The sequence below is a fragment of the Varanus komodoensis genome, unplaced genomic scaffold, assembly GCF_004798865.1.
Source record: "Varanus komodoensis strain SLA01 unplaced genomic scaffold, ASM479886v1 scaffold32, whole genome shotgun sequence".
In the NCBI taxonomy this organism is placed as follows: domain Eukaryota; kingdom Metazoa; phylum Chordata; class Lepidosauria; order Squamata; family Varanidae; genus Varanus; species Varanus komodoensis.
The window spans coordinates 12311125-12423740 of NW_025335798.1; the positions used below are offsets into that span (position 1 = coordinate 12311125).

The 112616-nt window shown below is 42.1% G+C and overlaps 2 protein-coding genes across 4 annotated transcripts in view; both read right to left on the reverse strand.

Annotated features, from left to right (window-relative positions):
- The window catches only part of HEG1 (heart development protein with EGF like domains 1), a 69404-nt gene extending 45567 nt beyond the window's left edge, over positions 1–23837 (reverse strand). For 2 of the 3 annotated variants that reach the window (XM_044438297.1, XM_044438295.1), the window contains exon 1: positions 23281–23836. In XM_044438297.1, the coding sequence (XP_044294232.1) occupies positions 23281–23611 (331 nt within the window). In that variant the 5' untranslated portion in view covers positions 23612–23836. Of the gene's footprint in view, positions 1–23280 lie in introns of all 3 variants that reach the window. The other variant, XM_044438296.1, reaches the window with a different exon arrangement.
- Positions 23838–35523: 11686 nt separating this feature from the next.
- SLC12A8 (solute carrier family 12 member 8) lies at positions 35524–102132 on the reverse strand. The gene is made up of 13 exons (XM_044438293.1): positions 102033–102132; positions 101281–101427; positions 93415–93606; positions 90941–91172; positions 65576–65689; positions 57128–57215; positions 54807–54894; positions 47848–47994; positions 44158–44836; positions 42991–43088; positions 40517–40634; positions 39824–39884; positions 35524–35896 (listed from the first exon to the last, which is right to left on the reverse strand). The coding sequence occupies exons 1-13, from the start codon at positions 102081–102083 to the stop codon at positions 35731–35733; spliced, it is 2181 nt and encodes a 726-aa protein (XP_044294228.1). The 5' UTR covers positions 102084–102132; the 3' UTR covers positions 35524–35730.
- Between the last annotated feature and the right edge of the window lie 10484 nt (positions 102133–112616).

The window sequence follows — 112616 nt, forward strand, 5'->3', positions numbered from 1 at the left end:
TATTATTACATTTTTATACTGCCCATAGCCAAAGCTCTCTAGGCAGTTGACAGCAATAATCATAGAATCATACACTCAAGTCACCCATCCCATTTCTGCCCAGGCCTGACCCTGCTTAGCTTCCAAGATTAGGCAGGATCAGGCACTTCAGGCTACATGGAAGCTACATGGAAGACTACCACTGCCATGCCTTGCATCTTCTGTTTGGGGCGGTGGGTTTGCATCCTTGGATGTTCTAAGCATGTCACCCACATCATTCGGGACTCATCTACTTGTGCCTCTTTCACTCTACCATTTTAAGTCAGCAATGCCATTCTATAGTCTACAAAGTAGAAACAGGTACATGTCTGCACACAGAAGAAAGTGTGTGTGGGGGGGTGGGGGGAGAAAGGACACAAATCTGGCATCATACATGGCCATACTCAGAAAACAGTGGGAATGCCTCCAAGAGTGCGGTGCCCTGGGCATTCTATCACAGATCTTAAAGTGGTCACTGTGGAGCAAAGGAACGTCAAAGGGAGATCACAGCGGGCGAATGCTGAATTAGAATTCATCAACAGGCTTAATTTTATCACCAGGGGTGTGAATTGGAATAATGGGTTTTTATCACACAAGTGTGTTAATTTGTTTGCCTGGTGCCAGGGTGTTTGTTATCCAAAACAGCTGTCCTGTAAAATTACTGCTGTTAATAATGTGATTGTTCCATCACTATCAACATGTTCTGTACCCAATTTCCTTCTAACCAAACTTGTTGCAATTCTTCCACTTATTCCAGATAGGGACCTCCCCATATTATTTCATGCATCTGACAAAGTGGACTGCAGTCTCCAAAAGCTTACGCTAGAATAAATGTGCTAGTGCCTAAGTCAGGGCCATTAGGTAGCGTGCCCAGGCAGCAGAGAGTAGGAGGGGAGGGCTGTGGGCTATACTGGCATTCTCTAGACTATCCCAGGTATGGTGAGGAAATATTTCTATATGAGTCTAGTCTGCATTTGTATTTTGGCATGAGAAACTTTTGTCTTTGGCCACCTCATCTGTCACTTCAGGCAACAAAATGTTATGGGCCAGCTCTGCTTTAAGTCTCCACAAGCGTCTTTGTCGCTTCTGTCTTCTAACGTTGGCAGGACACAGATAGCGCCAGGGCCAGCCCTCCCACGAAGTGAGTTCGATCCCTTGCCTCAGGCAGTGGGGTGTGAAGAGCTGTGAATTGTGCACCCCTCATCCTTCTGTCAGGAGTCCCCTCCCCTCTGCAGGAGCCACTGGGTTGAGTGAGGGTGCCAGAGAAGGGGGCTTCCAGCCCAGTGGCACTGCAGGTGGTCTGGGCAGCCCCACTCTCCGGGTGAAGAAAATGGAAAGCCTCCAGGTCAGCCGCACACCCTGACACACTCTGGGAATCCTCTCCGTGGGATCTGCAGCCCAACCAGCCCAAAGCCCAGGCCGGGCTCTGTGGCGTCCCTGCCGCTGTAGAAGGAAGTGTCCTGGAGATTTCCTATACCAATAAGAGGGCTCTGAAAGCTTACAAAAGGCTTGGCTGCCGTTTATTTTACTGCATTTGCATGATAAATACAATAACAGTAACAAATCCTCATCTTGTGAGGGGTCTCTAAGATTCAAATATACTAGGAGAAACAAAATAACAGATCGTAAGAAAACTGGTCCTTTGGGATCTTTTAGGTCAGCAGAAACTACAGTGGCTTCTTATACAAATAATCCCATTTTGACAAAGATAGAGCTCAGTATCAACTCTTTTGTCACACACAAAGCCAGTACTTTCTGATATAAGCTGAAAGAGCCTCTGTCCTCACATCAGACATGTCAAGACCACTTTAGCTGTAAACTGAAATAATCACACAATCTTTGGCATCTGTATTTTGCTTCCTCAGTTACGGCTACAACATGATTTGTGATGTTTACGAGACTTACCTATTATAAAGGCTACTCTCTTATCCACCACTTTAGAAAATAAGCATTTTGCACACTCTCAGTGTTTTTTAATCCATCCAGTATAAATGGACTCAAATTTAAACCCAGTTTCTACAGTCGCTCTTTCCAATTTGGTTGCTGTCCAACTGGATCATGAAACAGACAAACCAAAATGCAGATAGGCATAATGAATGTGATCTATTTTCATGACATATAACTGGGCCTTTAATGGGAAGTTTAGCACTTTGGGACAGCTTGCTTAACATGGCTGGTTCACAATGAGCTGGCTGTATTATGCGAACCTGGTTACAGCCTTAGTATTTTGAAGAATCAGTGTTGTTGATAAATCTGGGCAACCACAGGATTCCATTCAGCCCATTCTTAGGCATGAGAGTACATTCCATTGAGTTCAATGGAGTTTACTCCCAAGTAAGTGCACATCAGATTGCAGGTGTAATCTATTACAGGAGCTAATCTGAGTACAGCACTGGTCCAGCTCTGTGTCCTTATCATCCTTGTCAACATACCCTGGCTCTTCCACCATTCCCAGCTTTGTGGTTGCCCTGTGTGAAATGGACCAGAAAGCACAGACACCAGGAGAAGCACAGGTATGTTCCTCTGCTTGGGGGAACAGAGAGCTTGGGGATAAGGGAACCCAAGTGGAATGTCAGAAGTGACACCAAGGAAGGGTTGGTTGAGGGAAAGCAGCCAAAAAAAAAATGCTTGCAGTGACATAACCTGATTATGGGCATTAATAAATAAAATGGAAAGGAGGTTGGCTGTAAGCTGACAGTGCCAACCATCCTGTTGGCAGACAAAGCTACTCACATAGTTGCCCTTCCCGTTACAACTTACATAATTCCCTACCTATCTAGACAATGTACCTTGAGTTCAGTTCATTGGCAACCTATTTATACCATCCTAGATCTACTGAAACATTTCCCCAAAAAAATATTCCTCACACTCAGACTGACTAGAGGTTTCATATGCATCTCAGCAGACCTGCCTCCACTATCAGAAGGGCCACTAACATTACAATGAGGCTTAAGTCTGTATTTTCTTATTTTATTCTTTTAATTAAGAAAACTTACAATTAAAATAAAAGATAAAAAACACTGTGCAGCCCCCCACCAAGAGCATTGATAAAAACTCTCAAAAATTCTTTCAAGAAGCTCCATCCCCCTTCCAAAATTGCACTCCTGTGAAGATTCAAATCCTTTCCTTTTTTTTAACACAAAATCAATTAATGAACCATAAATCAAATTATTTTATATACCCCTTTTCACTTTAATATCACAAGATAATTTAGCATTAAGAACTATATTCCAAACTTCTCTATACCAATCACTCAATTGCAAATCATGTTTTCCTTTCCAGTTCTTTGTTATAATTAATCTCACAGCTGTTATCAAGTTTGTTGTTAATTCTTTAGTATTTCAAATCCATTGTTTCCTATCAAGTAATGCAATCTCAGGTCATACTTCAATAGTTAAACTTAATATTTTACTACTTTGCAATTTCATAGAGGTCAAAGACATACAGGCATTGGATCCCCAACACTGTTTCCACATAGATCACCCACTAAGATTGTTCAGGCCTGATCCTGCTTAACACATATAGCCTGATAAGCTCACAACTCAAATCCTTTTCCTGGTCAGTCTGACAGCAAAACTCAAATTAACTTCTATAGGCAATGCTCCTGAAAAGGGGATTATTGGATGGAAGCCCTGGAATGCAGCAACTGTTAAACAAAAACAGTACAAATATTTGAGGAATTTTAAACCCAACATTTGTTGACTATTTGTTTAAAGGAAGGTGGCCATGTCTTAATTATATAGCCACCAGGAAGTCAACATGCACAAGACCAGAGAAGCTTAAGCAGCTTTTATTTTGTGACATAATTATCCATAGCCCTTTGGTTTTCAGGCCCCATCTACTTCTCTGTTGAACTATTTAGGACACAATCTTATGCATGTTGAGACAGAAGAAAAGTCCTAAAGTTCTTCTAATTCCCAGTCTGCCATGGAGTTGTAGGGCATTTTTTGGTCTAAATATGCACAAGTTTACACCCAACAGTTGCCTTTCTCCCTTTGGCTCTGAGCTAATCTCTCTCTGTGTTTGTATTTTTGAAATATATATCAGAATGCATTGTATTCTTACAGTATCATCTATTTCTCTCTTTCCCTGTTTTGTATTAGTTTTCATCAAAACTTGAGTAATGAAACAAAATGGCAAGTTTATTATTTATTTACCCCACTGCTACCTGTATTATTCCTCTAGTGACATGATTTTGAAAGAAAGTCTCGAGATACTTTATTCCCTGAACTGTAGGGAGAAAATTGGTTCCTTACTGCATTATTTACTGGGATTAGAGCTAAGCCACAGCTGGTTGCTGCTGAGGTGAAGAACAAGATGGCACTTCCCTGTTCTACCTGCAGAACGTTCCTAGCAATTGATTCTTACTTCAATATTGGTAATAGAGCGGCATGTTTTGCCGCACTTCAAGGAAGTTAGGATGTGTGGGGCAGGCTGCATAGAAAACACACTCTGTCTACCACAGTTAAGGAACAGTTCGGGTATTGCAGCTACTGCCTCCACCACACAAACCAGTATTAACCACCTGAGAAAACTGCCTCACTCCACCTCAGGCGAGGGCTGCCTTTAGCAAGGATGCCTATTACATAAAAGGGGGTCCATGTTGGCCCTAGCAGCCCGGCAGATAAAATGTACAAAATAGAGAACCATGTACCTGGCTCATCCTTGCTAAAATGTATCTCTCAAGCCGATTCCGCTGTACATTTGTGATGAGCAGTGTCTTTTGGCAAATACATTTGATTGATTGATTATAACTACAAACTGAATTGTTCTGATTTATTCAATGTTTAAATCCTCAAGCGTTGTCTTCTGCAGCTGTCCTTTAGAAACTGATTTCCTAATTAATCATTGACAGACAAAATGAAAAACCACGCCACTCAATTCAGTCTAAAACATTCAGCTAGAATTCTTCATGACTAGAAAAGGAGCTTGAGGGAAGGTGAAAGTGAAAAATAGTTAAATCCTTCCAAACATGGTCCTAGCTTTTCAGAGCTGATTTTCATTTAAAAAAAGAAGAAAAAATCCTATAGGGATACGATTAGACATATGTGCAAGGTACCATCTAGCTTGGCCAAAAGTCTCACAGGCAGGATTGGGAAGCAGCAACACTCTGTAGCACTATCTGCACAGGGTTATGTACTGTCCACACTGGGGTGCATAATTTGGCTGGCAAGGATTACTAAATAAAATATGGGGAAAGCAAATAAAATATGGGGATACGCATTCCCAAAGGCTGCGTTTTTACAAATGACAGGCATATTCAGAAAACAATCAGTTCAGCCAATCCTAGTGTGCCTCTAAAAGATAGGCTTAGGCCACAGCAACTCTGGAGGGGATGGGACAGAGGTGCATTCTTGTTAAGTGCAGGTATGAAAGATCGCAGGACTGTGTAGACTAGCAGCATTCCCTGCCAGCCACACATTTAGCTATCTTGAGAAATGCCCCTGTGTGTGCACACATGTACCACAACTCCATAGGAGGGGAAATCCAGGACCCATTAGGATTCTTGTTATGTGCAGTGCATGCATTTCCTCATGCATTGCTTTGCTAACATGGCACACAGAAGTTCACCTAGCAGAGCAAATTTGTTCACTCACAATGGAAGAAGTGCTTCTGTAATTTGGGGATATGTAGAATCTATCATGTATGTACATTTGCCAGTTGGTCAATAGAATTCCAAAGGAGACCTGCATTCATATGTGTACAACAATCAATCCACTGTACAGTGACTGGTAATTTAACCAAAAAATCCTAGCTGACATTTACTCTAGCAAAATTCTAAAACCTAGCTAAAATTCATAGAAATACCTCTACCGATTTTTAAGAAAAATACCCGCTCAGGCCCATGTACCATGGTTTCCCCCAAATAGCATGTTCTCTCAACTATTGGGAAAGGAGCTTTGGGTAACTAGAGAGGATGGCCTGGAAAATCATCATCCAACCATCCCATTCTGTGTATCTTCATTTGGATCCAACACAAGATATCTCATCTCCTGGCATTTTGCAGTTGTGATCTCTAACATGAGATGTGTGTGTTGTACTGAATGCAGTTTCTTCAAAGCTCTGAAATGGTTGCTTAGTCCTTCTGGATAAAAAGACCTCCTAAAAAAGGGACATCTGGCAATATCAAGTTTAAAGTAATACTTTATTGTGTTATTCATCTTTGTGTAAATGAAACCACAGTGAAGAAAAAGATCTAAAAAATAATCTCTCAAGAAAAGAAATGGATGCTGTAAAAACAATGTTTGCAATCTGGCAAAATCCACACTTAGCACTTGAGACACAGTTCCAGAGGAAAATCTAAATTCCTTCATTCCTGTGTCTGTCCAGGAAACCTTTAGTAGCAAGGTTTATGCTGCAAAGAATAATAAAGGACAGAGTCAGCCCCATGGGGTGGGCACTCACTTCAGCCTGCTCCTTTATCAGCTACTAGGAAAGCGTCTCTGGTCTGGCTGTGTTTTTCAAGCGCTGCTGCGGATGTAATGGTTATGGGTGGAGGCCGTTTTAGAGCCAAGGGAGTTTGTGCGAACAAAAGCTCCGGTCCTAAATCTGGACTATTTCAGTTTCCTTCCTTGTTCTTTCCCTGAAAGGAGCAGTGCTGAGAAAAAATCCTCAAAGCAGAAAACCAATTCTATAGAGCTGAAAGTATGTGGATAATATTCCATAGAAAGGGTCCATTGTATTCTCTAATAATCGGGGAGACACAATTAGCCCTTTTTCTTCATAGGGCAGGCTACCTGTTTGGTGTACAGACACAAATTAAAACAAAGATGAAACAAATTAAAACTGCACAAATGTGACCTTCATGGCATAACTGGCCCACTCACGGCGACTGTAAATTAATCTTGCAGGAACTGTGAACTGAAAATGCACTAAAAACCTGAGCCAAGCCCAGTGTAACGTGTGTTGAAATTTTGGAAATATCATTGATTCGATATTTGATTAGGTTCCTAAAGGCTAGTCCACATTTTATACACCCAGGCCTTGGCAGCACACATGGGCCAACAGCCAGCATGCAGACAGGTATTCCCAGGAGTCACTTATGAATATCAGTGGTTTTCAGATGGGGCTGTTAATGTCACCACAGCAGTTTGCTCAATTATGGTGTCCTGCATAATGCATTATTAGACAAAAGGCATTCATCAAAGTATAGACCGTTTTATGTTTTTAATAGTCTATCTGTTGTATTACATGAAGCTCATATCTCATGCAAGAATCCATTCTCCTTTTCCCTATAATGCTATTATGTTAATAGGATTGGCATTCCATATTGTTCCTACTGTCATCCTAGACTTGTAAGCAAGCCAGACTAGGAAGAAAGATGCCACATGAATGCAAGTAGGCCACAATCCACCCCAGAAAGGAGGGGGAAATTATTTATTTATTTATTTTTCGATTTATATCCTGCCTTTTTCCTACAAAGGGCTCAAGGCAGCTTACATCATTCTCCTCCTCCATCTTATCCCCACAACAACAACCCTGTGAGGTAGGCTGGGCTGAGAGTCCGTGACTGGCCCAAAGTCACCCAGTTGGCTCCATGGCCGAGCGGGGACTAGAGCCCAGATCGCCTGAGTCCCAGTCCCAGGCTCTTAACCACTACGCCACACTGGCTTTCATTCATAATTAATGAAACCTTTGGTTGCCCGACAAAATTCCTATGCAATGTGCAAGAAACAGATATTTTTAAAAAGGAGGCATTTAATAGAGTTTGCATCCCTATATTTATATCCCATTCCACCTTTGAGGAGATATCATTACAAGGGAGTAGAACCTCTTTCAGCCTGAGGGCTGAACTGATATCAGTTTGGGTAACACTCTCACAGGCTGCATTCCAGTGTTGGGAACAACTGAAGGTGAAAAGGAATGAAGCCAATGGCAAAATAGCAAAAATGCCAGCATACTGTGGCTTAAAGTTTTTGTTGCAAGTAATTAAGCCTTGGAAGAGGCATTTCAATCTTTTAGGATGGGGAAAAATGCACACGAGCTGCAAAACCACCATGTGATTGGAACTTGGGGAAAGGGGTTTGGCTTAGGAGAAGAGTTGTGATGAATTGGGACCACGCTGGCAAAGAAAGGCTTAAATCTTTTATGTCCTTTGTGATCTCAGCCAAAGTTCCCACAGTATATTTGATATTCACAGTGTGAGAAAAGTAATGACTGAATAGCTTTTGCATGGGTCTTCCTACTGCCACCCCTTGATAGCCCAGTCTGCTAAGAGGCAATGTTTAAGATTTGCTTAGATTTTTATAGAAAATTAAAGAAACTGCAGCTCACTTTAGTACATATGCTTTCTCATGCTTGGTTAAAAGGTTGCCCACCCGGTACCTATCCCCATTTAGAAGCTCCCTAGGAACGTTTTCCTTCCTGGAAAAAGAGAACAGATATTTTGGCTCCAAAAAGTGACCAAGGAATGGTGTGGGTATGTGGAAATGGTGAGTGAAAGAGAAAGAGACCCTATTTTGTCACCATTTCAACTCCGGCTCCCTTCTGATGGCAGCATAGTTGGAGTCTGTCAGACGGCTTGGAGAGGAAGTGACTGGCAAGGCTCCACCGGTGCAGAGTTGCTAGGTCACTGGAACAATAAAGAGGCAAGAAAAAAACATCCTGGCTGCAGCAGAGGCCAGCCTGGAGTATAAAGGGCGGCGGGGGGGGGGGGGGACGGACTATGAAAAGCACTGCAGCTCAGTGGGTGTGCAGAGAACAGGTTGCCTGCGGTGAAATATCCCTTCAGGCCTGGGTGACCAGAACATCGCCTGGCAGAGTGACTTTGCTGGGTTAATTATGTTGTGTCAGATCTGGATAACTATAAGAAAATATATGTTTGCCTGGCATCTCATTAGCAATTAGAGCATGCCTTTTGGTAGGGTGGGAGTAGGTCAAGGGAACTTGCTTGTTTTCCATATATGAAGATTTTTATTGTCCTCCAAATGCCAAACAAGTCATGTTAAGATCGGGCTCAGAAATTCTGCTACTAGATTCTTATATGACCTGCAATCTGCAGAAAAGTTGGGACTAAACAGTAACAGAAATGAACCATGAGATGGAGCGAAGTACTGCAGGTGGCTACAAGATCAGTCAAATTGCATGCCTACGATATAGAATATTTTAGAGCTCAGTTCACCTGGTAAAGGAGGTAGCACATAGCCAGCAAGGCTAGTAGCCACTGATAGCCTCCTCTCTCATGATTCTGTGCCATACCTCATGAATGTGATCATTTTCCAAATCAATTTCCAAAAAATTGGGAAGGTAATAGCATCAATGTACATTTTCTTCTCCAAGACTATCGTGGACATCTCTGTCATGTCCTCCACAAGGTCAAAGTTCCCTGAAAAGAAACACTCATTTTCTTGTTTAAGGCTCCACAAGGACCCCACACAATATTATAGTAAAGAAATCTCCCCGCTTTTTTTAGAGAGGGAGTTCTCCTATTGCACTGGTGAGTTTTGGAGTTAGCCACATTTAGGCCTGCTCCAAATCTCAGAGCACTGAAATATCTCCTCTCGTGCAAGTTGCAGGGAGAAGGCTATCATATTCTGCTGAGCTTTGAAGCCAACAGAAGTGTTCCAAAGCCTTTTCCAGTATGAAATAGCTCCATCCTTTCTCCTTAGTCCTCAAGCAGGCATAGAGAACTTTGAGGAGAGAGGGAAAGTCACTGTTTTGCCTGCAATGCGTAGTTAGCAAGCCAAGCCAAATTTGCATACGATGGCTCCAGTGTAATGTGGCATTCCCCAACCTGGAATACCCCCACCAACACACTGGACTACAAAGTCCATCATTCCCAGCCAGCAAGGGGGAGTTGTAGTTCAATACATCTAGGGAGTATCAGATGTATTGGTGTATCATCTGGTGATGATGAAAGCTAAGATCATACTGTTAAAGTGAGATTTCAGGCTGGGGCTGCTGTAGGAAAAAAAGAATCATACTGCACTGTCAGACCAACACGCTTGTTGCAGCAGAAGCTTCCATGGGCCACAATCTACTACACTTGATTCAGAACTCCTGTTCTTAAGAGCTTCTGCTATAATAAATGCAAGACTCTCTGTGGCTTTTGTGGCCACATGCACATATGCCAAACCCCCTGGTGTCCCAGTGACAAGAGTGCTTATTCCTCTTCCCCCACCCCATAATTATCTGCTCCCAGGCTGCCATTTCTGTGTAACCAGATTCCGCCTATCTCACCTCCCTAACTGGGAGCCAGGTTTTATTAGATCCCGGTCTCATTGGTCAACAGCAAGCAGGCAGGCAGGCAGGCAGGCACCTACAGACTTCAGCAAAGCTGAGATTTCAGCCAGGAAGTTAAGGAGCAGCTAAGAATAGTTGCAGGTCCCAGCTCTGCACTATAAACCCTGATAATGGATGCCTTCCTCTTCTTAATGTGTGCTTGGAAAGCTGCTAGCTCAGAAGGAATGGGGCAGGTGTAATCACAGCATGCCAGCCTTTCCCCGGGGTCACGGAGCAGCCAAAGCCACACACCACAGAAACTACAAGCCACCGTGGCTATCAACTTTAGAACAAGCCATGGGTTTTCATGGCAGTGAAAAATAAGCCACCCTGCAGAAACCATGCTGCGTTCACACAACACATCAACTGTCTATGGATTTTCAGCCTCAGTATGTCGTCATTTTGCATGAAACACGTCCGCAGGTGTACTAAGGCAGGCTTAGTTAAGCATACATTTTAAGAAGGAAGGAGACGGGAGGGGAGAGAGAGAAGGAGGGTATGTAGAGCACTAGTCATGTTACAAATTATATATACTGGTATACTTCTAAGATGTTACTAGAATTACAAAATTTACTAATATGCCACAATGTATTATATTATGCAATAACATTTAAAAAATAAAAATACACACTTTGAACTGAGATAACAGACAAAGGCAAGTGGGAATTAGGGCTCTATATGGAAGAATAGAGTTGTTCCCCAGTTCCTAAAACAATCAAATATGCGAGCACAGTGAATCTGCCAAAAGACAATTAGCTGGGTGAAAGCCATAATTAAAATGATTGTTGAATGAAATAAGCAGGTCTGTAGCTGAGCAAGTATCACTTCATTTAGCAGTCCACAGAAGTGGCCAGTTTATATGCACTGAAACCAGTTCAGCCTCCATGAGCTTAATAGGCCACAGGTGGGCTTAAGGGCAAGTCTCCCAGTTTAAGTGGTTTGTAAAACGTGCCGGCCGGCTTCCTGCAGAGCCCAGATGGCATGTCTCCCTTTTACATGCTCCAGGCCTGTGAAATTCTCTCTTTCTGTGCAGCCCGAGCCGGAGGCATTCCATCTCCGGGCTTCCTCCATCTCCCCTCCTCCTCCCTTGAGGTGTGGCCCTTTCTTCATCAAAGTGAAACCTGAGGCTCAGGTCCCCATCCCAAACACATAATCTGGTGCAGTAGAGCCCAAAACACACACCCACCCAGTGCATTTGTCTCTGAAAGATGCTATTGCTTCAGCTCGAAATGCACTTAGATTGTGCCACTCTGCCATTTCCACCTTTCACCTGTGAGGCAAATCATCCTGCCTTGTGCCAAGGGGTGAAAGAAGAACGCTCCAAACTCTGGACACACTTTTCCTCTGTGAGTCACAGTCCAACAAGCTATGTTCAAAATTTTAGCTCAAAGCCACAAGGCAAGGAGGGAGTGGATGGCAGAGAGCTACATATTCCCCTGTGATTGAACATCTGCTGCATTTATCCCTGTGAGCCACAGGTCACAGCACAGGAATCACTTGGCTCCAAGCAGGGTTATGGATGGGACTAGAGGTGGCTTCTGCCCCGCCAAATCTCCTTCCTCTGCAGGCTGCCTCGTGCTGTCTGCCAAACTGCTCTTGGTTCTGCCAGCCAGCAGGTCTGCATGCCAGTCTTCCTCAATCATGAGCACTCCAGATGTGCTTGCTTTCAGCTCCCATCCTATTCAGCCAGCATAACAATGTGAACTGATGGCAGTCTGGAGGGTGTCTCTTTGAGGAAAGCTGCTGAATGCCATGGATCCCTGGTATGCCAAATGGACTTGGACTCTGGTCTTCATCGAAGTGTTGCCTTCTTCCCTTTGTTTCGTTGGCCTGTCTATCTGATTGGAATCTAAGCACTTGCATAAAATATTGCAGGTCTGGACTTTTTGTTCTGTAGCTTCTTGATTTTTTTTTAATTATGGTATTCTTTCATTTCATTATTTTAGTTCTTTACTCACTTCCTCCCTTGAAGTGAAATCGAGACTGCTTAATAGCCGATCAGTAAAACAGCCATTAAAAGCAATTCTGTTACACCTAGCAATGAACAGCACAAAAAGTATTGAGAGAGAGTGTGTGTGTGTGTGTTTTTGCATTTGCAGGAAAGAGGAAATCCACAACTAAGCAAAAGCTAAGTGAGCTACATAGACTTTGGGTGCTTCCAGGTGGAGGGTTCCTGGCCATCTTTATTTCATCTTTTCTTCCTAAACTGATTTTTTTTTTTTTTTTTTTTTGCTGGAAAGAAAAAGAATGCAAGAAATGGTAGACAAACACAAAAGGGTGTCACCATCTGGACCCCCATAAACTTCTGTGATTGAGGCAGGATGACTGCACAGTAAAAGTCACAACTTTCTCTGGTTCTTGAAAAGGCTCTAGGCAAATCTGTCTTGGGAGGGAGTTCCATAGCCAAGCATAACCACAGGACTTCTGCCTGAGCTCTGCAGGTGCGATCCCTGGAAGAGCTTCTGATGATGATCTTAGTTGCTGGGCAGGTTTGTGTAAGAGCGAGTGTTCCTTCAGATGTCATCTGGTAAATCTGTTTATCATCACGACCGGTCTTGGATTGTGGTTGCGTATGTGCCACAAATGCCTCTTTGTCACACATGCTTCAAGCAGCAATGCCAGGCCCACTCACCTGACTGTGGGCACTGCCCCCATCTCCACAGCAGAACACCTCCCTAAACCATTTCATAGTACACTTTTACTTATACACAGAATATTGAAGCAATACAAATGGAAACAGAATGGATGTATCTTGTTGATTTTAACCCACACAGATTGTAAAAGTTGCTGTTACTGCAGCACTGCTGTTCATAAAAGCAGCTCAAATTAGATGAATGCATTTTGACCCCTGGCTTCATTAGCAGCTTGTATACATCAGATCACTTTCTGTATACATAGCATACTTGACGCAAGTAGAACCACCCATTTGCTTCAATGCCTCAAGAAAAAGGCCTTTGCAATGGTTGCATCCTAATTCTCCACTTTCCCTCAGCCCTGATAATCTTAATGAGAGAAGGAACCACATCAATCCCATGGCTAACAGCCACTGACTGTACCCACCATTGCTCACATATAGATTCACCTGCACTTAACCAGCTACACAGGATAACAGGGGCATGGTACCATATGTCTATATGCCTGACATTTCTGGACTGATGTAAGAGATCAGAGCTATAGCCCCTTGCTGCTGTTCTTCTCAGTTTTCTCTGATCATATAGGTTAACTGAAACAAAAAAAGAGCTGTTACTCTCCAATATCTTGATCATGTTTTGCATGTCAAGCAGCGGTTACTTTGAGTGATTTAATGAGTGATTGAAATAATGTGCTTGAAATCATGAGTGATTAAAATAATGTCTGTATAAAGTAACACACTGAAAGCAAACTCAGTGAGTGCTGAGTCAAAATAGTGCCAATGAGAAACAAGAAGAAAACATTAGCAGGTTTGGGAGAGCCCCAAGATTTGCACAAGCACAAAAAAACTTTAGTAAAGTAGAAGCTAAGTGGGAAAGTCAGCCACTAAAAGCAGTCCAATGGAAAGTGAGTGTGCTCTTGGCCATGTCAGATGGAAAAGGAAAAGAGAAAGGTGAGGAAGAGTATCCTGGAAGACATGTGGGTAGCTGAAGGTCTGAAGAGGAGCACTGCTTTTAGGAGGTGAAGATAAACTGCAACATTTTGCAATGGGTCCCACTTTGAGTCCCACCCACTCAAATAACAAACAAGGCTGGGATGCAGTAAGCTCGCAGAGATCCAATCTTGATAACTGGATTTGTTGCTTAGATGTCATGTTAATAACCCACAGATGTGAATTCTGGTCATGCTTTTTTTTTAAAAGTCAGACTTCATGAGCACAAGCTTTGAAACTTTTCTAAATACAAGTGAGCTGGCATGAGAAGGCATCTTTTTTCAACACATTTGTTCCATTGCAGAAAATGTGTAGTTCAAAAGAAAGGCCTCTGACCAACTCCATTCAACTTTTTCTGGGCTAACCTATGCCCACTTTTCTTCACGATTATTCTAAGCTTAGATCGTATTACTGCTTTAAAAAAAGATGCTTGAAAGAGCCTTTCTTTGCTGTGTTATCTGCCAGGCCAGCACTATATCACATCCCATACTGCATAAATGAATTGATAATATCAAAGAGAACTGAATTTAGTGTCTAGCCCAGTCATTCCAGCTGGAACAAACTAATGATGATGAATGATTGAATGGCTTGATCTATTCAGGGCTAAATTTTCATATGTTGTTTCAGATCCTGCCCCAAGGGCAAAATGTCTTTGCATGTGACAAGCAGTAAAGCTTCCTAGAGCTAGATGCAATTATGCCCAGCAATTATGCAGCAGCATTTTATACCACAATGAATGGTAAGCGCTGAATTCACCATTTCACCATTAAAATTCTCAAGGTCTTGGCTGCTCTACTATCTTTGACAACATGATTTTTAAAATCTCAATAGACATCTTTGTCACAAGAAACTTGTGCAGGCTCCACTAGAAACTCTAAAACTGGGATCTCTTGCTTTGCCCTCTCACTTCAGCTACTGTGTTTCACAAGTAGACTCTCTTCACACATGGTCAGTTAAAAAGCATCTATACCATCCCATCTACACACTCACATATTTTGCTGTGCCCAACTAAGCTATCCCTTAATATATACACTCGTTATATATGCATGTTTCAACAGAAAAAAACTTCTCTAAGCCCAACATTCAGCAGCCAGCATGGATGCAAGGGCCATGCTGGGCATTCTAGGCTTTTGCCCCCTAAACATGTACAGGATTGCACCCTAATTTGTTGATGGTGACATTGGGGGCCCAATCCAGGGAGCAAACTGAAGACAATAACTAAGGATGTTACTTTTTCGTGCCTGGTACTCTACTGCTCCCTTTAACACAAGCCCCTTTGATTCTTTTTGGCCCTCCTTGCCTCATTTGTGTCCTCTTCCCTGTTTTTTGAGTTTTGCCATTTCTGATGGTTTCTCTCCACCCACCAAACACCTCCTGTTCTGCCTTCGACTATCAACTTTAAGCTCTTCTTATCTCCTTGTGCCCATCACAATGCAGGGGACTCTGTTTCATTGCTCAAAAACAACAGATTATCCATATCTCAGCATATTTGGAGCTACATAGTCTTTCTTTAGAGGAATATTTAATAACAAGTGCAACTAGATATATGGGTGCAGGAGAAGACACCCTCAATGGTCATACTGTGTTTCCCCAAAAATAAGACTGGGTCTTATATTAATTTTTGCTCCAAAAAATGCACTAGGGCTTATTTTCAGGTGATGTCTTATTTTTTCTTGTACAAAAATCTGCATTTATTCAAATACAGTCATGTCATCTTCCTCTGGAACATCATCATAACTCCAAACCCCAAATTGTGTTGCAACGGACATACTAAATGTGTCCGTCTGGCTGATGATCTTAACTGGGGCTTATTTTGGGGGTAGGGCTTATATTACAAGCATCCTGAAAAATCATGATAGAGGTAGGTTAGGTCTTATTTTGGGGGAAACAGGGTAGTTGCCTTGACAGGTCACACTGCCTTTCCTGTCTAGAGCAGTGATTCCCAAACGGTTTCTGTCATGGAAACTTTCTGAAGACATTTTTTTCCCTGTGGAACCCTCTCTCTGTCCCTGATCTTTACTAAGCCTTGTGAACCCACAATATTCTTCCTTCTTTCATCTGCTTCTATTGCCTGAGTGCTTTGCATAACATAATAGGTTTGGAAATAGAGAGGAAACATTTTAAATATAATGAATGAATAAAGTGTAACATCCAAATTAATTGTTTCGAAGTAATAGAGTCCTAGGAACCAAATGATGTGATGCATTTCCTTGTTTGCTGCTTGGATGCCAACTGACAATACAACTATATTTATATAAAGGACAGCATACAAAAGCTTTTCATTAATTAATTAATAAAATAATTGGCCTTCTGTGGTTTCATTTTAAAATGTTTTAAATTTGATTTTTGAGATTTTTCATGGAACACCTATGAGGCTTTTGGAGAACCCAAGGGCTCCATGGAACACAGTTTGAAATCACTGGTCTAGAGGGTTATACTGGGATTTTGAGAAGCCTCTTAAAAATGGATTGTTGCAATCATCTGGTTTGCATCTGGTTTGGATAATACCATGTTCTTCTGTGGTTGTCTGCTCTATTGACTAACCTTGTCTCCTCTGTGCTCCCCTCGTTCCTATCTGTTTAGTCCCTGTTTTGCTGCCCGTCTTGCCCTCTTGCTCAGCCCCCGCAGCCAAAGCCCTGGAAAAAGCAAAGGCAGCTTGCTGGTCTCCAAGTAGATGTTGCCCGGGCCTTTTGAACAATTACTAAAGCAACAAATATAGCCTCTTACCAGATGAGGAAATATGGAGGTCTCAGCACATGTACTTTGATTTTTCTGATTGGCCTTAAGAAGTCATTACACTAATATTGATTTCTGAATTTTAAATTTTACTCATGCTACCTTTGCTTTTTGTGAAACTGCAATGAAAGCAGGCACTGGTAGGCTGAACGTTCCTACACTGCCTGGGGCAAACGCTCTCCTCTAAAGAATCCTGGCCCAGAGGTCATTTCTGAGAAAGCTCGGCTGCCCCCTCTGCACTGTGTGCTTTGAGGCCCTGAGCACCATGAGATCTCAGGAGCTTGTGTCTGAAGCCAAATTCAAGCAAATAAGCTATAGCCAGTTTAATAGCTCCAAAAGTTGAAGTTTTTAGAACTTCCTTTACTCGAGGGAGCTGCATTCTTCTAAGATTATATTATTACTTGGGCTGGCTGCCTCAGCAATACAGCCTTGCATTTCCCTTTTGGGTGGGAAAGTTTTTCTCCTTGTTCATGGACTCTAATGATGATTTCAGCTGAAAGGGCGGGTGTGAATGTTCTGAGGTCCAACAAAGTACAGACACGCTAGCTGTGCCCCCTGTGAAATAGCAAGACATACGAGGTGTGTCGAAATATGTGCCAATAACTTTTCATACACATTCCCACAAAACTGACCCTCTGCATCCCTGGGCCCAGCCTTAAAGAAGCCATTAACAACTCACTGGTAAAATCCCCAGATTTTATGGAAGTAAGCTTATCACCCTGAATCCACTGCTGTCCTTCTACTCTCTCTTGAGAGAATATTTTATCTGCATATAAAAATACTGCTCAAACAGCATGGATGTTCTCCACACCCCAGTTCTCTTTCTTCCTTTCTATTGCTCCAGTTGTGCTGTATCACAAAGACAAAAGACTTCCTTTCCATATGCAGGCAGAAGAGAATTTATGTATTTTTCTAGATGCTTGCTAAGGTGGCTGCAAAACCAAGGAGAGCAAAGGGAGGAGGAGTCAAGCTTCAGGAAGGTACTGAAAAATAATAGAACAAGAGCAAGAGTTGCCAACTACACTTTCCCACTTCCTCCTCCTCTCTGTAGCAGAGAAGGATTAGCCCCAGACTGGAGAAAAGTTAATGAGGAGACATAAGGGAGCAGTGAATTTTCCTTCCAGCTACCATCTCCACTCACTCACTCCCTGACAACTGCCTGACAGTGGGCAGAGGAAGAGAGGCACTTCTGTTTGCTTGCTCTGGCCTAGAAAGCAAGCAGGGAAGGAGGCAGTCAGCCCACTGTCCAAAAAGCATCAACACTTGGAATCAGTAATCCATAAATGCCTGAACATTATTGTGCCCTGGGAAGTAATAGGCACCAAGTCATGAAACTCTAAAAGGCCTTCAAACACCAAATAGTTCTATAGTCTCCACTATAACTATAGTCTCCACATACTAAAAATACTTTTTTCTTCTTTCCAGTTTATGTATTTGCTTACTACTAGATCAAATGAAATTCTGATATGGATTAGGCTTCCAATCGGGGTCTTAAGGCTTGTATCAAGTAATGAACCATGGAAAGATGCCTTAAAAGAGGGCATACTATTATTCCACTTAGTCCAGTACCATCTACTTAGGGTGTTGGGTAAAGACTTTTCTCATCACCTGCTGCCTGATCCTCTTAACTAGGAAGTGGACCTGAGACAAGTTGCATGCAAAGCATGTGCAGAACCACCAGGCTATGGTTCTTCCCCCATCAAGAGAGATGGAGGCATTGTCATCGTTATTATTACAATATTCTGTTGTTGTTGTGAACATTAACAGGATCTGAGGTCATTTAACAAGGCGATTTCTCCTGTGTTCGTAAGAGTTATTAATCAAGTCATTTTGTGATGGTGTTGACCTGTTTCATTGGAAGTTATGGAGAACCTGACATTCTGTAGCCTAACGCCTGCCCATAGATTGTAGTGCCATGCAAACCTGAGGAGGGTGGTTTGTGGAGTAGTTAACAAACACTAAAGCCCATGGGCTGTTTTAGGATGTGGGTAGTTAGCTTGCTAAGTTCAGATGAAATGAAACTTATGAACACAGGCTGAGTTACAGGACAGACCCCACAAGCACCTGCCATGTGCATAAATCAGCGCGGCTTCTTTAAGCCACCTTGTGTGAAACTGATTCTATAAACCAAGCCACTGTCTTATTTCCCTCCATGTATCCTTTCTTCTTACACTGAAGAGAAAAGGTGAGTGTTTTCTTATACGTCTATTTGCTCAAGCATCTTCTACATCTAGTGTTATAAGTTTATAAGCATTTGAAAATATACAATAATTTATACATGTGAATAAGAAGCAGGAGGAGGAGTTTTCAGGAAGTAACATCAAAATGGCTTCCAGTGGGATATGCTGAAAATGCCATACATTTCCAGAATGCCCTTAGAGATGCTGCAAATGCCCAGTTTTTAGTACTTGTTCAAAGAAGGAAGACAGCACATAAATATCATGGACTCTTAAGACCCAGAAGAAAATGGAGGGTCCCAGACAAATAGTTTCATAACCATACTGAGGAAGACACGTTCTATCCACCATTGTTGTCATCTGTCCTCACAATACCCCATGTAAGATAGGAAATTCTCAATAATCCATCAAAACCAAATAGGAACTCAGATAGAAAGTAAATCCTCTGAGTTTCCTAAGGTCACAAAGAGAGTCTGAGGCAGAACCAAGGCTTCTGAATCCCTGCCAGTGTCCTTATCATCTAGACAATTGTTCCTTCCTTCTAATGTAAATGTTAATTTTATTTTTTACATTGTTTATAGCTGAGCCTTGAAGAACTGCCACAATAAGGGCAAGCCCATCCAGCTCAGCATCCTGTCTCTAAGGAGCAGCCATGTGAGATGAACAGCTTATAGTCAGTCACCATCTACCACAGTTCCCAGTAAATGCTGTTGCACCTATTGTCCACGCTGATGAACAGCCCTTGACGCTGTCATGAATGACACACACACAGTGTTCAGGGTGAAATCCTTCACAGAATCAAAGGATCACAAAAACGCTGTACTTTGTTTGAGCGTAACAACATATGGCGAGGCCTTTGCTGAACCACTAGGCCTCACTTTCCAGTCTATGGTATAAAGCATGTTGTAGGTAACTTGTACAAAGTATCCGCACCTGTAATCTACCATATTACATTATTGTCAGTCAACAGTCTTGGCTGCAAATATTCTACAAAGCTAGAAATGGACATATATAGGTCGAGCCCTACCCCCTCTTTTTTTTGGCTGCAGTGCAGTATGGATTCATAAAAGCGGAAAGAGTGCACCTTGTGGGTCAGCTTCATTTAGAAGCAGGCATCTGCATTGTTACAGAACACAATCCACCACATGATGGCTGATTTATATGGGCCTAAATGCAGCTAACTCTGTTCTGGATTGCAGATACCAAATAAGTGAATGAAATACACATAATATCTGTGTGCTTGTAAATGTAATTGCTTTGTTTATCCCTAGGATAGTGGCATAGTGAATAGAAATAAGAGTATCAATGTAATATTGTGTGTGGGCATGGGTGCACCACAGGGTCATATCTAAACAACTCATTACCTTTCTTGGAGTTTAGCTACATTGTTTCTAGATACCTGTTTTGTTTTTAGCTTCACTTCCTCCCTTTGTGACCAATGGGTGCTTTCAATTACCGATCAAGGCTAACTTCAGATCTCTTTAGAGAGCCTTTTGCAAGGTTAACTGTGCACTTAATAAGTAATGGTGTTCAAGGAGGAATTAATGCAGGACCATATAAGCACTGGAGCATAACTGCTGAACTCAGTCCCCTGACTTGGGGCAGCATCCCAACTGCATGCACTTGCCCTGGTCCAGTAAGAGTGATCTTGCATGTTTTGTGGATGTGACCCCTGCAAAATCAAGCCATGAGAGCTCAAACAGGAAATCATTAACAGAGGCCAATTAAAAGATTGCTCAAAAAGACAGCTAGTCCACCCTGACAAAAATGATGGACTAATTTCAGTTTGGAAAAATTCAGCCATGTGAACATCCATCAAAAAAATCTTGTTTTTGGATTTTTGTGCTGTGTATAGTCTCCCCTGTCTTCAGGCACATCAATCTTCTATTTCAATGCAGAGAGAACTACATCCGGCATGCAACACCTTAGATTGTCACAGCATAATGCGTGTACGCTAATCCTCCCATCCCTCCAAAGGTTGTTCTTCCACTGGGGCCCTTCTACCATCTGTTTCTCAAATGAGAAAGTAAACAACAACACACCTGCAGTGTATCCTTCCCACCTAGAGCCCAATCAATGTTCATCCCTCCCTTCTTACAACATTCTTCATGATATGGCAAGAGTATCTGCAGTGCTGTAGAAAAGCTAGGGAACCCCATCTTCTCACATTCAACACGTCTCACTATACTACCTTGCAAGGTGAGACATTCCAGTTGGAGGAGTCACATTACAGCACATTTACTCAGGGTAAGTCGCATTTCATTCAATGGGGCTGAGTGTGCTTGGTACTCTTAGATGATCCTTTGCAGAGGAGTTGGGAAATGCCACTTTGCACATGAGACTATAGAGCGACAGTGGCCAGTACTTCCTGAGGAACCCCACGATATAGCCAAGTCCATACACCAACCATTTCAGCCACAAGAGGACTGCTTCGTCCTCTTCTAGTAGCAGCTGCCACTTTCTAGATTCCAGGGGGCCTGCATGGCTGCAAGGAATGGAGACAGGCAAAATGGCTTTACCGTACACTTCAAGTTTATTTAAAATCATCTGCTAATCTTCATGAGAAGTAAACTATGTTAGTACTCAAATTATGGGACAAAATGGAGGGGGGCATTAATGAAATCTGTGAATCCTACTCTCTGTTTTTCTCCAATTTAGCCACATTATATCCTTCCAAAAACAGTGACTAATGGGATTGCTACAAAAGGCAAGGGTGCTGGGTACCTCCATCCTGTCCCCTGCCCCTGGAAATTTAAGCTCTGAATGCATATCACTCTATAATACTGTCCCTTATATACATGCTATTCCTGCTTAAGAGCCACAACTTTTAAGTCTTAAAAGAAACAAACAAGCAAAAACAGATTTCAGACCACCTTTCAGTGAATACTCCTGAGTAGATTCTAGTGTGAATGACATGGCAATCTACTCCGAAATAAACCCCCTAAATTCCATTTGATTCCTCCAAGATTGAAACATAGAGGGTTCTAGTCAGAATACAAACATTTACCTGCTGTCGTTCTGCATACATGTACCTGGAAGAAAGCCCCTGAATTCAAAGAGGCATACTTTTAATTAGACATGTACAGAATTTCACTGTGAAAGTATGTCTCTGACACTTCATTTCCCCCCAAGGTATGTCCTGCCCTACAGCACAGTACAGGTATCATGGAAACTGCAAAAAAGCAAATAAATATCTATCTACTTTTCTACGGTTTTCAGCATTTGTGAATTGATATCATATTTTAATACAAAGCACATTCTTGAAAAGACTTTGGTTATTCTAACATTTTAAAATTGAATTTGTAAAGTATAATTTTGTTCAAACAGTTTGTAGCTGATTCAATATAATTTAGATGTAAAATATGTAACAAAATTATATTCACTGTATTCCCTGCAAAAACCTCCGTTTGCAAAGCTGTAGCATCAGTCACAATATAAAAACTAGTCCAGTCAGATAAAGTACATTTAGTCAAGTAAGCTGATCTGTGGGGTTAATTCTGCAGATGTCCAGCTACTTATTTTAACTACAGATTTATGTATATTGTACTTAAAATTATTGAACTATCTACATGGAGCACAATTAATCTTTTGAGCCTAAATGTAATCTGTAATTCTTTTTTTCAATTCCACAGTTTACAACAATTGTCCTTCTGGAAAGGCTACTATTAATCTTCCCTGCCCAAAATAGAAGAATTAAGTTTGTGCATAATGAAAATATTTCATTGGAAGAAAATTATTTTGCTTTTCGGATATTGTGAATGGCCTGCTCCTCAAACAGTTTTATCGGATCTGGAAATCAAAAGCAGTCAAGTGTTTATTGGACAAGCTGTCGTCTTGTTCATCCAGTAGTGGACCCTGCACGCCTCCTAACCAAACTTTTCAAAACCCTTCTGCCAACTATATAATTCCATTAGTCTAGCTTGGAAAAGAGCAGCTGTTTCTAGCACTTGCCGACAAGCAGACAAGTGGAGCTAAGAAACAGACCTCTCTCCCTTCGCGCCCCCACCCCCGCCAAGGCTCTCTAGAAAATCCCCTGGAGCCGGATCCCTTTCCTGGACAAAGGGCTGCCTCCTAACAGCTGCGGGAGGCGACGAGCGGAGGATGAGCGAGAGTGCGGCGGAGGCGGTTGCTTTAAGATTCGGTAGGTAGCTGGCTTTGCTCTAAAGCAGGATCCTTGCTAAAACAGACGGGAGGGTCGAATGACCAAAATTCTCTCTACTTAGGAAAAGCTGGTGTCGTGCGCGGGTGTGTGCGAGCGAGAGAGAGAGAGAATGAGTGATCTATCTATCTATCCATCTATCTATCTGCAGGCAGAGCTATTCCTTACGGCCATCTAATCTGTCTGCAGGAATTCCCCGTCCAAGACGAGATGAAATGGGTTGGAAAGAAGGACAGAGGGAGGACTGGAGCGAAGCCCCCCGGAGCAGCAGCAGCTGCTGCTATCGCGCGCGCACACACACACAGCTTCCCCCTCCACCCTTTTCCCCTTCCCATCCTCTCACTCACCCGCGTTGCCGCTGCTGCTGGTGTGTTGTCGGTCCGTCGCCGGATCCCAAGCACTGACTGATGCAGCGGCGGAAGGCTGCGGGCTCTCTTTCTCCCTGGGAAGCAGCAGCAAGGAAACCGCAGCAAAGGAGGGTTCCTCCCGGGTGGATACAGACGATCCCCTCGGCTCCGTCGCGGTGAACTGGGAGCGATCGGTGGACGAGGAAGAGGAAAAGGCGGCGGGGCTGGGGATGGACACGGAGGCGAGGGGAAAAGATCCCACGAAGAGAGGCAGCCCCACCAGCAGAAGGAGGCTGAATTGATGGATCAGAAAAGTGCACGTTGCTGGCATGATGCTTGGGGCTTCACATGCCCGGTGGAAATTAATAATAATAATTAATAAGAATTAATGCCGTAAGCACCATGCTCGGCGGGAAGAACGGAAGGGGAACCCGACTAGAGGGAAGGAGCGGGCCCTGCGCTGAAAGTGCCCCGCCGGGTCCACTGTGAAGCGGCTGGGTGAAGGGAGCTCATGGTCGCGAGCGGGGCTGGAGCGAGCAGCAGCCTCTAAGTGCCTGGCAGCCGCATGCGAACTGCACGGAGCCTGAAAGTAAAAGCACGCAAGGGCAGGCTCCGCCCCGAGGCTGACGTCACCGCGCGAGCGGCGCCCCTCCGCCCAGGCAGGCCGCTCGGCGGTCCCGCGACCCTGGCGGTGTCGCCTGGCTGCGGGGAGCGGGGATCGAGCGGGTCTGGCTCGCGCTGCGGACGCGCTGGTGCAAATCGGGAGGGAACTTCCACGGCACACGGGAAGCCGGAATGTGCCCCGGGGCGTCCAGGAGCCTGGAAGGCGAGCGAGGGAATGGGACGTGCTCGTCCGTGGCCGAAACTCGGGGCATAACGTGTAGCGCTCGACAGTGGACATTACAGGCCAGCGGGGCTTCCTGTTTCCCCTTGACACATCCCGCCTGCGAGTGGGACACTTTCCCAAGCCGGTGCCCTCCGGTTGTTTTGACGTTCAGCTCCACTCAGCCCCAGCCTGCACGGCGATGGTCAGCAGTGCTGAGAAACATCTGAAAGACAGCAGATTGGAGAAGGCTAGATTATACCTTAGGTTCCTCACAAGAGAGAATAAGGTGGGGTATGAATGCAATTTAATAATAATAAAGTGCAACAGAATAAAATGGCTAAATCATGCCCTGCAGGCTACAGGGATGGCAGAGAGTGCAGTCTTTAAGTAAGGGACTTAAAATGTGAGAAAAGGACCTGCCATATGTTGGAATGGTGAAAACGATGTATGAATGCCATTTCATTGCCGTGCCCAGTGGGTGTTCTTGGACATGGCAGTGAAATTGCTTTCATATTTTTACCTTCCAACTGTAAGTTTCATATAAAACTTACATTTCCATTCTTTTTGTTATCATTAGTGAAACAAAGATATATACATGAGTCATAGTCATAGATAGCCATGGGAAAGTATTTTGTCAATTCCATCAGGTGACTGGCTGCAGTAAAAGCTTTTAAAGCATCTGGCTCAATAAGCACTCTTCCCCCCACAGGTGTTACGGCTGTCTAGGATTACATCCAAATTGTTTAGAAACGAAAACCATATTACACCACAAATTATAGCACCTGCATAAATACAACCTTACAACATGCATAAAAATATATTACAAAAGATAGAAACTATTGATCTGCTCTTCATCAAATCTGTACTCTTCATTCCAGGAATAATAAATTACTTCTCATGGTAATTATTCATTGTCTGCCTTCTCTAACCCAGACTTCATTTCAAAATTATTATTTTCTGTTTTCTATCTCACATTTGCAGATTGTGACTAGACTTGGACAGGGAAGACAAAAAGAGCAGTACTCTTGCCAGGTGTTGGAAGAGAAAGGAAGGATGCAACAGAGATATTTCTTGGGTGCCTTCATTGTACGTGTGGGATTTTACTGACCTAACCATGGGAGAGAGACGCCATTTGATGTTAGTTGTTGTTCCCTACATTGCAATAGACTGGCATGGTTAGCCCTCTGGGTTCTTTTTCACGATGCATTCAAAACTATTTCCCCTAGATCCATTAGACTGAACACTCTTGAAATCAAAGAACGTAACAGTTTAAAGTTGCAGTAGGAAGGACTGTTGCAATATACCTGGATGGCTCTGTGAGGACAGTGCGATTCAGTGCAGCAAATGAGAGCAGCTAGTTTAAGAAGGCATCTGAGTCCATTCTCCAGAAAGTAGGTGATTCAAGACAAAGGGGTCCTAGTACGAGCAATCAGAAGATACTATGCAGTAATTTAGTCTTTGTGCTTTAATAGGTTTTCTGTGATAAGGAGAAAGATGCAATGAAAGGTGGGAAAACACAAGTGGGTGGTGACAACAGATTGAGGTAGGCCAATGTGCAATAAAAGCCTTGTCTGGAACACGTCTCGTCTAAGCTTTGCTTGCTGTCATGCTGGACTTCACTGATAACATTCTGAAACGATAACATTCTGTCCTTCATGCTTACAGATTCAAGTACAAGATTAAATAAGTAGACATGTTGTCCAAAAATAGCAGCTGTGTCAGAGTGGGGCTTTGCCTCAGCTCAGTTCCACACGCTCCTCCCTCACTGAGCCCTACTCACCGCGATAGCGCTCCCAGCATGCAATGTGTGCTATTCCTGGATGTACATAAAATGGTACCCCTGGCACAGAAGATGTCCCCTTTGGATACCAAAGTTCTTCTCCCTCTCCCTCTCCCTCAAACAATTCCATGAGGTAAATCAGTTACACTGGCCTCATAAGAGCAATATAAGGGCTGCATTATGGATTGTCAGGACTACTCTCAAGACCCACTGAGAGAATCAACAGTTAACTTTGCTGTAAGGCTACCACAGAGTCCTGTGGCACCTTAACAGCTAATGAATTAACATGGGCATAAGCTTGGCTGGTCCAGTTTATGCAGCTACAGAACTGGATTCTAAATTATGAAATTTCACATTATATGCTTTTCAGCACCAGGTCAAGATCTTTTTATTTACCTGATATTTTAAAGTTTAAATATTTTAATTATGCTTTTAACCTCAGTCACGTGCTATTATGATGTATTTATTAGGTGTTTTATATTGTAAGCCGTTCAGAGACAAACCGTAACGGACGGGTTAGAAATACCCAAATAAATAAATAAAAAGATACTGCAGTACATTTGTTCATCCTTAAGAAGCCACAGCAATGAGACATGGAAGTCACTCACTGAATCAAGAGTGACTGTAGCCACCACACGCTTATAAAAACTTTGCTATGACATAAACAGCGAAGAGTCTCATGACAACTTAAAGCCTAACATGTTTATACTGATGTAAGTTTTCATGAACAATAACTGACATATTGGATGCCTTGAGTATTATGGAGAGTTTTACAGTGATGATGATGATGCAGAACTGTAAACAGGTAAAAAGGGAATGGAAAAAGTACAGACAGAGACAATCATATTAACAAGACTGGTCTTCAACTGTGCAATTTTTGCTGATAAACACATATCCAAATGTATCACCTTCCACTTTTTCCCTCACCACATGGACTATATAGAAACCTGAAACTCTCCACAGTACTCCATGCATCTGATGAAGTGGGCTATATCTTACAATGCCACAATACTGGTTGTACCGCACTAGACAAACATGGCTGCTCTCTGGAAATTTCCATAAAATACACCAATTTAGATATTGCTACTGCCTCTATAACTAACACATAATTGGAGAATGCACACAGATTTTCCTTAAGTTTTTCTGTGGTGCTTGGTCATGTCACTAAGAAAGTCATGCAGCAAGTAAGGAAATTCACTTAAAAAGTGCTTTAGATATAGCGTTTAATTTTGCAGTGCTTATAACAAATATAATGCAAATTCATAATATGTTACTTGCTGGCCAGCTAATGATAGCACAAAAATGGGTATCTAGTGACATATCTAAAGAAGGCAACTAGATTATTAACAAAAATAATGAATTACAGAAAAAACGGTACACCAAATTAGGACTCAAAAAAGAGAGACAGAAATCTGATTATTTGAATAATACACTTATGAACTGGGACAAAGTGAAATATGAACAAAATTATTTGTACTCAGTGTCTCAGAAGATAACACTTTTTGTTTTCATTTATGCTAAGTGAACCAAAATAAAAATTATTAGCCAGGAAAAGTGAGAATAATTGTAACTATAATTAATTTTTGTTATTTATAAAGAGGGAGAGAATGTTCTTTTTTGTATGAACTGTTACTATGAATCAATAAAACAATGTTAGCCAAAGCACCACCACAGTATGAGGCAGGTATCTTCATGATGATGCTACCACTTCATAACTACTTTCCCTGTAGAGCTCATGATAATAAAGCAAATATTAGCATGAAGAATGTAAGAAGGATCACACAGGATCAGACCAAAGATCACGCAAACCAACCAGATGCCTGCTGAAGGCCCACAATAGCAGGATATGGGCAAAGCCCTCCTCGTGCTCTCACTGTCCAGCTTTCACATCCATACGTAGTGATCAGGAATACAAGTTTGGTCTCCAGTAAAATGTCCATGCACTTGACCATCTTTTCTAGCTCCTTCATTGCTGCCCTTCAAAGACTCAATCTCCCTCAAATTTCTTGGCTGTAATCTCCCTTTGAAATGATGACTGAGCCAAGGTATGTAAAAGCTTTTACAAAATCAGTGTCTTCATTGTTGACAGAAAAATTCTGTAATTTTTCTGTTGTCATGATTTCTGATTTCTTCATTTTCAGCACCAGTTCTGCTTTTGCACTTTCTTCTTTCACTTTCATCAGGAAATCATTCCAACTCTTGGCTGCTTTCTGCCAGTAAGATGGTCTCATTTGCATATCATAAATTAGTGAAAATTGGTACCTTCCACCAATTTTCACTTCTTCTTCCCCTGATTCTAATCCAGCTTTCTTTATGATATGTTCTGCATACAGATTGAAGAGCTGGGGAGATAAAATACACCCTTGGCTAATGTCTTTGCCTATAGGAAACCATTTTTTTTCTTTTATTCTGCCTTACTGTAGGAGTTGGTTGTTTTGTTTTTTGTTTTGGTCCACAATAGAGGTTATGCTTCAGGACTAGCAACTGCTGAGGCACCCCGTTTCTTTCAGTACCATCCTTAACTTTTCCTGATCCACACAGTGAAAGGCTTTGCTGTAGTCTATAAAGCACTGACTGATCTTATAAAATTCTTTGATGAGCATCAGTATATATTTTTGGATACAATCTCAAGTGCTGCTTCTTTTACAGAATCCAGTGTGCATGTCAGACATTTCTTGTTCCATTCAGGGTAAAAATCTTTGTTGTAGCACCTTCAATATCACTTTGTTTGCACGGGAAATTAGTGCAATAGTTGCTGCACTCCTCTGCATCTCCTTTCATGGGAACTGGAATGTATATCGAACATTTCCAGTCTGTGGGCCATTGTTTTGTTTTCCATATTTTTGGCATTTTGGAACATTCCACTTGGAATGCTCTATCAGTACGCTAACTACTCTGGTGCTGTATTTCTCCCAAGTGCTTTTCACAGCACTTTCATCTTTTCTGTATAGTTGCTCCATATATTGTTTCCACCTTCTCTTTATTTTTATGTTCCCCTGTTGGTCTTTCACCATTTGTTATCTAAACTCAAATTTCCCTTTGATTTCTTGAAAATTCTGGAAAAGTTATCTTGTTTTTCCTCTTTTGTTATTTTCTGTTTCTTTGCACAGGCCATTATAAGCTTTTTGTTTCTACATCACAGTTGCTGAAAAGTTGCATTCAGGATTCTGACTCTATTTCTGTCACCTTTGCTTCTGCTTTTGGCCTGTTCTTAGCAATTGTTCTTCCATCATCCATCTAGGATTTTTCTTTCTTTTTGCTACACGAATAGTCTTTTGGCATTCTTCTCTCATAATGTCTCTAGTTTCAGTCTACAGTTCTTCTAGTTCACAGTCAATTGAACTTAGTAATGCAAATCTGTCTTTATGCGGACTTTAAATTCCTCAGGAATGTTATTGAAGTTATATTTGGCACTATGCTTCTCTTAGTGATCATTTTCAGCTTGACTTTGATGTTCGATATTAAGAGTTCACGGTCACTGCCACAATCTGTTCTTGGTCTTGTTTTGGCAGCAAGAATACACACCCTCTATCTTTCACTTCAATTATGTAGTCTGTTTGATTTCTATATTGGCCATGAAGTGAAGTCCATGTGTACAGTCAGCTGATTGGTTGCCTGAAGTGTGTATTTGCAATATACAAATTGTTGGCTTCACAGAATTCTATGAGTCATTCTCCTGCTTCATGTCTGGGCCACAGGCCCAATTCTCCTACAACACTGAATTCTGCTTTGTCTGTTTTCCATTCACCTATAGTTATTACCATGTCTTCTTTTGGTGTGTTATCAATACTTGAATGTTGAAATGTTTTCTAAAAATTCTGGCTGGCATCATTCAGTCAGACTCTACATTATAGCCCATTACCGCTGGAGTTACACCTTAACTCATTATAACAGCCACTCTAGTTCTTCTAAGTTTGTCATTCCCACTTTGCATTTGTCTGACCACAAATGCCCCATTCCAGTCCACTTTAGTTTTTTTCACCAAGTACTGCGATGTTTAATCATACCATTTCCTGCATTAACAGTTTTCAATTTGCCTTGATTCATACTCCTCACATTCCACTTTCCAATTGTATGTGCTGTGTAGCGTTGGCCTTTCCTTTTGGCTCTGTGCATGTCACCCACTAGACTTCCTTTCAGCCTTGATCTAGTTGCATGATTAGTGACAGCACTTTTCATGCATGTCCTTTATCTTCCCAGTAGCTGGCTGAGTACCTTCTGATCTGGGAATCCCATCTTCAAGCTCTTGTTTCATTTTACATTGTTTCATTAAAGGCTTTACATGGTAAGAATATTCAGAACTGGTTTACCATTTACTTCTCCTGTACAGCTTGAAACTGTTAGCTTGAACCTCTCTGTCCCTGTCTGTGAAAGAGCCTGCACCAGCATCACCTTCACGTACTGCTGCTGCCCAGTAGCTGCCCTTCAGGAGATTCTCTGCCCCATCACCATTAGAGATAGCCATTCTCGTCTGCTGATGGGATTGCTACTCAGTCTTAAATCAGACTAAGGCATCTTAGCCTGGTGTCTCCCCTTTACTCATTCTCCTTTGGGTGACCCTGCTGGGACACCAGCCTTCTGAGGCAGTCAGATTTCCTGGCAGCCTTCCTCTTGGCGTCTGACACTCTCAAACCCCCTTACCACATTAAGATGTGTGTCCAAGAAGAGGACTGCTTCTAATACTAATGGTAATATTCATAGTAGACATTCATAAACTTATCCCCTATGAAAATAAAGCTGACATCATAGGAAGATGCATACAGAGTCACATCATCCATCTAGCATCTAGTCTATTGTTTACATCTGCCTTCTCCAACCTGATGCCTTCCAGGTGTCTTTAATTACAACTAGCTAGCTTGGGCAATGATCAGGAATACTGCAAGCTGTAGTCCAAAACACATAGAAGACCCCAGGATTGTGGAAGGCTGGCTGGCTGGCTGGCTGGCTCCTCACAGTTTCGCACAGGAACCTTTCCCAGCTGCATGTGGAAATGTCAGAGACTGAGCCTAGGACTTTTTCTACGAGAAACAATGTGTGCTTTACCACAAAGAGATTGTGCCCTTATGCATTTGGATTGCTTTCACCACTGTGCAAAGTGCTTTCCAGGCATAATTTCAGTTACCTTTACAACAGAAAATTGACCTGGTATTACAATCCCCTATTACAGATAGAGGAAGTGGAGAGTGAGAACAGGAAGTTACACATGGCCTCCCATGAGGTTTATGGCTCATATTCATGTGCTATCCTAACTACAAAATAATAGTACAAGCACTAGAACACTAGATCTCCCCAACTTTACTTTTAGATGGCCATCACTGTCAGAAGCACACAGTTCTACCAGGGCAGACATCCATCATTTCTGTCCCCACAGGCAAGCCCCAAGAGCTGAAAAATGCAGGCAGCAGTGTTGTTCCTTCTTTCTCTCTCTCTCCATGTGTGTGTGCGTGCTCTTTTGTAAAACATATGAGTCCAGGCCACTTCAAAGTAATTCACATTACAACCAGCTCATCAACTTATAATGACCCTACGAATGAATGCTGACCAAAATGTTCTGTCCCTGAAAACCCCGTTCAGGTCTTGTAAACGCAAGGTTGGAACTTCCATCACCCTCCTCCTCTTGTATTTATATCCTGCCTTTTTTCCTCTTGTGAGGAAAAAAATAGTCCTCCTCCACTCCATTTTATCCTCACAACTCTGTCATGTGGGTGAGGCTGCGGGTGAATAATTGGCCCAAAGTCATCCAGTGAGCTTTATACCTGAGTGGGCACTAGAGCCCAGATCCCCCAGGACCCCCTCCAACACTCTAACAACCACATCACCACCATCTATCGCATATCTGGTTTCCCTTTTCTTCTGACTTCAACATTTCCTCGCCTTGGGTCTTACTTTCTCATGATGTGCAGGAAGTACAACAGCCACAACAGGAACAATAATCCATTTTCCTTCAGCTACTATGAGGATTGTAGTAGCTGATTCCTTCAGCTACTATGAGGTTGAGAGGTGACGGGGAAGACTAGGGGCTCGGAAGAGAGCAACAGATGGTGCAAATAGTCCTGTTAAAAGACAGTCCTGGTGCTTCAGCCCACTGAGCCCTGGTTCCACATGCATCATTCCTCACAAGTCCTCCGGCTGTCATTTAAAGTCTAATGATACTCATCATCATGTCTGAAACAACGGAAAAGCTTGCACAACAGCATGGGTCACTATGAAAGGAACTCCTTGCCAAGAGGCTTATATCTGTCCGAGTCCTAAATGTTTGTTGATAATTTCATTTTCACTGTTATTAGTGCTATCAATTTTCATTCATTTAAAGTAACAGCTGTCTACCACATGTAGTCTCAAAAAAGAAAGAAATCCTATCCCAAAACTCACACCAAGACTTCCTCCTGCTTGTCTGCCACATCCTTGTTTTATCCCTGCAATCTGAATTCCCACCCAGAAGCATTCTTGTGCTTCCACAACAAGTTTAAACTCTTTGCAAGAGGAAGTATCGATACTCAGTTGCAAGGGAGAAAACGTAAGAATAAACTGGCAGGAAGTTCATCTTAATTGTGTGTTCAGTTTCCAGGAGATAGATAGATAGATAGGTGATAGGTGGTGTTTGGGGTTGCAGGCACAGCAGCATTTAAGACTTTCGATTTTAGTGGGCCAAGCACATAGCCAATAGAAACCAATGATTTCAGAAGTAATACATCCTAAAAAGTTGACTTAGCATTTCCAAAAGGGTGCTGGAAGAAGAGAGGTAGATTCCAAGGGCAGTCCCATGCACTGCATCACTGCCATTCCAAAGGCCCTGAACTGACAAAGCCCGCAGGGCAGGAAGAATAGCAAGCATGTTTTGCCTTCCTTTGTATTTTCAGTAGGGAGACTTTTTTGTGCCACGGTGGGAAAGAGGCTCAAGGAAGTTTGGGATTGCACATCTGGTATTTCTGGTGCTGTCCCCTGGCACCCATGGAACCTGCCCTTTCCTGAAGCTCCGAGTTGCTTTTTCAGATTCAGAAAGGCAGCTGCTATCTCTGCCACAGCTGCAAGGATTGAGGGGGAAAGCTCAGAGAGGTTTCCTGAGCCATCCTATGGTCTCTGGGTGACTCCCAACAACCATTTAAAAAACAGGAATGCAAATAGATAACCTATTAAAATATTATGAAACATTTGCCATTAAAATCCGCTGTAGTATTTATTATCATACCTCTTGTCCCTGCCTCTCAATAACTGTTCAAACAAGGTTTTAAAGGAAAAGTTTAGCAAGAATTATGCCAAAACAGCTAACTCCACTCACACATTCTGAGACAGTCCAATTATTTATTTAAAACCTTCCCTTCCTCCAAGGATCGCCAGTCCTCACAACAACCTTCTGTGGAAAATAAGGCTGAAGGGTCAGCCAGTGAACTCCATTGGTAGAGAAGGGATTTGAAGCTAAGTCTCCTAAGACCTACGTAATTCAACACACATGCTAAGCCCATTTATCAGTCTGACTGGCTTTAGTGTGGAAGCCAGGCCATGCTGCTATCATGCAGAAGACTTCACTCTGGTAGCAAGGCAATCTGCTCTTGAAGGTATACTTAGATCACTGATACAAGATAGAGTAAGCGATCAGGCCAAATCTTCACTGAAGGGACACAGCTTACACCATAGATGTGCTTGTTTGAATGGTTCATGGGAAAAATGCTTCATATCTGATGCTCTCATTTCTTACCATCTTATATGGAAGCCTCTTAAGCATAGTATTTATTTATTTATTTATTTATTTATTTATTTATTTATTTATTTATTAGCAGCTTTTGTATACCGTCCTATTATACAAGATCTCAGGACGGCTTACAAAGATCTCAGGATGGCTTACAATTGTATGTGATAATAGTCTATCACATACAGTTCAATTAAGTTGAATTAGTAATATAATTCCCAAATGAGATACATGTTACGAGAAATACCAGTACCTCCTGCCATCAACAGTTTTGCTTCTCTTTATGACATGTTCTGAAAAAGAAAAAATGAAATGCTCCAAGAACTAAAGAGAAAGCAAATATCTGTACATGTCACTTATTCTCTTGCAATTTGTGAAGATTAAATTAAAAACAAAACACACGCATTCACTCCCTCACATATAAACACACCGCTGTGATTAGCAAGCCTCTAATACTTTTCCTAATGACACCTGTTAAACAAGAGCTCAAATAGAATGGATGAACCTGGTGACTACATTAATATTTTCACACCACATAAGTCATTTCCAAAGTAGTAGTAGAAGTGGCTTAATTATTTTAACCATTGGTTGTTTGAAATACTTCAGCCAACAAAGGTGGAAGCTGTGATTGAAGGCAAAAAGGAAAAATATTCACACAGAGGAAAAGAGCAGGATGGAATAGAAGCAAGCTATAGAAACACATGGCTTGAAAAACAGGTATTTCTCTGACACAGAACCTCTTAGCACGAAACATCTTACCTTCTGCTACTGTCAAAGACTATGTAAAAGCAGGGAAAGGAACCTATACAGGCACCATTTAGCAAGCAGCTTGCCTCTTTTAATATTCATAAACAATACTAGAATGTCTTACAACTGAGAACACAATTCTATGCAAGTTTAGACAGGAAAATAGGCCTACAGCTCCAAGTAAGCCCTAGCGAGCATAGTTGCTGGCCTTTTTCTTTGCCCAGATTTGCCTTGGATTGATCCTTAAAGCACAGAACTTGATGGCCTTTCTCCTACATTTATAAGTCTGATCTGGAAGTATTCTCCATCTGGCGCCAAACCTAAGCAGCTTTGCCCCCTGGTTGGTGCCACTACAGTTGCTTGCATATGAGTTGGAGTCCATATAAAAAGTCTTCTGCCAATGCCATTTGTACCAATAGTTTACACTCCACAAGAAGCAGCATTAGCATGGTATACGCACATGGTGGGGAGCAGCTGTGTGCTTAAGAGCATGCATCCAGGATAGCATAATTCTGTACTGTTCTACTCAATAGTAAGTCCCACTGAATTCAGTGAGCTTACTCCTATACGAGGGAGAATAGGATTGTAGCCTGAAGTGTGTGTGTACATTTTCATATATACCTGGAGACAGCCTCCAAGAGGTTTGAGCTGTTTCATCTATGCAACTCTGACTTACTGAATGCAGGCTCCTCAAAATAGTTAGTAACCTAAAAGTATATTCAGAGCTTTCCAGGCAGAAACTGGCTCTTAACACAGGCATGCTGCAGATATACTCTTAGAAAAGGCAAGAGGAGTAGTGGGTAGAATTGGACTGAGAGGACCAAGGATCAGTTAATTCCCTGTTCCTCGATGCAACACAATTATTTGGAGCCTTGGGAGATTAAAAAAGTTCAAATATTGCTTGAAATATGTCTAGTATGTGCTTCTATTTCACACTAACATGAAAAGTGTTCCATATGTGTGTTGCTCTGGACAGCTAAGGAGCAAAACTAAGCTGTGAATGTCTGTTCTTGAATAACTCATCTGTTGTATTTGTACTGGAGAATTGCCTTTATCCTGTTTCTTGCATCTATGGATTTCTGAATTACATAAAGGCAAAATAGAGTAAGATATTGCCTATGAACAATCTATAACATAAGCCAAAAGTTTTATAAAAAACATTATTTATTTTAAAGGCAAGGCTTGACTGTTTAAATTTTGTCCAAAAAATAACCATTTTTGGGACTGGACATAAAACTCTATTTTGAATAATATGTTATTTGGAAAGTTTGCCTTTGCTTTCCTCCCCCTTTAATTGGAAGTTTCAGTATTCATTAAATTTGGTCGTAAAAGGGCAAGCCTTTTAATCTGGCAGTGTGTCCATGGTCAGCGTTTCTAATTGGCTGATGGGGTGAATGGCATGTTGCTTTCTCAGTTGAACCGATTAACAAACTCTTCTCGGGTGATAACAGAGGAATGGTGGTAGCGGTCCCGGGAGGCGAAGTCTGTATTCTCTTCCGTGAGCTGAGTGGTCTCCATGCCAACTGTTGCAAAGGACGGTGTCACAACAAATCGTTCCTCTGCGGATGGCCTTCCCCTGAAAAACAAAGGAGCGCAGAACCTTCAGATGCCCCATTGTTTCCCAATATATTTGCAGCTGCACTCTGAACTGGGTAAACAAAACAAAAGAGAAAAGGAATCCACTCTGCTGTGCAAAGACGCAGCCCTTCAAGAAAGAATGCAAACTTTCCTTATGGCTGCAGGGTTTGGCCAACATTCCTCATCGTCTCTTTCCAAATCGCCTTAAGATTTTTTCTGAATGTCAATAAAAGTTTTCTCCTTAGCACATATACAAGTTTCTCCTTTGTTATTTTGCAATGGTTTTAAATGTTCCAGTCATATACAAATAAACTAATTCTTCCAGTTAAATTTGAAATTTATTGCTAAAAAACAATCCTTTAACATGATGCCTGCCATCTCTTTCGACACATTCTCCAGCAGCAAGCAACTATCCCGACAATACATGAATTAATCAATGAGAAGCCCAGAAAGCTAACTACATACGTACACTGGTTTTCCTCAGAATAGCTAAGACTACCAAGCACATTTTGTCTTCTGAATGTCTGCATAGTTAGAACTATCCTCAAGTGCACTCATACATATTTGGCATCTTTCAGCATCTTTCTTACCATGTATTTACTTGCTGAACTGCAGAAGTTTCAAACTTATAATCAGCCATTAAATGCCCCTGAATTAAAATGTATAGCAGTTTGTTTGAAACAGGGCCTCAGCAGTCACAGCTCCTAGAAAGCTCTTTTCATCTGTAATATATTCTCCAAGTAGTTTGGATAGGGTTAGTCACATTTCACAGGTGTTTTCCTGTCATCAATTGTGATCACAGATCAGTTCCATCTTGAGCTCACAAAAGGATCAATACTGTTCCAACTTAATTTGCACAGGGAGGCCTGAAAACCATGTATTAGAACCAAAATTGGCAAAGCTCTTCTATATACTTTGCCTTGAATCTAATTAATATATGCTTCCATAAAAGAGCTCCTTCATTTGAGGAGCTGTTGAATTTCATGACCAAAATATGAGTGGGAAAACTTAAATTCCCACCCCCTGGGGCACCACAGCCCCAATCAAATGTGTTATGCATGTTCAGATGAAAGTTCAGTTTGGCACCTAGATAGGAAAGTGATTCCATACATACTGGGAAGCATGGCAGATGATTGCATGCAAAGGATGATGGTGAAGATGTGGAAGATGGCAAGTGCAGCTTATTAGGCAGGGTGTAAAACATTGAACCAGCCGAAATGCCTTCTTTCACAAAATTGTAATGATACAACACCTAGGCCCTGCTTTGTACCTAGCAGAAGTGGCTAAGTAACATATATTTATTTATTGCATTCATCCTACTTTTTCCTGTAAGGTACGGAATCTTCCTCCTCCTCCTCTTCTTAACAGCCCTGGGAGGTACATTAGGCTGAGACTTCCATGACTTCAAGGCACCCCGTAAGCTTTATGGCTGAGTAGGGACCAGAACCTGGATGTCGCCAGTCCCAGAGCAACATTTTTACCACTGCACCATGCTGACTCTGATGCAAAGTGGGGAGAATTAAAAGGCCATGTTCTGGCACTCTCCCCTGGCATTCCTTTGTCTCCTTTCTGCAGTCACAGATCTGGCAATCAGGCTAGAAGTATAGTCTCTGTTTCAGCTTGGCTTTAATGTTAGTAGATCCACTGTAGCAGCTTCTGCAGAATACAGTAGTCCATATTGCCCTGCCCACCTCAGAAGGTTTACAAGCCTTCCGAGGAGAAAGGAGCATTTATGTAAGTATGGAGGTATGTAACATGCTCATAAACGGTCTTTTAGGGTAAACATTCCCAAAGCAGCATTCAGCAAAATTTGAGACCCGGAACACAATAAAGCAATTATAGCAACAGTAAGAATAACATATCAAAGTCACCAAGTGCAAGCAGATAGCATCATATGCTCAATAGCTGGTATACAATGAACTCCCAAGTCAGTTATAAGCCACTGCATGGATGCCTGTGATGATGAGGCCTCGCATATATCCACTGGAACAAGGCTTTGCAAGAGCGAGTGCCCCACAGTGGAGGTCCTGCCCCTCGTGTCCACCAGCCTAATTGCTCCTATGACAGGCCCACAAGCAGGGTCTCTGATGCTGGTCTCAGAATGCAGCCAGGCTGGTCTGGGTGGCCGAGGTGCTTTACGTACCTAGATCCATACCATTTAGGGCTCAAACGAGTGCTTTAAATTGGGCCCAAAAAGACACTGGCAAAGGAGGGCTGGTAAAATATGGGTGTCCCACGATCTGACCATCTCACATCTACCAGTCCTGGAGTGGCTGTGTTTTGTAACCAGCTGATCAAACTACCTTTAAAAACAGCCCCATGCACAGCACATTTCAAAAATCCAGTTGAGATGTCAGTATGGATAACTGACATCATTGCCACTGATATAACTTTTTCAGTAAGGCAACTTGTAAATATACATAGAGGCAAAACAAAAACGCAGCGTAGAACATTCAATTAAACATTAAGTTGTGAATTTAAAACAGTTTTAAGAATGCTAAGCAAAAGGTGGAGGGAACTGGAAAAAAGGCAGCAGTGCTGTACCCACTTACCTGGGAGAAGGGCCTCTGAGCTTAACAGGATTTATGCCTGAGTACAAGATTGCACTGTTGGTGTCTCAGGACCGGAGGATTTGAGACTACAGAGATTTTTTGTTTTATTTGTTTGTTAAATGAGTGTTAAATGAGTCAATTGATTTGTAAAAAAAAATTAAAGAAATGTTCCAGTTAGCAACGGGTGAAATATTTTGCTCCTTTGCTCTATATGTGATCTACTACACAGCTGGAGTTAACAACTTGTAAAGGAGCAGAAAAAACTATGGAGCAGAGAATAGGGCACCTATGAAGAGTTGGAGAAAGCATGGGGTAGCGAACTCCCACACAGTAGGACCTATGGCTAAGTATACCCATATCTTTTCTCTTGACAGGTTCGGGCAGCTTTGGAGGGATAAATTTTGGTGAAATGAAGCCTGGGGAAGCAGCCTCTTCCACCAGAAAACATTGTTGCCTCAGACACAGGAAAAAAATCTGCATATGGAATCATGGAGCTTACACATAATGTCTAACTATTCTTACTGGCAGTATTAATGGCGCATAGTTAATGATACTGAACATTTTTCTGAAACAGGATAATATATAGCTACTACACACAGCTCTATATTTTTAAGGTGTAACTGCTGACTTATGGACTACTGTGAACAGCTGTACAGAACACACTGCCATTATTTCTCTACTATTTTAGGACTCCCTTCTACCCCCTCCTTGCTCTTCAGTTAACCAGAGTATCAGAATTAATAAAGCAATTGTGCTACCTGCTGACATTTAAACAGTGTTGTACTGGCTCTCAGTGTGAGTGGACAACAAGGCCATTGATGGCTCTGCTCTGAAAACACCATTCACTAGGTGACTGAGGAGTTCAATCAAAATATCATTTTATTGCTCAGAGCAAAAATATCTGTAACATGAAAGTGAGTGGTGGTATAATTTTCCTTTCCTTGGAAGTCCTGCAAAATGACTGCTCCATCAGAATCCAAATTAGAGCCAGATTAGGGTTGATATGGTCCCATATAGTTTGAGCTGGCACGTGCCAAGATTCATTATGAGTGAGGTAGGGAGAGAGATAATTAGCCTTTACATCAGGGGTGGGGAATCTGTGCTTCAACAACTATTATTGGACAACAGTTTCCATTATCCCATGCTAGCTGAAACAAATGGGAACTGGAGTCCAACAACATCTGGAAGGTCATTGATTTCCCTCTCCTACTTTATATTATTAGATAGGTTAGACTGATTAATGTACCTTATGTAATGCTACCTGAGAACAAGTTCCAGTGACCATTATGGAATTTACTTGTGAGTACATGGGCATAGGATTGTTAATCTTAACATAATTAAGTGCATCTCTTTTTCTATTTACCAACACTCACCTGCAGGCATTCAACAAAAGCAATTTCACCCACTTGAAAAAGCTAAAGTTGGCTGCTGCACCTGTAGAAAGAGCAGACAAAATAAGTTGTCTGGCTGATTAGAAATTCCTAATTACTTTACACATCATATAAAGCTTGGTTAAAAACTAAGCAAAAATGAAATAAAACATTGACTCTTAATAATCCATTCTGGCCCAACTTGCGGAATGGTGTTTTTCCTTAAACAGAGACTTCAGAACAGCCACTGAAGCAAGTAATACAAACATTCAAGGGTAAGAGGAACCCCAGCCCTCAGAGTCCTTGTGTCGCAATTAGGCTTTTAAAAGCTTTGCGCTGGAATCAGTGGCATCTTTATAAAGCCTACCTGCTGCATGAGAAGCAAGAAAAATTGAGGGAATGGGCTAGATGTGGAGACCCCTTGGGCCAGAAGTTCCCCACGCTTACTCTGGTGGCTTCCATTTATGAGAATGGAAGCCACCAGCTGCTGATGGACACCTTTGCTTCCAATGCCATCTATCTGAGGTGGCTTTGAAAGATTAGGGTTAAGCCAACTAAGTGACAGGAAAGATTTGGTTCCAGACATGCTATAATCATAAATGAAAATGAAAAGGGGTTAAAGTTAGCTGGAAGGTGATGCATTTCAATGCAACTAAAGCTAAAGCAGATCTCATGATTCAAAATGAAAACATTTACCTGGTGGTAGCCCTGGGCTCACTTGGCCAATGTAGAAATACAGGATAATGGCTAGTCCCAAGTTTACAAGGGTGTATATCCACTGAATGACAAACATAATGGCAAGTGATCCTATTGCCTGTTGAAAAAGGTAGTACCTAGGATTAAACTATGGTAAGAACACACAAGAACACAAGAAGAGCCCATTTTGTGCAGGATTCTGTTCCAACCCGGGCCAACCGGATGCCACAATGGGAAGCCCACAAGACCAGCGTGAATACAACAGGGAACTGGGTCGCTTCAGCCTGGAGGAGACTCAGAGGGGATATGTTGGCAACATACAGGTATGTGAGGGGGTGTCACACAGAGATGGGTAGAGACCTGTTCTCCCCTGCAGAGGAAGGCAGGATGCGCTCCAATGGAGCAAAGCTCAGGGAGCCAAGGTTCCATTTGGAAGCCAGGAAGCACTTCCTGATAGTCAGGACCCCAAGGGTGTGGAATGGGCTTCCATGGGAGGTTGTTGAGGCCCCATCGGTGCGGGTGTTCAAGGATAGGCTGGACGTCCACATGGTGGGCATGTCGTGAGCGGAGCCGGCTGGTGCCGGAAGTCAGACTAGATGGCCCAGGAGGCCCCTTCTGACTCGCGCGGTTTCTATGTTTCTATTTCCCCTGCTTGTGTTCCCCAGCAAGTGAAAATGAGAGGCATTCTACCTGCCCGCCACAGGTGCGATACACAGCTAGCACAGTGAGTAACTACTGAGCCTTATCTTCCATGGATATGTCTAATCCTCTCATAAACCTGTCCAGATGTGAGAGAGGCAAGCCTCTCTCAGTGAGTCACTGAAGTATTCAGTGGCATGGAAATGCAGCATCGGGGGCAGGAAGTGCCTCAGTACCAGTTGCTGAGAACAGGAGCAAGAGACTGCCACTGCACTTGTGGCCATCTGGTTGGATGTTGGACTGCATAGGCCTTTGGTCTGGCTCAGCACAGCTCACGTTACGGTCTTACAGAATGACCTGGAAATGCAAATTGAGCACGTGCTGCATGACCCACATTTTCAGAATGCTTGCCTAGTGATTAGCCTAATGATGATTTTCCAAAGAGAAACACAGAAACAGAACAAGTCAGAAGGGGCCTCCCGGGCCATCTAGTCTGACCTCCAGCACCAGCTGGCTCCGCTCACGACAAAGTTTGCCGTGATTCGGATACACCACAGAATACACCACAGTGTTCTGATTCAGGCGGGAACATCAGGCATATGTTTCAGTTTTAGTTCTTTCCATTTTGCTCACAGGACTGATGATTTTATGAAGAGAAGAGACTGTTAGATCAGACCAAGGGTCCATCTTGACCACCTTCTTGGTTCCAGGAATCTTTTTGAAAGCCCAGAAGCAGGATATGAAGGCATTTGTCTTCCCTTGCTGTTTGCCAGTCAGCAGCTGGTATTGTGATGGATGCTGCCCCTTGTTCCTGCACATACGCAATTACACACAAATAGACTCATTTGCATATGTGTACAAGATGGATGTGGAACTAAGGGGACCTTTATCAGAGCTGTGATATTCCAAATGCTGAATAAAGTGGGGGAATCGCTCTTTCTAAAGAGCAGGGAAATTGGTTTAAATAAATATGTAGAAAAACACCTTGGTTAGTATACCGATTTCTTTGTGCTTGGACCAATATACTTGTTCTAACACTCACAATGCATAGGCAGAGAAAATAAGAAATTAGCTTATGCCAACTAAGGAATGGAAAATAATGCTATGGAAATAAAATAGCAGGACAAAAGGGTGGGAGGAATATATGATGAAGGAAGCTGAGAACCAGCATGGTATAGTGGTTCAGAGTGTGAACCTGTGACTCAGACAATGTGGGACCAAGTCCCCCCTCAGCCATAGAGTCAACTGGGGGACTTGGGGCCAGTCACAGACTCTCAGCTCAACCTACCTCACAGGGTTGTTGTTGTAAAGATAAAATTGAGAGCAACAGCAGGAGAATGAAATAAGCTGCTTTGAGTTCTTTAAAAGAAAAAAAGCAGGATATAAATCTAATAAATAAAATAAACTTGAGTGTTAATGAAAATGATAGACAAGAATGAAATAAATTAATTAAAGGAGAAAAGGAAAAGAAATCGAGCACAAACAGCTATAATTACCTAGGTTCAGGGTAAGACAAGCACAAAGGATTGGTCACCGTATAAAGAGAAGCATTTAAATATCTAGGCCAAAGTAGACCTCTACTGATGTAAAGTGTTGCCCAGGACCCTGACAAGTCTCCATTCCAGACAAACTTGCCTTTTGCGATTTCTAGCTTTCCAGTCTACCAACTCCTCTTGCTCTACAGGTTATATGCTTTAGATTCAGCAACACTACTGCACAGTATACAGTAGACTTTGCCATGAGGTTTCAAATACGTTTCTTCACAGGTTAATAACGTTTTCCACCTCTTGCCTACCCTCCTAAAGAATCATCTGAAATATTGCGGAGTGACTCACTCCAACGAGGGAGACCCAGCGATCACACAGTTTGGAGTAGAAGGATGCTGGCAGCTTCTGAATCTCTAATTCTTGACTTTGTTGCTTTACGCTTAAATCTGCAAAAGAAAAGAGGCCATGTTGAATAGATTCTCAAGAATTTATCTGTCTTTGAAAATTTAGGACAAAGATCAGTTTTGATGGTGGATACATCCAACATTCCACCCTGCAAAAATAGGCCTTGCTTAGCCATGGCTGTATCTTCTCCCTTAGGAAGCTCAATGCCAGCTGTAGTATTTTCGCCCAGCTACCCTCCCCAACACTCCAGTTGCTTTCAGATGATCCGTGGGACTTCCCTGTCCAGAAGAACAGGGCTTCAGAACAACCTTAGTAATATGGCTCACCAGCCCAGGCCACAAGACATTCTTCTTCCTAAAATAATCATCATCCAAAGTATTTCAGAATATGGATTGTGCAAGAATCTGATAATATACTGCAAGTAAAAATAGGCTAATATTTATATGTTCCAGTATGTATTCTGATTGTAGAATTTGGAATTTATCTACATGCACAGTACCAGCAGCTCAAAACAGACTACTAGGAGGGTGGAAGTAAGAACTTCAGCTTTTGCATGTTGTATGCTGCAGGGCTCCTTCTTTTGATAGAAAGCAAACTTTTACCAGGACAGGCAGGTGGGAGAAACCCTGACATGTAACAAAATAAAATAAAGTTTCATGTCTAAACTGTATTTTGACTTGCCTGATGAAGAACAGGGTGGGCATTTGTGTCTGCACAGAGTGGGGATGACCTCAGTTTGATGTTCAGCGTGTTAATATTTGTTGACTGTTCCTGCTCATGTCATGATACAAACAAGCAAGCAAGCAAACCTCACACTCCTGCATGTATGGAGAATGGATATATAGACCACTGAATGGAATCTGTAGTAATTGCTCCTGCACTGAATTAAATCTGGGCTGCTTTTCCATAGGCAAATTAGATTAGAATCTCCTGTAAGTCATTAAAACAGTCTCTATGCTTGTTTGTGAAAAAGAAATGAAAAAAAAGTTTGTTGCCAGGCTGACAGACTGACCATGTAAACTGATCTCTAGCTTTTTCCTCAGAAAGGTACTGGCAAGATTCTTGATTTTAAAAATGTATAGATTTCATTGCGTCTATAATATTTTTTACCTTCCATTTTTGGACTGGGAGTTTTCTGCATTTCATCAAAATGGTGGCCTCCACTGTGTTCATGCTTCTGCTTGGCTTCTGTAGCTGCAGATTGAGATATACCCTCTTCCTTCTGGGAACTTGGTTCTGAAAAGCTCTGCATACTTTTATCGCTGGATTCCAGGGCATTACTGAAAAGATCCTGAGCATGAGCAATGTTATTGTCAAGATCCAAGAGAAAGCTGTCTTGTAATGTCTCTTTGGCTGCCTTCTTTTGTTTTCTCTGCTTGATCATTTGTCCAATGTCCTTGTCCTTTTCTTTTGGTTCAAGACTAGTCAATGGATCTTTATCGTGAGGCCTAAAAAGATGGTCCATATCCTTTGTGAATTCAAGCAAAGTGCCATCTGATCTGCCTTGAACTATTCCATCTGATCCATAAAAAGACTGTCTGTCAAGTATTAAAGGCCGAGAACAGCCGGGGACAACCCTAGAATCCTTTCTCTGTGTCCTTTTTGAGTTCTGTTGAAGGCTGTAGCTCATGGAGACCGAGAAATAGGAGTAGTCCACCACAATATAGGTCAGCATGAAGTTTATGGTGACTATTGGAGCAAGAACATTCACTTGGCCAATGAAAATGAAAGCCATGGTGATTAGGCTTGTTAAGCAGATTGCAGCCACTGGGGTTTTGTTTGGTCCTTTCTATATTAAGAACAAAGGAAATAGTCATTTGTGTTACGTGTGGGCCATAATTTGGCATGTGTTTCTTGGTAATGTTCTACACATAGAGATCTGCCTGTCTTGTCCACCACCCACTTTGTGCTAAACCATTTGACCGGCCTTGTTGGAAAAGGTACTGCTAGGGAAAATCAGAGGGTATAAGTGGATAAGTAACATCTGGGCACATTCACACATCCTGCTAACCTGCCCACAGTGGGTTTGTTGTTCACAGAACCCATGGTGCACCTGACAGATTATTGGGCTTACAGTGGATTCTCATTCTCCACTCCTTTCCCCCTGGTACTCCACTCAGCATCCCAGGGAACTTGGCGCCCAAAGCCACCTTGTTTCTTCTTGTTGTTGCAACTGAATGCTCTTTTCCATTCACTACAGCTCCACACTCCTCTTTTTTAGAGATTGCTTTTCACAGTCTCTGAGATGACAACCCCTCCAAGGTGCACAAGCTCATCATCTCTTTTTTTTTTTTAAACACAAGGAATTTTTGCAAATATTTTGGTCACTTTTTAAGTTGCACATGCAGAACTCCAAAATGGGAGACCTCAGCTGGGCAATTTCCAGGGTAGTGTCTTTCCTCAAATTGTAGCAGGCGCAAACAATTGACAAAGAGGCTGTGCATATGAAGCATCTTTTCCAACATCTCTGAAGTATCTGTTCCAAACTATAGCATTCTTTAAAAATGCTTTGTACTAAATGTACTCAGATAGAGGGGCGGATTCTCATTTTATTTTTCTCCATAATTATTGGTTAATAGAAAAATAAACAAACAGAAAACACTTTTTAAGGTATAAAAGTAACAGTACAGTGGTACCTCGGCTCACAAGTGCCTCAGTTCACGACCAAATTGAGTCGCAAACAGAAATTTCATAAAAATTTTGCTGCAGGTTGCGAACTCTGCATCAGGTGACGATTGCAAGGGCGCCCGCCTTCCCTGCACAGCACGATCACGGTCTTGCGGGGGGGGGGGGGAATGGCTGCGTTCGTGCTGGGGAGGGTGATGGCCATGACTGCATCCATGTTGCCTGCCTGAGCGCGCCCATTCCTGTGCCCACTCCCCCTCCCAGCGCGCCCGCACCTGTCTCCCCCAGTGCGCCCAGGCCCACCTCCCACCAAGCACACCCACGACTGCGCGCATCTTCCCCCCCACCGCACAATCGCTGGGTGGGGGGAAATGGCTGTGATCTTTGTTGTTTTTTGTCACTTTGCTTCAAATTTTTGTGAGCAAAAAAATAGTTGCAGAACAGATTAACCTTATTTACTTTGAACCTTATGGGGAAATTTGACTTGGCTCATGACCAATTTGGATCACGACCAGAGTCCTGGAATGGATTAAGTTTGTGAGCCAAGGTACCACTGTATTCTTATGATACTTATTCAGATAGGTATAGTTTCAAAAGAAATAGATAGCAACATAAGGCAACACACTACACTCTTTAGTCAAAGAAGAATGAGTTGTTTAAAAAAGCATGAAAGAGAGTAAGCTACTGTAGAGCATTATGTGAGCCATGATTCATTATGAGAGGTAATATGTACATATAAGAACTGGTGGATGCTTGCTTCTTAACCCATTGAAAAGTATTTGTCTTCAACTTGTAGGTAAGGATCTGATCTGAAGATTACTCCAACAGCATTACCAGCACACACATTGGATAAAAAATAAAATAGTGACTCATATATTGCATGTTAGAACTAAAGGTGGGCTCCAGGCCTGACAAGGCAAATATCTGCTGAATGAAGGCATTTCTTCCACTAGCCAATTCTCTACTACCCCTTATGCCTGGAATTGCCTCCTCCAGTGCCTGTATGAGTCACCTCTCTTGCTTCCTTTAAATCCCTCATCAAAACCCATGTGATACATTAAGCCTTTGGCACACCTGGCTCCTTCTCATCCCTACTGCACCTTACCCTGCATCCAGTTCCCGTATCATCTGCACTCTGGAAACAGTATTTTGATTTGAACTAAGATATGAGAACAAGCTGAGATCTGAAACCAGAGTTTGATACTGGCATTTGCTTGCTATCATAGTTCTAAATGAGACGTCCTGGGGAACTGTGATTAATATACAACCAAAAGTAACCATTTTTGCTCCTCACAGGTGCAAAAGATGAGAAAGGGATGGGGAGGCCCACCACTGTAGAAAAACCTGCTAATATCTGAACTGAGGCACTGTCTCCCTCCACATGTACATAATAAAATTATCTGATGTTCTTATCAGATTGCATGCATCATAGCCTAAAATCTAGAAACTGAACCTTTCAATCTTTTCCTATGAATGTGAAAGAGGAGGGGGTAGGGATAAGATGGGAGAATGAAGGTCACTGTGGTTGATCTCTTTGTGGGAAAACATGGTTTCCTTTTATATCTGAACTGAGCCATTGTGTGTAAATTAAACAGAACATACACATAATGAAGGAAAACACGCATGTGTTTATCTGCTCAAAAAGAAACATTGCTCTGCATCAGGTTCAGAAGTTTAACAGTGTCTTTGATCTGGATAATTTTTGAACTCCAGCTATCTTGGAGGGAAGAGGGCCTCTGTAAACCTTTCCTCTTAACAACAACTAGGAACAGTGGCACCCAATAAAAACCTTGAGCATCATTTAGCAAATAATACTACATAGGATAGTACAGGAGTGGTAAAAAAAAAAAAATAAAGGAAAGGATAGCTAAACAGGTATACCTTATGATTTACCAGCTGAGATACTAGCAAAGTAGAGAAAGTCAATACTAAATAAAGTTCATGTTTTGGGAGCTTATTCAGTTGTTGTTTTTCTTTATTACACAGAATATAAAGTATTACAGTGTCTCCTAGTCAGAATTTTTGGATATTCAAATATTCCTTTGCATCTTGAATCTCAACTATCAGGAAGCTACTAGTCTAGAAAAATATACCAGATAAACCACAGGCAGGTATGCCTGAACTTTTGTTCACTAAAACGGATAGACAAATCTGTGTAGTATTTCATTTACTAACCCCTCGTCCAAGAAATGCAAGAACTGGTATCACTTTCTCCTGCGCGATGCATTGTAGGATCCGGGGTGCTCCATAGAGACCTCCCATACAAGATGCTAAAGATGAAATGTATAGCCCAAGCAAGAATAAGAAGCCCACCAAGGACACCTACAAAAAAAAAAAAAAAAAACAGATCAAAATTGATGTGTTTCCTGGTTGGTGCTGCAATCTTGCACATACAGATTTGGAAAATGCTTGTGATAAAAAAGCAGTGGCGCAGTAATAAATTCTGAACTGCAGGTGCTCATCATGATAGTTTCCATATTTCCAAGGAAAATAGCAAAATGTAGGCTCTCTCTCTCCCTCTCTCCATTCTGTAATCTCTCTCTTACAGTCTTCTGTAAAGTTAATGAGTCATCAGTACCAAGCCTCCGCAAAAGACTTTGCATGATAGCTCAAAACAAGATGCTGTTGCTGGGGAAAACCCTCTCTAACCCAGCAACCGTGAGGGTAACAACTAAGTGCAGAGAGAGCAGGGAACCAGATGCCATTATAGTCTGTGCTGATCAAAATGTTCCAGTGCTTTGCCCCTGGCTCCACTGTACCACTGGAACTCAGTTGAGTCTAGGCCTAAGAACTTGTATAACAGAGTGGGTAACACTGTGAGCTCCATAGTCCAGGGTCTAAATCTCACCCGTTAGCTTAGGGTCAGCAGCTATTTTCAGAGCCTGAAGCTCTATCAGCAATGCAGGATCAACAGTATACCATACAAAGCTGGCATAAAGATTAGGGAATGTGCAAAGCTTTGAACAGTTGAATTAGGCAGAGTTTAATTTCTTCTTAACAAAAGTACTTGGGATCAGGAAGAAATGCAAATTTAATAATTGTTTAACTCCACTGAGGCCCCCTCCTGCACAAGACCCCTGAAATGAATGGCAGCTGCTCAGGACTCTCCACCCGCCCCCTTTTTTTTTGGTTAAATAAATGGGTCATTTCAATGCTGCTTGGCCAAGAAAACATCCTGGTGGAAATGGCTCCTCTAATTAACAACGTGAAAGTATACACTTTAATTTGCTTTTCATAGCAAGTATCGGCTATGAATAGTGAACATGGAAAAAGATCCACTTAGCAGCAATCTTAGAAGAAACCTGTACCGCTTACAGGAAATGCAGTGAAGCATGAGATATTCAATTCCACTTACAAACTGGAAGGTAGGCTGAAGAGAGTTTTAGTTCAGGAAAATACACTTCTGTAGACATATTATCAAACAGGAAAAGACACACAAGCTTAAAAGGTGGAAGACAATCCCATTTGTCTAGCAAAGAAAATCAATATTAGATACTCCCTTTTACATAGAGCAAAACCAGATCAGATTTTCCATTTAAATCAACTGTGCTTCTAAGCCATGTTCCAAAAGCTTCCTTGAAAGGCAACCTCTGTGTAACATCAGTGGAGCTTATGCAGGACAAGCAATATGGGAACTGTGTCCTTAATCTTCCTGTCTTAAATGCAAAAGTCATTTTTTCAACCAGCATCAAAACACAAGAATTTTGCTTGGAAGTAAATCCCTTAGATTTCAGTTGGTTCTGTTCCTAAATAAGTGAAGGATTGCACTGTTAGTCTTTTTAGTGGTTTGCTGTTAAAACACTTCCATTTTTCTCTGCTTGAGCTGGTAGTCCACCCAAGCATTTTTATGCATAGTAACCAAGCAAGACAAACTTAGCACGTTCTCTTCATGATGTGTCCCCCAAACTTTCTTAGAACTGCAGCCCTGAGCTTAGAATGCCATTCCGAATATATGAATACTTGACACTATATTAATATATTAAACAGATGAGCAGGGCAGGCTTGTCCAGAGAACAAATGAGGTTTCACTGGGAACAAGCACAACAGAGTGTGCTTAATAGTCAGCAAACTTACCTCAACTGCCACTAGTCCAAGACTAGTCATGCAACATGGACATCTGGGCAATATTACCCTCAGACCTGCTGTTTTACTGAGCCCAGCAGAGAGATGGTGGAGTAGCAGGAATTTGAAGTTGATGAGCAAGTAAGGGACAAGATCACCTTTGGCTCACATGACCAGAATAAAGCAGTGATGGAGGCTGTTTTTGGGAACAGGGGAAGGGGGAAGGGAAGGGTGCCAGGTAGGCAAAGCTCTTGATCAGCCTGGGGCGGCATTCAGCCTGGATTTTCCCGGTGCTTCTAGCAGTGGTACTCTAAGTCCTTTAAGCAGTGTTCTTACATGAAAAGCTGCCCTACTGGAACCACTATCAGGGGGTCGTACACATGGCTTCCTGTATCCTTCTACAACTTCAGTTTGAAATGGAATGCTATTATTACTATTAAAATGAATAATTATATTATTGAATAAAACAAATAATTATATTATTCATTTTAATATTTTGCAAGAAAACATGGGGTTCTCTAAATACACAATCCTATGCAAATTTACTGAGAAGTAATTCACACTCCTTGTGCTTGCTTTTTCTTTCTTTCTAATGAAAGCAGTCTGCAGAACAAGGGAGATGGCATACAATTCAAACAGCATTTCAAAGACCAAAGCCCCAACTCCACATAAAAACAACCCAAGCCTCTGTGTTGCTATCACATAAAAAGTAAAGAGAAAGGAGGGAGGGGGAATATGTTTTATTTGGGGAAATAGTCAACCATATAAACCATATAAATAGTCAACCATATAATTTAAAACCAGCTTTGCTACCACTTATAATAGCATGCTTCGAGACAAACAGTTGATTGTCTCAAGCTTGCATAAAATTCCAGTTACCCAAAATGCTTGTATTTGAACGTGCCACTTGACATTCCGCGCACAACTTGGATGGAAGGAGCCTTTTCATGGAGATGGTCAAAGATACACAGAACGTGCAAGGAAGACAAGGCCTTCACAAGTTCTTACTGTTAGTCCGATCAACTTGCGCACTCCATTACTTCATTTCCTTACCCCCCCTCCCCACATACATTCACACATGGTCTGCAACGCAAAAGGATACCCTTTTCTTTCAGAATAAATGACAAATATGCTCTCATTTATTTTTCAGGACTGAATATCTCACACAAAATTAGGGAAATATAATTGTGCCATGTTTTTATTCTTTTGATTACATCATCAGCACTTTGTATTGCACTGAACAGAAAAGAGATTCTTGCCTCCTATTCCCTGCATTCTGTGATGCATAAAATGGATTTAAGGTTTCCTTCCAAAAGAATTTGCTGAGCCTTTGCTTTTCCCAAAAGTAAAAATTTAATTCGAGTTTTCCATATGGTTTGTTTTCTCCTTGTTCGTTACACGTCTCAGCCAAGATTGCTCTCTACAGAATCCACTAAAAGCAGAGGGTGGCTTCACACAAGGGGGCTTAGCACAACCCAGCATGCTTCACACAGGGTTATTCCAAAGTGGCTACGAAGCCACCCTAACATGTCCTGGCTGTTTGCAAGGTTTTGGGATCATGCCTGGGTTGCCATGACACCCAAACCCAGGTAACATGGCAAGCCCTGGGCTACCACTACAGCATCTCCTGGCTGGGGTGGCAAACCTGGTTTGCTGCTCTGGCCAAGTGGCTAGTGAATAACTGCCACTGACAGCTGCTCCCCAAGAGCTGGGGCAGCAGTAGGGGTGGCCTGCATCGCCCTCCCACCCCCCCAGAGCTGCAGCAAGACATTTCAGGCCTGCTGCGGTGGCTTGACTTGGTTTTTTGAATATTGTGCAAGCAACTTTGCAACTCTGCATTTGGGCGGCTACAAGCTGCCCTGCGAGAAGCCCCAGTGGGAGCTTGAAGAGGCTGTACATGGTCTCTCCTGGACGTCTAAAAAAGCAAACCCTGGGTTTTGCTGAAGTCCTGGTGGTCTGAAATACATAGCTGGTGGGGCTTTGAATTGGGGGAGGGGGGGTCACACGTTGTTCAGGCTTGAAAAACAGATGAACTAACACTTCTCACTCAAAAAAGGTGAAGAATGCATGGAAGCGACCTGGACGCAAAGCAGCCTCACATGCTGGATGTCTCACGTACTGGGAGCACGTAAGTGTGGCAGAAAGTAGAAGCGCCTCAAAATATTATTGGGCAGACTGCTAGAATATATATAAAACTGATGAAGCTACTGATTTCTAAAATTAAACGATGTATAAACTGCTACTCTTCTTTGCCAATGATGACTGAATGTATTATGAATCCAGGCTGAAATTCCCTCCCCATAAACCCAGTTCGTGTTTCCTGTACCCATGTCTCACTCCCATAAAATGAACGATGTATTTGGAGTGTTTTTCCTGTAAAAAGAACGTTGCCTAAGAATGGCAACAGGCAGTCCTTCAGCATAATCTAATGGACCGGTGGTTTCCCAAATATGTACTTAATAAAAAGAAGCTCTTTTCATATACATGTGGGTATTTCGCTGAATTATATCCCTAAACTCCTGATAAAATAGATTATGTATCTCTACAATAATTTTACCTAACCTGATGCTCTCAAGTTGTTTTAGACTACAACTCCCCTCATCCCTGATTATTGGTCATGCTGCCTGGGGCTGGTGGGAGTTGTCATCCAAAGCATCCAACGAGTACAAGGTTAGGGAAGGTTACCCTAGAATTAATGCTATACTGATTATCAGTATTATGCTAAATACAATAACTAGCATGGGAAACAAAAGAAAACTTTTCATATGTGATATTCCACTGCCACAAATTGCTACATATTTGAGACTATGGAATGTCTAGTATTTAATAATCCTCTTACTTCTGTTCCAGTCACAGTGGGATAAAAATGAAAGTGCAAGATTTGCTTTCTGAAAGAGAGTTGACATTATTTTTTAGAACCACAGACCAAATTGAAATCACTAAAGGAGGAGTGAGACACATTGAACAATATAAAACATTTACTATTTGGGAATATTAGCCTACTTTAATTCCTATGGTTCTTACCAAAGAAACTATACTAACATACGATAATGAGTTCTGTAGGAAAGTGTAAGCCACTTGACTCGACCACTGTAGGGAAACCCAAAATGCACCCTTTCAATCAATACACAAATTATGCTTGTAACTTCCCTTAATTTTTTCACAAACTGTTTTCCCCCCAGTTCTTTGTAAGTGAGCAAATGGGTTTGCATTTTTCCCAGCCTTTGCAAGTGCATACATTTCAGGACTTCTTCGATGTATGTCATTGGCTTTTATTTCTATGTTCTCTTAGAGCAATTATTTGTAAATTGGCATGGTAGGAATACACTTCACATATTCCTAAAGGAATCACACCCACCCCAAAAGTTCCATCTTGTTCGGCCACTGATTTCAGAGTTCATTGGCAAGAGAGGCCCCAGAGTGGTTAAGCGAATTGGCATGTGGCATTTCCAGACTTAAGGAATATCCCTCTGCTAAGGAAAGGGATGGTTCCTGGAGCAGAAGAGAACTGGAAAAGCTTCTCTTTGTGGTGGATCTGATGACATAAGGAGTTGCATCACAAAACCCCCTGAGTGAGGAGGCAGGAGGGCTACGATGAAACACACCATGGCAAGACACAGAGCACCTGACTGTCTGTCAGGAACAACGTAGGTTAGCCAGTGAACAACCCACCCGCCATGGCTTATTCTCCGCATGACTTACCATGACTTGCAAACAGGCTCAGTGTGTGCTTTTCTGCCCCTCAAGCAGAGAAGTGCTGTAGGAACTTGCATTACAATAACATCACACCCAAATTTTAAATAAAACACTAAATGAGAAAGAGGGAGAAGAGGAGGCCCACTTTGTGATGGAAGTTTCTCTCCATTCTAGGTCCTGCGCTATGCAGCAGAGCCCGCATGTGTGATGAACAGAGACCACAACAAAGAGGAGAAGGCATCGGGCTGTTGCTTACAATGGCAGCCATACATTCTCTGCAATTCTGGTTTTAGTTCTATGCAAGGTGTGTCACATTACGTCCTCTGTACAGCACATAAAAGATGGACAGTGATAAGTATTCCTAAAACAGTACTGTCTCCCTTCTTCCAAGTTGCATGCCCCACTCTTCACATATCCTTTCAAACTCAGCTGCTTATTTATTACATTTCTATTCTTCCCCACAGCAGAAACTATCTGGGCAGTTCACAGCCATTAATTTGCTTGCTTTCAAATTCCAGATTCCTAAATCTTGAAAACAAAATAAAGACAAGTAACCACATGCAACTTAATTAGTTTTGTTTGTTCTGTGCAGATACTGTGAGTTCATCTGGAGCAAAGGCTGAAATTTCTTTGACAAAGGGCTTCTCTACTTGAGGCACATAACCTAGCAGTTTACCAAGGCTTCTTCTTCCATTTCCTTTGCAGGAAGATTGAACAACCCTGAAACAAGCTTCCCCCGCCCTCAGGATTTCTTCTTTGCCTTCTACGTGTTACTGCATTACACAGCACAAGCTGGTGTTGTGGTATTGTGGAACTACAAAAGTACACTCAGCTTCTATAGCAAACAGTGATAGGAAATACCAGAGTTTTGTTGGCTTAAAAAACCCCCACAAAAATAACTGGGAAACTTGGGAGAAGGCTTGGAGGTTGACAATGACATCAAAAGTTCTGCACACTTCTGGAAGTGAGCGATCCTGAATGACTTGTGCAGAGAAGCCAAAAGCAAAAGATAGCCAGCTTCAGTGGGTTGTTTCAGACATCATTTCTCCACCATGATTTCCCCTTTCACTTCTGATTTAGCACCAAATCTTAATTTATTGGTATATCTGAACCCATCAAACAGTGGCTTGTGTAATCTATACTTGGCTTAGCCTGAATTTAATAGCAAACTATTACAAAACTGAAGGGAGAAAATAAGATCAAATGAGGGAGATGGAGTACATGAGGCCAGTATTTATTCACAGACCCAAACCATGGTTATATTTGAACAGACTCATTGCTTCCAGGCACAAACATCCCAGACCATTAACCAAAATAAGCACCTACAGTGCTGAATGACACCCCATGTTACGTGTTTAGGCAACTTAGTCACTTACCTTCTCTGCTATCATAAAATCATAACGGAGCGATTCCCGGGTACAAATGGCACCCAGCAAAAATACGAACACTATATATAGAAACCACCTGCAAACAGTAAAAAAAATGAGGACCATTAAGCAGATGAGGAACATCAACCATCAAAAAATACTTGGGCATCTATTCCTTCACAGCACAAGATCTTTGCTTTGGTAAAAGAGTAACGATAGCGACAAGTTTTGCCTTACTCTACACTCAGAATGCACAGGTTGCTTTAGCAGCTGTCTCATGTTGTGGGATCAGCACTGATGATACTGTACCTCCAGGGATCCTAAGTTAATTGAAGGCAGTTCACAGAACGCAAGTTTCCTGCTCCCTCCTCCCCCTGCACCCTGTAAAGCTTGCCCAGAGGGGCAGTGGACCCCCCAACACAACGAGGGGCTAGGTACGTGGTTCTGCGGGAAGGAGTGGGGCACAGCAAACTTTCTTTCTGTTGCAATCCAGTGCAACAGCCTGGCGGCTCCCGTGTCAGTAGGGCAGTTTTTTTAGGCTAGATTTTACAGGAGCTGTGCATAGCCCTGAACTGAATTCCAACTTCAGATGCTCCATCCAGCCCCCTGCAAATCAGTGGGGCTCTTGCTTCTACTGATCTCTAAGGCTGTCAGAGAATAAAGGGGAGGGGCACCGTGAACAGCCAGGGAAAGGGCCTGGAGTCGTCCCCTATAATTTTGCAAAGAAAAACTAACAACAGAATGGGAAGGAAGAGCTAAAGGGAAAGATAAGTAGGTTGCTTTTTCCTTATAGTTTGTGGGCTCCTAGATCCATCTCCTTAACCACAGTCTCAGATGGCCCAGTAGTTCAGAGCAGCCATGACCAACTCTGGCTGGTGCATGTGGATAGCCTAGCTAGCCACTGTGGGTCATGAACTGGCAATTTCATACCTAGGTTACAGTAATGCACTCCATGTGGAATTTGCTGTGGAAGCTGCAGCTAGTGTAGAATGCAGTAGGTACAGGGCTTACTGGGAAAGCCATCTGTGTTCACACAGTATTGTGTTAGAACAGCAGCATTGGCTGCTTTTTAACGACTGAACCATCTTCAAGGTTCTGTTTTGCCATAAGGAGCTCCAAACAACCTGAGACTAGATGCACTTCCAGCCAACCTTTTGGAGCTTTAGCAAAAGTCTTGATGGTTGTTTTTTGAACAATGGAATGTCACCGTAAAATATTTCAAAGGCAGGCCTCTTCTGTGGTGGCACCAACCCTCCAGAACATACCCCTCCATGCAGTTTTGGAGGCATAAAATGTGGTATGTTTTAAATGCCTCCTCAAAGTATTCTTGGTCAGCCAGACTTTCTTTGGCATGTAATTAATTGTAATTAATCACATGCTGCTCTTTCTTATTGTTCTTTTGCTTTTACTGTTATTCTAGTCAAAATCATTTTATGGTGCATTTTAAATGTGATACTTAATATTTATATGTAAACTGCTTAGAAATTTCAATATATTAAGCAGTATATAAGTGTGAATAATAAACAACTAAATAAATAAATATATGCAGAAGATTCCTTTTCATTTTTCCTTTCAACCTAACCTGAACTAAAAGTCAACGTTTCACCTAAAGCAGGCTCATCAGTCTAATCGATTGATTAAGGAATAGTCTTCTTTGTACCCTCATGTACTCTGAAGTCACAGAATGATCACCTTGGACTTCCCTAAGCCAACAAAATAACAAGTACTTAACTACTGAGCTGGGAGGCAGCTATCCAGTAACAGCCAACCTCTAGGAAAGCAGCCAACTACTTATCTACCATATCACATTTTCAAATCATTTATCTGTTAAGTGAAGTGAAAAATATCTTACAGATATCAATGTGTCCCATTTATTATAAGTTCACATCCTTAATTTAAGAATTCTTCCTAAAAATCAATTTGTTGTGGAATTTATCTAGGGATCTACAGTGGATGTAAGGGAAAGACTCAGCCTGTTTATTTTATATTGTTCATGCCTATTTTTTCCCTCTAGGGAAGGAAGATTTTTCATTGTTTTAATGATTTATATTGGTCCCTGAACAGTTTGTTCATGCTGGAAACCTTTTATATCCTCTAAATTAGGGAGGGAGGGAGGGAGGGAGAAGGAGGAGGGAATATCAGTTAATTAATCTCTTTGCTGATCTGTCCAGGCAGAAAGTGGTAATGAATAATTACTTGAACAGCTGCCAAGGTTTTATCTATCAGACAATAAACGATTGGGATAGAATGCAGATTGATCACAGCTAGGAGAGCTGCGTGTGACAGACAGTAAGTTACTAGGAAGGGAATCTTGCTTTCCCTGGACTTACGAGATGCTTATGGCAGACAGGGATCCCAGAGGTATATTTGTTGCAGGTTTCTTGAGATCACCGCTCATATTGAACCCAGCCATCACACCTGCAAACACAAACAGGACACTGTGTGGAATTATTGTAAGACAGTAGCTTTCAAAAAAATTACCTGTGCACATCCTGATACCAGCACCACATGTACAAGCTTTGTGATTAAGCAATCGGGTATCCGGGGGCAACAAGCTGCTAGTTACATACCCACAAAGAGATTCTTTGTTCTAAACTGGACAAAGCTACTGGACAAAAAAGAGAGATCTGAACAAAAACAGCTTATCTCAAAACTATCACTTGAAAGCAGCTCCCTTTCAAATGTCCACTGACATTCAACTTGGCAAATCATTCAAAAAGGCTGCGTATATTATGTCTAAATTTATTATAGATTTTGACACGTTAACAAGAAATCTCTTGTTACCATTTTTTTAGAACACAAACCTTCAGGATAAAGGGACCTATCTTCTGTTTTTCATGTCTGTGATCATCGCAGCCCTATTGCTGCCTTTTATTAGGCTGGGCTCCCTATCTAAATAAACAAGGGAATTAATTATAAAGTCTTAGATTGTACCTGCTAGAGAAGACTATAGCCAAACATGTATATTCAATAGGAAATGGAAAGAATTACTCAGCAGAAACCCCAACACAAAACATACACGCAAGCTGAACCAAACAGTATTTTCCGATGTTACAGGTTACGGCAAGATCAGTACCACAATTTACTCTGCCCTAATGTGGGCCTTGTTCACTTACCACAATTTTGTACTTATTCGTACCAATCACCCACTTTTGCTTCTGCACAAATGCTGAGCTTGAACCTTTCTCTGCTTGTGATGAAAAGCTCTGCTCCTACAGTGATTCTATCTGGTTCCAACCCAAGAAAGGACACTTTGATCCAATACCATTTGACATACTGGATACTGCGTTTCTGCTTGGTTCTTTTTATATTGTCCTATGCTGTAAATGCGTTTCAGTGTCTCATTCTGATCCCAGCAACTATGGAGTGCCATTTTAGTATCAATCATACGTTGATGTCTTGTTTAAGGCTAAGCACACTTAAATTAATCACTGGATCTTAAACTTGTTTTCTCCTAAGTAAATCTAGGATTTTGCTGGAAATATAGGAGTCAAGCAGATAGGCAAACTGAGAAATACAGTGCTATGCATGCATGCACGCACACGCGCACACACACACACACACTGTAGTGTAAAAGCATGTCTGTTTACATCTGGAATGGCTTTTCCTACAAGTATTTTTTAAACCAGCTCAGGTTGTTACTGAAATCTTCCCTGTCTAACTCAGTAAAATCAACATCTCCCACACCCACAAGTTCACATACAGCTCTTGCAACAGTTTATTGCTTGAATGGCAGAGCTAGTTCTTCATCATTACATTAGAAACCACTTGGGAAGAGAGCCAGCAGCTTCATCTGAAATGCTTTAAACATCTATTTAAAAGAAAGGAGCATAGCTATATGATGTTCTTGCTTGTAGAGCTATACAATTAAATAACTCTACTGTTTCTTACATCACTGGAGGATGGTAAGCAAAACAAAACATCCAGAGATAAACAGATCAAAATTTGACATGCAGACTTCAGTTCATTATTGTTATTTTTCTTTCAGGCAGTATTTAGAAATTACATATTCAACCATTTTAACAATGTTGGAGCCATACAGTCACTTGGTCTTAACAAGACCCAAAATTCTGGCATGTTGCAGAGGAACAAGATTGCTCAAGCTGTGTAGCTGGAGATCAGATTTAGTCCAAACCTCACCCATTTTCATGCAGAGCAGTTTCCCAAACTAGTACTCAGATCACATTCTTCCTATCCAGAATGTCAGTACAAATCCATACAGTCTTTGTCAGCTGAAAAGGTGAAACCAGACGTGGAACCAGACACTGGAACAAAACCAGTTCCCAAAAACCCATTGATAAGGAAAAATCTGAACTCTTTAAGCCCCACATTTTCTTCTGTACTAAACATATGAAACTACAAACTCCACAACAAATGGCTTTAGTCAACTATTTCATCATGGTCATTCTTAATCAAGGCCTTTCTCGCCAGAGGATTTTAAAAATCACAAGATAAAGGTAGCTTCACCTGTCAGAAAGCCAAACGGATATGGGTATTTTTAGGTCAGTGCGCAGCCCAATTAGCCAGTGGGCATGAAGCTGACAACTGCATCAAGTAAGAAAGACTCAATCTTTACATGAGCTGCAGTAACACAGATTAACATAAAATGGTGCCAAAATCAGTCAATGTGGAAGGAATCTGGGCCAGGCAAATGAGAAGGCAGGAACCTGGAAATAAATGCAGGGAATTTGGGGTGAGGAACCTCTAACTTGCTGGTCGAGTGGCCAATTATGCACTGAAAAAACGGAGGAAATGGGCTACCAAATATGAGGACACAGATTTACATAAAATGTGCAAGTGTGGGCAGATATGCATAGGTGCAAACCCTGAAATGATTACTATAATTTAAGCAGAAATATGGTCTGTCTCACCATGGTGGGGAAGACAAGGTGACCCGTTGTACAGGCAAGTGCTGTCTGTCCTCCACATGCTAATGCGGACAGACAGCCTCCAAGCCCCCATTGTGCCCTCTTGGGGTCTTTATCTTTAAACTGGCCTTGGACTGACAATCTGCAAATAAAGGACTAGCCTCTGACAGCCCTTCAAAAAGAGGACGGTCCACTGTCGAGTAAGGCACATGGCTGCTGTACTAGTGGAAGTCTGCAGCCAGAATGTCAAACAGCAAGTGGTTTGCAGAAGGCTCTAAGAGTTAAAAGCTGGGGAAGGATCCAGCCAGGATATGTAAGAGCAGAGAAGGGAGCCTCCCGAGTTGTTCAAATGCCATCCTATGCAGGACCGTATGGCTCTAGGCAGCACAGCACATCTTGCAAGAAGCTTGCAAATAATATCCCACCATCACAACCAGTTCACTGTAGCCTGCCAGCCCATGCCAGCCCCCCAGGGGCTTAACAGAGCTGCTTCAGAGTTTTAACTGAGACTCCAAAACTGGACAGTCATTAACTGCCTTGTTGCAAGTTTCAGCTTCAGTCTAGAGACTTTTTTAGGATGGATGAAGGCAAAGAAGCTGAAACCTAATCACAACAAGTTCCTTAATGACTGTAGCCTGGCACCCTCTAGAGATTTTGGGTTACTTTTCCCATAAGTCCCAATGGTTAGAGACTGTGGGACTCCAAAACATCTGGAGGGTGCAGAGTGGCCTACCCCCTTGTGTGGGCATCTGTTCAGGAATTTCACAGCACTGGTATCAGGAGATGGAAATTAGAGTTAAATGTCAACATTATAATGATGAAAGCTTCATCCAACCCTCCTGATTACTTCCCCCAGTGGGTTTATGCAGAGAGAGCCAGTGCGACAAAGTGCTGGAATGGGACTCAAGAGATCCAGATTACAGTCCTCACTCGATCATGAAAAGTCACTGGGTATTTTGGGCCAGTCAGAGTCTTAGTTCAACCTACCTCACAAGGTAGTTGTTGTGAGGATAAAATGAAAGGATAGGAACCGTGTAAGAAAGGAACAAACCCTCACACCTGGGCTCCAAACCTGGCCCACCTGGTGTTCCAATCTGTCCTGCTAGGGATCTTGAGGTTACTCCCTTTCCCGTTCCCCACCTTTCCCTGAACCATCCAACATCTGGGGGTTTCCTAGCTTTTGTGCATTTCTCCCCCCCCCCCCCGATTCTAAAAGGTAGAAATGTGTCTCCTAAGGCTTAGATGCTGGTGTTGTTAAATTTATTTCTATACTGTCCAACAGCTGAAGCTCTCTGGACAGTACACAACAATTAATAGAATAGAATGCAATAACATATAAAAATAAATAACTCTAAAAACATCATAAAATGTCACTAGAGATTTAAAACATCATAACATCATAAAATGTCACTAGAGATGTTAAGTTTTAACACCTTAAAGAGCTAAGACAGGTTGTACATCTTGGCCAGCTTAAAACAGCTGACAATATGCCTTGTCAGCAAAGCTTTAAGCTCAGTTATATGGGTACTTTAGCTGTCTCCTTTTTCCTTCTGCCCCACCAGCCGAGGACGTCTTTGGAATGGAATCTGGTCCTTGGGCTGAAAGAGTTCAGCACTGAGCCATGGACTAAAGACCACAGAATAGAGCAGAAGCCCCTCAGCATCACCAGCTGAATATATTTAGGTAACTTAATCAGTCAGGGCAGCTTAATTCCATGCCATTCAGGCCAAACCTGGCTGGGCTTCCTGGCTAATGACATTACATGCATTAAGAAGTCTGGGTTAACTCAACAGGAAAGCACTCTGACAGAGTGGACCCTGGCCCACAGAAGCGTGCACCATAATCAACTGGTTAGTCACAAGTGCCACAAAATGCTATTGTTTTCTCTGCAACCAATTAAGGCAGATAACCCTCAGGAATATGATACTGCAGATTAAAAGGCATGGGCAACCATTTGGACCAGTGTGGTGTGGTCCAGTCATGTGACACTGGTTGTTCCACAGTGGCTGTCCTTCACGGATAGGAGGATGCAGCCATTGTGAACCTAGTTCATGGGTCAGGAATTCATGCAAAGCAGATAAACGTCTCCTTGGAAATTCTCCAAACTAAAGACTGCATGCAGTATATGAACACAAATAACAAGAGGAAAGGTATATTAATTTCCCTGTGCTACTGATACATGGCCATGAAAAGCAGTGAAGTCTAAAAGTTATACATATTTAAAGAAGAGAGAGGGAGCTGTGCTGTAGTCGCTGAATTACGAACATACCTAGCATTGCTCTGAGAGAGCATTTAGCATAGTGATTGTTTACACTACTACTAATGATGTAATAAATCACGAGCACTTTTGAAATAAATTACGTCTGTTAGCTTTGGCTTCTTTCCTAGTTGCCAAGAATTAGCAGGAGTGATGAACCACTTAACAACTTTAATAGTAATTTTTATTGCAGTGCTCATAAATATTCTTCCTTCCATACTGACAGATCTTGGATATATATGGGCTCTCTCCCACAGTCACTTCGGATGTTACTCTGATTTCACGTCATGCCCTAGTGTGGCATTTCGGTGGTCACCTTCAATGATTTAAACTTAGAGTGAAAATGAAATAGGAACCTGTCAAACCATGTTGGGAAACACCTTCTCACACACACATGTATACTTATTTCAGTGGCTAAAATAAAATAAATCACCAGGATGGGAGGCTTGCCTGCCCTTGCTGGCACAATGGGGATGAATGATGCTTCATAAGCAAGGGCAAGATGCCCAAAATCCACGGCTACCCAAGTGAAATAGCCAGCCCATGAACAGGCAAGGGCACAGGCAAAGGTGTGCCCTTGACACATATACTCTTAATCAGCTTCATCGTCAATTAAGGAATGCTCCATTCCTGGGTTGTTTGATGTCACACCTGAGCCTGGAACTCTAGTTTATTGTAAGGATAAATAACCCAGAGTTTACCCCAGTAAGAAACCATGGGTAGTTTCTGAGTTGTAAATGAAAGCTGATTCAAAATGTTTTTGTGGGAAGTATGTGGGAAGCCAGTGTGCTTATTCTCCCATTTGCAGCCCTGACTACCCATAATTTAAATAATACATGGGCTCTTGTTCTGTGCAGACCCGTAATTCAGCAATGTCACTAATCACTTTTGGCTAGTTGCTCAGAACTAATCCTTTGCAAGCTCGCTCTATAATCCAAGGATTCATCACTAAAAAAACCCTCTAAAATTACTATCTATAACTTTGATAAACAGCATCAAGGAAAGGTGATCTAATTTGGTTTTATGGCTATTTTATTTACACACATAGCCAGATGGAGAGGGTACTAAACCAAACCAAACCAAACCAAACCAAACTTTATTTTAATAATACTTGGTTAAACTCTAGCCCTGCCATCAGTCCTTACAGAATACAGACCAGCACTTCAGCCCAACATTGTCTACTTCAAAGAGCATTTCAATGAGTGAGAGTGCACTCTACTGCACGTTTAGACAGAAAAAAGCCCCATGACTTCCAGCATTCCCCAAACAGCACTGCTGGCTGGCTTACGCTGAAAGCTGTATGGCTGTTTTCTGTGAGAGCTAGCACAGGCTCCCACCTTAAGCCAGACAGCCCTAAGATGCAGGTGGCAAAACTGTACACACGGAATGCATCTCGGTGGACTCCTGCGTACCGAGCTGAGTGCCTGCGCACGGCCTGTCTGCAGACGGCCTGATGCAAGTGAGGCTCGCTCAGTGAAGCCAGGAACTCTGCTCTGCCAGGGCTCCTTATTATCTGGAGTGCTGTGAGTGCCTTTGGCTTCATGCAGAAGCCAATTAAGGGAACGCTTGTGAGGTGGGGCCTCCTGAAACAGACCCCCTCCTTTTCAAGGTATGCTTGTTGTGCAGGGTTGGAATATCTGAACAGAGGGATTGAGGGAACAGTAGAAGGAGTTTCCTCCAGAAATAGCAACAGGAAAAGGGTGTGACCATCGCTGGTGCACTGGGAGACGGCACTGTGCCTACTTCTGATCTAATTTACAACGTGAAGTCTAAGCAGAGTTGTGGGATTTTAAAAAACAATTGTTAACTATTTTGGATCCCTATTTTCCACCTTGCTTAGAGATGGAGTATGTCCTTTTGCAACAGGGCAGATTTGCTATATGAAATGTTTGTGCCTCTGTATTTTTCCATCGACAAGCTTAAAAATAAAGTTTTTTAGGATAATTCATGAAGCAGGGAAACAAGTTCTGAATATAACATGCTGAGGATGTGGTCTTGGCTGCCGCTGTGCTAACATGATCCTTGCCTCAAATTCAGCAGAAATGAATGGAGTGCAGAGTCAGACACCATTAAAATGCTCGGCAGTGAACAAACAGTCCCTCAACATCAGCTCATCTTGGGGTGGGGTGGGGGCAGCCATTTCAGCTGTTACTGCTGACTTCACTGAGAAAAGGGAGATGGGACAGAATACACACATTTGGGGTGGGTGGGAATCAGTGGTGGCCCATTTTACTGAGTGTATTGTATGGGCTGTACCAGAAGAATGGTGTGGCGGTTATTCAGGTTCAGTATAGCGCATAGTAACCGTCAGTGTGTTATATGGCTAGTTGACTTTGGGCTGGTCACAGTCTCTCAGCCTAGCCCACCTCTCAGGCCTGTTGTGAAGTGAAAATGGAGAGGAGGATGGCCTTGTAAGCTGCCTTGGCTCCTTGCAAGAGCAAGAAAGGTGAGGGTGTGAATGTAGTGATGATGATAAATAACTTCCCCTCCACTCCCCTCCACAATACACTACAGAGAAACCCGATGTGACAACCCAAACAGTCACATCTCCAAGCAAAGTCTGAAATGTCAGCGCTGCATTGATCCACGGAGGTGGGGAGTGAGAAAAGCACACGCAACGGCTGGGGAGACCTGGTGAAGTTTAGTGGGTGTCTGAGACGAGGTTCCCCAACAACGGGCTCGTGTGCTAAGGTGAAGCAAGTTGTCCAACAACGCAACACTGTCAAAAGCTGCTCCTGTTACAATGGGATTGCCCTTGCTATGAAAAAAGGCACGGTCTCCTGCACTCCTCTTCCGCCGCACTGCTGGTGAGAACCAGCGAAGCTTCAGAGTCAGTAGAAGGGATGGTGGGCTATTGAGAGCCCAGAAGCTGTTTCTTCACATGGCTGGAACACCAACCTTTCAGGGGAAAGAGAGTGAGTCTTTAAAAGAGATACAGTTCCTAAGTGAGGAACAGATATATGGAGGAATATATATTTGAAAGCTGAGATCTTTAGGATTCTATATCTGCATGGAAGAGTTATAAACATGGCAGTTTACCTTCCCATTAAGTATTAATTTAGGAAGCAATCCTGTTTGCCCTAGACAGAGTCTGAGAAAACTGCAGGCTAGTTCAGGCTGCTGGATCCAAGGACAGAGACAGTGCTCTGACCTCAGACTTGGGAATTGGAGCTCCAGGACCCTCCTCCTCGCAGCTGACATGGAGAGGACTGTGCTGGCTGATCTCCGATTTGGGAGAAGGGAGCTGGGAGGAGCCTGGGAGCTGTCTTGGTGCCTCTCCCACCTCCTTCTCCCCTCCTCTGAGTCACTCCAGCTGGATGGGAGGAATATGGGAGGGCAGGGCAATGGCGGCCAAGCTCTGCTGCTCCTCCCTTTCTGTGTTAGATGACTGCAAGCCACCAAGTCTGGTGGCTTATGGCCATCGTCACAGAGTTATAGCCTCATCTTATTTCTTAAGCCACTATTTGTTGCCCCGTGACTTTACTCAAAAGACATGAAACTGGAGCATGAAGGCAGAACCTAAGGAGAAAGGAAAGAAAAAAGGTATGGGCAAGGGTTTATTGTTTCTATTACTGTGGGGAGGGGGGGGAATAAAATATGATGAACTTTTAATAAAACAATATAAAATGACACCTTATAGAATTCCACAGTACCTGTAGCAGCTGGGAAGAACACTCCAAATACAGTGAAGAAGGATTCTCCTGAGCTGTAATCTGGGAGTGTGTTGTTCAACATAAGTTCTTCAGAATAGCCAACAAAACCATGTTCTGCATGTTTCAAAGGAAAAACAAGACAAAAAGATCACCTGTTCAGTATCATAACCTACCACATTCTTTACCTATGTTCTCTTTCTTTATCTTCTCCATCACATAATATCATTTCCCATTTCTGATCATCTCTGAAGATGGCCTGTTTCCGACAGTGCAGGCAGCTGTGTTGTGACTGAATCACAGGGAAAGGAGAGCCATTATACAAAGGCCATTTGGCACGCTGAAATAGCAGATATCCACTAGGCTTCCAAAATGTGATATTTTAGAAGAGGGATGGGGAATGTATAGGGTCCACATATTGGGATTGCAGCTCCCATGGTTCTTTCCCATTGGCTGTTCTGGGTAGGGTTGATGGGAGTTTTAGTCCAAACCCTTTCTATAAGCAGAAATAGCATACATGAAAAACAGTGGTATTTTCATTTTTATCAAAACAGAAAAGTCAGTAGACTCATATATTCAGAATAGTCAAATTCTGACCACCGGTGGGGCTTGTGATCTGGAGGACAGCCCAGGTTTCAGCTTCTGAGGCTAAGTCAGTAGAGACAGGAACTTCCTGGACCAGTGAGACCCTTCTGGTTCCTGGCAACACTTCATTCTGCAGAGCTGATTAGCACGATAACCTTCTTCAGCCCTCTGTAACAGAAGTGCTACAAAGATCAGGCCACAAACTCCTTCTTGTAGCCACTCCTGTCATCCCCTTGCTGCCCACACTGGCTGGAAGACGTGGTCCAGCACAATGGAAGGGTGCCAGTTCCATGTCAGCTTGTAGACCAGAAGGGTATCCTTACATTGCTTATCTCTGCCCTCAATGAACTCTCGTCCACCATGAAAAGGTTGTTGGGAAATGCCAGGTCTTTCCTCAAGCCCACAGACAACTGAGATGAACTTGAGCCCACAGACATCTGGCCAGGCTTCCAGCAAAGTTGCAGAGGCCATTTCCATCACCATGATTAGTCATCATGGAAAGAAAATGGTATCTTTCTTGATGCCTTAAACCGATGATCACTGATCCATGAAACCTGGAAGTTGGTGTATATTATTCATGGAGTCCGGAGGCAGAATATGCTATACAACTTTACTTATGGCTCCCTGGGAGGAGCTGGTTTGACTGGGTCATGCAAAACAGAAAAAGGATCACAGAGGAAGGGTAGTGAACAAGATTTAACATGGAGGTTGTGCATATAGTCAGCATGTAGTGTGCCGTTGCAAAAAATGAAAAATAACCTAACAAAATATGCAAAGACCTATAGTCCCCACTGGCTTCCTTTAGCACATGGAGTGGAAAACTCCTTGTTGCAGCCTAAATCCTAACCAGAGTACACTGAAGTGAGCAATATTTGTTTCTGCACAATTCTAAACATCGGTGTTAAAGGGAAGTGGTGCATGCACGCACGCACAAGTATTTATAGGCCGCCAAGGCCTTCCTAGGTACAAGAATCATTTGAGATATTTCAAAGCTGTTTAGTACCATGGCCTACAGGACACACCTTAGAGGTTTGGAAAAGTTTAGATTTCTGCCTAGTGCTTTGAGAACTTGGAAAATTACTTGAGAGGTGAAGCACTGCTGCCAATGTACAGTGGTTATGCGGGGTGAGCCTATTATGTAACTACCAAAAGGATATCTCCCATGCCAAGTTCCGTGAAACCTGGACTTCATTACAGATTAGTCACGTTTTGGGTCAAATTCAAGATAAAGCCAGTTCACAAAGTTAAAGCTAAGGAAACTCTGGCATGGAAACAGGATTGTAGTGTGAAACTCAACCACGCAATACAACAAAACTTGGTATTTAAACAGCAGGCATTTTAAAATGATGAATTTATAGGATAATTACACAGACTGAAAAAGAACGCGTTACTTAATTGCCATGTTCCCATTTCTTGTTCTTTAAAATACATTTAAACTTGTTGCTGTTGTCGCTGCTGGCAAACTGCTCTGGAAATACGACTGAAGTCTGGTGTAAAAACACTTACGATGTATAAATGATATCCATGGGTCATGATCGTATGTCAGGGGAGAGAGCGTAACACAGCAAACCCTCCAAATAGGTTAAAGGCATAGTCCTACGTATGTTCAGATAAAAGGAAGTCGTGCATTTCCCGGCATAGCAAGCACCCTAAGTGGCTAACCCCTTTTAAAGAAATTAACCTCCTATCATAATCCATTCAGTTCTAAATTACCTTATTTCAGGCTTTGAAAGAAATGCTTTTGCCTTTTTAATTGTTTTTCTTTTACTCGAGATATTGACATTCTAACTGCTACATCAAACCAAAAACCTCAAGAGAAACATTTGCCAGCTAATGAGAAAAGGAACTTAAATTCATCATCTCTCTTTAGGCGAAAGGAACACTGCTTGTAAGACAACAAAAGATATTCTCAAACAATAGTTGCAAAACATTGTTTCCTGCATGTGGATAAATGTAATGACAAAAAACATTAATACTTAATATAAAAAGTCTAACTTGCCCATGCAATTTGTAATAGTCAAGAAATGCCAGAATTTAAGGAGGCCTGAAAGTGACAGCCTTCCTCCTTTAAATCCTAGATGTGTATACCTGGACAGAATTGCCCGATGAAAAGGTAGCCTACCTGTGCTGAGAACAGATGCCCATGACTTGTTACCTTAGTGGTAATTCTCAGGAGGGCCCAAGACATTTCAAAACCTGAGGCAGAAAATTCCACCAGCCTGCAAATTGCTAATAACTTAGCAACCTGTAATGGTGACCTGAGCCTTCGTTTCAGCCTTCCTTATCTTTAAACAAACATTTAAAAACTGTATCCTGGTGAGACTGGACTCAGACTGCATTACGACTAACAAAGCAGTCCTGTGCATATTTATTGTTGGAAGTACACTCCATGGAGTTTGAAATTATTAGAAAACATTTTAAATAAATATGTAGTATTTTTGGACAGGCTGTATTAAGAGCTTTGCTAGAGTTATGTGATCTTATTGAAGCATTCATTAAACACTGGATAAAATGGTAAAAAATATTTATATCCGAAGCATATTTATTTGGAAATAAGCTACAAGATGAGTGACTTCCGTTAAATTAATTTTAAGAATTGCATTCAAAACCCTCACTGTGTACCCTGCAATCCCTTTGACAACTGGCATTCTATATCCTTGGGGAAAGTGGCACGACAAAAGTAGATAACATGATGGGACACGGGACACTACCCTGTGATGTCTGAGGTGCAACAAGGAACTGTTCCTGTATAATCCATCAAAAGGAGTGGGAAGAATCTTGAATGAAGAGTTGGGCTGGGCCTCAGCAATGTGATTTCCTTCCTGACTTGAAGAAATAAAGCAATCAGCCCGGCGGGATCAGGGCTTAGTTGAACACATACAAGCATCACAGCAAGCCATTCTTATTTTTTATGTATATTCATTTCATTGTATACTATCCAATAGCCATAAGGTTCTCTTTTTGTAAATAAAGTCTTTAAATTTACACTCTAGTAAATAAACCCACAAAACCAAGTAGGCCGAGAGAGAGAGAGAGAGAGAGAGAGAGAGAGAGAGAGAGAGAGAGAGAGAGAGAGAGAGAGAGAGAGACTGGGACTAGTCCAGTGAGGCTGGCGGATGAGGAACATACTCCATTGCTGGCTGGCCTCTTTCTCGGGCAAACCACTTGGTTTCTCCACAAGGCATGGAGAAGGAGAGAGGTGCTCTGCCTCGTCTGCATGGGATTCCTCATCCCTGATGGCTACCAGGCAAGTGCTTAAATACAAGGCTGAAGTATACACACTTTAAAGAGTGACAACCCTGTTACAGGTCTTTGACAAATTAAACTAGAGAGGATATATAGCCAACCTGATAGTAGCACTGGTAATGCAGCCTACCCCTTAGTTTTCCTATGCAACAGCAATTCTTCTTTAAGCGATTCTTCCATTGCTAAAATGATACTGTGGATAACTCAGTACGCACGTCTCTGGGGAGTGCAGCACAGGACTCCATCACGCAGGCCACCGACTAGTTTCTAGCTTAGGGGTGGCCAAATGGTGGCCTTCCACATGTTTCGAAAGGTTTGCAGCTCCCAACATCTGTCACCATGGCAAGGAGGCTAAGGCTGATGGGAGGTGGAGGTCAAAGCATCCAGCTGGCCACTAGGCGCCCAAGTAGATTATCGTAACAGAGCTCAAATCTCAGCCGCTCCCTTCACTCAGTCAGATAATGCAAAACATCCAGACTATGATGGGCCACGTGAAAGAATTTTTGCAAAGAGGAAACAAGATTGTAAACTTTGAAATAAATCTAGCATTAAGTATAACGCATTTACAATAAGGATATAAACACCTGGAACTGACAATGACCAAATGGCCAACAATGTTACCTCGGATGCTGAAAGAAATATGAAAAGGAAGATTCCTTGTTCAAGGACTCACTTGGTAGTGGGGAAAAAGTCCTAAGCCAAGGACCATTTTTCCAATCTGCCTTTTTGCATCTACAGTAACAATGTCAATCATTGTTGATTCTGAATTCCATCATGCCCATTCCACACTCCAAAGAGGAGCGATATCATATAGCAGAAGCTGAAGTGGTAAAAACAATTTAACAGGTCCCAACCCTAAGAAAGGCGGTTTGGCATCCTTATCTTTCAATGGAAAAGAATGTGCTCCCTCTGGCTAATGACGTATGTAGCCCAAAAGGAAACCACCACCCTTCTGATGCACTGCCTGTTTGTTCCTTCCAAGTCACTGTTTGTGGATTCTGAGTTGCTTTCCTAAACTTTCCCATTTACAGTGCGTGTGCAATACAATTTTGTCTTGATAGCGGATTGCTGAGGGTCCCACGCGTCAACCCTGTCCTGAAAGCTATACTGCAGGGTACTGGGAGAATGTATTTCAGCTTTTGCTTCCCTGCTGCCAATGTCAGTGAAGGGAGAAAGTTTGTAATTTAGGTCATGCTGCATTATTCATATTCTAAGAGACAAAAGAGGCTTCTTCTTTTTTTTTTGAAAAAGGGAGGTAAAATGTGGTGGATGCCACCCCCACCCCCAAAGCATTTGCAGGATGCCAACTCCTTCTCCAGCTACAGCACAGGAATATTCTTCTGTTGGCAATTCCAAGGAAGAAAATTGCATTCAAAAGAAAATGAAGTTGCATCTATATGGCGGAATACATGCTGTGCGTACCACAATCGGTGCAATTGTACCACACAAGAACTGAGCCCAGAACTAAGTATCCCACAGATTTTAGACCACAGTCCTACACCCATCTGCTTGAGAAGAAGTTCCACAGAACTCAAGATGGATTATAAGATGCTTCCATTGCAAACAAAACCAAAAAGATATGCTAGCCCATCACTCAATGAAAGAGCATAGGATTTGGATGCAAAGAGGCCCATGATGAATCCCAGCACCCCCAGGCAGGGCTAGGAAACATCCCTGTCTGAAACCCTGAAGAGCTGCTCTAAGTCAGTGTCTATGGACTATATTGAGCTTGACTGAACAATGGTCTGACCCAGTAGAGGGCAGCTTCCCATATTCCTGCATTCCGTATGGCTGTGTGGAAAATACCTGCTTATATAAGCCAGGAGTATCTCCTGTGGCCAAAGAAAGAGACTCCTGTGGCCTGGGGAAAAGCCAGTGTGGTATAACCATTAAGAGTGTGGGACTGGGACTCAGGCGACCTGGGTTCGGGGCCCTGCTCAGCCATGAAGCCAACTGGGTGACTTTGGGCCTGTCACAGACTCTCCGACCTACTTGACTCACAGGGTTATTGCTGTGGGGATAAGATGGAGAGCAGGAGGAGGAGAGTGATGTCAGCTGCCTTGAGTTCCTTGAAAGGAAAAGGTGGGATATAAATATACTTTCCTTCCAAAATGTGATGCTGCTGCACTGCTCTGTGCAGAATATGCTACTTGCTTCCTGGACGCAGCGAATGGGACAAGGCACTGACCTGCTGCGGCCGCTGCCCACTTGCAGCAGAGCATCCGCTCCCTCAATGCTCCTCACTGCACAGGAGGCGGCTCAGGACTTCCGCTGTGCTGCAGTGTCTGCCTGGGCCTGAAACATCATCCAGACCTGCCCAGGGGAGGCAGCTAGCAAAGCTCCTCTGAGCCAGAGTGCAGGCACTCAACAGCATGCCTGCTGCCCTCCCACTGCTCCAGCCAGCCTGCCATTCAGGCAAGGGCAGCAGCAGCCGCCACCGCCACCACCTCCTCCCATGCCCGGCACTATCCTGAGAAAGCAAATGAAGCACCCAGGCCCAGTCACAGGCCAGGAGTGAATGCTCTGACATTTTCATTCCTACTCTCCTGTCTGAGGGGAGGATTGGCAAACTCCTTCTGTATTTGGAGGAAAAAAAGGTAAATGCTCATTCACATGTATGTTGCTACAAGGAATGGTGTGTGTGTGTGTGTGTGAGAGAGAGAGAGCGAGCGAGCGAGCGAGTGGCTGCATGAAACAAAAAGAATATGCATTTGAAAAACCATGGTTCTGCCATATTGGATTTGGAGAAAAAAAATCAAGAAAACGAGTCAGATTGGAAAATGCAGGATTTAAAAATGTAGAAGGAGAAACATTGACAAAACATTTGCAAAGTTAATTGCTGGGCAGTCCAGATGGAAAATTTCTGAAGTGCAGAAAGAGATAAAAGATTAATTGAAACAAAGAAAGTAAGGCTTTAATGATGGTGCAGGAGGGTGGCATTTGATAATCATGATGGAAAACGTCAGGGCTTGAGAACAGTGAATGGAACTTTAAGATACTGTCTGCCCAGCCCAGTAAATTGACCAACTCCCATCCGATCCTCAAAGTCAAGAAGACAGGCAGAGCAGCCTATCAAAGTGGATTCCCGTTGTTTTTCTCCATTCTGAAATATCGTTTTTCCCTAACAGCCATTGTTAGGATGTCATTCCATATCCTTAGTTCCTCCCAATTGCTCAGAGAGGTCTTTCAGTCCCCACCCTCACATGAACATTTTCAAAACCACAAAAGTGGAAAGAGTAACTTGAAACTTGTTATCACCCAACACATGCCAGGTTCTGAAATACGCTCTACAAGGCAAAAAAGGGGAGACATTAAAATGAAGCAGGGAAAGCTACAGCAACATCTGATGAGTGCAACACTTGGAAGTATATTTTACATTCTTAGGATGCTCGGAACAATCAAAATGTCTAGAAATATGTCTAAAATAAACAATTTTTTAAAAAAGTAATGAAAAAGTGATGCACTTGATAAAATATTCAAAACATTCATTACTCTTTGCAACTATTGTTTAGTGCCTCTGTAGTCAACAGTCATTAAACCCTTCAAATAGACACCTCAGCTGGAATGAGGGACACGACACAACTAATTGTCTCTTCACACAATTCCTACACAGCAGCCACTTCTTTGGATGGGTAAATGCATTACACACGTGGCTAGAGTAGCCATATGTGACGTGCATCTGGCCATGCTTGCTTGTCATGCTAAGCTGCACATGCAGTGTGACATGTAAGAGAAAGAGCAAGCCAGAATCCCACTTTTCCTCTCCTTCTCCTGCAAAGCTGTGAAGACATCAGAAGTGTGTCCTTTGATGTCTGCTGAACTGCAGTTTGTAAGGCTGTTTCGTTAACATTATTTAGGCTAATCACAGTAGCTGGTACACACATCTGGAATTTTGAAAAAATGACAAGGATACTGTCACAGTATGGCTGCTATGGAGTAGAGGACAATTCTGAGTGTAGCCAATCAGAAAATACCTGTTTCACAAAAAGGCAAAACGATGAGGCTAAAACAAAAGTCACTTGCCCAAGAACCTGAATACATGACAAATGTGGAGTCTGAGCTACAACAGACTAAATCACTGCTTCAAACTACCAGTTTCCTTTCTTCGAGAATAACTCAGCAAGAATCTGTTCTCACTCCTACCAGACAAAGTCTACTTCTGCTCATGAAGTGTCAGTGAAGTTGTAAAAACGCTTTGTGTTAAGTATGCATCTCCAAAGACCAAAAACCCAAATTCAAAGCAATGGACAAGGTTCAACAGTAGTAGTGAGATTTTGGCTACATTCGACCAGTTAAATAGATGATGGAGTCAATAAATTTAGAATGCAGTACCAGCAGTTGCAGGCCTGTTGTTTTGCTGTCTAAACAAAGATTACACCTTTAAATAGTTAATTTGTCCCTTCAGCCCTTCTGCCTCAAAAGTTATGCACAGGCCTTTTATTTTAGCCATGATCTGTATTTGACATATCTACTTCAGAAATTCTGCAGGCCTCTGTAGGCCTGTCAATGTAAGCCCCCTAACAATGTTATCATTAAAAAAAGAAATATGTCTACATTGCAATCCGGAATCCAGACAATTGGCAGGTAACCAGTTAATAAATTTGTTCTCCAGACTGTTGAATAGACTGGCCTATGGTCAAGAGTGATGTCACATCAATTCAATGCACTATAATTGGAAAAATGTGGGTAGAAGCAAGCAGGGTGGCTTTTTATAAATAAAAGATTGCATTAGCACTCTCCTGCTCAGTTCACCCGTTTTGTCTACCTTGTTCAGTAGCTGAGTGGATTTCTGCTGCTACTTTTCTCAGTAGTTTTGCAGTTCAGGAATTCAGTGCCAATTTTCAGATGTGTTCCAAGCCAAAAGTGAGGAATCAGGAGGGCAAAGCCTGGAGAAGTGAGAGATTGGCTGTGTATCGCCAACTTTCTATGCACAACGTAACACATGCAATCTTTCTGCATCTTCTCTTTCAGAATTGCAGCACACCGTTTAGGCCACCAAATAGACAAAAATATTTAACAACCCTTTGAGGGTGAGGGGAAATCATCTAGTGTGTGAGGCTCCACCCAAATTCTGTACACACCCGGTTAAAGATTCCTGCAAAGAAAGAAATGCTGGCAGGAAGTTAACCTCAATTATAAGTTTTTAACACAAGATTTACCAGTTACATTGGACACGTCTGCTGTACTCGCATGCATGCTTACCAGTGGGGCTTACTTCTGCATAGGTACTGCATCGTGCCTGGACTAAGTGCCACACCGTCCGTCCTTCAGGATCAGAAACAGAGCCGTACTTATTAAACATGATGCATTAAACTGTGAATTCAAGGTAGTGTTTCCTAATAAACAGATATATTCTACTAGCATACTTTACTAAACAGTTATGTCCCTTCTCTTCTTTATAAACAGAATTAATTAATCTCAGCAACATTCTTTACACAAAACAATTCCAGGAAGAAGAATAAAAGGATACATGAATGCATTGTAAGAGCAAAATAAGCATGAAATAATGCAGTTAAGAGTCACAGAAGAGGGAGGGTCTGCTCATAGTATGCACGATTTCTTAATTCATGTTCTATATTCTTGTAGTTTATTAAAAGTTCACAATTCACAGGAAGTTACCTTATGCTAGAACTCTGCAGAAGTTACCTGTCTGTACAGTAAATGTGTATATGAGGGGCAGAACAGAATCATACTGCCTTCCCCCACCCCTGAACACTTTTTGATTAACCTGTAAAGGACCCAGTAGCAGCTGGTGCCCACTGGGGCTGGTAGGACAGAGAGAGGGTCAGATAACCAATATTTTACTGAGATTGCTGGAGGAGTGCAGGAGAACATGTGCGGTATTTGGAAGCAGTGGGGTGCATATACCTGGTCATAGGGGTATCTCTTTCCTGCAAGCGGGCAGGGAATAAGCAGGAGGTTGCTACCCCATTTGTCCCAAATATAGAACTTCTCGAAATAACCCTATGCCCAATAAGATAGCCTGGCGGCGTTTTAGAGTTCCCAGTTGGGTTTGGGCTAAACTACACCTGTGTTAAAACATGCACGATGTGGCAGATCCTAAATCCTTTTTACTTTTGTGCAAGTGTGCAGGCCCCTATCCAGATTGGGATCACCATGCATGGGTAAGAGGGTTAAACCTTCCCACTCAGGTGCTTCTCTCACCCTTCACCCTGCTCACATAGAACCCAGAGAAAAACTCAGTGGATGCTAATCAATACTGAAAAATGTATTTAGCTTCCACACATGGGGAGGAGAATTTAGTGTAGAGACCGTTAATGAGGAATGTTTAACCACCCCCACTGAAGCACAATGGTCTTGATCCAGATAAGGAGCTTGCAAGCTCACATTACATTTAGGGTCAGCTACATGTTGCACCCTTACACAGAGAGTTTGCATGCACATTGGCTATTCCATAAACTGCTGAATGCATGCAGGGGACAAGGGAAAGAAGAGCGGCCATGCTCTCACCTCAGCTCTGCGCATGCACTCACAGGACACAGCCTTACCCAACTGCATGGACAGGCAGCCTTATGGGTGGGGGGACTCTTTCCCAGATCTTTTACCCCAGATTCAGATTTAGACTGGAAGCAGAGTCTGTGCCCTTCTGTATGCAAAGCACGTGTTCTGCTGTGGAACTATTAGCTAATCTGAAAGCTTCTTCATGCCTGGTCTTGGTGGTCCCGATCCCTTCTGGAGCCTACTCCATTACTAATTTGCCACACTGCTTCCCCCAATTCACTTGTCAAGGTGCCTTGTTAACCCGGCCTGCTGTTCTCTTAACAGAACCTAAGCCCAGCTATTTCCTGAACCCACCTCATATTCTTCCTCTCTCCTTCCCCCTCCAAACTCTATGGATGCATAAAAGCCCTAGCAGAAAATCAGTTTTAATCACATGGGATTGAGGAATAGATATTAGAAACCTAAGAATACTGTTCTTGAAATAGGTGGCTTTAGAGAAGACATGTATAAATATTGCCATTGGGATGGTGTAGGGGTGAAACTGGAATGAAATACATTGAGAAGAAGAATCTGGACAGAATTCAAATCCAACACTGCTGCAAAGCATGATGATCCACTTTCCAAAAACACAATTCTCCTGGCCTATGTAATCTGAAGATGGAAAATGTGGGATGCACTCATCACTGTTTGCAGAACTCATGAAACTTTTTGCACCATGCAATGTTGGAAAGAGTGGTTTTCAGGCTGACTGCCTTGATTACAGGCATCTGTTTAACAGTATGGGCAACATTAAACGTTAACTAGGTGGTATTTTATTATGTGCTTATGCAAGGATTATAAACTTTCAAAAAGCATTCACCTTTGATGCATTTTAGTACTCAGTTTTATTTGGTAACATTTAAAAAGATGCATGATAAATTGTTAGCATTACCCTCCATGGCAAATGGTTTTCAGTTGGTGTAATTATGAGATCTAAAATAAAGGCTATCCTAACTTTATTAGATATGTAAATATCCAATTAAAAGACTTAGTAAGAAAGACAAAGAAAAACATTTAGCTTGGAAACAAAACACATGCAACAGCCATTTCTTTTTAAATCTTTCTTGCAAAATAAAACCCAGCAACAAAAATATGAGAAATTACTAACAGAACATACCCAGGATGAATTAAATATGTTCATTTATGCTATTTTTATTTGAACTCCTATGCTATTTTTAATTGAACTCCTAAAACGAATTACCAAAACAGGAGAATGAGTGATTATGTGCAGGATGCATGCAGAAAGAGTTATAGATGAATTGCCAGAGATGCTAGAATAAAAGTTAGCCAACAATAATAAGACTCTTATCGTCTTTCCCCATTCCTGTAGCGTATTAAGCAAAATGAGGCAGTGAGGTTTTGACTGTGCAACCAGGGGGTACTGGCACTGTTTTCTGAGCCTGGTATAGTACTTCTTCCTTTTGGGTATGGGCATGTGTACTAATTAGAAATCCCAAATTGCCAGAATTCTACCAAGCAGTATGCTATGATGTAGATAATTGGCAGTCCTTTATTCACAGCTTGCCTAAACGTGTGGATATGAAAGAGCACTAGAGTTGCCACCTAGCTTTTACTTCTGATGTTGCATACATCATACATCACAACATAAATCAGACGGAGAAACCGATCTTTCTCCTCCTGCGTCTATTCTGGATGTCCCATGCCTCTAGCAATAATTCAAAGCTTCCCACAGTGGATTCACCTGCCGGTGGCCTTGTTAAAAAGCTTTTTAAAAGAGTTTATCATTTTAAGTGTCCGACCTCTGCGATGTCACTTTAGTTCTTGTACATAATACAATATTTTCTGTGTGGTTGGCATGTTTATTAGTTTTACACGGTTGATATTGTTGGGGTTTTAAAATATAAAATGCCGAGATAAATCTATTTTATAGTGCATTAAGAATGAAAGGAAGGCTTTTAAAATATAAAGTGTCAAGATAAATCTGTTTTATGGTGTGTTAAGGAAGGAAGCAAGGAAGACTATAAGCAAATACTTTGCATGTTATATAGTAGTTTCCAGTGTCAGACAGATTCCAGTAGGGAGAGCACATTCGTGTTGAGATGCCTGCTTGCAGAAAACGGCTGTCATTACAAGTACCCAAATGGCAACCTGTGCGGCTAACTTTGTGAAACTATGCAAGGCATCTGGAGTCTTTGAAATCTTTAATTATGGATAGTTTGAAGCATATTCTCTAATGAGTCAAAACAGTAAGAGACCGACCTGAGATCATTCCCACGGATGAAAATAATATGGCCTGGTTTGCCAAGCTTCAACTACCTACTATTCGTATTTTTAATACCAGTATTTATAGTATTTAATACTACACTAAGTATTAAACCAAAACAGAAGGATATGCATTCCATAATATGTGCAGGTACCCAAGGTATTCATGACTCTAGAAATTATTTAGAACTGTTGGTTCACATGTTAAAACCAGAGCCAAAGTATGGACACACATGGAAGAATGGAAATATCCCATGATTAGGGTTGAAGCCAAAGGTCCGGCTGTTCATTTCAAATCAATGTACATACACAGTCCTTGCTCAGCTCTTTTATGTCCATTTCTCTCTCCCAATTTTCCTTCCTTTTTCGTATTTTTGTTCTTTTCTCCATTGTTCTGGAACACTTTCAGTCCTCCAGGCTTCCCAGTGTCTTCTGCCTGAAAAGTTCATGCCTAGAGCCACCTCTTTCCAGTTCCTTGCTTCTGCTGCCTATCTTTCCCCATCTCATTCTGCCTGCACTCTCTGGGACCTGGGCAGCTCATCCAAAAGATCTGCTTACCTTGCCCTTCTCTGACATACTCAGCCAATGTCTGCCAGAGGTCCATCTGCCTACCTTCCCTCAGTGTATACAGCAGGTCAGAGAACAAAAATTGTGGCCTGTGGACTGAGGCCCACCAGCCACCAGCATAAAAATGCAGTAGCATTGCCTTGCATTCCCTCGCTAGAACCTCTTTCCCTATCACTGGCCTTGACTAAGAAATCAGAGATAAAGAAGGGGTTTCCTTGTGAGCTTATACATACATGCATGCTAATGTGTGTATACTCACAGTCCCAAGCCAAAAATCTGTTAGATGAAGCTCCAATTTTAAGACAAGAGGCAGAGAAATCACAAGTGTTTTCTAAGTTTCGGTGCAGGGCAATCAGGTGCAAACAGTTGTGGCAAATTGTGTAGAGGAGAGAAGGCTGGCAGGTGATGCTAGCGCTGAAGCAAGTTGCTCCTGTCACAGTGCCTGCTTGTAAGACACAGGACACCTGTCTCCTTGGCCTCTGGTCCATCTCTGTCAGCCTGCATCTCTCCTGATGAGGTGTTGCTACCACAAACATGCACTTCTTTACATGTACGTGGGATTGTCAAGGACCATTGGCTCAGGCATAATTGTTCTCTTGAAGCTTCCCTACCTTTATCTGTCTTCCCTTTTCAACATAAGCCCCAAACCACTGGATCTGCGCACTGTTAAGTGTTTTATGTATTTTGCCCAGAAGGACATTTTTCTGTGTTTGTGGGAAAGTTGATGTTTTTGCTGGTGGTTACTGTTGTTGTAGGTCATATTTTCCACTAGGGATCACCGAATTTTCCTACTCTATTCCTGTGTACAGCAAACAAGAACAAGGTCTCCAACCTCACCCCCAGTAATCATACATTATCCCATTCCCAGTTGCCAGCCCAGTTCTGCAAAACCAGAATATCCTTGGGGATAAAAGCTGCTAAGGGGTATGGCATTCAGTAAGGGAGTGCTCTCCAGACCCTGAAAATCATCATGATTCCCAGAAAGCTAATTGCATCATGTGACACTATAAAGGATATGTTCTGGAGAACAGCAATCCACTTTATCAAATGATAGCTTCTCCAGTAATACTTAATGTACCACCAGGCTCTATATGAAAACTCTTGATTGTTCGGATTTAACAAGTGAATGGCATTCATCTAGCTGGCTTTCAAAACCGATGGACTGCCCTGTGCAGAGGGGTATTTTCCCACTTGGGAGTGTAACCTTAGAATGGATGGAAATCTGAAAGATCCCTTTTCATAAAAACTAGACAGGAAACTCATCTGAGAAAACCCTTTTAATGCAAAATGTGTGTCTGCTTTAATATTCTAAAAATAAAGGCAAGAAGGAAGTGACTGAACACTGGGATAATATTGGTGTGTGTATGTGTGTTTGGGGAAATGGGAGTGATACAGCTAGGAAACTCCACCCAAGCATAATCACGTAGCAGATTTCATTTGAGATCTGCAAGAAGGAGACACACAAGCTTGGATGCAGGCTTTTTCCCCGTAAAGATTAAAAAGGGAAAGCTAATACTGTAAGATGGCTGTGGTAAGATAAATAACGTTTTCCCATACATTAAACTATTTGTAAAAGATGTTTTGGCTTAGTGGCACCCTACTAAATAAGTACAAATGGCTTTATATTTCAAAAGAGCAGTAAAATGAAACTCTTTAACAGTATTTCCCTTGAAAACTTGTAAACATCAAGCTGGTATTATAAGTCAAGAAACCAACATGCAGTAAAATAACTTATCTCCTAGATAAGATACATCAAGTAACTGGAAGTCTCAGGGTTAGAACACACCCATATTCTCAACTCACAGAATACCTTTTGATTTTTTTGCATAGGTTCACATAGGTTATTCATCCCATCAGAGCTCTACTTGAGCCAACCATTTCAGAACTGAAGTCTGCTTATGAAAACAGACTTGCTTAGATAATGATAACAGCAAACTACTAATCAAGGTTAAAGCCAAGACTAATTAAGCAAAATAATAACAATAAAAAATTGTACTATACTACAAAGTATAGTACCGAAGCTGGATAGCAATCATGCAAATTGTATGCCACGCACAAAAATCTTCTCTTGCACAGCTGCCGTAGTGTTTGCTGTTTTCAGCATTTATCAACCATTTGTCTTAGTAAAAAAGACCAAATCACTTTAGAGGGAAAAACGCTTTCTATGCACAATTGTTACTTAGTGCCTTTGAAATTCATGAGGTCTGGAGAGGGATGAATGCCATCCTTCCATACATACACACAAATCCAACTTCTTAAGAATACCATCTCTACTTTTCAAACACATGTGCAAAACCACTTCTTTTGAATGCCCTGTAATCAATGCTTGGATACCACTCATAGGACATCTGTGGTAATGCAGGATTTCCCAAATAAACACCATAGGAATAGTAAAGAAAAATCTCTTACATACAAACCTCATGCAAGTAGAAATCTACTTTTCTAAAAAGAAAAACAAGTCAAATATCAAATGACTTCACACAGCATGCATAATGTTTAACTCCTCCATCTTTCACCCTCAACGCACAGACTTCATTCTGTCTGAGAAATGTCTCTTCCTCCTAATCAAAGGACATTTTAGGCAGCTGGTTTTCTTGCTGAAGCTGTGCAAAGGAACGCACATTGTGCTTTTTCACAGAATGCTGTGGGATCAGTGCTAAAAGCACAAGCTGTGAAGCAGGAAGTAACTCCTTGGCCATGAACTCACTCACAGTCCGCATGCCACCATTTCCTATTCTCCGCGCCCTCGCAATATGGAGCTTACTGAAGGGTTTTGCAAGGAATACTGAAATAAATCATGTGATATGCTACAAACACTTCAAACATTTCTTATTTATATTAATATTCAAGAGTTTTAATGCTGCTTTAAAAAAAGCTTCCCAAAGCATGATATATTATGGAGAAATAGTACATTAACACAGTTTTTTCCTTTAACCAACAGCTAAAAGAGTAGCATATAACCAATTATACCAGACTAACTACAATCAAAACAATATTCTAAACATTGAAAAACAATTAAACCACCCACACCCAAGCCAAAAGTAGATGGAAGTGAAAATGTCTTTAGAATCTACTTGGAAACAAAAGACAGAACAAAAGTAAGGAGAAAAGCTACATTTGTCTCTCTCTAAACATGTCTCTGTTTACAAGTAACAGTAAAAAGGTCCTGTTACTTGTTCCCAACAAACTGAGCTTTATTCAAGCTATTTACAAACATTCTATACATATGAGAATGTTTTACTCTCTTCCCCATAAGTAAGTTTGGTCATATATATCTCAAGCATCTTATTGCACTGTTTCAAACAGTGACTGTGCTGTATATGTTCATTCAGTTGAAGCAGATGCCACAACTATAGTAATCCATGTATTTGTTCTAGTTGTTCATCTACCTTTCTAGTGCAAGAAACCCAACACCCTGTACATGATCCTTTGCCTCTCCTATTTTATCTCTATAAAAACGCTGTGAGTTAGGTTCGGGTAAGAGTTGGATCCTGATCCAAAGTCCCAATCCCAATGGGCTTCATGGCCAAACGGGAACTAGAACACAAGTCTCCTGAGTCCCAGTCCATCATCATGTAATAAAGGACCAACATGACCATCAGAAACCCCCATCTCACTTCTGAGACCACCAGATATCCACGTGTGGGCAAAATGTTATAATAGCAGATGTATGACCCAAAATACAAGTACACAGGCCTGAATACAACCAGCAGTATGAGCTCATGGTGCAAGTCTATGCACATTGAATTTTACAGACATGTATGTCCTAATCATGCGCAGCCAGTGCACGAGCGTGCCTTTCATCCTTCAGGGACCAAAAGTTCTCAAGTGCAAAAACACATTCCCACACCTATGTTGCACGGAGGGCAAGATAAGAGGACTATCTGATTCACGCCACAAGGAGCTCAGACAAAGCAACAATGATCTTCTGCACATACTGCACTCCATGACATGGTTTAAATTTATTTATTTTTATTGTGCGGTACAAAAACAACCAAACTAAGAAAAGAGGCAAGGAGAAAAAATTAGTGCAATATTTTTATAGAATTTAGGGGAAAAAAAGATCCATACCCCTGGTTATACAGATATCTATTATATCTCTATATATCAGTATCTAACAAAACACATTATAACTATTAAAATAAGTATGTACATACTTCAACAAAGGCACCCCAAATTTCTGTCCATTAAAAGAATATGCGTAAGGCCACCTGTTCAAAAACTGAAAGCTTCATTAAATCCTCCACCCATTGCATTATGATGGGGGGGGGGTATTTCTCCGATTATTACTAGTCTTTTGTAATTAGTAATAGTTTTTTTATTTATTCAATTTATATTCCACTATAACTAGTCCAAAGATTCTTTTAAGGGGATTACAAAAATGTTACATAAAATTTCATCAAGTTTTAAAACACAGAAAAACAACATATATTAAAACATAGACTATGCAGCCAAGGGGCCAGATAACAATAAGTTAAAACATATTAAGGCTACAAACAGTTTAAATAACATTCTAATGTAAAGTCAATGGTTAAAATATCTGGAGAAGAGGGTTGTTGTCGCCTGGTGCTAAAAAGATTGTAAAGATGGTGCCAGGCGAACTACTTTTGGAAGGTCATTCCATAAATAGGCCCCTCTTCTAATATTAGTCCTTTGACTATCAAAAGAGTACAGAAAATTAATTCATTCTGACCTTACACTGGATTCCAAGAGATGTATAGGTAATTAAAAAGAACATGCACATCTGTAAATACAGTGGCACATTAGTTCACAAAATTAATTCGTTCCACGATTCTGGTTGCGAACCGAATTGGTTGCGAACCGAATCAAATTTCCCCATAAGGTTCAATGTGAATAAGGTTAAAATATGAAACAAAGTACAGTACAGTAAAGTATGAAGAGAGAGAGCACTAACCATGCTTGAGGCGACTTCTGGTGCAGAGGACAGGAACGTGGGTGGGGAGGAGGTTATTGTTTGGAGGCAGAGTCTGCCACCATGATCTCGACTAGAGGAAGCCATGACCATGTGTCAGAGTGGGGAAGATGGCCGCGTTCATGTTTGTACGAGGAAGATGGCCGCAATTGTGTTCGTCACCCAATGTGGAGTTCGCGAATAGAAGCAAAATTTTGCCAAACATTATTTTCACGAACAGAAGCGTTCGTGAACTAAGGCATTACTGTATAAAAGACTTTTTCATCACAGGCTTTATTCCAATTATTACCTCCACTCAAATGGAAACTGCCATTGGACATTGCCAAACCATTTGGAGAAAGAAGCAGTAGCTGCATTACACCTTCAACAACTGGCTAATTATTCACTCATTAAAGAGCTGTTATAGTACCCAGTATACTCAAAACATCATTTTTGCTGAATTAAGCATAATCTGAGAGCCACAATCCCTTGTGAAATAGATATTAATGAATTGTTGTGGGACAGTCATTATTCCATGCTTGTCTGAGACCCTGCATATCATATTTATTCACCAACACTGTCCCTACTTCCTTTTTTGCAAATATGGGTACCTTATCAGAAAAGAACCTTTAAAGATATGTGGAAACACACAGTATTCAGAGCCTATATAAATTAGCATGTGCAAATCTGTGCTTTTTTTTTTTTTCGCCCTGTGGGCCTGAGCCCAGATCTTTTTGGTACCAATACCACCTGTGGCAAGGACAAAATTTCACCAGAAGTGTAAGCAAAATGGAGAACATACCTCCATTTCCCCTTATTTCAAGTTTATTTATTTAAACAACTTATATGCTGCCCCCTTCGCATAAGCCCCTCATAAGTTCATGTTTAGGGAACATAAAATATGCCTAAGTGCCCATTAAAATTTTGTTACTTAGGTCCATATCTGAGAAACACATCAGGAATTAAAACAGGGATGCAGAACCTCTATCATGTGGCATTTCAGCATTCAGGCCATGCAGCTTCCAGGAATTTCTCCAGCCAAGCCCCTTTCTCTAGAATCCTATATTTCTTTCTACCTGGAGGAAGAAACATGAGTATGGCACCACTACAAGATTGTTTTATGCCCCTATATTAAAAGAGGTGGAACTGGAAGTAAATTCATCCTCAGAAACAGGAGCTCCATCAACTTGGGATTTCCAAGAATTACTTTAAGAAAATGTGTTACAGTAGTGCAAACTTGGCTTGGAACAATAATGGTCTCCCATTATAAGGATAGCATTTATTACTAGAATTTCCAGACCACCTTTCTGCAACAAGCAGCCCTGGGGCAGATCACAACAGCACTAGAAGCAATGGCATAAGAAACAGAATGAGTTGCAAAAGCTAGGTTCTCTGTATCTCCCATTCCCTGGATTAATGGCCATTCTATCAAAATACGGGATATTTCTTAACAGAAGAAAGCTGGCAAACACACACTTTATTTCCCCATTGTAATAAAGGTTGATTATGAATTGCTAGTCTGAATCCTGGAGATATATTTGATCATTGAAACTCTCCACTTACAGACTCACTAACTCAGGTTACTACTAGCATTGCAAATACTTAAGATTTTGAAAGTGCACATTTCTAGCTGCAATGGCTCAAGGTCTTGTAATGTTCATGGTGACCGTTTTAAAAGATACGCGTTTATTTTTCTTCTTATATCTCCCCCCCGCCCCACGATTAGCCCTTTAATTCCAGGTTATGCTGTCCTTGATATCCTTTCTTACCAACTAAAGGACACTGCTGGACACAAAAAACAACAATTAATTCTATTATCTAGCACTGTGAAGTCATTCTTAAAGCATTTTACATTTCTTCCAAAGAGGAGTAAAGCTCAAGTCAACAGCTTAATTTCTAAAACAAGAGATACCGGGGCTAAATCTATTCTGGACATACTTCAGATTTTCTTTTAAATTCCAAACTTAGAATCCTGTTGACTGTTTGCAATTGCTTAACAGGGACTCCAAGGAGTCATGTTAAGAGGCACACTTCTAGTTCTTTCTGCATTTTAGGGCTAAATCATTCTACTGCAAACAAATTAGGGTCTGCTCAACTTGTATTAATGAGAAGAAGGTATTGGGACATGTTCAGAAATCATTTTAGTTGAATTGTTGCTTAGTTCCAGGCTGAGTCCTAGCCCTAAATACAGGTTTGATGGATGAGCCCTGGCTCATTTTAAATTGTGTGAAGTGGATCCTTGTAATCCTTAGAATTTTACACTGAGTAGTACTGTCTCTGTAGCATTGGGGTTATGCAACTATTCAAAGAGTTTTCTGTATCATGCAGGTGCTTCCTCAAAACAACAGCACAATTCTATGCATGTTCACTCAAAATTCAGTCCAAATGTGTTCAACAGATCATATCCCCTTGTCAGCGCACTTGGACTTGCAGCCTCAGCAAGCAGTAACCTGAGTGCTCTTTCACAAATGTCAAACGTATGTCAGGTCATTGTAAAACATGGCTAGGAGGCCATCCCCAATGCTATTGCATTTAAAGTGCATTACATGTGTTTGCAAACATTTTCTCCACTGATAAAACAAATAGGAAAGTTTTCAAGGTGACTCATCTTCCTGTGCCAGCCATTACATTCTGACTGCATGGTAGACATTACAAATAAAGAAAAAACTAACAAAAGGAAAAAAAGGGGGGAAGATGGTGTAATAACAAAAACTAAAGATAAAGTGACACCTTCTGTTTAGCTGCATAACTACATTTAATTTTTGGTGCATAAATTTGCTCCTACCACAATTCCTGCACCTAGGCACAAGACTTCTAAATTCCTTTGCCTCTGGGCTCTTTATCAAGTTGTACCTAGTCCCTAAGATTTGTTAACCTCACAAAAGTGCTTCTGCACACGTACATGCTCAAACTAAGCCTCCCCACCTTGCACCATTCTTGCTTATCAAGCATAGCCTTCAGTCAACTGGATCAGAACGCCATTGAGATTGGTACCCGATGTACATTTGCACTGATACATCCAAGAAGGCACGTCTGTGTTTGTGGGACAGCATTTTTCTTCTGGTGGTGGTTGTTGTCACAGATCATATTTTCACTGGGCACACAATTTGTTTTGCATAAATGTACTTTTTTGTAACTAAATGTGACAGTGTCGTCAAACACTAGTCACACCCCAAAAGCCCATGTTTTGCTGCACTGTACTTGAGAGCACATGGCACTTCACATAAAGTAATGACAGAACGTAAATCCCAGAGCAGCCTTCTTCAATCTGGGGCCCTCCAGATGTTTTAGGCTTCACCTCTCAACAACCTCCACCACTATGCCAGGATTGCTGGCAGCTTTACTCCAAAATATCTGGCTGGGAAAGGTTGACCATTTTGCTTTACATAGCCAATTTCAAAGTGAAAGAGACAAATCTCAATTGAACAAATGGGACAGATCACTGGTTCTTAACCGAATGCCATAATAAACACATTTCAGCTATTTTAAGTATATTGCTAATGATTCTAAAGGCAGTTGCTGAACATCCCTTTTAACAGCTGTAATCCTATACCCACTTGCCTAGAGTAAAGACCAGTAAACTCTTCTGAGCAGACATATGTAAAATTGTCTTGTAAAAGATCTAACTATGGGGAAAAAATGAAATGGCCAAATTCTTCCCTTGGGGGAAGGCAAAGGCTTAGGAGTTACACATAAGCAGACCTAAGGACAAACAGCACAGACATGAGGCTAAAGTATGCCTGAAAATGCAGAAGAAATGTTGCATTAAATTTTCAAAATTCTTTTTTGCAATTTCTTAATTTAGTTTATGATTGGATAAGTTTTCATTGTATGCTTTTAATGATGTTAGCTTTATTGAACAATTCTACGGAATTGGCAAGTATATGTAACCATCTATTTAATCTTTTATGCATTTCTAACCTACCCTATCCTCCTAAGATTTTAAGACATTTATGTATAGAAAGCCATGAATAAATAATACATGCACTGAACATAGAAAAACAGGTATCTGCCTTTACTACGAAGTCAAAATATATCAGAAGCAGCAGTAAGAGGAAAAGCCTTAAATATAAAGAATATACGGTGTCCTCCTTGGCTCCTGATATTGATGTATGAAGTGGGTTAAAATGGCATGTCTGTGGCCCATAAAAGCACCACTGGGCACTGGAGGAGGAGCTGTGCCCAGGTCAGTGGAATAAGCTGCCAGTCATTCTCCTGCCAGAACGATGCAATGGCGGGGAAGCCCAATTGAGGAGGAGTTGGCTACTGATCCCCTGTATCCAAGGGACGTCATTCCACCAGATTGGCCTGATCTGGTCCTATCAGCTGCACCCATTATCTGATGACTCTGCCTGGTGGGATGGTGACTACAAAGATCCAACGGCCCAAAAGTGCAGTTAAGTGCACAGGGGCACGGACACACACACACACAGGCTGTCTTTCAGCAGGTGATTCTCCTTCCCAGCCCTAATTAGACTCTTTGACCCCAAGACAGTTTTTTAAATGATCCACTAAAGTGCAGGCAGAAGGAAGCAGTAAAGTTCAAGCAACAAAACAGGGCCACGAGAATTCTCCGGTCTGCTTTCTTCCCTCCACAACCTCTGGCAATTCCCAAGCCTGGTGGAAGAAATATGATTATGGGGGATAGACTCAATATATGTTCAGGTGGAGAGAAGAAGTGGTACTTTAAATGGGTACTTTGCATCCCACATTTCCTCTGTAGATGTATTTGAAACATGGGTCTGCCATCAACATATGTAGCTTGGGCCTGTAAAATTAAGGGCACAACTCCTAGCATTCCCCAGTCAGCCATGTCACACTTTTCCCTATCTTAAACATCCGTCAGTCTGCATCCTTAAGCATCTGATAGATTTTGCCAGGAAATTGACCAATGTATCAGTTGTTTCTGCATTATTAGGGCAATGCAGAATGGTTGTTTTTAAGTGCTGCATCAATGCATCGCCATATGACCTCAAAGGAAGCGCTTTTTAGCACCCCTTTGTGTCTTCCCTCAATAGCAGCATTTGCTCAAATGAATCCTAAACAGAATCCCTCCCCAGTTATCTGTGAGTTCATCTTAAAGTAATGTCATAAAATAGAAACAGTTATGAGTCTCCAAAACAAAATGCTTACATCAGAACCACAAGCAAGGGAAATTTTACAAGTCTGGTGTGAAAATGAACTCAGTTTCTTACAACACCATCCGAGGCAGTGAAAAGCTGCATGAGGGAATGGCTGCCTTGATCAAAGTCACCCTTTTAATCTCTAATCAGTGTTTTAATTCATTAATCCAAACAGATACCCTATTAAATGCTTTCAATCCCTTCTCAAAGGCAGGAACAGAGACACTTTTATATGGCTGGTATTTAAGAGGCTCAGCCTTTCTTTTCTTGCATGAAAAGAGCTCCACATTAAAGCCAAATGCATTAAAAGTAACATTAAAAGCCATCAGAAACCACTGCATCCAATCGCCAGACAGTTAGTAGAAATAGGTACTTTTCCCAACTCTTGGGTGTGGTGGCTACAGCTGTACACAATACTCTAAGTGCAATTGCATTAGATTTGTAGAAGGGCAGTAGGATATTAACATTTGTATTATGAATTCCTTTCTTAATTTTGCTCAACGTGGAATTCACCATTTCCACAGCAGCCACACACTGGGAGACATTTTCATCAAGCCGTCTACCTCAGTCCCAAGGCCTCTTTCTGTTTTATCTTAACATTAATATGCTGCCCCATTGCCAGCGGCTCTGGGTGGCTTCTTTCTTGGTCAGTCACCTTAGCTCGGATCCCATCAGCTTATGCTTCCAGCTGGGATTTTTGACCCCAACATGCTTCACCTTGCGCTTGCTTACACTGAACCATGTTTGCCATTTTTATGTCCATTTTCCCAGTCTGGGGAGATCCTGGTTCCTTTCAGATTTAACTACTTTAAATAATTTGGTGTCATCAAATTTGGCCACTTCACTGCTCACTCCAAATTCCAGATCAATGATGGATAAGTGAAAAAGTAGGGCCATTTATCCCTACTCTCTATTTTCTATTCTTTGACCAGATACTCATCCATAAGAGGACCACCTCTCTTATTCCGTGCCTGCTAAGTTAGCTCAGCAGTCTTTGGTGAGGGACTTTGTCAGAGGCCGTTTGGAAATTAAGTAAACAATGCCTTCACGGATCAGCCCTGTTTGCATTTTTTTGATACTTTCACAGAACTCTTAAAGGTTACTGAGATAGGATTTATTTGTGGAAGCCATGTGGATTCTTTCCCAGCAGGACCTATTCTTCTATATGCTTACTGATAATGTTTTCAGTCAATTTACCCAGAACAGACATTAAATCAGTCCATCATTTCCCAGATCCTTTTAACAATTTGGTCTTGCATTGGTCATTCTCTAGTCCTCTGGTACAAAGGCTGATTTTAGGGACATGCTACACATTTTTATTAGAAAGTCACCAATTTCATAGTTTGAGTACTTTAAGAACCCTAGAATGGATACCATCTGAGGTTGGTGATTTATTAACTTTCAATGTGTTTAGTAAGGCTGAAAACATTATGCTTTGTCACCACAATTTGCCTTAGTTCTTCAGACTTTTTTTCCTGAAAACAACAGTTCAGGACCAGGTTATCTGTACTGTATCCAATGCTGAGAAGACAAATGAAAATAATGTATTCAACTTGTCAGCAATCTCCTCATTTCCTCTAATACTTCTTCAACTACGTCATTATTCAGCAGTCCAACTGCCTCCTTGGCTAGATTCTTGCTTTTGATGTATTTATAGATTTTTTAAAAAATGTTGGACTTAATGATGCTAGAGATGTGGTCCTTAAAATCCTTTTCTGTATCTCTTATTTTCCATTTTTGAGGCCTCCCTGATTTTATTTTCCATTTCAAGGTCACTCTTAGCATTCTAGTCTGGGAGAAAATAGACTATTCCGAGTACCAAATTAGTTCTGGAGCCACAAAATGTCACCCACAGTGCTTTTGGGGAGGAGTTCGTGCCCTTTAGGTTTTCCAGTTTGCGACACACTGCCCTCCCTCCTAACACCAACACCATGTGCCAGTATAACCTTACCAGTCTCTTCTATAAAGTTCATATCCAGAAATGACCATATCTCTCTAGCTCAAGTTTAGGAAGCTGGATCTAAACAAAGAAAGTACATACCTTGCTCCGAAAAAAAAGTTTCTATCCATAAGGAAAGTTATTTTACACAATAATTGATTAAAACACATATGATGGTTCATTTTTTTTGTTTGTTTTTGTTCAACTGGGGTTTCTTTAATGAGGTTGTAGCTACAATTATTCCTGAGCTTGACCAGTTGGAAGAACTTTACCTGGATCTAGGTGTGTGAAAGATCCAATGACAAAATCCAATGTAGAAACAGCTAGTAGCAAGAGGAGAAGCAGCTGGAGACGGATTATCCATTTCACACCAGCAAGGTTAATTCCAAGCAAGCCCAGCAGGACAGCAAGTGAGATGCCTCTTACTGCCCAAATGTTACGGAGGTTCAGGAGGTCAGAGATAGATTCAGCAAATCCAGTAATGTACATTGCACCTGCAACACACTGAAGGACAGTTTTACTTGCAAAAATGCTAAGCAGTGGATTACAAGATGCCTGCAAGGATGTTGAAGATTTTATTTTCATATTTATTTTAGTATCACATGGTCTGTAAGTCCTTTGCAGTGGCTTTTGAAAGATCAAACAATACAAGATAAAAATTGAAAGAAAAAGTGAATAGAACATTTTTTGTGATTAAATAAAATGGAGAGCAGGAGAACCTTGTACGCTGCCTTGGGTACCTTGCGAAAGGAAGCAGGGGGGATAAATATAATATAATAATGGATAATAATAACCAATTTATAATTGTTAAACAACAACCTAGTGACCTGATTTGCATGTCACATTAAGCTATGGTAAGCTGTCACCATGGGTAGATTCACGGAATAGGAGAGGTGGAAGGGGCCTATATGGCCATTGACTCTACCTTGCTGCTCAATGCAGGACTCCAAGTTAAAGCATGAACTTTTGTTGCAGTTGGCTCTGTGTCACACAACCAAGCCACATTGAGAACCCATGGCCTGCAGTAGAGTGGTTTAGGGGGCTTGCTCTCAGGGTGGCTTGCTGTGACATCCAGCCTGGAAGAGTCTTTATGTCATTTGAATTTGACAAATGGCTTTTCTACACAGAGGGCTTATAGAGTGCTTGGGTGCCACACCAGCTGCTGCCATATCAATATAACTTAAAATGAAGGTCCTACAAATGTGCACACTTGCAAAGGACTCAACAAAGGACTAAACAAACTAAAAATAAACCAACAGAAAGAATGCATTTGCACAAATCTGAATAACTGAAAAACCCAGTTTGCAGAAATTGGAAGGACTGATTTAAAAGAAAAATACCAATCCCAGTTGTATAGTCTGAAGCACATTTAGAAAATACACTGATCCTATTTACATTCATTGAAGGACCAAAAACAGTCCGACAACATCAAACTTGCTCGGAAAATGAGCAGCAATTGGGAAGAGGGCAAGTTTCCCTCTGTAAGAAATATAAGGCTCTGAGGTTTGCAACTTTTAGATTTGACAGCTATACAATGATTGGAGGTTTGGGGAAAGGGAAAGCTGGGCTAATTTAGCAGCCATGTCATGAGCCTGTTTCTCACATCTGGTCAAAATGTAAACAGCCATAGCTGGATGCAATTTGTATGACACGTATGGGGAATCCCAGGAGGTCATGGAGCACATGTTGTCATAGAGTCAATAAGCTTGATGAAAGAGGCCAGGACTGATATTTTCAGTCAAGAGAGTCAAGCTACAGAGAATCTGCCACCCACTCAGGAATCGCTGCTTCAACTTAATCAACATGTTATCTGTATGAATGGAATATGGGTCATGAACCACAGCTGGATCCATGTCTGGCTTTTTGGCTGAACCAAAATGAAGAAACTATGGATGCCGATTTGGATATTCCCAGAGGCCTTTAAAGCTTGCAGGACACTGATCAAATTTTCCTTTGAGGGAAGCTGTAAGAATAAAGATACAACCTACACCACATATCACTTTGCAAATGTACAAAAAGGAATGTATACAATAGTCATGTAAATATTAGGGATTATGGTTTTATCAGGGTAAAAGATTCTTCTCTATGATTAGCTAGGACAAACTACACTGATCCAAACCAGATCATCTCACCCTTTTTTTTTTCTTCCTTTCGTCTTCATTTTCAGTGGTCTTGGGTATCCTGTCATACTTGAATACTACCAAAAATATAAATCAGCATGGCTCCCAACCTAAATTTAGTTCAAAGGGCTAAAAATACCAAGCAAACTGAAATAATTTGGTTCATTTATAAACTGCGTAACTGCAAGGAGATACAAATATGCTAACCCTCCAGGGTCTCCTCCCTCAAGGCTTAGGAGCCAAATTCCTTTTAGGGTGTTTTGTTTATGAGCAGTAATTTTTGCCTGGAACTTGGACAACAGATTTAAGCAAAAAGAGCATCCCCTTTGCAGACTTATATGTAAAACCTTGTTTTAATTTCTATACTGTGGAAGATTTTTAAAATAAAGCACTTGGTTTTGTATTGCCTCCAAGCATTGCTAGGCCAATATCAATGTCCAGCAAGCCAACTGCAATTCTAAAAAGCTGCCCATTCATAATTCTGCAACTACATACCCTACTTGAAAATCCTCCTGACAAGCTCAACAGAACAAGGCTGGTATATTACTGACTTGAGCAACAACTAGAAAAAGTAAATGGAAAGTTTTATGAATCAATATGTTTTCTCCAAAGACAAGTGTTCCTACCTGACCAAATATATAAAGGAGGCCAATGGTCCCTCCAACTTGACCTCCAAGGACCGTAGAAATCATTGAATAGACTCCTCCACTTCCAATACTGCACCGCTCACAAACTCCAATGCCAGACAAGACAGTTACTAAGGCCACCAAGATGACAAAGGACACCAAAAACATGCCCATAAGAATACCAGTGTTTCCCTGTAATGGAAGGAAAAACAAAACACTCAAGTTTAAAGAGGGAACGTCAGAGAGCGATTTAGTAAGCACAGGCAAGCCACCAGATGAACCACGCGGATCATCTGTTGTTGCGGTAAGTGCTGCAGATGGCTCCCCACCAACACACTTCACCACTATTCAGGACTCGGGCATGGAATCACTTGTCTATGCTCTGCAGTTCTGGGTGCAGGCCACTTTCAGCTGTGCGACTTTTGGCAATATACACTGAATGTCTAGAGTCGGAAAATGTTGGTATTTGACAGTGGCAGTATAAATAACTAACCGAGAGATGTGTCATCCACTGCTAATACATGTAAAAATAATCTCTCTTGATCAAAAAGCCAACGTAATTTGGAATCTACATTTCAAAAACATTTCAACTAACCACACCACTTAAGACACATTAGTTCCTTTGTTTTGGGAGTGTGCTACAAAAAATGCAGTATTTTCAGACTTGATGTAAACAGTGTGCCTTATTTGCAACTGTTAAAACAGAGTTCACATGAAAGCAGTTGTAGTTTCTTAATAATTATTTAAGCTTATTCAAATAATTTCCACATCTGAAAAAGCAGTATGTGTGTACTGTGCATACCTGATTTTCTGAGCAACAAAAAGGGACCACATGGCTCTGAACGAAACTTGACTATAGCTACATCTTTCACAAAGATGTATATAAAACAGTAATTTATAGAAACCACTAAATGATGGGGATTTTTAATATGATCAGCTTGTAGAGTAAGTTATATTCCCATGTCTCCACAGCTTTTATCATACACAAGCCACATCTGATGGTCAAATGTCATCAGCATGCAGATGCTAAATAAAAAGTGACCTCTTCAGCCTTTCCTCTGAACTTTAAAAAGCCCCATTGTGAATGAACTCCAGCATTTTGCAACTTCCAATTCATCTTCAAAGCGCTGTTCTTATCCTGCAGACATGGTGCTCCTTCCTGTGATGACTCTCAAGGAGGAGCAGTGGTTCTCAGTTCCTTTTGATTGCTAATTGTTTCATTGCACAAAAGAAGTTACGTCGCACTTGTGCCACCCGTATATCCATGGAGCATCCACTATCCCTTCCCATTGTGAAAAATACAAGATTATTTAGTACAGACGAAATTGATAACACTCTTCATTCGGTCTTTAATTAAAAAAACAGATGCAAAGTTAGAATGATGATTCCTTAAGAAAAAAGCTGCTTAGGGAAGGAGCCTGAAAATGTTGCCTACCAGCAGATGTGTGAATGCTGAATGCTGGCATCTTTCCCCCTTGATGTGATGCAACTGTCATTTAAACCAGCAGGAGGCTAAACTGAAACAGAATTTCATGAAGGCAACAACATTCCGCATGCATATAACTTTAGAGGGAAGAAAGCAGAAGGGGCAGGAAATGAGATGAAGGACCGCGAGAGAAGAAGCAAAGCCCTCTCATTATGGCAAGAAATAAACAAATGGAGGTTCATCAGATACTCACTAAAGGCAAGATCCTATGTATGTTTCGAAAGGAAAAAGGCCTACAACTTGTTTGTTTATTATCTGATTTCTAGCCTGCCCCATTAGCCACATGGCTTCCTGGGTGGGTTACAAGCAATAAAAACACATAAAAACAGTATAAAACCTTAAAAACATGCAATCAGATAAATAACAATAAAAGCACACCCTATCATGTCTTAACCGAAACAACATAAAAGGCATACCACATTAAAATACACACCATTAAAACAGATTAGCAATTAAAACACTAGCAACATAAAAAGGTCTTTGCCTGGCGCCGAAAAGAATATAAAGAAGGTGCCAGGCGAACCTCTCTGGTTTGTCCAACATCCACAGGATTGTGCCCTAAAAGTAATCTGTGTTAGTGCAATAGAGTGTGCGTGAGTGGGGGTGGGGAGAGAGACCAATTTTACAGCAGGTAGTCCAGCAGGTAGCAGCAGGGTCTGCTTTTTAATCTACTTACTTCTTAACCTTATTAGTCACCCTGTAGTAACAAATAACAAAAACAAAGATAAAAAGCCACATCCATGTGAAGATCATGGCAGTTTGTGGCAAAATCAAGGGAAAGTGGCAATTAGAGAAAGGCATCAAAGGTGTGTGATATCAAGCTCTATGCTGGACCTGCCCTGGCCTCTGCAGAAGCGATCAACAGCTGAAATTTTGCAGGAAAGCATATTCAAATCCCTGCCCAGCTAAGAAGCCAGCTGAGTGGCTGTGGACTAGTACCTATCTCTTGGCCAACCTGATACCCTCCAGATGTTTTGGACAACTCCCAGAATGCCTTACCATTGATGATGGTGTCTGGAGCTGATAGGAACTGAAGGCCAAAAGACCTGGGTGGCAGCAAGCTTGGGAAATCTGGCCTAACCTGATTTGCCAGGATCGCTGTGAGGCTAAAGCACTGCCATGCTCTCTGCTGAGGAATGGCAGAATACAGATGCTGCAAGAGGGGATGCTATGGCAATAGCACAACACCTTCACGCCCTGCATACTGAACTGTTCAATAAAAGGAAAGGACGAGAGCCACCAAGTGCAGCGTCTGCACAGTGGCCGCTGCACAGCATCCTTTGCTGAGACTCACAGGATCTCTGCAAGCCCTCGTTGAGGACACCTCCTCAGCGACATCGAAAGGTCTAAATTGCTTTCTGGGGGCACTAAACGCATCTTTCTTCTCTGCTACTCAGGTATTCCTTTAAGACCACCTCCTCATGAGAGCTTTAGGATGGAGAGAGGCCTATTATGTCCTAGCTCCTCCCCACTCAAAGGCAGAGGCCACAGAAGCCAACCTGAAGGGTTTGCTTGTATTTTTCGCCGCCTAGTGCACAAGCCACACATTTGTGGAAATAAGCGACTAGAAGTTATATGAATGCAGCAGAATAAAGGTGCATTTTTACACAGTGACTAGTATCTGTAGAACTTTGTAGCTATCATCTGCATCACCGCCACTGATTTGGTGCTTGACCAACACAAACATTAATATTTCACTCAACCCTCAAGAACAGGACAAGGACCGCACAGACTGACCTTCCCCAACCAGATGTTCTCCAGATGCATTGGACTACAGCCCCCATAATCCAAAGTCAGTATGGCAAATGGCCATCGTGGGCACTATAACCTACCTGCAGGATGCTGTCCTTGGCATTTATACCACCAAAATGTACATTTTATTTTCCTTCTGTGCACAACTCATGTTTATTCCTCTCTGTCTCACTTTTTTTAGTAGGTCCCCACTTTGTCAACATCATTTTGAATTCTAATTCAATCCACTTCTCAAAGGCAGGCTTCACAGTGCCTGTGCATTTGGTCTCCCTGAAGTTTTTACAACACAGAAGAATTTTATTGAAGGAGGCGGATTCCTATGAAAGGAGTTAAATATTGGGGAGAGAGTTGCAGTTGCTCAATAAAAGGAACTTTACAGCACAATGGCTTATAAATAAGGATGTAAATATAAATAGGTCCCCATCCCAAAGAACAGATGTAAGTTCACAGAAACATAGAACATAGAAACTGAATGAGTCAGAAGGGGTCTCCTGGGCCATCTAGTCTGACCCCCGGCTCCAGCCAGCTCCGCTCATGGCATGTCTAGCCTGTCCTTGAACACCCTCACCGATGGGGCCTCAAGCACCTCCCATGGAAGCCCATTCCATACCCTTGGGGTCCTAACTGTCAGGAAGTACTTCCTGGCATCCAAATTGAACCTTGGTTCCTTGAGCCTGGCTCTGTTGGAGCGCAGCCTGCCTTCCTCTGCTGGGGAGAACAAGCCTCTACCCGCCTCCATGTGACACCCCCTCACATACCAGTATGTCCCCAACAGATCCCCTTGGAGTCTCCTCTTCTCCAGGCTGAAGAGACCCAGTTCCCCCTGTCCCTGTGATTTCACCAGGACCTTCAAGGGAAAAGTGCTAGAAGCAGAGTCCAGGAGGAGGGCTCAGGCCACCACACTAATGGAATGCCTTGCCTTGCAATGTGGTGTGTGCACAGTGCGTCAAATCAGAGTATTACACAGGCCATGCCTGCTACCTTGGCAACAACTATCTTCATGACAGTCCAGCACTTGACAGAGGTGCAACTGGAAGTGCTCCAGGCCAGCCTATTACTGCACACTTGCCCTCCCTCATTCACGAAACATTATGGGCTGTCCAGACAATGTTCTGCTTTTCTTTGCAGCCTTCCTATGTTTTCTCACCACTTCAGTCTTTTTAACAAGCACCTACACCAATAATGCAGGAAAGATGGAATCGCTGTACAACTCCTTTTAATGGGCAGCATTAGCTGTCTGCCTAGAAATATCTTTGGAACTGCATATTGGCCACCAAAGCAATTAGCTCTGTCAGTGCAAAACTACATGCTCAAAACTGGTAGTAATGGGATTGGTAGAACCATTTATACCACTGGCAAGGTATGAAATGCTCCTGAAGCAGCTTATACTATGCAAGTTGTTTTCTCCCTAATTACCACCACCCCACCTTCCATCATGAAATAGAAGGACCAAAAGGTAATCTAGTCAAATTATCTTACTGGCATGCAGAGCTGCCCCACCTGACCCTCCAGAAAATGAGTTTGTGCAAACCATACTAGACTGTGGTCCAAGGAAAGGCTAGTGGCACAAAAAGGGTGCATATAATATGAATGGCTTCAGGTGATTCAGATCAGAAAATACAGTCAACTTTGCCTGCAGGGCAAAACGCTGATGCCATAATATTTTGGTATAAAACATGCAAATTTTTTGTCCTTTGGGCAAAAAATACAGGGCAAAATGTTAACACATTTATTTACTCCCACTGCAGTCTTACTTAGGTTGTTGAACTAGGCTGTCTGCCAATGTTCTTGTCTATTTCACACTTTTCATGGTATTTTGTAAGCATGAGGCTTAAGAAACAAATAAACCAAAACTGAAAATGAATACAAGGTACAAGCTATGCAGAGCTCTATTAAGGACATTGTCAGACACATTGTGCAAGTATTTGCTTGAGTAAATGTCACAGTGCAAAAGAAAGATGGTAATCTTTATCAATGTAGATTATAGTGGCAGAGAAAGGGCAGCTACTGGTCAGCACAGAAGACGCTGGCAAAGGATGCTTCCCAGACAATGGCAGTGACACTCAAGCTTTCTCTTGTTAATATTGTGCAGAAAAAGACAATGGTAAAACACTTCTGAATATTTCTTACCTTGCCAACCTATAGTAAAGCAAATCCAAAAGAAAATAGGGCCAGAAGACAAATATGAATAGCACGATTGCTAGTGCTGCAACTAGATTAAAACCAAAGGAAGTCTAGCACATTGTATGAACAGAGGTGGAAGTGTAATGCTGCACAACACAAACAATTGCAAAGTGGAACATGAGAAATATGAATAAAGACTAACTTGAATCTTAAAGCAAAAAATGGAATGGTTAACTATTGCAGTACATGGTGTGAATGAACTATATGGACTGGAATAGGACATTTGCAATCAGACAAACACAAAATATTTTCTTTGGAAGTGACAACTCAGAAGAAACCAAACGGCTCTAATACAGAGGCAAGAAGTAGTACAGACAGTAAAAGGCTATGACCAAATAATGTCAATCAGATTTTTTGGGAAACCTATCAACATAACCATTATTCCAGTCTATGTTCTATCAACAGGTATTGAAGCATAAATCTAGTTTTTTAAGCAGGATCCACGTGGAAATCACTAACATCTAGGCTGTCCCCTACCTCCAGCCAACTCCGCTCATGACATGTCTACCATGTTTATGTCCAGCTTATCCTTAAACACCCTCACTGATAGGCCTTCAACCACCTCCCATGGAAGCCCATTCCATGCCCTTGGGGTCCTAACCATCAGGAAGTACTTCCTGGCATCCAACTCGAATCTTGGTTCCCTGAGCTTTGCTTCATTGGAACGAGTCCTGCTCTCATCTGCAGGGGAAAACAGGTCATGACCTACCTCCGCGTGACACCCTCACACGTATCTGTATGTCACTAACAGGTCCCCTCTGAATCTCCTTTTCTCAAGGCTGAAAAAAGCCAGTTCCCTCAGTCTCTCCTCATATGGCTTACCCTGCAAACCTTGTGGCCCTTCGCTGCACCGATTCCAACCTTGCTATATCCCTCTTGTAATGTGGGGCCCAGAAGTGAACACAATACTCCAACTGCAGGTGCACCAGAGTCGTATAGAGTGACAGTAATACTTTTCTCAATCTAGAAGCTATGCTTCTGGCTATAAACCAAGGATCACGTTCACTCTCCACTGCCGCGTCACACACTGCTGACTCATGTTTAGCCTGCAGTTGACCAGCACCCCAAGATCCTTTTCACAAGTGCTGGTCAACTGCATTCACAATACTGAATTCAGTTAACCATGAACCAGAAGAATTGTAGATTAAAACTAGTGGTAGTATTAGGGAAGACTGCAAAATGGCAATTCCTGTAGGGAAAAGGAAAACTCAAAAGGATGTTGAAGGAAACACTCACACTTGCTAAGGCCAAGTGAGAAGCAAAAACAAAGTGTAACAGAAATAGGATCAGAATCCTGAATGTAACTTTTCAGCAACTATCATGCAGAGACAAAAACAATTTCAATGACCAGAGAAAGAGAAAGAACAGCAAAAGAGGAAAAACAAGAAAGCTCTTCCAGAAGATCCAAGAAACCAAAGGTAAATTCAATTCCATGCTATCTGACCAGGATAAAATACAAAGAATGTGAAAACACTACACAAAAGCATCATACAAAGGAGATAAAAGGATAGCAGACACCTTCAGAAAAGAATCCTACGAAAAACAGCCTGCAATATTAGAAAATGAAGTCGTGACATGGAAGCTGTTCTGAAAGAGCTTGGACAAAATACTGTATCCAGAGTAGCTGGAGTACCAAAACAACTATCCTAAGATGCAGAGACTGAATCTGTCCAAACCCTAAAAAGAATATGCCAAAAATATGGAACACAGAACAGTGGCCCCCAGACTGGAAAAGTCAGCACACATTACAATCCACAAAAAAGGAAATGCTAAGGAAAGCAGCAACTACAGGGGCATTGCACTCATTTCCCAAGCAAGCAAAGGGATGCACAAGGTGTTGCATCAAAGAATTTTACCACATATGGAGCAAGAAATGCCTGGCATTCAAATGCGATTCTTAAAAGGAAGAGGCAGCTGAGAATGTATTGCAAATATATGCTGACCACAAAGAATTTCAAAAGTAGAACATTCTGTGCTTTATTGATTATGACAAAGCCTTTGCCTGTTTGGCTCATGAGCTGCTATGGATGTCCTGAAAGAAATGGGAATGCCTCAGCGCTTGATTGTCTTGATGCATAAGCCAGAACTTGCCCTGGAAGTGAAAATGATTAAACTGAGGTTGATGAGAAGGCAAGACTCACTGCAGAAGACAAAAATGCCAAGGAAAGTACAAAGCAGAAGAGGAAGGGGCAGGTCAAACATGAGATGGATCAATTCTATAAAGGAAGCCACAGCCTTGAGTTTACAAGATCTGAGCATGTCTGTTTAGGACAGAACAATCTGGAGTGCATCCATTCATGGGGTTACCATAAATCAGAGATGACTTGATGGCATGTAACAGCCACAATTCCATATAAATTAGTTGTTAAAAGAATAGACCTAAAATCACCTTAAGCAAAACAAGCAGCAGCAGAGTTAAGTGTTACTTAGTCACCCATACTTACTACCAGCCACCCTGTCCTCAGAAAGAGAACAACTCCAAAGATGTTGATCATGCAAGAGGTAAAGACTCCATCCCATGTTCCAAAGAGGACAGGTTCCCAAACAAAGAGATCTATCTTCCACCATGGCTTGTTGTGCATCTGGGAACTCTAAAAGAAAGTAGAACGTGCCAGTTAATTTCTAGGCATAATACCAAAGAGAAACAAAAGTATGTTTTGAAAACAAAGAGAAACGTAACTTATACTAAGGATGACAGAACCTGCCCTGTTCTTGACCCAAAATACTTTATTTCAGGGAACAAGAAGCATGGTTTTATGTAGGATAGTCATACTTCCCAAATTCCACTGTGGTTGTTACAAACTCTAGACTTCCAAACCCTACTCAGAAACTACATTTCACGGAATTTTATGAAACTCTGGACATGGCAAAGGCTCTGTCTCTTACCCCACACTGCCACCAAATAAAAATAAAAATGAATAGCCTCATAGTAAATCCATTTTTCTGCAAATCGCACTCCCTGCTTTTGCTCCTGGTGAGATTGTACACTTTATAAAGATAATATATTGTGATTGGTCTGTATTCAGAAAACTAAAAACAAATTTGCACCAGTGTCAGAGGAACTGTTCAATTTATAAGTTCACACTTAAAACCAACGAATGAGCAAGCAACCTGAGCTCTCTCCATTACATTGTTCCAACTACCTTGCAGTGTTTTAGAAGGCAAAACTCAATGGCAAAGAACCTTCTCAGCATACCTGTTGTGCTTCTTCATGAAAGAGTTCCTGTATATGCCCATCAGTCCTCATGCTGGTGCTGCTCCTGGGCAGAAAGAGCCTATTTTTCACATTAAAGCTGTAGCCAGACAGTGCTGCCATAACGACAAAGATAAACCACCAGGGATAGCGCTCAAGGTCAGCTATGATGCTCAGGTGAGTGCCTGCAGAGCTGCTGAGGTACGTGCAGAAGAAACTTCATTGCTTTCCTTCACCTGATCTAGTGAGAAAACAGAGTCACACTGTCGTCACACTCACAGTGTTGGGAATGAAAGAGGCAGTTCTTGGCACACTTTCCAGGGCCAGGGTGGCACAAGCTCTTCAGATGAGGCCTGGGAAATGCAGTCTGCAAACACAGAAGGTGGAGGAAGGAGCGCTTCTCTCAAGGTCACTGTCTCCAGGTGCTCAGGCAGACCCCGGGAACTGACAGGGGTGGGGAGTGCAGGGAGGGGGCATGGGAGAGGAGTCTGGCCTGATCCCTGACCGCATGTCATGGCACTGGGAGAGAAAGGGGAGCCAACTCGAGGGCCTGCATAGATCTAAGAGGAAGACTCCAGAGGGGTGGGGCTCAGGGTTACTGAAAAGGAGGGTTCTTGGGAATAGTTTCTAGCTTGGGTTCAACAAACTACTCTGAGCATGCTCAAAGACTCTTCTTCTATTGGCCCTTTTCACAGTTGCATTTTCTGTAGTGATGTGTTTTATATTGTTTTAATAATTAATGTTTTATATAGTAGTTTTATATTTGTTGTATTTTTATATCCTGTAAACCATCCTGAGTGTTTGAAGCGATAGGACAGGGTATAAATGAAACATATATACTCTCTCTCTACACGTGTGTGTGTGTGTGTGTGTGTGTGTGTGTGTGTTTGCTGGCTGTATGGTGGAAATGAAGTGCTTTTTGCCAAAGAATTGACTGTTGTTTGAAGGTGGGAACCCAGCTCCTGACGCAGAGTTGTTGATAACACTGTTGATCCTACATGGGAGAAAACTGGCCTAATAACATCGCAATGGGACAGTATGCATGATACAACAGCCCAGCATGGGTTGCTCACAGAAAGGCTGCAGTGTCCCTGTGTGACTACAATTTTGAATATACAACCCCCACTAGGAGATTTTCAGGTTGTGAGAACTCAGAGACCAGAGCTATGTAAAGATTAAGCAACCCTCTTATAACCCATCCACCAAGTTCAGGTTACACACCATGGCTCATCCTGGGTTATTTAAAGAATGGCAAGCTGCAGCACCTGCAGACACCAGAATGCAGATCCAACCCCTGCTTCAGCAGCGGCACATGGTGTGAGCCTGGCTACTGTGGGTTATGTGAGAGTTAAACAATTCATGCATAACTTTAAAACAGACCATGGGTTATGTGAACAAAAATTTCCAATGCCCTAACTAAATGATGTTATCTGAATTAGCATGTTTGCTCAACTCATTTTTACTTCCCAACACACATTATCCCTAATTAAGTACACAAAATGTCTCATTTAGTAAACAGAACTAAAAATGTAATTTATATCAATTCTATGTGCAATATAAAAATGTTTCCCAGTAGGTACAAGATATTTGAGATGAAATCCTGCTCAGTGAAAAATTAAATTAACAATACAATACAATTAAAATGTTATATTCAATAACATTCAAAACTTTATGCAGAAATAATTTTATTGAAATATTCATAAAAATGTAAAGATTAAAGCATATGCTTCTTAGCAATGTCTGCTTGTACTTAACAAACAGTGACTACACGATAGAGCACACTGTTTTCAGGATATATATATTCACAGGGAGCTGATAAATCTTAAACGAACAGCTTAATTCTCTTTTGCTGAAGCATCAGTGGCACCTTCAGCTTCACCTACTCTCTGAACTGCTTATTGGTTCCATTTCAAGTTGGAGAGATTCCGATAGAGAACAACTATTCTCTTTTGCTACTGGTTGGAAGGGGTTCTGTGTGGGCGCAGGCTGGAAAACTTGGGCAGGAGGGAGCCACTGAATTCATGCCCTGCCTGTGAGGATCCCATGGCCAATTCGTTGGCTACTGTGTGAACAGAATGAAGGACTAGATGGACCTTGGTCTGATCAGCTCTTCTTATATGAAAGAAACAGCAATTATAATCTTGGTATCACTTTCGGTTTCCCTACTTTGAAGAGGGTTACACTGTGTGTAAGTCTGGTCCGGACCCAGCCAGGAGTCAATCACACTGCACAGGAGGGGGCTGTCCAACCTTTTCCTGTTCCCCTATGGGCATCTGAGCACTAGGGTTGTTAACGCTTGCCTCAAAAAACAATGTAGGAAAGTTGACAGCCTTATATATAGCCCAACTAACATGACCGCCTGCAGTATGACAGCCCAGGCAACTATGGGTAACTCCAGACACATATGGTGTGAAAAAAATTAGGCCCCACATCACAGGTTAATCCTTGCACAAGCTACGCTTCCCAAGTTTCAGTGACACAACAACCTCTTGAGCAAGGCCTGCATTTTCAACCTGGTAACCAGCTTGCATATGGTAGCAAAAAGATGTCAGTACTAAGGGCCTGTATACCAACGTGTATTTGTGTATTGCCAAAGAAAAGAAAAAGGGAAGAAAGAGAAACATTTTGCAAAAAGATAACACCTGTGCATAAAGAACGTCAAGGTTTCTGCTCTCCCTTCCTAAAAGAGCTGGCCACCCCCTTGAACTGGCAGTCCAAAATGATGATTGTCCCCTGTAAAGTAGAATAAATGGCCATTCTCACATTTATCTGAATGTGAGACCTGCCTTTGCTTCCAGCAGAGAGGCCCTCGCTCTCCCCAACCTTTGCGAAATCATCAGTGTGGTGCAAGGAACAACTGAGAAAGAAACGTCCTTCTGAATGAAAAGCTCTGTTTCCTCTACTGCTGTATCCTCTGGCGCACTGATGGGAGAGGGAGGAAGTGAAACACCCGCCCTGGCTTACTGCCAAGGTGGGTTATCATGACATACAAACCCACTCTGTATATACCTTCTGTGAAGTCTCTATCCACAAAACCATTTTTCCCAAGCAAAGGTACTTTTGGCAGGGAGGATATTAATACCTTCCTCCTGAACACCAACTGATCCTATAGAAAATGAAATGCTAAAATTGACATAAGCAGTAATTCTGGGTTTTCTTTCCCTGAAGCATTCAGCTGTCAAATGAAACTTGGAAATAGTGCTGACACCCTTAAAAAATAAAATTTTGCTTCAATGTCTTCTGAAATGTTAAGGTGGGTGTGAAACAGTGCAATAAAATACTGTTCTACCTCCCTGCCCTGTTATTTTCCCCACTGGCTTTTATGACAACAGCTATTTGCATAAAAGCTCTGTCTTTGTTGCTGAGAGTTCATCAGCCCCTGCTGCTTTTTTCCCTGTGTGAAGCCTCAGTTGCACTGAAAAACAGCAACTGGTGGTGGTGCTGGCAAGGATCCCTTCCTTCCTCTGGGAGGGAGAGAACCTCAGAGACATGAGCCTTAACTGCTTCAGTGCTGCTGGGTCCCACAACCGACCGGGCTGAATCGGCCTGTGAGCCGCCACGGGGACATTGCTTCTGCTTCCGTGTGCTACAAGATGGTCCCTCCAACAAGCCTCCTGAGTCCCCTCACCTACACCTACACTTGAGCACAGTTGGCCAAGTGCAGATCTAAGGACTCTGCAAATATTTGTGCAAATTAGGGAGGGATATTAAAATAAAGGTTTACTGGCCAGGGGCAGCCTCTCCAAGACACTGCTGCAGTGCTTCAGGGGGGTTGTCAGTGGGGACTGTGGAAAGCAGCTGTCAAGCTGCCCTTTACAATCTCTGGAACTAAAGCGGTGGGGAGCCAAAACTGGCTCTCAGCCATGCTGGGCAGAGCCTTCAGCCAGTGCCAGCCACACCGCAGCGTTGCTCAGGCACTTGTGGTTCTGCTGGCACGGGCCATGGTGCACTTGGCAAAGAGGGGTTGCCACTCCTGCTGAGTGTCTTGCTGGCCACTAAACAGTACCCATGGTGGGATCAGTCACGTGGGCTCAGACGACACAAGAACTCACCATGGACAAAAGAAGCACCTGTAACAGCCCATGGGTTCAAAGGGGAGCTTGGGGAGAAGTCACTGGGGGTAGTCTGAGTCTGGGCCATATGGCAATCTGCATGGTACTCGTATGTTTTCATGTCACAGCTAGCAGGACACAAGTGTTCTAGTTCCTTGAATAATGTGAAAACTGCGTCCAAAAATGACACGCACCTCAAGCCAGAAACCAAAGGAAAACTTTTCAGTGACCTACCAGGACATTAGAGTTTACATTCTGTCTGCTGCTATGCTAAACTACAATGCAGTATGACATATGAATGCAGCCAATGTGTAATTAGCCTGAAAGACCGACATTTCAGAGAGAATGACAGATGGATTCTGTGCATGTTTACTCATATGCAAACACCACCAAATTCAGTAAGACTTACTCCCCTGTAAATATGCATATGAATAGAATATATCTCCTATTATCAATTATTTGGAACTCTCATTTGACCCTGGGTATAAGTACACCTTGGCAATTTTCCCTTTCAACAGAAAGTCCAATTTCCTAAGACTTCATCAATAGATAGCTGTAGGAATCTGTTTCACAGCTTGCCTGCCTGCTTAAAATAGCAGCTGCTCTTATTTCTGTTCCGCATTTTGTTTGTATTAGCAATCACATGCATGTCTATGCTTTGTTCATGCATTAATTTAGGTATATCACAGATACTGCTCTTTGTAAGTTCTTTTATTTCTTCCTAGATTTTAATCTTCCATATTTATCATGGATAGATACCCAAGTGCCTATTACATTCCTACTGCTAATACCCCAGCAAAGACGCGTACTAAGCCTCTGGTCATTTCATAAACAGGGCTGCCCAATACAAGACATACTTGCAGCAGCCATACAAGGAACCACTCACCTCATTCTAGCTGGCTTTTCCCCAGGAAGCCATAAATGCCAGGAGAGCTCCTCTAGGAAGTATTAAGTAAGAACTTTTGAGGCAGTTTGGCTGACTTTCAAAGAAGTTGCCCAACTGTGGATTTTTTTTTTCTCATGCACTAATGCAATTCTCCTTGGGTTGTTTTTAATGTGCTCAAGTTAGGTATGTCAGAGAATCTGCCATTCCTAGCATACAGGTATAAGCTGAATCAAAATTACTTTTATTCAAGAATTATTCAGACTTAGATGTTCATTCAGCAACATCAGAATCACTGTTTCTGTACCTTGATAAGCACATACAAAGCACATATCGATAAGCACATACTAAGGAAGTTCTCGTAGTCAAAACCACAGCTTTCAACAGATGGCTGGTTTCTAAAAAGAAAAAGGTTAATGTATTTCTACCCACTCACACATGTGGTCTCATTAGCTTCCAATGGAGCTCCCTTTCCTATTAAATGGGTTACTTATTAGCTATACTATATGTAATGTGATCCGACATCTCTTATGACTTGATTTAAATAAAAGACGTAGCCCACACCATAGTGGATTTCAGTAAAGCACCTTTGTTATGGCACTCAGGGGAAAATAAATTAAAGGTCAGTGAAATAGTTGAAACTGCATTAAAGCCAATGAACCCTAAGCAAGAAGCAGTTAGAATTTGTACAAACACATTCATTTTACTGAGAAACAGAACAGCAGATTTCCAGGTAGCTGCTATTCTGAACTAAATCCGGGGAGCTGGCTGTGTAGGAATGGAGAGGGTCACATTAAGGAAAGAAATCTGCAGAGTTTTCCAGCAGATTTGTTCAGCACCAAGTACTACAGCAGAACATTGTGAGCTGAACTGCTGCACTGAAAGCCACCTTGAGCATTTTATAGACGAGTGTGGAATAAATGTTGTATCACTGTTGTCATGCTCAGTTAATAAGACTGGATCCAAAGGGACACCCACCTGAGCAGAAAGTGCTTCTGCTCACACAGGGGAGGTCCCTAATTTCCAGTAAATCTGCACCTGGCTGTACTACATTCCACGTCATTCTTGAAGGTCCACTGACCCTCAGAACTGGAGTTACGAGGAGAACAACATGCTCCGGCAGGGAGGGAGGAAACACAAAAGCCCCATTCCTCAAGCACAGGCCCACACTCAATGTGTTAGATGCAAAATAATCTTTAGACAAATTTAGTTTGACATAGTTTTTAGGTAAGTGCATGAATCTGGCTAACCTCTCAAGTTGATCACATGTTGCATATGTGCAGTATTCTGAAGTCACCTAATAGCATCTATGTCAATGCGGCCATATATCCCTGGCGTGCAGGGGTTGCCTCAATTTGAATTGGACAGGACAGAAAAAGCAAAAGTTACCATCGAAAGCAGGAGAACCTGCTCTAGCTGGGGCATGACTTCACGCGCATTTATCTATAGCTTTTGGACATTTAGAAGCACAAACTGTCTGCGTGCAAGACAGAGATAATAAGCTTTCTGCTTGGTTTAATTTGGCTTTAAACCTGAGGCTTTAATATTATTGATCTTTGCTACAATTGACAGATATAGGAGATTTTTGACTTGGAGTGTGCACTCGCTTTGGCCCTTACTCTGGCCTATAGTGGGCTACTTATAGAACCCCCATACAATACTCTCTCTCAGTACAGTCTATAAAAGTGCAGTAAGGATATAACAGAGAATAACTCTGCAGTGTTTTTTTTTTTTTCAATGGATTTTACGAAGTGCTTTTGAACTGAGTAGCAGATCAGCAGGAAACATCATTAACATAGTGCCTGCAGGCTGCTATTGTGTCTGCTATCTGATAGTGAGAGATAGCTGCTTGGGATGCTGCTCGGGTGCGGGTGCGGGTTTGGGCTTGGTGCATGTGCTTACTGCCGGCTGGGACGTGAGTTCCGGCACCTTTTTTTCTTTTTCTTTTACAAAAAAAGCATTGCATGGTTGTATATATTGATACATAAATCAAAAAGACTATATACTTGGATGCAGAAGGTGAAGATGCTGTATTTCTGTTGCCAGAACAAGACCAAGAGCAGACTATAGTAGTGACCTTCAGCTCTTAATTTCAACAATCAGAGTCATGCTTTCTACGGACTAGTATTTTTATTTCAGGATCCTAAGCAGTTAGAGGAAAAGCCATCAACTTGTTTATCATACTTAGGTTTGCCTCTGTTTAAAACAACTCTGTATCTATGCTTTTACAAAAGAGTAGTACACTGAAATTTAGCTAATAAAGCTTTCCCCACTATTTAACTTCATGTTAGAGAAAGTGTCACCTGTTGAAATGTTTGTGTGCTGTTAAAGCCACAGGAACAGGTTTAGTGAAAGAGGAGGCAATCAGCAATAATTAGGTGCAATTACGCAGCTTCTGGTATTCACTGGCATGTTGCCATTTAATCTCAACATCCCACATAGCCATAACTATTAGCCAGTGATAGACTTAGCCACCATTCAATGTAATTTTATCAGTTGTTCAAGTTATCACAGAAAATGCAGCCCTGAAACCTTGTGCAATAGTACATAACTGAGTCTTCTAAGCTGATGCAGGAGTCTTTGTTACTTCAACATTGAAACGTTTCCCTATCTCTAAGTGCAGTGTTTCTGAATGTGGAAGAAGGGGAAGACATAAAATGTGCAGTGTCTAGTAAAGGTATCATATGAACCAGAGAGGGACTTGTATATGGAATGGCTCATTGACAGCTAATGAGATTTTGTGGTGTTATTCTCGGGGGAGATACATGAATAAGCATTGCATCACATTACACTGCAACCATAACTGCTTGAAGAGCTAGCTGCCTGGGCTCCTTACCTTGCCAGGGTTGGCATCAACACCTGGCATCCGACTGGTACTAATGCTTGCCCTACATGGATGGGTGGGAGAAGTGTGCTGGGTCTGGAAAGTTTCCTTTTTAATTTCCCACACTGCGCCGGAGCAACCCCACACTGGCAAGGCAGGGCAGGCCGCCTGTCGGGAAAGGAGAAAGGCCGCCATGCGCGGCTCCCGAGGAGGAGCTGGGCCACGTGGCCGGGCGGGCCTCCCCTGGGCAGGCTTCCCTCCAGCGCTGACGAGGCGGCCAGCCCGGGAGCAGGGCCAGGTCACGCCCGCCGCAGGAGGATCCCGGACCCGGGAGCCACCTGTTACCGTCGTCCCCGCCCAGCAGCCAGCCCGTACCGCGCCTCTCCCGCTGGGGAGAAGCAGCCCCCTTCCTCTGGGCTCCGGCGTGCCTTCCGCAGGGGCGCCCACCCGCTCCCTCGCGCCTGCCAGGGCGGGCCCGCCCGAGTCGCGCTTAGCCTGGCCAGCTCTGCCGCACGCAGCTTGCGGGGCCCCCTTCCCCGCCCCGGCAGCGTCTCCCCTCACGCCCCGCTTGCTGCATTCCGGGGATGACTTGCTCCCTCCCCGCCCCGCCGCCTCTTCCAGGGCAGAGTGCACGCAGCGCCCCCCTTCCCGCGGGGCTCACCTCGCGCCTTCTCAGCTCCGGAGAGGAGGAGGGGAACGCTCTCCCCGCGCCGCCGGTGCGCGCCCGCCCGCCAGCCCCGCAGCGCCTGCCACCTCCCGGGGCGAGGCCGGCACCCAGGTGCCACGTGGGCTGGGCTGGGGTTGGCTCTTTGCCGGGCAGGAAGGGAGATGCCTAGGATGTTTGTTCTCGCTTGGCCCTCCCTCCTCCTCCTCTGTTGTCCTGCAAAGAAGCATTGGCGGAGTCGTTCTGAAACACCTGAAAGGCAGCAACATTCCTTTGACCTAACCTGTGAAGTTGCAGATACAAACTTCTACAGGGACTGAATGCTTGCATCGTATCATAGCTACTTGCAACGCAGTTCACAAGTGAATGTAACAGCTGTGATTGTTTTGGGGGGGAGGTGTGTGTGTGTGTGTGTGAGAGAGAGAGAGAGAGAGAGAGAGAGAGAGAGCGAGCGAGCTTGTGCATGCGCGCACGTGTGCATGCCTGTTGGACCATAAGGACTAGAAACTTATTTTTAAAAGAGGAACAACATGCTTAAATCCAGCAACAGAGTCTTAGTTGAGAATCTTGAGAGGGATTCTTACCCAGTTTTATGAGACAAATATGTTATGCTCATTGGTTTGTTCCTGTGGGTATTTTTCCTATAAATAATGAAACAACATGGGAGCAGAACTGGTTACCACAGCAGTCTTTATATGTTATGCTGAGAAGTGAGGACCAAAAATGACTTGAACTTATTTTCACCTCTGAAGTTTCCGCTCCTCATGAGCCAGATGCCTGTAGAGTTATTTATTTTTGGTAAACTTCTCTTCCATTCTTACCATTATAAGCTAATGTGTTCAGAGTACAAAGGAAGAGGACAGTAAATAACTGCACTTTTATAGAAAGTTCACAATGCAACTGTAATTTGTTATACATAAGAATGAGCACAATAGAGCCAGATGAAGATCCAAGGTTCATCAAGGCTAAACCAAAGCTGAGATACAAAATCAATAGAATTCCAGAAAGAGGTTTAAGAAAAAAGGGATGAATCCCATTAATTACAATAAGAGATGCATGAGACAGGCTCCTCAATGTAGTCAGCCGCTTCCTAATGGAATATTTCCCAAGTGTTGCTAATAAATACTTCATTTTGTGATAATGGAAGCAAAATAGCATTTTGGAAGAGAATAATTGCAATAGGTCATTCTGTGATGCATTCTGCTCTGTTGACATAAGTAACTGCTCAATGCCCCATTCAAGGCAAGCTTGTTTTCTTGCACTTTAATTTGTTTGGATTTGTTACTTTGACAAATACTCAGCGTGTTGGGTTTTGTTTTTTGTTTTTGTTTTTTTTCATCTTCTCCCTGCTGCACAGCGGACAGCAAGTTAGGCACATCCTAGAGTCATGCAGATCATCTCCAGTTGTGCTGGAAACTAGCAAGCAGAAATATGGCCATGCTCCTCAGACAGCAGGAAAAAGTCTAGCAGGAAGGGGAGGGTTGCTAAAGTGCCTTTGCTGCTATGTATCACAGTCAGAATCCAGGCCTCAAATGAAGTAAAGGGGGAAATGACAAAGAAAAGGGCTTTTTCTGCCCTTATGTCTTGCCTTTGGAATGCCCTTCCCAAGGAAACACAATTGGCACCCTCATTGCTCGGTTTCCATCGCCAGGTGAAGTTACTTTTATTTCCTACCTGTTTTTATTTATTTATTTAGAAAATTTCTATGCCGCCCCATTTGCTGAAGCCTCAGGGCGGCTTACAAACAAATCAATTAAAATACTATAACTTAACAATATAAAACAAGTTAACAGTATAAAATAAGTTGCCCTGGCCAACGAATAAAATAAATAAATACTATTAACAATTAAAATGACGTTTGAATAAAAAGGTCTTCGCCTGGCGCCGAAAAACAAATAACGACGGCGCCAGGCAGACCTCTCTGGGGAGCGCATTCCATAGGTGGGGCACCACCGCAGAAAAGGCCCTCCTCCAGGTACTCACCCTCCTAATATCCTTCACGGAGGGTTCCTGGAGAAGGGCCTCTCCTGCAGATCTTAGGGGGTGGGCGGGCGTATATGGATGTTAGCGCTCCTTCAGGTAACCAGGACCCAAGCCGTTAAGGGCTTTATAGGTCATCACCAACACCTTGAATTGGGCCCGGACTTCAATGGGAAGCCAGTGA

Bases quoted from the DNA above. Each gene is read 5' to 3' on its own strand.
- SLC12A8 (XM_044438293.1), bottom strand. From the start codon at position 102,083: ATGAGGACTGATGGGCATATACAGGAACTCTTTCATGAAGAAGCACAA. The intron at 54,895-57,127 runs GTAAGTCCAGGG...TACTGTTTGCAG, and splicing joins CTGTCTGCCATAAGCATCTC to GTGGTTTCTATATATAGTGT. The intron at 39,885-40,516 runs GTAAATGTTTTC...CTCTTTCTACAG, and splicing joins GAGCCCAGGGCTACCACCAG to GTGCAGCAGCCAACTTTAGC.